The following is a 138,978-nucleotide window of genomic DNA, read 5'->3' as shown; positions in this document are numbered from 1 at the left end:
CTGGCTGTGGAGACATGGCATAACGAGAGCACCCGCGTCTGGAGGACGGTCCGGGCCCACCTGCTCCGCAGTGCGGAACGCCACAAACGTCAGGCTGACCGGCACCGGCGCACCCTTTCGTTCTTGCCTGGACAAAGAGTTTGGCTCTCCACCCGAGACCTTCACCTGAAGACCCCCTCCAAGAAACTCGGGTCCCGCTACATCGGCCCTTTCAAGGTAGTACGTTGTGTCACGCCGGTTACCTGCCACCTTCAGTTACCTCCTGACCTCCGAGTGCACCCAACATTCCATGTTTCCCTCCTGAAACCAGTTGGGGTGTCCTTACATCAGCCACCAGTAGAAACCACACCACCGTCGACACTACCCCTCGCAGGGGACGATGTCTACACGGTCCGAGCCCTGCTAAACTCCCGCCGACGGAGAGGTCAGCTACAATATCTGGTGGATTGGGAGGGGTATGGTCCGGAGGAGTGTTCCTGGGTAGCTGCTTCGGACATCCTCGACCCCGACCTGGTGGCCGCTTTCCATAGGGACCATCCCGAGTGCCCGGCTCTGCGCCCCCGGGGGCGTCCTCCTTCCCGGCCCAGGGTGTCCAGAGCCGCCCGTAGAGGGGGGGGGTACTGTCACGTTCTCCGCATCTGGCACCTCTGCGACACCTGCCGTTCCCTGATGGGAAAGACTATAAAGAGGAAACCGAGGAAGCCCAGACGCGGAACCTTGTTTTGCCTCCTTCTTTCCCTGCGAACCGTATTACCGAGAGACCCATTCCGACTTCGACCCTTTGCCTGTTTCTTCCTGACCACGTTCTTTGCCTAGCCCTTTCTACGACGTTTGCTGATCGCTTGCCCCTCGCCTGCCCCTCGACTACGATTATGGATTCTGATTTGGCTTCTGTGCACCTCGATCCGAACACTCTGCACTTGAGTCCGTCCATGCTACACGGAACCGTGACACTTGGAAACCATGACTAATGATGTAGAGGCACCGAGGCCTTTTTTTCCCCATTGCAAACACAGGGTTATGTTTCAAAGTGAGGACAGTCTTAAAGTCTGATTTGTTACAATCGTGACAGTAACAGGTGTAACACGACTACTTTTATTCAGTTCTGCCGCTTCTTCTAATATACAGGAACTCACACACACACACACACACACACACACACACACACACACACACACACACACACACACACATTTTCAGAACCGCTTGTCCCTTACGGGGTCACGGGGAACCGGAGCCTACCCGGCAACACAGGGCGTAAGGCCGGAGGGGGAGGGGACACACCCGGGACGGGACGCCAGTCCATCACAAGGCACCCCAAGTGGGACTCGAACCCCAGACCCACCGGACAGCAGGACTGCGGTCCAACCCACTGCGCCACCGCACCCCCTTATACATATACAGGAACTCTTCTTAAAAATCTGACCTTCAGCTAGTGAACAGTACCAGACTGAAACGTTTTCAGTACTTTTCACTACAGTCATGGACATTACAGTACACCCTTACGGGGGTTACTTCACAATGTGCTTTTGCTGTACTGAGACCAGAATTAAAAATGGATTAAAATCAGACGGACACAGTATTTAGAGTGATCAAGAGACTTTATTTTATTTTAGTCGATCCGTCGTGTCTGCAATGGAGTTGAATTTAAGAAGGAAGGCTCATATCTGGAATGCTGAGATCCTATCCAGTAGACTGTCCTTCACACCGCTTAAATTTCTGCTTTTACTGATTCATAATCTGTAACAGAAAAAGGCCGCTTGTTAAAACTCAGAAACATTATATTGCGCTACGAAAAACCTCAATAAAATTAAAATATTTCCCTTCCAACTACATTTTAAAAATTAGATTGCATCAGTTAGATATGATCGTATCAATTAGATATGGTAAAATTGACTATAGAAGTAATTTTAGATCATTTAGCTTTCTGTAACAAATCACTTGCAGTTGTGTGCCTCGTCCGTTTAGGGTTAGTACTTTGATCAAGGTGGTAGGGGAGGAGGGAGAATCACACCAGAGACCTTCAGCTTGGTAGAGGCTGACTAAAAACACGGTGCCACCAACTGCCACAAATCTAAAACTGCACTTGTTCTGAGACAAACAGTTCTCATTGGTTCTCGCGAACAGTGACTCTCTGTGATTGGCCAGTAGGAGCCTACGGGTACTCACTCCTTCCATCCAGGTGGTGTACGCCGAGACTCGGGTGAAAACGGTGGGTTTCCTCAGTGTGTTGCAGCCGAGGGCGGACACAAAGCTGGTCACACCATGGACATAGTAGCGTCCATTGACCTGACAGTTCAGTGGACCGCCAGAGTCACCCTGAAGAGTAACAGACCTTGAGTTAACAAAAGGCACGTTTTTGGATATCTCATTTTGATCCTCAAAACTTGAATCACACCGTTTGAGATGCATCACTAGAATTTAACACCTTTAAAATATTTACATACACACACACACACATTTTCGTAACCGCTTGTCCCATACGGGGTTGCGGGGAACTGGAGCCTACCCGGCAAAACAGGGCGTAAGGCCAGAGGGGGAGGGGACACACCCAGGACGGGACGTCAGTCCGTCGCAAGGCACCCCAAGCGGGACTCGAACCCCAGACCCACTGAAGAGAAGGACCTGGTCCAACCCACTGCGCCACCGCACCCCCAAAATATTTACAGATATGAATATTTCCCTTGATTTATCAAAAAAGTTATGTTTTATACTTTTGTTTATGTTGTAGTAATAAGGGCTGAGTCACCTGGCAAGCAGAGTCACTGCCGCCCCCTGCACAGACCATAGTGGTCTTAACAGTGCTGCCCCACCAGTCACTCCTGGAGCAGGTGCTGTAGTCCACCAGAGGCAGGTACGCCTGCTTCAAAGAGGCAGACAGCTGACCCCCACCTGCAGAGACCAAGGCCGACACAGTCAGGGATGGCTAAGGTGTCACACAGTAAGAACAAATCTCGTTTCAAACATGCATATAGCACACGAAAACACACAGAATGCAGTAAACAGGTAACATGACAATAAAAAATAAGGCTGTAAATCACCCAGGTAAAGTGTTATACTCACTCTGGGTGTAGCCCCAGCCTGTGACGTAGCAGGGGTTGTTGTTGGGCAGGATCTGACCGAATGAGGGCAGAGAAGCCAGCTGCACGTAGGAGTTGAGGGTGGCATCGAAGGACAGACGGAGCAGAGCGATATCATACCTGAGGGGAGGCAAATGAGCCATACGGGTGTTCAGATGATGAAAAATAACCAAATCACCTTAGTGTCATTTACAGCAAGTCACATAAATACTCCATAAACTCATTTTTTTCTGGTAATTTTTGGCTACCAGGGTTAATGTTTAAGTGTTTGACCAAGATTCTTTACAGGTGACCTGCCTTCACTACCACTTATAATTTTTCGGATATCATGCGTAGGTAGGTACAGGCTCTAGAACCGAATTCATCTCATTTTGACCACTTGCACGGTTTTCACGGCAAAGGAGGCTATGAAAAATGCTGATCACTGCTTTCTTCCACAAACGACTGCTGTACCACTTCATCACTATGGACTGTGTTTTGACAACAGAACATGCAAATTTTGAGTTGAGTTTTGACTAATTTACTATAATTAAGCAAAAAAAGGTCCTACAGTACTTCTCAAATTTTAAGTAAGAAAAGCTCGCCTGGCTTATCCACTCACCCGTTGGCGAGACTGTTGGGTTCCAGTTGGGGTGTACGTAGAAATTGCTCACAGCAATCGCCTGCTCTGTGCCCTCACTCACATATATGTTGTGATCGCCAAGAACCACTCGCCAAGTCTTTGTTCTAGAGAGCAGTAGGGTACAGAAAACAGAGATTGTTAGGGTGTACAGTCTATGTTAGTGATACACACATGCACCATTTCTAATGAATATAAGTATGAAATTTAGTCATTATAATAGACTGCTACTGGGCTGAGGCCTTTGTTCAAGGTGCCTTACAATGTTACAATAATCACAAGTTACAAGTATATTCCCTTTTATGCAGCAGGGTATTTGTAAAGGAGCAACTCAGGATAGGCACTTTCCTCTTTCTCTCTAAAGAGTTGTTCATAGAGACCACTGGATGCATGGTCCAAACCCATTATACCGCACAACCAAAGTTACAACACACCAAAGTGCTGCCGTAAGTCTTTTAGGACATGCCAGCTTAGGCCCCAAACTCACGTGTCCACACAGTGGGCAGCTGTCATCACCCAGCCTCTCCTGACCAGAGAACCTCCACAGGCATGGAAGTACCAAAAGTAGAGAAACCGATACTGAAGGGAGACCTGAGACACAAAGCAGGAAAAATCCATCAGGTACATTATAATTAACATATGGACCATAAATTAACACATAACTGTTGAGTTAAATGAGCCTCACCAAAAGGGGCTAAACCTTAGTCTCACTTAAAGAGGCCAGTATAGCAAAAGCATTATTTTCAAATGACAAAAAAAAAAAAAAAAAAAAAAAAGTGACGAATGCTGAAATTGACAAAAACATTCAACACCGTTATGTGTCATACCTGCCAGGGCCAAGCATGGGGTTGGGCTTCACTACCCCCCACAACCTTATCTTGCAATGCTTCCATGTATTGGGGCTTTACATTTTGCTCAGCAAGCACTGGGGAAAACCAAAAGACAGTCAACATTAGAACAATGTGAAAACTATCGTGAACCTTGCAAGAAATTGACTAAGATTAGTCAAATGGATTTAACTATGCATACCGATAACGTGACTGAGTGAAAAACTTTGCTGTGGAAAAGACGGTTCTTACCCAGTGCTATGAGAGCACTCAGCAGTAGAAACTTCAGCATGTCTGCAGGCCTTCTGGACTCTGTGATGAGCTGGGATTTTCTGACTCACTGTTGTATCTGATCCTGGAAGCTCCATTTATATAGGTTGCTTATAATATTTGTGGAATGCGTGTTCTTGTTTTTAGTTATGTCAAAGCCAACTGGTTCAACTGGTCAAGTCAACTATTGCCTATGTGTAAGTGTGTTAGAGGACTCAGTCATTTTTCTAACATATATGCTACATAATACACACACACACACACACACACACACACACACACACACACACACACACAAACACACACACGAACACACATAGCCTGAAACCACTTGTCCCAAGTGGGGTCACAGCAAGCCAGAGCCTAACCCGGCAACACAGGGCGCAGGGTTAGAGGGGAAGGGGACACACCCAGGACGGGATGCCAGTCCATCCCAAGGCACCCCAATCAGGACTGGAACTCCAGAGCCGTCCAAGTCCATCATGCCAAGCCACTGCGCCCCCTTATATACTACTGTATTTACTATATAACATATACTGTATACTATATACTACACTATAGTATGGTTTTCCTTGCACAAAACACAGTATTGTGCAAAGTCTGTGTGTGTGCAAATCCATATTAATAACATTTTTGTGGTTCACAAAAATTAAAATGTGCGTTTGTAGGAATACACCAGTTCACAGACTGTGTTTTGTGTACAGACATGTTGTCCCTAATAAATCTATGGACATGAATTATTATTATTACCTGTTACTTGGCAGGGCTTTTCCAAGGTATCTGACATTTTTTTATCTGACATTTATTTCTGACAAGCTTTTTATTTTTTTAAATGAAAGTATATTTCGATTTATGTGGCAGCACATTTCATTAAAAGAGTAATTTCATTCATTCATTCATTCATTCATTCATTCATTCATTCACATGCCATCATAAGCTCCGAACTCACTTGTTCACACAGCTGGCAGCTACCATCACGAAGCCTCTCTAGACCAGAAAACCTTCACAGGTGTGGTAGCACGAAAATATAAACAGGTACTGACAGAATACCTGAGTGAGAGAGCAGACGGAGGTCTCAGGTATATTACATTTCCATAATTATTCATTTGACTTAACCTCCAAAGTCAAGTACAGTACAATATAAAATAAATGCAAATTTCAAATATCAACAAAAAGTGACAGAGGAAAATTGAAGGTGAAAATACTGAAACTGACTAAAACACGGATCACTGGTGTGTGTTATAACTGTCAGGGTCAGGCACTGGGTGGGCCAAATTTACCTATGACCCCTTCCTCCACTGCATCAAAGTAATACAGCTGTGGCTTGGACTCAGCGAACACTGCAGAAAAGCAAGGGACATGAACTACTGCCATATTTATATGTTAAGAGGAAGGCTATGAAAGCTGCTGTTACAGCTGTGGACAGGGCATCTAGATGGCTGTGGATCAAGAAAGGTGAGCTGTGGGTTCAAGGTAGCACTGCCTGGACAAAGGCTGGGACCTAATCAACCCTGATCAGGTTGCCTGGGGAGGGGTGTCTGATGCAGAAAGGCCCAAAACGCCTGGTGACCCCTGGTTGCATGACTGATGATGTGTCCACGTGCATCACAAGATGTATGATATCAACTGAAAAAAATAAATTTACATGAAATTTATATTTATTCATTTAGCAGATGCTTTTCTTCAAAGCGATGCACAATCTCAGAGAAAATAAAATTTGCTGAATGTACGCCAAGCGTGTTAATTCCCTTGTTTTCATCCGATCAAAGCTAACCAGTCATTTCTCCTGTATCTAAAAGATGACACAGAGTTTGCCTGACCTCTCTATGACTCATTTCACTGGTGTTTTTGTAGTGTTAAGTCTCTTACCTTGCAAGATAATCAAAAAATGCACACATGACAAGCAGTGACATTTTGGGGCAGTTTTTCTCTGTAGCTACATTTTTTCAAACTGATGCAGAATTGAAAGAAACAAAAGTGCAATTCAACGACAGATGAAAAGATAAAGACGCAGACACATGCTTCTGAAAGTACAGCCACTTAGTCAAACACCACCATACATTACACAACTAGCAGTGTATAGAGTTAATACACACACATTTTCAGAACCGCTTGTCCCAGACGGGGTCACGGGGAACCGGAGCCTACCCGGGAACACAGGGCGTAAGGCCGGACGGGGAGGGGACACACCCAAGACGGGACGCCAGTCCATCGCAAGGCACCCAAGCGGGATTCGAACCCCAGACCCACTGGAGAGCAGGACTGTGGTCCAACCCGCTGCGCCACCACACCCCCCGTATAGAGTTAATAGAGAATCCAATTTAAACTGATATTGTAGTACAAGTTTATGAAGTAGATGGGAGACCTAAAGAGGAGTGGGTCGGACAGAGCTTTATTTTGTGATCCCTCTTGAATATTGAGATGCATTCAGCAGTTCTGAGTCTAAGAGGGAGATCATTCCACTACATTGAGCACAGCAGCCTGACTGTGGTGTAGCCAGTGATCAGACTGCAGGAATCAGGGAGCAGATCCGTTGATGGTTTTGAAGGCCGTAACTAGAGTTGTGAACTACAGGTAGTCAATGGACAAACATAAAACAAGGAGATACATGGGAATGCGTTGGTAGGTTGAACACACCTTGTGCAGTAGCATTCTGAGTCAACAGGAGAGGTCTGATGGTGGAAGCTGGAAGGCCAGACAGGAGGAAGTTGCAGTAGTTCGGTGGATATCACCATGGCCTGGACCAGAGGTGGCATTGCGTGTGTTGTGAGATAAGGGTGGATGCTGCGGATGCTCCAATGGTGCAGGTGAAATAAGAAAGTTTCCAGTTGAGAGAGTTCCCAGAAGGGATTGCCATTTTGGGAGATGCTGGAAAGACATCCAAGTAGAGATGTCTGAGGTTCAAGCTGTGATACATAAGGACATGTCTGTACCTGCTGGGGGGAAAAGAATAGGCAATTAGTAGGCAATGAAGGCAGTTATTGAGCCAAGGAAAGAGGCAGAGATTAAGATTAGGGTGTCTTGTAGAGCACCAGTTGAAAGGGCTGTGGAGAAGACAGGGAGCCACCTCAGACCAACTGGTATGATCTACCCAGTAGGCAGAACTCTAACCATTTCAGTGCTGTTCCTTTGATGGCTAGCTGCCCCAGAGAAAAAGGTAGAATCTGGTAGCTGACAGTATCCGCTGCTACAGAAGGCCAGGAGAATAAGAATAAAGGTATTGGTTATAAGTGCATGTTCCAGAGTTATTGACAGAATAGGGAGAAGAGAGACCTGCCTGTAATTCTGGACTGAGTCTAGATCCAGAGAGGGTTTCTTTAACAAGAGAGAGATGTGGGCAGTTTTGAAGGCACCTGGGAAGCAACCAAAGAGCGAGGAATTATTAATAGGAGAGATCAAAGAAAAAAGTTGCAGAGAAATTATCTATAGGGCAGGTGAAGAGATGCGATCAAGAGAAAAGGTGCTAGGTCTGGATAAGAGTAGAATGTCTGTGATTTCACCTTCTGATAAGGTTGAAATGCAGAGAATGAGACTTTGCTGGAAATTCTACCATGGTTTGAAAAGGCAGGTGCCAAGAACTTGGCAGTGATGGAATTCTCTTTGCCTCAACAGAATGAGGCAAAATCGTCAGCAGCGAAGGAGGAGGAAAGAAGAGAACGATGGGTGAAGAGAAAAGAGAAAGTGAAAAAAGGGTTATATGGGAGTTATTGGCTACAGACAAGTTTATTCTGGAAGAAAGTAGTGGTTGGCTCAGGAAAGAGAAGAGTTAAAACTATAAGATATGACTGAATGTGAGAAAACTGCAGTCTTTATTTGCTTGCTATTATCTTGCACAGTTTGTTCAGCTATCGATTTTACGGTAGCTTGCAGTAACATATGAGAGGATAGATCATGTTTGCATGATAATTTGCAGTATTTTTTGACGAATGTATCATTTTCTGATCAGATCCTTTGCATATCATGAACCAATAAAAAAGTCTTTAAAATAGTCTTCTGAGGATGTATTCAGTCAACTACTGTATAACTGAGCAGGTGTGTGAAACACTGGTGTCCAACAGACAGCAATTCATATCAGTGAGCGATATGAGGATCTGTGTGGTCAGTGTGTGTGCTGTGATCATACAGTTTTTTCCACTTTCTGCAGTTCGATGACATGTTGAACACCGACCTCATTCATTATGCCTCAGTGATATGTGCGGTTTCCAGCAGTTTATACATAAACATTGCACATTTAAAGCTGCAGCATCAGAATAATCACCTTTTTATCTAATTGCAGTACTCACTTCTTCAATATATTATTAATCATAACTATCTAAGTTTCTAAATGATTGATGTTGTACAGTTCATCGTTTTGGCTTAGTTTATTTGCAGGTTCTGCCCAGAAGATAATAGTAAAAATCCCTGCATGAGTTGTGTTAAGCTTTCCCTTCCCTGTTAAGGAGCTCAGCAACAATTTAAAATAATATGAGGCCTTGTAAAAACTAGTCTTTTCTTTGTGTCTCTTCAGGTCTGATGATTGTCTGCGTTTCACTGTTTAAGTGTTTTGTTTATTTGGTCTCATATATGTTACATTTATGTATGCGGAGTCCAAATGTGTTTCCAGTTCATCTGCTGATCATTAATGTGTCTGAAAAGACAAGAAATTCCAAATAGCCAAAGCGAACCAGTTGCACAATGCCATTAGAAGTGAATGAAAAATAAAATGCTTATTCTTGTCATTATTTTCTTAAATAACTAAAATGGATTTAATACCAAAAGGAATCTTAAACTAAAAAAAAAACTTAAAATACTAAAGTAATGTACAGTTAGAAAAAATATTTATGCATTGATTTATGCCTTTTTGTTTCCTCAACTAGAAAATGAACACCAAAACTTTAATTTTGGGTTAAACAGGCTTTCTCTATGGGTGATGGTCAGTCATTCATGGACTTATGTATTTCGGGGGTCTAGCAACCTACACCCTATGAAAAACAGTGATGACAGTGCGGTATTTGAAAGTGTGTGCAGTTAAGTTCAAAAATATGAAACTGGTTTCTGTCATTTTGAACTGCCTTTGTTATACCTCTCACACATATCCTGATGCAGACATCCTGGACTCTGTGATGAGCTGGGATTTCTGACTGACTGATGTATGTCATCTTGGGAGAGCTGTATATAGGTAACTTGTAATAATTAATTAACTTATTTGTATAAGTATACCAACCAATGTCTACAACTGCTTGTTATATCTCTCACACATATACCATAATTACAGTGTAACACCACAGAACACAGTATTTCTGTATGCAGTGTTTTCATTTTTTTGTGTGTGGATCCATGACATCAATAACATTTCTGTGTCCACAACACTGAGAATGCACTTTTACAAACTATTTAGATATTTGTGGAATGTACAGTATATTATGTGTTCTTTGTCATAATTACCATCAGGATCAAGCAGTCCAACCAGCCATTTCCATGTATAAGTCTACAAGAGAACTGTTATCCCTCTTAAACATGTATCATGGTTACACTGTGAAATCACAGTTTTATTTATACAAAGCATGGTATTTCTTTCAATGTGCATGAGCTACATCCATGATATTAACAATATTTGTGTGGTTCACAGAAATTAAAATGCGTTCTTGTAGCAGTGCAAGTGTACAAGCTGTGTTACGCACACATATTTCTAATGAATGTAACTATGAACTTCAGTTATGATAGTTTACTATTGCTTAGCTAAGACTTTCCTTTGAGAATTCTTATATTTTCAGTTTTTTATTATCATAAGCTAAGTATGTTCTTGTTTATGTAGCAGCACATTTTTCAAGAGTAATTTCAGTTTCAATTTATTGTGAAGAGCGCTCGCTTCACTGGAATGACGTACAGCACTGAACAATATGTACAAACAGGAGAGCTACAGAAGCAGCAAAAATGCATTTTTTTTTGTGTGAACCAGTTCTGTGTGTGTGTGTGTGTGTGTGTGTGTGTGTCTGTTTCCATGTTTTTTGTGTGTTCTATATTCATGACATTAACAACACTTGTGTGGTCCACATTAAAATGTGCTTTTCCAAAAGATTTAAACACTATGCAATTTTCATGCCATCCATGTGATGTGTATGACATAGAAAAAATTGTTGGAAAAAAATTCAGCAACTGTTGCAGAAGCAGAATGTTTGTAGTATTTTTTATTGGTTTCTCTGTTCGGACATATCCACACAGGGCCGCTGTCACCGTACTAGAACACAAAGGATGGGTATGCAGCTACTATTTCTTTGTTGATTGGAAGTTTTTTTGCTTTTCTTCCTAATGTGGCTGGCTTACTCTGAAATATATATCTGTTATACCTCCAATACTGTATAATTTACTACAATCTTGTTGTGTTATTATAGTGAGAGCATATTAATAAAAAATTTAAATTCTTTGCTCTAATGGTCATCAGGATTAAGACCAAAGTCTCTAACCACCCCAGCCAACCGCTGACCATGTGCAAGAGGACTCAGTCATACATATTATCCATAAACTATAGTATGGTGCAATACTACAGTTTTATTTACACATGACAGTATTTCTGTCCATGTATGTGTTTTTTGCATGTGTTTTGTTTGTGCTAACATATTAATAAAATTTGTGTGGTTCAGAACAATTAGAATGTGCTTTTAGATGGTTTGTGACCTTTGTGGAATGTATGACGTCTGTTCGTTGCCGTAGCGATCATCATCATTGGATGACTGATCTTCTGATCTCCATACAGTTGTCAGACTCTGCAAAACCTCTCCAAATCATTCACCTCCCATTTCCATAGTTATTCATTTAACCAACCTTCATTTCCAGAGGTAGGTGCAAAGTCAATAACAGAAATATAAATTATTAATGTAAAGTAAAATTGGCAGCCCAAAACACTAAAGTACACCTCATCATTTCTGGTCAGGCTACTGATTTGAGGCTGTCTGATGTTGAAAGACCTGAAACACCAGACCCCAAGTTACATCTCTGATGATGTTTCCAGGTGCATTTTAAGGTATACAACTGAAAACTGTCTGTAGTCTATAATGTTCAACATAAGCGGCCTTGAAGAAATATTCAAACCTCTTGAGAGTAATCAACATTACCTGGATTACAGATTATACTTACATACATTTTTCCAATCAGTATTTTTATTGTGAAAATTGTCAAAGTCAAAATAATTTATTTGTTTACTGATAGTTTAAAGGAAAAGAAAAACTGAAATGTGGTGCATCCAAATTGTCTCACACACACACACACACACACACACACACACACACACACATTTTCAGAACCGCTTGTCCCATACGGGGTCACGGGGAACCGGAGCCTACCCGGCGACACAGGGCGTAAGGCCGGAGGAGGAGGGGACACACCCAGGACGGGACGCCAGTCCATCGCAAGGCCAAATTGTCTCTTGAAGTTGTAACTCCAAGTTGTCTCTTAATTGGACTTAATTGGTTTCTACCCATGACTCATTAAAGTAACAACCACTTTTCTAAATAAAAATAGCATCAGTGGGTGTTGCTCTTGGAGATATAAACTGCTGTATGGGTGCTTTTGTGGGATCAGTGCTAATAAAATGAGTATATCTTATCAGTGTTATATGGACAGTTATGTTCTAGCTTATTTAAAAAAAAAAAAAAAAAAAGTCACCTTAAGCTGTTTATGCTTCATGTCTTAGAGAGGGTATCATTGTTGGGTGATTCAGTGGTGTGACAGGTTCTTTCTTTTCCTCAGTTTCTGGACTTAAGATTCCCATGAAAGTCATGATACGTAGGCACAGGTGGTTTTCTTTCAAGTGCAAACCCCATGTTTTGTTTGAAAATTAACTTTAATGTTAAAGTTGGGACAGTGGTTTGCTGTGTTTAAAACTAGAACAAGTTTAACACAATGATCAACATTTCACAATTTCTAATGCTATGGAGGCTTTTTCCTAAAGATCGGACCTTTACCTCATGAATAAGACCTGAAGAAGGATATTTCATACTTTTAGCTAGAGTACTGAAAATTGCATTGTACTCTAACTGCATCTAGTTTGGAGTGTATTTTTGTTGTACTTAACTGCTGGAACTAAAAGCGGAATACAAATCAGATGGACACAATGTTCACAGTGATCAAGAAACTTTACAGTATGTCAGTTGATCTGACATGTCTGAAGTGGAGAGAAATTTGTGAAAGATGGATCATATCTTCAATGATGAGAAAGTATCCAGTTGAGTGTCATTATGACACTTGACCTCATGGTTTAATAACCCATAATCTGTAACAGAAACAGGACATAAATTAACATACACACCATACATTATAATGCGCAACGAAAAACATTAACAGCAATCCACTTGCAATTATCTACTAACTTACAATTATTCATTTAGCCGGTGCTTTTCTCTGGTGTGACTCACAACGTTAAGTTACTTATTTATCCATTTATACAGTTGGGTCATTTTACTGGGGTAATTTTTAGGGCAAATACCTTGCTCAAGGGTACTATTGCTGAAGGTGGAATTTGAATCTGTGACCTTTAGATCCAAAAGCAACAGCTTTAACTGCTAAGATACCAACTGCCCCCAGTTCAACTTTATTGTGTCAATTACCTCAATCCAGGTTAGTACAGCAAGAGGGGATTGAAAGCAGAAAAATTCAGCTTGAAAGCCAATGGCCAAAAACACAGTGCCACCAACTGCCCCAGTTGTAAAAGTACACTTGTTCTAAGACAAACAATTCTCATTGGTTCTCGTGAATAGTGACTCCGTGTGATTGGCCAGTAGGAGTCTACAGGTACTCACTCCTTCCATCCAGCCGATGTAAGCTGAGACTCGGGTGAAAACGGTGGGTTTCTTTGGCGTGTTGCAACGGAGGGAAGACCCAAAACTGGTCACACCATGGACATAGTAACGTCCTTTGACCTTACAGTTCAGTGGGCCACCAGAGTCACCCTGAAAAGTAACAGACTTTGAGTAAACAAAAGGCAAGTTTATGGATACTGTCCTTGATGGAGTGTTCCTACACAATTTCAGAAGTATTAATTGGATTTAAGCAGCTTTTAAAAAACACATAGCCATAAATCACTTTCATCAAAAAGTTAAATGTTTCAGACTTTTTCATAATAAATCAGTGTCAGGTGAGTTCACTGGAGTGACAGTAGTAAGAAGGGCTCCCTCACACTGCATCCAGAGTTCCTGGAGCCTCCTGCACAGACCATGGTTTTCTTGACTATGCTGCCCCACCAGTCACTCCTGGAGCAGGTTTCATAGTTCCTTACAGGTAAGTAGGCCTGCTTTAACACATCAGATAGTGGACCGCCAGCTGGAGAGATGAAGGTAGATGAGTCACAGAGGATGACCGTTTAAGACAGTGAGAGAACAGCTCTCACAGCAGAAGAGACCGGCACACCAGAGAACACACTATTAGGTAAACAAGTTAAAGAATAATAAATTAGACCCAGATTAACACTGGTAAAGGGCTGTTTGATTATTCTCACTCTGGGTGCTGCCCCAGCCTGTGATGTAGCAGGGGTTGTTGTTGGGCAGGATCTGTCCTGGTGTGGGTAGAGAAGCCAGCTGCACGTAGGAGTTGAGGGTAACATTGGAGGAAAGACGAAGCAGAGCAATATCATCCCTAGGGGAGGTAAGTGAGCCATACAGGTGATCACATAACAAAAATTCTCCTTAGTGTGACAGGACTTTAAAGTCTATATACCGTGTGTGTGTGTGTGTGTATTTTGTAAACTCATTCTTTGTTGACTTTTAGCTGTCCTATGTGCACTTGTTGTAAAAACAAATTGTTGTATTTGGGTGTATTTGTGTTTAAGTTGTTTGCACTGTCTTAAAATTCTAATAAAAAGCCTCCATGTGTAACATAACATTTCCACCACTCAGTTTTTCAGATATCATGACACATCCGTAAGCATACGTCGTAAAGTCGAATTTAAGTCGCCACAGTCACAGTTCCCATGGAAAGGCAGAGTACAGAAGTAGCTCACAATGCACATTCCTGGGTTGTTAATACAAGGAGAACATGCAGACTCTGCATGCCATGACCTGGATTTGAACATATGCTTGAATGTGCTGCTTGGATGCTGTTGGGGTACCACTGTGCTGCTCAGAAAGTCCACATCTCAATTTCAAAACGTAACACATTGATTTAGACAACAGTGGAAAATTTCACTGTATTTTTGTAGGCTAATTTCAGTATATTTCATTTGATGTAAAAATGGGACGTGGTGGCACACCGGGTGACATTGGTATGTCAAAGCTCTTTAGCTGCTCAGGGAGACTGCAGTTGACATGTTTCTCCCCGTGTTTGCACCCCCCACACACACAAAAGAAGACACCTGCAAACCAATTCTGTTCCTCCCTTACCACACAAACAACATCAGTGGTTGTGGTTAGTCATGATGAGCTTGATGGCATATACAGTAACAACTATTAGGCAAAAAAAAAGAGGCTCTATAGCACTTCCCATATATAAAGTGAGAAAAACTGTTCTGACTCGTCCACTCACCCACTGGAAGCATTGTTGGGGTCCCAGTTAGGGTGTATGTAGATGTTGGTCACCCTGACCACCTGCTGTGTTGGCTCATTGGCAGTGATCTTTTGAGCTCCAAGAACCACTCGCCACACCCCGAAACTATAAAGTAGTACAATATGCAAAACTGAAGGTATTAGGGCATGTGTTACAGTCTGTTTTCCATAAACATATGTAATTTCTAATAAATTAATCAATGAACTTCACATATTATTGGATACAGATTTTGTACAAGGTGTCTTACAAAGTGTTGTGTGGTGGCGCAGTGGGTTGGACCACAGTCCTGCTCTCCGGTGGGTCTGGGGTTCGAGTCCTGCTTGGGATGCCTTGTGACGGACTGGCGTCCTGTCCTGGGTGTGTCTCCTCCCCCTCCGGCCTTACGCCCTGTGTTACCGGGTTGGCTCTGGTTCCTTGTGACCCCGTATGGGACAAGCGGTTCTGAAAATGTGTGTGTGTGTGTGTGTGTGTGTGTGTGTGTGTGTAGTACCACAGCAGAATGGGGGTTTAAAGTAGAGAGCTTGAGTTTGCAAATAGACACACACACACACACACATTTTCTGAACCGCTTGTCACGGGGAACCGGAGCCTACCCACTAACACAGGGCATAAGGCCAGAGAGGGGACACACCCAGGACGGGACGCCAGTCCGTCACAAGGCACCCCAAGCAGGACTCGAACCCCAGACCCACCGGAGAGCAGGACCTGGTTCAACCCACTGCACCACCACACCCCCCAGCTTGTAAATAAATAACAATAAATCACAGGAACTGAACTCACATAGACACACAGTGGGCAGCTGTCATCACCCAGCCTCTCCTGACCAGAGAACCTCCACAGTTGTGGTAGTACGAACCACGTGACAGGTACTGAAGGGAGATCTGGGAGAGAACAAGACTTCAGGTACATTATATCTCCATAATTATTCACTTAAATGACCATCACTTAAAGGGGCATAAACCTCACTCTCACTTATAGAGGCCAGTAGAGCAAAAGTATTAATTTCCAGTGATGACCAAAAAAAAAAACTGACAGGGGGTAAACAGAAGGAAAGAATTCTGAAACTGACAAAAACATTCAACACCGGTATGTATTTTACCTGCCAGGGCCAAGCATGAGGTTTGGCAACACTCCCCCCCACAACCCTGTCTTGCAATGCTTCCATGTACTGGGGCTTTACATTTTGCTCAGCAGGCACTGGGGAAAACCAAAAGACAGCCAACATTAGAACAATGTGAAAACTATCGTGAACCTTGCAAGAAATTGACTAAGATCAGTCAATGTAACAATGTATGTAACAAGGCATACTGGTAATGTGATTGAGTGAAAATCTTTGCTGTAGAAAAGAAGGTCCTTACCCAGTGCCATGAGCGCACTCAGCAGTAGAAACCTCAGCATGTCTGCAAACCTTCTGGACTCTGTGATGAGCTGGGATTTTCTGACTCACTGATGTATTTGATCCCGGGAGCTCTATATGTACAGGTGGCTTGTAATATTTGTGGAATGTATGTCATGTGTGTTCTTGGCTATAGTTTTAGTGAATTCAAAGCCAACTGGTTCAACCAGTCAAGTCAACTATTGCCCATGTGCAGGTGTGTTAGAGGACTCAATCATATTTATTGCATATATACTAGATACTATCGTATGGCTTAATTTGCACAAAACGCAGTATTCCTGTCTCTGTGTGTGTATGTGTTTGTGTGCAAAATCCATATTGAAAACGTTTTCGTGGTGCACAGAAATTAAAATGTGCGTTTGTAGCAATACACCAGTTTACAGACTGGTCTGTGTGCACAGACATGTAGTCCCCCAATAAACCTAGGAACTTGAATTATTATTATTTATTACTTGGCTGAGGCTTTTCTCCAAGGGATCTGGCATTTTTTTTTAATAAATCACAAGTATACCAACCAATGTCTACAGCTGCTTCTCCCAAGCGGGGTCACGGCATTCCGGGGCCTAGCCCGGCAGCGCGCAGGGCCAGGAGGGGGAGGGTACGCATCCTGGACAGGACGCCAGTCTATCACAAGGCACCCCAAGCAGGACTCGAAGCCCAGGCATGCCAGAGAGCAGGACCCAGCCAAACCCACTGCGCCACCGCATCCCCCAGCTTACTATTTATTACTTATTATTATTAAGGAATATTATTTTTTAATTATCATCCTAATTGTGAAGGTATGGACGACGGATGGAAGCAGCAGTGGAGAATTGAAGTAGTGGACCAAAAGGTTTATTTCCCTTTACTAAAAAGTATTCTTCAAACACATAAACCCTCAACCAAGTACAAAACAAACATAAAGTTATAAAGAACATGAGGCCTATGAGCCATGGGCTTAGCCCTTATATCAACATTAATGCATCACTCTCCTATTCACTGCATGAGAGTAACTACATAAGTTTGTATCAATCTCCCTCACTAGTGCCCTAATACAAACCTATATAGCAATAGCTCCGCCCTCTGATTATACCGTAACAGCCTCAATTTATTTCAAAATACATTTCCCCCAAAAATTACATCTAAAATAAATACTTAAATACTAAAACATACAAACAATACTAACACTTTTTACTATAAAAAATCCCTACATACATCTTATAAAAACATTTCACACTACACAGTAAAACACCCCTGCCTAGTTGGTTGTGCCCAAGGACTCCCCCCTAGATATACCCCAAATAGTTGACTCCATCGGGTTTCCAACACAAGGCACCAAACACAACAGAACACCAGACAGCTACAGGGTAAGGAAAAGTCTACAGAAATGTTCTTCTAAAAACAATAAATACATTCACTCCACAACAGTACACATATCTTTATAAAAGAAATATTAGTTAATGACAACCAGACAGATAGCGGTAGGCCTTTCCCGGCACCCAATCTAGTTCAAACAAACAGTGTTAAATGAAATACAAAACCAGAACAAACAATTTTTAACAATACAAGATAAAATGCATGTGACAGGCAACAGCAACAAGGTTCAGCGTTACATTGATGGTACTTTGCCGGCATCTTGCTGATTCCTTGGAACAACTTGCCTGTCACAGCTCAGTCTGTGACACTAATTATTAACTCCCGCCACACACTACGTGCCGTGAGTTTAGAGACTGCCGCATCTTCCTTTTCACGGAGACATTTCTCAGAGACAGAGTTCCAGACGCCGTCATTCACCTAGACGGGCTCGCCTCGTTCCGTGCCGACAGAAATGCAGCTCTGTCTCTGTGCGGTAAGGCTCGCGGTGGTGGCTTGTGTGTTTACATCAACACGAATTGGTGCAAGAACTCGGTGCTTGTCTCTAGTTACTGCTCATCGCTGTTGGAGTTTGTGACTGTTACATGCAGACCATTTTATCTACTGCAGGAATTCACCACTGTCCGTATAGTCAGAGTATACATTCCCCCAGTGCAAATGTTAAGGAGATGCAGTGTGAGCTGTGTGGGGCTATTAGCAAACTGCAGAATGCGCACAAGCCAATCTCAAGTCGGTGCGCACTAAATTCCATAAACATGTGGACTTTTCAACAAGAGCGGCAAAGGAGATGGATGTTTTTTATAGAAACATCCCCGGCGCTTTCCGGGCAGAGCCCCGCCCTCACCTCGGGTACTCGGACAACATCTCTATTATGCTGTTCCCAGCATACGGACCGCTCCGCTCGTCAGACGCGCCAAACCGGTTCTGAAACAGATGAAAACCTGCCCAGCAGGAACCATCTCTGCTCCTCAGGATTCCTTTGATCGCACTGACTGGCACATGTCCAGGGATGCTGCAACCAATGATGACTCACCAACTTGGAGGAATGCATGGCATCAATGACCTGCTACATCAGCAAGTGCAACGACCACGTCACCGCCTCCAAGACCATCACTACACGCTCCAACCAGAAGCCGTGGATGACTGCCAAGGTGCGTGCATTGCCGAGGACCCGAGGCTCTGCCTTCAAAGCAGGGGACAAGGTGGCCGTAAGAACAGCGAGGGACAAACTGTCCCGGGCCATCAGAGAGGCAAAGCGCGCACACGGCCAGAGAATCCACAGCTACTTCAAGAACGGCGGCGACACGCAACGCGTTTAAAAGGGCATCCAGGCCATCACCAACCGCAGGACAACTTCACCTGCCTGTGACAGTGATGCCTCCCTTCCAGACGCACTGAACAACTTCTACGCTCGGTCTGAGGCGCAGAATGACGTGGCGGCGAGGAAGACCACCCTTCCTCCCAACAACCAGATGCTATGTCTTGCCACGGCTGATGTGAGGAAAACGCTATGCAGAGTCAACCCATGGAAGGCTGCTGGACCAGAAAACAACCACCCAACCACACATACACACGCACACACACATGCACACCCAAACTCAACTGAACACCATTCCATTCCCTTTGCAATTTTTTTGTTTTACATTCATGTTTACATTTTTACAGCATTTATTATCATATAGTAAAATAATGCTTTTTTTATCGCATGTATTATAAGATGGGGGGGCGCGGTGGCGCAATGGGTTGAACTGGGTCTTGCTCTCTGGAGTGTCTGGGGTTCGAGTCCCACTTGGGGTGCTTTGCAACAGACTGGTGCCCTGTCCTGGGTGTGTCCCCTCCCCCTCCAGCCTTATTCCCTGAGTTGCTGGGTTGGGCTCCGGTTCCCCTTGACCCCGTATGGGACAAGCGGTTCAGAAAATGTGTGTGTGTATTATAAGATATTATTCTTTTACGTAGCACTGTGGTCCCGGAGGAACGATGTTTTGTTTCTGTTTCGTTTCAGGCTGGGAGGGTTAGTTGCAGCTGCACGTTCTTGTGGACGTGTCTTTTGACTCACAGCATCATTTCCCTGTGCACCAGTGTTCCGATGAATGTTTTTGATGAATGCTGCCTGTGTGCTCTTTGCCAGTCCAAACCCAGCAAGGTGTGGTTTCCTCATTGACTGATCTGTTTGATTCTGGGAACTCTATACATGGGTAGCTTGTAATATCTGTGGAATGTTTGTCATGTGTGTTCTAGTTTTTAGCTCTTTTCAAAGGCAACTGGTTCGACTGGTCAAATCAACTACTGCCCATGTGCAAGTATGTTAGAGGACTCACATTTCTTACATACATACTATAGCATGGTTTTATTTGCACAAAACACAGTATTTTTTTTGTGTGTGTGTGCGCGCGCATGTAAAATCCATATTGCAGTTTTTCTCAGTTTTGACACATTTCTCCAAGCGAACGTAATTGCTCTCAAAACAATTAACAGAGCCAACTAAGCACAGTCTTACTTTGACCAAACAGTTCAATTCCACTGGATACTGAAGTACTGCCATCAGCAGTAGAAGTGTGTGCTCTGTTGATTGTACAGTATAATATAGCCTGATGTACAAATACAGGAATGCAAATACACGTGAAGTTCTTTACTGAGGAGTTCTGCTGTGTAACAATGAGTTGTCCAAAAGAAAAAAACATATATACATATATATATGCACTGCAATCACTGAACTTCATTGATTATGCCTCTCATTCACATCTGGCCAGAGAATTTCATCTACATCACAGCATATATTCTCACAAGCCATGCACACACACACACACACACACACATTTTCTGAACCGCTTGTCCCATACGGGGTCGCGGGGAACCGGAGCCTAACCCGGCAACACAGGGCGTAAGGCCGGAGGGGGAGGGGACACACCCAGGACGGGACGCCAGTCCATCGCAAGGCACCCCAAGTGGGACTCGAACCCCAGACCCACTAGAGAGCAGGACCTGGTCCAACCCACTGCACCACCGCAACCCCCTTCGCGAGCCATGCATCTTGGGCAAAACGCCACGAATACTGAATCCATGCTTGACAAGCTTCGGCCTCAACATCTCCACAGGGCTCTTCCATTTCTTGAAGAAGACTTACTTGGCTGTAAGGTGTTGTGTTTTGAATATTGTATAACCTCAGGGACAAGTGTTATAGTTTTTCTCAATCGTTTTGTCACATTTCTCCAAATTAATGTAATTGCTCTCAAAACAATTAACACAGCCAACTGAACATACTCTTAGCTTGATCAAACAGTTCAGTTCCACTGCATAATGAAGTACTGCCTTTTCTTCTACTAATGCATTTACTAAAATTAAATACTAACATCAAACGTACAATGGTGTCGCCTATTGATTGTATATCATAGTCTGATGTACACACTCAAATACATGAATGCAAATACACGTTTATCGTGAAGTTCTCTACTGAGGAGTTCTGTTGTATAAAAGAAGCTACTGCCTCAACATCTCTACAGGCCTCTTCCATCGCTTGAAGAGGCCTATGGACTGCCGTCAAGCTGAAGAAGGAGTTCTATCGGGCCTGGCTGGCTCATAGGACTCCTGAAGCAGCTGACGGGTACCGGCGGGCCAGACGGAGCGCGGCTCTGGCAGTCGCCACGGCAAAAATTCGGGCCTGGGAGGAGTTTGGCGAGGCCATGGAGGAAGACTTTCGGTCAGCCTCAAAGAGATTTTGGCAAACCGTCCGGCGACTCAGAGGGGGGAAGCAGTGTTCCGCCAACACTGTTTACAGTGGAAGTGGTGCGCTGCTGACCTCAACTGATGATGTCCTCGGGCGGTGGAAGGAGTACTTTGAGGATCTCCTCAATCCCTCCGACACGCCTTCCGTAGAGGAAGCTGAGGCCGGGGGCTCAGAGGGGGACTCGTCCATTACCCTGGCTGAAGTTGCTGAGGTAGTCAAAAAACTCCTCGGTGGCAAGGCTCCGGGGGTGGATGAGATCCGCCCCGAGTTTCTCAAGTCTCTGGATGTTGTGGGGCTGTCTTGGCTGACACGCCTCTGCAGCATCGCGTGGAGTTCGGGGACGGTGCCTCTGGACTGGCAGACCGGGGTGGTGGTCCCTCTTTTTAAGAAGGGGGACCGGAGATTGTGTTCCAACTATAGGGGGATCACACTCCTTAGCCTCCCTGGGAAAGTCTATGCCGGGGTACTGGAGAGGAGAATCCGACCGATAGTCGAACCTCGGATCCAGGAGGAGCAATGCGGTTTTCGCCCTGGCCGTGGAACACTGGACCAGCTCTATACCCTCACTAGGGTGTTGGAGGGTTCATGGGAGTTTGCCCAACCAGTCCATCTGTGTTTTGTGGACCTGGAGAAGGCATTCGACCGTGTCCCTCGTGGCATCCTGTGGGGGGTACTTCGGGATTATGGGGTTCGGGGCTCGTTGCTACGGGCTGTTCGTTCCCTGTATGACCGGAGCAGGAGCTTGGTTCGCATTGCCGGCAGTAATTCAGACCTTTTCCCGGTGCATGTTGGACTCCGCCAGGGTTGCCCTTTGTCACCCATTCTGTTCATTATCTTTATGGACAGAATTTCTAGGCGCAGCCAGGGAACGGAGGGTGTCTGTTTTGGTGGCCGCAGGATCTCGTCTCTGCTTTTTGCGGACGATGTGGTCCTGTTGGCTTCATCGAATCAAGACTTACAGCGTGCACTGGAGAGGTTTGCAGCCGAGTTCGAAGCGGCGGGGATGAGAATCAGCACCTCCAAATCCGAGGCCGTGGTCCTCAGTCGGAAAAAGGTGGATTGCCCCCTCCGGGTTAGGGGAGAGCTCCTCCCTCAAGTGGAGGAGTTTAAGTATCTCGGGGACTTGTTCACGAGTGAGGGAAAAATGGAGCGGCAGGTTGACAGACGGATCGGTGCGGCGTCCGCAGTAATGCGGTCATTGTACCGGTCTGTTGTGGTGAAGAAGGAGCCGAGTCGTAAGGCGAAGCTCTCAATTTACCGGTCGATCTACGTTTCCTACCCTCACCTATGGTCATGAACTCTGGATCATGAGCGAAAGAATGAGATCGCGGATACAAGGGGCAGAAATGAGTTTCCTCCGCAGGGTGGCTGGGCGCACCCTTAGGGATAGGGCGAGGAGCTCAGTCACCCGGGAGGAGCTCGGAGTAGAGCCGCTGCTCCTCCGCATCGAGAGGAGCCAGTTGAGATGGCTCGGGCATCTGTTCCGGATGCCTCCTGGACGCCTCCCTGGGGAGGTGTTCCGGGCATGTCCCACTGGGAGGAGGCCTTGGGGCAGACCCAGGACACGTTGGAGAGACTACGTCTCCCGGCTGGCCTGGGAACGCCTTGGGGTTCCCCCAGAGGAGCTGGAGGAGGTTTGTGGGGAGAGGGAAGTCTGGGGGGCTCTGCTTAGACTACTGCCCCCGCGACCCGGTCCCGGATAAGCGGAGGAAGATGGATGGATGTCTGCATGGTTTTATGTTCTGTCTGCATTATGCTATGTTCTTGTCTGCTGCGTTATCGGTAATCATGTTTGTATTAGTCTATGTCTAGTTCAGTATGTGCTTATGTAGTCTGTATGTGTGAATGTGCACTGTAGTTTTGCTCTAAACCGGAAGCAAATTCCTTGTATGCTCATGTATACTTGGCCAATAAAGCTGATTCTGATTCTGTAAGGGTTGTGATCATACACTTTCCATCTCCAACAGGAGAAGAACTCCTCAATTGGATTCAGGAAAGGAGAATATGGCGGAAGGAACACCACCCTGAAATGTGGATGATGCTCAAACCACTCACGCACCAGCACCGAACGATGGAATGGCACATTGTCCCAAACAACTACAAAATCTCGATCCATTTGCTTCCGGTCAACCTGCGGGAAGAGGATTTCATTGAGGGAGTTCAAAAAAATTTGTATCCTTTCGGCGTTGTATGGCCCCAAGACAGCACTGTGTGCCACAACACCCACCAGTAGTTGAAATTGCGGCAGACATGGTGATGTTGCCTCCCCGTTGTCCAAGGACATTGACTGTGGCACGATGGCCAATCACATTCCTCTCTCTTCTCCTTTTTTTTGTTGAGATTGAAGCCAGCTTCATCAATACAAAGGTACTCAAAATGAGTAGCACTGCTATCCAACTCCAAAATCCTCTAGAGTAAAAAGAACACAAGGTACAATAAGTTAGTGTTTTTTTTAAAGTAATGGCATTGATTGCAAAGTTTATACTGTATCTGTTGCGGAACAGTCTGGGTTCCCACTTTGACACAGCACTATGCCCAGAGACACCGGAATTTTTCCACTTAGAGTGGAATAGTATATAGACACATAAGATCCAGGAAAACAATATCTTTATATTTAGAGTAAAAGTGCAGTAATTGAGTTTCTCTCAAAGGGCACTTTGTATACCTGCTTCATCCGGACGGCATTTCTCCTTACAACACGATCAGTTGTAGCAAGACTGCATTGCTGAAAATTCTGGAATACTTGGTTGTCCTGTATTATTCTTTGCTGAATATCTTTGAGGCGGATGATGTTGTTCTGGGCCACCATGTCAACAATGGCATGCTCTTGTTCAATTGAAAAGAGTCTTGTTCGTCCACCCATACAAATGACAGAGTTTTGCTTGTTGTGTTTCGCAAAATGGTACATAAATGTATGCTAAGACTTTGAGAATTCTTACATTTTCAGTTTTTTATGATGGCAAGCTACAAGTATGTTCTTGTTTATGTAGCACCATATTTTTCAAGAGTAATTTCAGTTTCACTTTATTGTGAAGAGCGTTCATTTCACTGGAATGATGTAGAGTACTGAACAACATATACAAACAGGAGAGCTACAGAAGCAGCAATAATGCAGTTTTTCCGTGAACCAGTTGTGTGTGTGTGTGTGTGTGTGTGTGTTTGCATGTTTTTGTGCATTCTATATTCATGACATTAACAACACTTGTGTGGTCCACATTAGAATGTGCTTTTCCGAAATATTTAAATACCGTGCAGTTTTCATGCCATCCATGTGATGTGTATGACATAGGAAAAATTGTTGGAAAAAAATAAAGCAGAACGCTTGTAGTAAAGAAAAACTGAAACGTGGTGCATCCAAATTGTCTCTTGAAGTTGTAACTGCAAGTTGTCTCTTAACTGGACTTAATTGGCTTCTACCTGTGATTCATTAAAGTAATGACCACATTTTCTAAATAAAAAGTATCAGTGGATGTTATTCTTGGAAATGAGAGGCTTTTGGAGATGCACACTGCTGTGTGGCCCCCTTGTTGAATCAGTGCTAATAAACTGGTAATTGAAAATATCTTTTCAGCGACCTTTGCCTGGTGAATAAGACCCGATGATGGATATTTCATACTTTCAGTTGCAGTGTTGATAATTGCATTGTACCCTAACTGGATCTAGTCTGGAGTGTATTTTTGTTGCACTTCAACAACACGGATCGTATCTGCAATGTTGAGGCCGTATCCAGTTGAGTGTCATTGTGACGCTTGAATTCATGCTTTTAATAACCCATGATCTGTAACAGAAACAGGACACTAATTAACATACATATACATTATAATATGCAATGAAAAACATTACCAGCAATCCACTTGCAATTACCTGCCAATGGAGAATTATTCATTTAGCGGATGCTTTCTCTAAAGCAACTCACAGTGTTGAGCTACTTATTATTTAACCATTTATAGAGCCGGGTCACTTTACTGGAGCAATTTGTAGGCCAAAAACCTTGCTCAAGGGTATGATTGCTGAAAGTGGAATTTGAACATGTGACCTTTGGGTCCAAAAGCAGTAGCTCTAACTAAGATAACAGCTATCCCCAGTGCAACTTTATTGTGTCAGTTGGAGCCTACAGGTACTCACTTCAGAGCAGTATGGTACAGAAAACAAAGATTGTTAGGGTGTACAGTCTATGTTAGTGATACACACGTACACCGTTTCTAATGAATATAAATATGAAATTTAGTCATTACAATAAACTGTTACTGGGCTGAAGCCTTTGTTCAAGGTGCCTTACAGCGTTTTATTTATACAAATCACAGTATTCCTTTCGATGTTTCTGAACCAGATCCATGATATGAGCAACATGATTTTTTATGCAACTCAAATGAGTTACAATTTAAATGGGAATTAAAGCTTTTGTTTTCCGCACATCCGTTGAAATGTAATATAACATTTACTTTTCACAGAAAAAACCTTTCTTAAAGTTATCACTATAGAAAATAGACTCAAATTGTGTCAAGTAGTGCACATTAAAGCTTGGAAACCATGACTGACGATGTAGAGGCACCGAGGCCTTTTTCTCCCCATTGCAAACACAGGGTTATGTTTCAAAGTGAGACAGTCTTCAAGTCTGATTTGTTACAATCGTGACAGTAACAGGTGTAACACGACTACTTTTATTCAGTTCTGCCGCTTCTTCTAATATACAGGAACTCTTCTTAAAAATCTGACCTTCAGCTAGTGAACAATACCAGACTGAAACGTTTTCAGTACTTTTCACTACAGTCATGGAAATTACAGTACACCCTTACGGGGGTTACTTCACAATGTGCTTTTGCTGTACTTTGAGACCAGAATTAAAAATCAGACGGACACAGTATTCAGAGTGATCAAGAGACTTTATTTTCTTTTAGTTGATTCGTCGTGTCTGCAGTGGAGTGGAATTTAAGAAGGAAGGCTCATATCTGGAATGCTGAGATCCTATCCAGTAGACTGTCCTTCACACCGCTTAAATTTCTGCTTTTACTGATTCATAATCTGTAACAGAAAAAGGCCGCTTGTTAAAACTCAGAAACATTATATTGCGCTACGAAAAACCTCAATAAAATTAAAATATTTCCCTTCCAACTACATTTTAAAAATTAGATTGCATCAGTTAGATATGATCGTATCAATTAGATATGGTAAAATTGACTATAGAAGTTATTTTAGATCATTCAGCTTTCTGTAACAAATCACTTGCAGTTGTGTGCCTTGTCCGTTTCGGGTTAGTACTTTGATCAAGGTGGTAGGAGAGGAGGGTGAATCACACCAGAGACCTTCAGCTTGGTAGAGGCTGACTAAAAACACGGTGCCACCAACTGCCACAATTCTAAAACTGCACTTGTTCTGAGACAAACAGTTCTCATTGGTTCTCGCGAACAGTGACTCTCTGTGATTGGCTAGTAGGAGCCTACGGGTACTCACTCCTTCCATCCAGGTGGTGTACGCCGAGACTCGGGTGAAAACGGTGGGTTTCCTCAGTGTGTTGCAGCCGAGGGAGGACACAAAGCTGGTCACACCATGGACGTAGTAGCGTCCATTGACCTGACAGTTCAGTGGACCGCCGCCGTCACCCTGAAGAGTAACAGACCTTAAGTTAACGAAAGGCAAGTTTTCGGATACGTCGTCTTGATCCTCAGAACCTAAATCAAACCATTTGAGATGTATCACTAGAATTCAAATACCTCTGAAATATTTACACACATTACAATTTCCCTCAATTTAACAGAAAAGTTGTGTTTTATACTTTTGTTCATACTGTAGTAATAAAGGCTGAGTCACCTGGCAGGCAGAGTCACTGCCGCCCCCTGCACAGACCATAGTGGTCTTAACAGTGCTGCCCCACCAGTCACTCCTGGAGCAGGTGCTGTAGTCCACCAGAGGCAGGTACGCCTGCTTCAAAGAGGCAGACAGCTGACCCCCACCTGCAGAGACCAAGGCCGACACAGTCAGGGATGGCTAAGGTGTCACACAGTAAGAACAAATTTCGTTTCAAACATGCATATAGCACACGAAAACACACAGAATGCAGTAAACAGGTAACATGACAATAAAAAATAAGGCTGTAAATCACCCAGGTAAAGTGTTATACTCACTCTGGGTGTAGCCCCAGCCTGTGACGTAGCAGGGGTTGTTGTTGGGCAGGATCTGACCGAATGAGGGCAGAGAAGCCAGCTGCACGTAGGAGTTGAGGGTGGCATCGAAGGACAGACGGAGCAGAGCGATATCATACCTGAGGGGAGGCAAATGAGCCATACGGGTGTTCAGATGATGAAAAAATAACCAAATCACCTTAGTGTCATTTACAGCAAGTCACATAAATACTCCATAAACTCATTTTTTTCTGGTAATTTTTGGCTACCAGGGTTAATGTTTAAGTGTTTGACCAAGATTCTTTACAGGTGACCTGTCTTCACTACCACTTATAATTTTCGGATATCATGCGTAGGTAGGTACAGGCTCTAGAACCGAATTCATCTCATTTTGACCACTTGCACGGTTTTCACGGCAAAGGAGGCTATGAAAAATGCTGATCACTGCTTTCTTCCACAAACGACTGCTGTACCACTTCATCACTCTGTATTCTGTTTTGAACATAGAACATGCAAATTTTGAGTTGAGTTTTGACTAATTTTACTGTAATTAAGCAAAAAAAGGTCCTACAGTACTTCTCAAATTTTAAGTGAGAAAAGCTCGCCTGGCTCGTCCACTCACCCGTTGGCGAGACTGTTGGGGTTCCAGTTGGGGTGTACGTAGAAATTGCTCACAGCGATCGCCTGCTCTGTGCCCTCACTCACATATATGTTGTGATCGCCAAGAACCACTCGCCAAGTCTTTGTTCTAGAGAGCAGTAGGGTACAGAAAACAGAGATTGTTAGGGTGTACAGTCTATGTTAGTGATACACACATGCACCATTTCTAATGAATATAAAAATGAACTTTAGTCATTATAATAGACTGCTACTGGGCTGAGGCCTTTGTTCAAGGTGCCTTACAATGTTACAATAATCACAAGTCACAAGTATATTCCCTTTTATACAGCAGGGTATTTGTAAAGGAGCAACTCAGGATAGGCACTTTCCTCTTTCTGTCTAAAGAGTTGTTCATAGAGACCACTGGATGCATGGTCCAAACCCATTATACCGCACAACCAAAGTTACAACACACCAAAGTGCTGCCGTAAGTCTTTTAGGACATGCCAGCTTAGGCCCCAAACTCACGTGTCCACACATTGGGCAGCTGTCATCACCCAGCCTCTCCTGACCAGAGAACCTCCACAGTAGTGGTAGTACCAAAAGTACAAATACTGGTACTGAAGGGAGACCTGAGACACAAAGCAGGAAAAATCCATCAGGTACATTATAATTAACATATTGACCATAAATTAACACATAACTGTTGAGTTAAATGAGCCTCACCAAAAGGGGCTAAACCTTAGTCTCACTTAAAGAGGCCAGTATAGCAAAAGCATTATTTTCTAATGACAAAAAAAAAAAAAAAAAAAAAGTGACGAATGCTGAAATTGACAAAAACATTCAACACCGTTATGTGTCATACCTGCCAGGGCCAAGCATGGGGTTGGGCTTCACTACCCCCCACAACCTTATCTTGCAATGCTTTCATGTATTGGGGCTTTACATTTTGCTCAGCAAGCACTGGGGAAAACCAAAAGACAGTCAACATTAGAACAATGTGAAAACTATCGTGAACCTTGCAAGAAATTGACTAAGATTAGTCAAATGGATTTAACTATGCATACCGATAACGTGACTGAGTGAAAAACTTTGCTGTGGAAAAGACGGTTCTTACCCACTGCTATGAGAGCACTCAGCAGTAGAAACTTCAGCATGTCTGCAGGCCTTCTGGACTCTGTGATGAGCTGGGATTTTCTGACTCACTGATGTATTTGATCCCGGGAGCTCCATATATATAGGTAGCTTGTAATATTTGTGGAATGCGTGTTCTTGGTTTTACTTTTAGTTAGGTCAAAGCCAACTGGTTCAACCAGTCATGTCAACTATTGCCCATGTGCAGGTGTGTTAGAGGACTCAATCATATTTATTGCATATATACTAGATACTATCGCATCGTTTAATTTGCACAAAACGCAGTATTCCTGTCTCTGTGTGTGTATGTGTTTGTGTGCAAAATCCATATTGAAAATGTTTTCGTGGTGCACAGAAATTAAAATGTGCGTTTGTAGCAATACACCAGTTTACAGACTGGTCTGTGTGCACAGACATGTAGTCCCCCAATAAACCTAGGAACTTGAATTATTATTATTTATTACTTGGCTGAGAGGGGGTGCGGTGGTGCAGTGGGTTGGACCACAGTCCTGCTTTCCGGTGGGTCTGGGGTTCGAGTCCCGCTTGGGGTGCCTTGTGACGGACTGGCGTCCTGTCCTGGGTGTGTCCTCTCCCCCTCTGGCCTTACGCCCTGTGTTACCGGGTTAGGCTCCGGTTCCCTGCGACCCCGTATGGGACAAGCGGTTCTGAAAATGTGTGTGTGTGTGTGTGTGTGTGTGTGTGTGTGTGTATATTTTTTAATTATCATCCTAATTATTAACTCCCGCCGCAGACTACGTGCCGTGAGTTTAGAGACTGCCGCATCTTCCTTTTCACGGAGACATCTCTCAGAGACAGAGTTCCAGACGCCGTCATTCACCTAGACGGGCTCGCCTTGTTCCGTGCCGACAGAAATGCAGCTCTGTCTCTGTGCGGTAAGGCTCGCGGTGGTGGCTTGTGTGTTTACATCAACACGAATTGGTGCAAGAGCTCGGTGCTTGTCTCTAGTTACTGCTCATCGCTGTTGGAGTTTGTGACTGTTACATGCAGACCATTTTATCTACTGCAGGAATTCACCACTGTCCGTATAGTCAGAGTATACATTCCCCCCAGCGCAAATGCCTAAGGAGATGCAGTGTGAGCTGTGTGCGGCTATTAGCAAACTGCGGAATGCACACAAGCCAATCTCAAGTCGGTGCGCACTAAATTCCATAAACATATGGACTTTTCAACGAGAGGGGCAAAGGAGATGGATATTTTTTATACAAACATCCCCGGCGCTTTCCGGGCAGAGCCCCGCCCTCACCTCGGGTACTCGGACCACATCTCTATTATGCTGTTCCCAGCATACGGACCGCTCCGCTCGTCAGACGCGCCAAACCGGTTCTGAAACAGATGAAAACCTGCCCAGCAGGAACCATCTCTGCTCCTCAGGACTCCTTTGATCGCACTGACTGGCACGTGTTCAGGGATGCTGCAACCAATGATGACTCCACCAACTTGGAGGAATGCATGGCATCAGTGACCAGCTACATCAGCAAGTGCAACGACCACGTCACCGCCTCCAAGACCATCACTACACGCTCCAACCAGAAGCCGTGGATGACTGCCAAGGTGCGTGCATTGCCGAGGACCCGAGACTCTGCCTTCAAAGCAGGGGACAAGGTGGCCGTAAGAACAGCGAGGGACAAACTGTCCCGGGCCATCAGAGAGGCAAAGCGCGCACACGGCCAGAGAATCCACAGCTACTTCAAGAACGGCGGCGACACGCAACACGTTTAAAAGGGCATCCAGGCCATCACCAACCGCAGGACAACTTCACCTGCCTGCGACAGTGATGCCTCCCTTCCAGACGCACTGAACAACTTCTACGCTCGGTCTGAGGCGCAGAATGACGTGGCGGCGAGGAAGACCACCCTTCCTCCCAACAACCAGATGCTATGTCTTGCCACGGCTGATGTGAGGAAAACGCTATGCAGAGTCAACCCATGGAAGGCTGCTGGACCAGAAAACATTCCTGGCAGAGGGCTCAGAGGATGCGCAGACTAGCTGGCAGATGTTCTCACTGACATCTTCAACATGTCCCTGAGCAGCGCCGTCCTTCCAATGTGCTTCAAGGCCACCGCCATCGTCCCCTTGCCAAAGATATCTTCTGTGTCCTGCCTCAACGACTTCCGTCCCGTCGCACTCACATCCATTGTCATGAAGTGCTTCGAGAGACTCCTGCTGACGCACAGTAAGATCCTGCTGCCCCCTCACTGGACCCCCTGGACCCCCTGCAATTCGTGTATCGTCCCAAGCGCTCAACAGACGGCGCCATCATCACCAGCCTCCATCTGGCCCTCGCCCACCGGGACAAAAAGGACACGTATGTTCAAATGTTGTTCGTAGACTTCAGTTCAGCATTCAGTACAATCATTCCTCAGTACCTGATTGGAAAGCTGAGCCTGCTAGGCCTGAACACCCCCCTTCAGGAGTCCGGATTAGAAGCAGCATCTCCAGCACCAACACACTGAGCATTGGAACCCCCTCCCCAGGGCTGTGTGCTCAGTCCGCTGCTGTCCACTCTGTTGACTCACGACCGTGCAGCAATACATAGCTCGAACCACATCATCAGGTTTGCCGACGGCATGTGTCATCGGCAGAAATGACGAGTCAGCATGCAATGAGGAGGTGCACTGGCTAATGGACTGGTGCAGAGCCAACAACCTGTCCCTGAACGTGGACAAAACAGAAGACATGGTTGTTGCCTTCAGGAGAGCACGGAGCAACCACTCTCCTCTGAATATCGACGGCTCCTCTGGGGATATGGTCAAGAGCACCAAATTCCTTGGTGTTCACCTTGCGGAGAACCTTACCTGGTCACTCAACACCAGCTCCATAGCCAAGAAAGCCCAGCAGCGTCTCTACTTTCTGCGAAGGTGGAGGAGAGCCCATCTCCCACCACCCCCATCCTCACCACGTTCTACAGAGCGACTACAGAGATCATCATGAGCAGATGCATCACCGCCTGGTTTTGAAATTGCAGCATTTCGGACCGCAAGAACCCTGACCCAACCACACATACACACGCACACAGACATGCACACCCAAACTCAACTGAACGCCATTCCATTCCCTTTGCAATTTTTTTTGTTTTACATTTATGTTTGCGTTTTTACAGCATTTATTATCATATTGTAACATATTGTTTTTTTATTGCATGTATTATAAGATATTGTTCTCTTATGTAGCACTATGGTGCTGGAGGAATGTTGTTTTCTTTCTGTTTCGTTTCAGGCTGGGAGGGTTAGTTGCAGCTGCACGTTCTTGTGGACAATGTGTCTTTTGACTCACAGCATCATTTCCCTGTGCACCAGTGTTCCGATAAATGTTTTTGATGAATGCTGCCTGTGTGCTCTTCTTTGCCAGTCCAAACCCAGCAAGGTGTGGTTTCCTCATTGACTGATGTGTTTGATTCTGGGAACTCTATACATGGGTAGCTTGTAATATTTGTGGAATGTTTGTCATGTGTGTTCTATTTTTTAGCTCTTTTCAAAGTCAACTGGTTCGACTGGTCAAATCAACTACTGCCCATGTGCAAGTATGTTAGAGGACTCACATTTCTTACATACATACTATAGCATGGTTTTATTTGCACAAAACACAGTATTTTTGTGTGTGTGCGCGCATGTAAAATCCATATTACAATTTTTCTCAGTTGTTTTGACACACACACATTTTCAGAACCGCTCATCCCATACAGGGTCACGGGGGAACCGGAGCCTACCCGGCAACACAGGGCGCGAGGTGGAGGGGACACACCTAGGACGGGACGCCAGTCCGTCGCAAGGCACCCCAAGCGGGACTCAAACCCCAGACCCACTGGAGAGTAGGACCCGGTCAAACCCACTGCGCCACTGCGCCACCACACCCCTCTTTCAGAAGAAACATATATATATACATATTTGCACTGCAATCACTGAACTATGCCTTTCATTCACATCTGGCCAGAGAATTTCGTCTACCTCACAACATATATTCTCGCGAGCCATGCATCGTGGGAAAAACGCCATGAATGTTGAATCCATGCTTGACAAGCTTCGGCCTCAATATCTCCACAGGCCTCTTCCATTGCTTGAAGAAGACTTACTTGGCTGTAAGGGTTGCGATCATACACTTTCCATCTCCAACAGGAGAAGAACTCCTCAATTGGATTCAGGAAAGGAGAATATGGCGGAAGGAACACCACCCTGAAATGTGGATGATGCTCAAACCACTCACGCACCAGCACCGAACGATGGAATGGCACATTGTCCCAAACAACTACAAAATCTCGATCCATTTGCTTCCGGTCAACCTGCGGGAAGAGGATTTCATTGAGGGAGTTCAAAAAAATTTGTATCCTTTCGGCGTTGTATGGCCCCAAGACAGCACTGTGTGCCACAACACCCACCAGTAGTTGAAATTGCGGCAGACATGGTGATGTTGCCTCCCCGTTGTCCAAGGACATTGACTGTGGCACGATGGCCAATCACATTCCTCTCTCTTCTCCTTTTTTTTGTTGAGATTGAAGCCAGCTTCATCAATACAAAGGTACTCAAAATGAGTAGCACTGCTATCCAACTCCAAAATCCTCTAGAGTAAAAAGAACACAAGGTACAATAAGTTAGTGTTTTTTTTTAAAGTAATGGCATTGATTGCAAAGTTTATACTGTATCTGTTGCGGAACAGTCTGGGTTCCCACTTTGACACAGCACTATGCCCAGAGACACCGGAATTTTTCCACTTAGAGTGGAATAGTATATAGACACATAAGATCCAGGAAAACAATATCTTTATATTTAGAGTAAAAGTGCAGTAATTGTGTGGCTTACACGTACTTGAACAAACTGGAATCGCAACTCCGTCACTCCGATAGAGTTCCTCTCAAAGGGCACTTTGTATACCTGCTTCATCCGGACAGCATTTCTCCTTACAACACGATCAGTTGTAGCAAGACTGCATTGCTGAAAATTCTGGAATACTTGGTTGTCCTGTATTATTCTTTAATGGATTTCTTTGAGGAGGATCATGTTGTTCTGGGCCACCATGTCAACAATGGCATGTTCTTGATCAACTGAAAAGAGTCTTGTTCGTCCACCCATACAAATTACAGAGTTTTGCTTGTTGTGTTTAGCAAAATGGTACATAAATGTATGCTAAGCCTTTGAGAATTCTTACATTTTCAGTTTTTTAGAATGGCAAGCTACAAGTATGTTCTTGTTCATGTAGCACCATATTTTTCAAGAGTAATTTCAGTTTCACTTTATTGTGAAGAGCATTCATTTCACTGGAATGATGTAGAGTACTGAACAATATATACAAACAGGAGAGCTACAGAAGCAGCAATAATGCAGTTTTTCCGTGAACCAGTTGTGTGTGTGTGTTTCCATGTTTTTGTGCATTCTAGATTCATGACATTAACAACACTTGTGTGGTCCACATTAGAATGTGCTTTTCCGAAATATTTAAATACCGTGCAGTTTTCATGCCATCCATGTGATGTGTATGACATAGGAAAAATTGTTGGAAAAAAATAAAGCAGAACGCTTGTAGTAAAGAAAAACTGAAACGTGGTGCATCCAAATTGTTTCTTGAAGTTGTAACTGCAAGTTGTCTCTTAACTGGACTTAATTGGCTTCTACCTGTGATTCATTAAAGTAATGACCACATTTTCTAAATAAAAAGTATCAGTGGATGTTATTCTTGGAAATGAGAGGCTTTTGGAGATGCACACTGCTGTGTGGCCCCCTTGTTGAATCAGTGCTAATAAACTGGTAATTGAAAATATCTTTTCAGCGACCTTTGCCTGGTGAATAAGACCCGATGATGGATATTTCATACTTTCAGTTGCAGTGTTGATAATTGCATTGTACCCTAACTGGATCTAGTCTGGAGTGTATTTTTGTTGCACTTCAACAACACGGATCGTATCTGCAATGTTGAGGCCGTATCCAGTTGAGTGTCATTGTGACGCTTGAATTCATGCTTTTAATAACCCATGATCTGTAACAGAAACAGGACACTAATTAACATACATATACATTATAATATGCAATGAAAAACATTACCAGCAATTCACTTGCAATTACCTGCCAATGGAGAATTATTCATTTAGCGGATGCTTTCTCTAAAGCGACTCACAATGTTGAGCTACTTATTATTTATCCATTTATAGAGCTGGGTCACTTTACTGAAGTAATTTGTAGGGCAAAAACCTTGCTCAAGGATGTGATTGCTGAAAGTGGAATTTGAACATGTGACCTTTGGGTCCAAAAGCAGTAGCTCTAACTAAGATAACAGCTATCCCCAGTGCAACTTTATTGTGTCAGTACAGCAAGAGGGATTGAGAGCAGGAAAAATCAGCTTGACAGGCGAAGACCAAAAACATAGTGCCACCAACTGCCACAGTTCTAAAAGTGCACTTGTTCTGAGACAAACAATCCTCACTGGTTCTTGTGAACAGTGACTCTCTATGTGATTGGCCAGTTGGAGCCTACAGGTACTCACTCCAGAGCAGTACGGTACAGAAAACAAAGATTGTTAGGGTGTACAGTCTATGTTAGTGATACACACGTACACCGTTTCTAATGAATATAAATATGAAATTTAGTCATTATAATAAACTGTTACTGGGCTGAAGCCTTTGTTCAAGGTGCCTTACAGCGTTTTATTTATACAAATCACAGTATTCCTTTCGATGTTTCTGAACCAGATCCATGATATGAGCAACATGATTTTTTATGCAACTCAAATGAGTTACAATTTAAATGGGAATTAAAGCTTTTGTTTTCCGCACATCCGTTGAAATGTAATATAACATTTACTTTTCACAGAAAAAACCTTTCTTAAAGTTATCACTATAGAAAATAGACTCAAATTGTGTCAAGTAGTGCACATTAAAGCTTGGTGTCACGTTCTCCGCATCTGGCACCTCTGCGACACCTGCCGTTCCCTGATAGGAACGACTATGAAGAGGGAAACCGAGGAAGCCCGGACGCGGAACCTTGTTTTGCCTCCTTGTTTCCCTGCGAACCATATTACCGAGAGACCCATTCCGACTTCGACCCTTTGCCTGTTTCTTCCTGACCACGTTCTTTGCCTAGCCCTTTCTACGACATTTGCTGATCGCCTGCCCCTCGCCTGCCCCTCGACTACGATTATGGATTCTGATTCGGCTTCTGTGCACGTCGATCCGAACACTCTGCACTTGAGTCCGTCCGCGCTACGCGCAACCGTGACAGAAGGTTCCGCCTGCTACCAGGACTCAGCAGAGTATGCGCAACTGCGTACAGCGCTCACCAAGCAAGACGAGTTTTTGGGAACGCATTCCCAGTCGTTGCAGCGCATACAAGAAAAGGTCGACGGATTAATCCAGGTTCTCCAAATCGGAGGTATTCTCAACCCCGCCTTCCAGGGTGCACCCGCGACTCCTGCTGAGCCTGTCCCGCCCGCACCCCCCGAGGCTTCGGGGACGGTCACAAGAATCGCGACCCCAGAGAGGTATGACGGTTCGCCCGATCAATGTCAGGACTTTCTGATGCAGTGCGAGTTGGTTTTTGAGTGTTCTCCGCGCATGTATCAGACGGACGCAGCTAAGATCACTTTTGTCCTGTCGTTGTTAACCGGTCCAGCCCGGGCGTGGGCCGCCGCTGGGTGGCGCACTCGCCCTAGAACTACCTATGACATTTTCCGCGAAAAGTTCGAAGCGGTTTTTGACTACCCGCACGCGGGACGCGCGGCGGGTAATTATCTCATGCGTCTCACCCAGGGAAGTAGAAGCGTGGCTGAGTACGCTCTTGAGTTCAGACCCCTCGTGGCCAAGAGTGGCTGGAACTCCCCTGCCCTCCTCACCTGCTTCTTCGAAGGGCTGAATCCCCGGATCCAGGACGAGCTCACGTACAGGGGTGAGGAGGGGGACTTCGACCGGTTTGTGGAGACAGCCATCGCCATCGACAATCTTGGCAGGAGTCGACAACCCCTGGGGACCAGCCCAGCGGAGGACCGGCTCAAGAAAGAAGAAAGGAGACGGCGCCAGGTGGGGAGACTGTCTCTATTGTGGGTCCCCAGAGCATCTCCGTGCGGCGTGCCCCGAGCGACCACCTCAGGGGACCTCCACAGAAACGAAGGCGAGTCCAGGGGAGCACCGGGGACAGCTACGTCTGCCGGTGAGTCTTTCCTGGGGGGCAAGCCGGGTGCAGACGAACGCCCTCATAGATTCCGGAGCCGCGGGCTGTTTCATGGATGTAGGCTTTGCCCAAGCGCACCATGTCCCTATTAAAACATATGAAGTCACCCTGAGTGTGAAAGCCCTGGATGGTCAACCCTTGGGTGATGGGGTGGTTGATTCCTGGACGGCACCTCTCGTGCTCGAAACAAGTGCGTGTCACCACGAGAAACTCACCTTCTTTCTGATCCGAGCTCCAGACACCCCTGTCATTTTAGGTTACCCCTGGTTGGCACGACATGACCCCGTCTTTAGGTGGAGTACCAAGGAGCTGGTTTCTTGGGGAGGATCCTGTCATGCATCCTGCCTCACGCTTCCTTGCCGGGCCACGTCGGTGGAAGGGGTAGAGGGCCTTCCCCCGCCGGTCATACCCCCGGACTATGAGGATCTACGAGAGGTCTTCAGCAAGGTCCGCGCCGCCGAACTGCCTCCTCACCGGCCCTGGGACTGTGCTATCGACCTCTTGCCAGGTACCACACCACCTCGGGGCGGGGTGTATCCCCTGTCGTTACCGGAACAAAGGGCCATGCAGGAGTACATCAGGGAGGCCCTCGAAGCTGGTCTGATCCGGCCGTCAACGTCACCAGCAGCGGCGGGGTTCTTCTTTATCGGTAAGAAGGACGGGGGACTGAGGCCGTGCATAGATTACCGAGGGTTGAACGCCATAACGGTCAAGTACCCGCACCCCTTACCGTTGATTACCTCGGCTCTGGAGGGAATCCATGGATCGACCTGGTTCTCGAAATTAGACCTCCGCAGTGCGTATAACCTCATCCGGATCCGTGAGGGGGATGAATGGAAGACGGCCTTCTCCACTTCACTAGGTCACTATGAGTACAGGGTCATGCCCTTTGGCCTAGCTAATGCCCCCTCAGTTTTCCAGGCCTTTCTCAACCATGTGTTGGGCGATTTCCTTCATCACTGCGTCATCGTCTACCTGGACGATATACTGATCTACTCGAAGACCCGAGAGCAGCATATCCAACAGGTCCGGGCGGTCCTCAGGCGGCTCCTACAATATCGATTGTATGTGAAGGCAGAGAAGTGTGAATTCCACCAACGCCAAATCTCCTTCCTGGGCTACATCCTAAGCCAGGAGGGAGTTTCCATGGACCCCAGGAAGGTGGGTGCAGTGACCTCCTGGCCTCGACCTACCACGGTAAGGGCGCTCCAGCGCTTCCTTGGGTTCGCCAATTTCTATCGTTGGTTCATACGTAATTTTAGCACAGTAGCCGCACCCCTTACCGCGTTAACTGCAAGTAAGGACCAAAGACTCCCTTGGGGGGCGGAGGCGGAGAAGGCTTTCCAGGAGTTAAAAACACGGTTCACCTCCGCCCCAGTGCTGAAACAGCCGGACCCTTCCTTGCCGTTTGTGGTGGAGGTCGACGCCTCCTCGGTAGGGGTGGGTGCAGTCCTGTCACAGCGGCAAGGGGACCCTCCCAAGTCGTACCCCTGTGCCTTCTTCTCCAGGAAGATGACCCCTGCCGAACGGAATTACGACATTGGGAACAGGGAACTCCTTGCTATCAAGCTCACGCTTGAGGAGTGGCGTCACTGGCTGGAGGGTGCGGTCCATCCCTTTGTGGTACTCACGGACCACCGCAATCTAGAGTACCTAGAGACCGCAAAACGGTTGAACTTCCGCCAGGCCCGATGGGCCCTGTTCTTCACCCGTTTCCGCTTTACTGTTTCTTATCGGCCAGGTTCCAAGAATGGGAAAGCTGATGCTTTATCGCGGGTTCACAACCCCAAACCACTGTACCCACGTGGCGCTGGATTTCCTAGTGGACCTCCCGGTCTCAGAGGGTAAGACCATGATCCTTTCCGTCATAGATCGTTTCTCTAAGGCTTGCAGACTGGTGCCCCTTCCGAAGTTGCCCACCGTTCGAGCAAGTCTTTAAACTCTACGGACTCCCCGAAGACATTGTTTCCGATCGAGGTCCCCAGTTCACCTCTCAGGTATGGAAGGCCTTTTGGAGCCGGCTCGGAGTGACGGTCAGCCTTACATCATGATACCACCCGGAAGCCAACGGTCACGTAGAACGCTTGCAACAGGATGTTGCAAGGTTTCTCCGAGCCTACTGCTCCCAAAAACCCCACCACTGGGCTCGCTACCTGGCCTGGGCAGAGTATGCCCACAACTCCGCGCCTCATACATCCACAGGTATGTCGCCCTTTCAGTGTGTGTTAGGCTACCAACCTGTCCTGTTCCCTAGTGAGACCTCTCCAAGTCCTGTTCTGGCTGTGGAGACATGGCATAACGAGAGCACCCGCGTCTGGAGGACGGTCCGGGCCCACCTGCTCCGCAGTGCGGAACGCCACAAACGTCAGGCTGACCGGCACCGGCGCACCCTTTCGTTCTTGCCTGGACAAAGAGTTTGGCTCTCCACCCGAGACCTTCACCTGAAGACCCCCTCCAAGAAACTCGGGTCCCGCTACATCGGCCCTTTCAAGGTAGTACGTTGTGTCACGCCGGTTACCTGCCACCTTCAGTTACCTCCTGACCTCCGAGTGCACCCAACATTCCATGTTTCCCTCCTGAAACCAGTTGGGGTGTCCTTACATCAGCCACCAGTAGAAACCACACCACCGTCGACACTACCCCTCGCAGGGGACGATGTCTACACGGTCCGAGCCCTGCTAAACTCCCGCCGACGGAGAGGTCAGCTACAATATCTGGTGGATTGGGAGGGGTATGGTCCGGAGGAGTGTTCCTGGGTAGCTGCTTCGGACATCCTCGACCCCGACCTGGTGGCCGCTTTCCATAGGGACCATCCCGAGTGCCCGGCTCTGCGCCCCCGGGGGCGTCCTCCTTCCCGGCCCAGGGTGTCCAGAGCCGCCCGTAGAGGGGGGGGGTACTGTCACGTTCTCCGCATCTGGCACCTCTGCGACACCTGCCGTTCCCTGATGGGAAAGACTATAAAGAGGGAAACCGAGGAAGCCCAGACGCGGAACCTTGTTTTGCCTCCTTCTTTCCCTGCGAACCGTATTACCGAGAGACCCATTCCGACTTCGACCCTTTGCCTGTTTCTTCCTGACCACGTTCTTTGCCTAGCCCTTTCTACGACGTTTGCTGATCGCTTGCCCCTCGCCTGCCCCTCGACTACGATTATGGATTCTGATTTGGCTTCTGTGCACCTCGATCCGAACACTCTGCACTTGAGTCCGTCCATGCTACACGGAACCGTGACACTTGGAAACCATGACTAATGATGTAGAGGCACCGAGGCCTTTTTTTCCCCATTGCAAACACAGGGTTATGTTTCAAAGTGAGACAGTCTTAAAGTCTGATTTGTTACAATCGTGACAGTAACAGGTGTAACACGACTACTTTTATTCAGTTCTGCCGCTTCTTCTAATATACAGGAACTCACACACACACACACACACACACACACACACACACACACACACACACACACACACACACATTTTCAGAACCGCTTGTCCCTTACGGGGTCACGGGGAACCGGAGCCTACCCGGCAACACAGGGCGTAAGGCCGGAGGGGGAGGGGACACACCCGGGACGGGACGCCAGTCCATCACAAGGCACCCCAAGTGGGACTCGAACCCCAGACCCACCGGACAGCAGGACTGCGGTCCAACCCACTGCGCCACCGCACCCCCTTATACATATACAGGAACTCTTCTTAAAAATCTGACCTTCAGCTAGTGAACAGTACCAGACTGAAACGTTTTCAGTACTTTTCACTACAGTCATGGACATTACAGTACACCCTTACGGGGGTTACTTCACAATGTGCTTTTGCTGTACTGAGACCAGAATTAAAAATGGATTAAAAATCAGACGGACACAGTATTTAGAGTGATCAAGAGACTTTATTTTATTTTAGTCGATCCGTCGTGTCTGCAATGGAGTTGAATTTAAGAAGGAAGGCTCATATCTGGAATGCTGAGATCCTATCCAGTAGACTGTCCTTCACACCGCTTAAATTTCTGCTTTTACTGATTCATAATCTGTAACAGAAAAAGGCCGCTTGTTAAAACTCAGAAACATTATATTGCGCTACGAAAAACCTCAATAAAATTAAAATATTTCCCTTCCAACTACATTTTAAAAATTAGATTGCATCAGTTAGATATGATCGTATCAATTAGATATGGTAAAATTGACTATAGAAGTAATTTTAGATCATTTAGCTTTCTGTAACAAATCACTTGCAGTTGTGTGCCTCGTCCGTTTAGGGTTAGTACTTTGATCAAGGTGGTAGGGGAGGAGGGAGAATCACACCAGAGACCTTCAGCTTGGTAGAGGCTGACTAAAAACACGGTGCCACCAACTGCCACAAATCTAAAACTGCACTTGTTCTGAGACAAACAGTTCTCATTGGTTCTCGCGAACAGTGACTCTCTGTGATTGGCCAGTAGGAGCCTACGGGTACTCACTCCTTCCATCCAGGTGGTGTACGCCGAGACTCGGGTGAAAACGGTGGGTTTCCTCAGTGTGTTGCAGCCGAGGGCGGACACAAAGCTGGTCACACCATGGACATAGTAGCGTCCATTGACCTGACAGTTCAGTGGACCGCCAGAGTCACCCTGAAGAGTAACAGACCTTGAGTTAACAAAAGGCACGTTTTTGGATATCTCATTTTGATCCTCAAAACTTGAATCACACCGTTTGAGATGCATCACTAGAATTTTAACACCTTTAAAATATTTACATACACACACACACACATTTTCGTAACCGCTTGTCCCATACGGGGTTGCGGGGAACTGGAGCCTACCCGGCAAAACAGGGCGTAAGGCCAGAGGGGGAGGGGACACACCCAGGACGGGACGTCAGTCCGTCGCAAGGCACCCCAAGCGGGACTCGAACCCCAGACCCACTGAAGAGAAGGACCTGGTCCAACCCACTGCGCCACCGCACCCCCCAAAATATTTACAGATATGAATATTTCCCTTGATTTATCAAAAAAGTTATGTTTTATACTTTTGTTTATGTTGTAGTAATAAGGGCTGAGTCACCTGGCAAGCAGAGTCACTGCCGCCCCCTGCACAGACCATAGTGGTCTTAACAGTGCTGCCCCACCAGTCACTCCTGGAGCAGGTGCTGTAGTCCACCAGAGGCAGGTACGCCTGCTTCAAAGAGGCAGACAGCTGACCCCCACCTGCAGAGACCAAGGCCGACACAGTCAGGGATGGCTAAGGTGTCACACAGTAAGAACAAATCTCGTTTCAAACATGCATATAGCACACGAAAACACACAGAATGCAGTAAACAGGTAACATGACAATAAAAAATAAGGCTGTAAATCACCCAGGTAAAGTGTTATACTCACTCTGGGTGTAGCCCCAGCCTGTGACGTAGCAGGGGTTGTTGTTGGGCAGGATCTGACCGAATGAGGGCAGAGAAGCCAGCTGCACGTAGGAGTTGAGGGTGGCATCGAAGGACAGACGGAGCAGAGCGATATCATACCTGAGGGGAGGCAAATGAGCCATACGGGTGTTCAGATGATGAAAAAATAACCAAATCACCTTAGTGTCATTTACAGCAAGTCACATAAATACTCCATAAACTCATTTTTTTCTGGTAATTTTTGGCTACCAGGGTTAATGTTTAAGTGTTTGACCAAGATTCTTTACAGGTGACCTGCCTTCACTACCACTTATAATTTTTCGGATATCATGCGTAGGTAGGTACAGGCTCTAGAACCGAATTCATCTCATTTTGACCACTTGCACGGTTTTCACGGCAAAGGAGGCTATGAAAAATGCTGATCACTGCTTTCTTCCACAAACGACTGCTGTACCACTTCATCACTATGGACTGTGTTTTGACAACAGAACATGCAAATTTTGAGTTGAGTTTTGACTAATTTTACTATAATTAAGCAAAAAAAGGTCCTACAGTACTTCTCAAATTTTAAGTAAGAAAAGCTCGCCTGGCTTATCCACTCACCCGTTGGCGAGACTGTTGGGGTTCCAGTTGGGGTGTACGTAGAAATTGCTCACAGCAATCGCCTGCTCTGTGCCCTCACTCACATATATGTTGTGATCGCCAAGAACCACTCGCCAAGTCTTTGTTCTAGAGAGCAGTAGGGTACAGAAAACAGAGATTGTTAGGGTGTACAGTCTATGTTAGTGATACACACATGCACCATTTCTAATGAATATAAGTATGAAATTTAGTCATTATAATAGACTGCTACTGGGCTGAGGCCTTTGTTCAAGGTGCCTTACAATGTTACAATAATCACAAGTTACAAGTATATTCCCTTTTATGCAGCAGGGTATTTGTAAAGGAGCAACTCAGGATAGGCACTTTCCTCTTTCTCTCTAAAGAGTTGTTCATAGAGACCACTGGATGCATGGTCCAAACCCATTATACCGCACAACCAAAGTTACAACACACCAAAGTGCTGCCGTAAGTCTTTTAGGACATGCCAGCTTAGGCCCCAAACTCACGTGTCCACACAGTGGGCAGCTGTCATCACCCAGCCTCTCCTGACCAGAGAACCTCCACAGGCATGGAAGTACCAAAAGTAGAGAAACCGATACTGAAGGGAGACCTGAGACACAAAGCAGGAAAAATCCATCAGGTACATTATAATTAACATATGGACCATAAATTAACACATAACTGTTGAGTTAAATGAGCCTCACCAAAAGGGGCTAAACCTTAGTCTCACTTAAAGAGGCCAGTATAGCAAAAGCATTATTTTCAAATGACAAAAAAAAAAAAAAAAAAAAAAAGTGACGAATGCTGAAATTGACAAAAACATTCAACACCGTTATGTGTCATACCTGCCAGGGCCAAGCATGGGGTTGGGCTTCACTACCCCCCACAACCTTATCTTGCAATGCTTCCATGTATTGGGGCTTTACATTTTGCTCAGCAAGCACTGGGGAAAACCAAAAGACAGTCAACATTAGAACAATGTGAAAACTATCGTGAACCTTGCAAGAAATTGACTAAGATTAGTCAAATGGATTTAACTATGCATACCGATAACGTGACTGAGTGAAAAACTTTGCTGTGGAAAAGACGGTTCTTACCCAGTGCTATGAGAGCACTCAGCAGTAGAAACTTCAGCATGTCTGCAGGCCTTCTGGACTCTGTGATGAGCTGGGATTTTCTGACTCACTGTTGTATCTGATCCTGGAAGCTCCATTTATATAGGTTGCTTATAATATTTGTGGAATGCGTGTTCTTGTTTTTAGTTATGTCAAAGCCAACTGGTTCAACTGGTCAAGTCAACTATTGCCTATGTGTAAGTGTGTTAGAGGACTCAGTCATTTTTCTAACATATATGCTACATAATACACACACACACACACACACACACACACACACACACACACACACACACACAAACACACACACACGAACACACATAGCCTGAAACCACTTGTCCCAAGTGGGGTCACAGCAAGCCAGAGCCTAACCCGGCAACACAGGGCGCAGGGTTAGAGGGGAAGGGGACACACCCAGGACGGGATGCCAGTCCATCCCAAGGCACCCCAATCAGGACTGGAACTCCAGAGCCGTCCAAGTCCATCATGCCAAGCCACTGCGCCCCCTTATATACTACTGTATTTACTATATAACATATACTGTATACTATATACTACACTATAGCATGGTTTTCCTTGCACAAAACACAGTATTGTGCAAAGTCTGTGTGTGTGCAAAATCCATATTAATAACATTTTTGTGGTTCACAAAAATTAAAATGTGCGTTTGTAGGAATACACCAGTTCACAGACTGTGTTTTGTGTACAGACATGTTGTCCCTAATAAATCTATGGACATGAATTATTATTATTACCTGTTACTTGGCCAGGGCTTTTTCCAAGGTATCTGACATTTTTTTTATCTGACATTTATTTCTGACAAGCTTTTTATTATTTTAAATGAAAGTATATTTCGATTTATGTGGCAGCACATTTCATTAAAAGAGTAATTTCATTCATTCATTCATTCATTCACATGCCGTCATAAGCTCCGAACTCACTTATTCACACAGCTGGCAGCTACTATCACGAAGCCTCTCTAGACCAGAAAACCTTCACAGGTGTGGTAGTACAAAAATATAAACAGGTACTGACAGAATACCTGAGTGAGAGAGCAGACGGAGGTCTCAGGTATATTACGTTTCCATAATTATTCATTTGACTTAACCTCCAAAGTCAAGTACAGTACAATATAAAATAAATGCAAATTTCAAATATCAACAGAAAGTGACAGAGGAAAATTGAAGGTGAAAATACTGAAACTGACTAAAACACGGATCACTGGTGTGTGTTATAACTGTCAGGGTCAGGCACTGGGTGGGCCAAATTTACCTATGACCCCTTCCTCCACTGCATCAAAGTAATACAGCTGTGGCTTGGACTCAGCGAACACTGCAGAAAAGCAAGGGACATGAACTACTACCGTATTTATATGTTAAGAGGAAGGCTATGAAAGCTGCTGTTACAGCTGTGGACAGGGCATCTAGATGGCTGTGGATCAAGAAAGGTGAGCTGTGGGTTCAGGGTAGCACTGCCTGGACAAAGGCTGGGACCTAATCAACCCTGATCAGGTTGCCTGGGGAGGGGTGTCTGATGCAGAAAGGCCCAAAATGCCTGGTGACCCCTGGTTGCATGACTGATGATGTATCCATGTGCATCACAAGATGTATGATATCAACTGAAAAAAATAAATTTACATTGAAATTTATATTTATTCATTTAGCAGATGCTTTTCTTCAAAGCGATGTACATCTCAGAGAAAAATAAAATTTGTTGAATGTACGCCAAGTGTGTTAATTCCCTTTGTTTTCATCCGATTCAAAGCTAACCAGTCATTTCTCCTGTATCTAAAAGATGACACAGAGTTTGCCTGACCTGCCTATGACTCATTTCACTGGTGTTTTGTAGTGTTAAGTCTCTTACCTTGCAAGATAATCAAAAAATGCACACATGACAAGCAGTGACATTTTGGGGCAGTTTTTCTCTGTAGCTACATTTTTTCAAACTGATGCAGAATTGAAAGAAAACAAAAGTGCAATTCACCGACAGATGAAAAGATAAAGACGCAGACACATGCTTCTGAAAGTACAGCCACTTAGTCAAACACCACCATACATTACACAACTAGCAGTGTATAGAGTTAATACACACACATTTTCAGAACCGCCTGTCCCAGACGGGGTCACTGGGAACCAGAGCCTACCTGGGAACACAGAGCGTAAGGCCGGACGGGGAGGGGACACACCCAAGACGGGACGCCAGTCCGTCGCAAGGCACCCCAAGCGGGATTCGAACCCCAGACCCACTGGAGAGCAGGACTGTGGTCCAACCCACTGCGCCACCGCACCCCCCGTATAGAGTTAATAGAGAATCCAATTTAAACTGATATTGTAGTACAAGTTTATGAAGTAGATGGGAGACCTAAAGAGGAGTGGGTCGGACAGAGCTTTGTTTTGAGACCCCTCTTGAATATTGAGATGCATTCAGCAGTTCTGAGTCTAAGAGGGAGATCATTCCACTACATTGAGCACAGCAGCCTGACTGTGGTGTAGCCAGTGATAAGACTGCAGGAATCAGGGAGCAGATCCGTTGATGGTTTTGAAGGCCGTAACTAGAGTTGTGAACTACAGGTAGTCAATGGACAGACATAAAACAAGGAGAGACACGGGAATGCGTTGGTAGGTTGAACACACCTTGTGCAGTAGCATTCTGAGTCAACAGGAGAGGTCTGATGGTGGAAGCTGGAAGGCCAGACAGGAGGAAGTTGCAGTAGTGCGGGGGATATCACCATGGCCTGGAGCAGAGGTGGCATTGCGTGTGTTGTGAGATAAGGGTGGATGCTGCGGATGCTCCAATGGTGCAGGTGAAATAAGAAAGTTTTCCAGTTTGAGAGAGTTCCCAGAAGGGATTTGCCATTTTGGAGATGCTGAAAAGACATCCAAGTAGAGATGTCTGAGGTTCAAGCTGTGATACATAAGGACATGTCTGTACCTGCTGGGGGGAAAAGAATAGGCAATTAGTAGGCAATGAAGGAAGTTACTGAGGCAAGGAAAGAGGCAGAGATTAAGATTAGGGTGTCTTGTAGAGCACCAGTTGAAAAGGGCTGTGGAGAAGACAGGGAGCCACCTCAGACCAACTGGTATGATCTACCCAGTAGGCAGAACTCTAACCATTTCAGTGCTGTTCCTTTGATGGCTAGCTGCCCCAGAGAAAAAGGTAGAATCTGGTAGCTGACAGTATCCACTGCTACAGAAGGCCAAGGAGAATAAGAATAAAGGTATCTGGTTACAGGTGCATGTTCCAGAGTTATTGACAGAATAGGGAGAAGAGAGACCTGCCTGTAATTCTGGACTGAGTCTAGATCCAGAGAGGGTTTCTTTAACAAGAGAGAGATGTGGGCAGTTTTGAAGGCACCTGGGAAGCAACCAAAGAGCGAGGAATTATTAATAGGAGAGATCAAAGAAAAAAGTTGCAGAGAAATTATCTATAGGGCAGGTGAAGAGATGCAATCAAGAGAAAAGGTGCTAGGTCTGGATAAGAGTAGAATGTCTGTGATTTCACCTTCTGATAAAGGTTGAAATGCAGAGAATGAGACTTTGCTGGAAATTCTACCATGGTTTGAAAAGGCAGGTGCCAAGAACTTGGCAGTGATGGAATTCTCTTTGCCTCAACAGAATGAGGCAAAATCGTCAGCAGCGAAGGAGGAGGAAAGAAGAGAAGGATGGGTGAAGAGAAAAGAGAAAGTGAAAAAAGGGTTATATGGGAGTTATTGGCTACAGACAAGTTTATTCTGGAAGAAAGTAGTGGTTGGCTCAGGAAAGAGAAGAGTTAAAACTATAAGATATGACTGAATGTGAGAAAACTGCAATCTTTATTTGCTTGCTATTATCTTGCACAGTTTGTTCAGCTATCGATTTTACGGTAGCTTGCAGTAACATATGAGAGGATAGATCATGTTTGCATGATAATTTGCAGTATTTTTTGACGAATGTATCATTTTTTTGATCAGATCCTTTGCATATCATGAACCAATAAAAAAGTCTTTAAAATAGTCTTCTGAGGATGTATTCAGTCAACTACTGTATAATTGAGCAGGTGTGTGAAACACTGGTGTCCAACAGACAGCAATTCATATCAGTGAGCGATATGAGGGTCTGTGTGGTCAGTGTGTGTGCTGTGGTCATACAGTTTTTTCCACTTTCTGCAGTTCGATGGCATGTTGAACACCGACCTCATTCATTAAGCCTCAGTGATATGTGCGGTTTCCAGCAGTTTATACATAAACATTGCACATTTAAAGCTGCAGCATCAGAATAATCACCTTTTTATCTAATTGCAGTACTCACTTCTTCAATATATTATTAATCATAACTATCTAAGTTTCTAAATGATTGATGTTGTACAGTTCATCGTTTTGGCTTAGTTTATTTGCAGGTTCTGCCCAGAAGATAATAGTAAAAATCCCTGCATGAGTTGTGTTAAGCTTTCCCTTCCCTGTTAAGGAGCTCAGCAACAATTTAAAATAATATGAGGCCTTGTAAAAACTAGTCTTTTCTTTGTGTCTCTTCAGGTCTGATGATTGTCTGCGTTTCACTGTTTAAGTGTTTTGTTTATTTGGTCTCATATATGTTACATTTATTGTATGCGGAGTCCAAATGTGTTTCCAGTTCATCTGCTGATCATTAATGTGTCTGAAAAGACAAGAAATTCCAAATAGCCAAAGCGAACCAGTTGCACAATGCCATTAGAAGTGAATGAAAAATAAAATGCTTATTCTTTTCATTATTTTCTTAAATAATTAAAATGGATTTAATACCAAAAGGAATCTTAAACTAAAAAAAAAAAACTTAAAAATACTAAAGTAATGTACAGTTAGAAAAAATATTTATGCATTGATTTATGCCTTTTTGTTTTCCTCAACTAGAAAATGAACACCAAAACTTTAATTTTGGGTTAAACAGGCTTTCTCTATGGGTGATGGTCAGTCATTCATGGACTTACGTATTTCGGGGGTCTAGCAACCTACACCCTATGAAAAACAGTGATGACAGTGCGGTATTTGAAAGTGTGTGCAGTTAAGTTCAAAAATATGAAACTGGTTTCTGTCATTTTGAACTGCCTTTGTTATACCTCTCACACATATCCTGATGCAGACATCCTGGACTCTGTGATGAGCTGGGATTTTCTGACTGACTGATGTATGTCATCTTGGGAGAGCTGTATATAGGTAACTTGTAATAATTAATTAACTTATTTGTATAAGTATACCAACCAATGTCTACAACTGCTTGTTATATCTCTCACACATATACCATAATTACAGTGTAACACCACAGAACACAGTATTTCTGTATGCGTGTTTTCATTTTTTGTGTGTGGATCCATGACATCAATAACATTTCTGTGGTCCACAACACTGAGAATGCACTTTTACAAACTATTTAGATATTTGTGGAATGTACAGTATATTATGTGTTCTTTGTCATAATTACCATCAGGATCAAGCAGTCCAACCAGCCATTTCCCATGTATAAGTCTACAAGAGAACTGTTATCCCTCTTAAACATGTATCATGGTTACACTGTGAAATCACAGTTTTATTTATACAAAGCATGGTATTTCTTTCAATGTGCATGAGCTACATCCATGATATTAACAATATTTGTGTGGTTCACAGAAATTAAAATGCGTTCTTGTAGCAATGCAAGTGTACAAGCTGTGTTACGCACACATATTTCTAATGAATGTAACTATGAACTTCAGTTATGATAGTTTACTATTGCTTAGCTAAGACTTTCCTTTGAGAATTCTTATATTTTCAGTTTTTTATTATCATAAGCTAAGTATGTTCTTGTTTATGTAGCAGCACATTTTTCAAGAGTAATTTCAGTTTCAATTTATTGTGAAGAGCGCTCGCTTCACTGGAATGACGTACAGCACTGAACAATATGTACAAACAGGAGAGCTACAGAAGCGGCAAAAATGCATTTTTTTTGTGTGAACCAGTTCTGTGTGTGTGTGTGTGTGTGTGTGTGTGTGTGTCTGTTTCCATGTTTTTTGTGTGTTCTATATTCATGACATTAACAACACTTGTGTGGTCCACATTAGAATGTGCTTTTCCAAAAGATTTAAACACTATGCAATTTTCATGCCATCCATGTGATGTGTATGACATAGAAAAAATTGTTGGAAAAAAATGAAGCAACTGTTGCAGAAGCAGAATGTTTGTAGTATTTTTTATTGGTTTCTCTGTTGGGACATATCCACACAGGGCCGCTGTCACCGTACTAGAACACAAAGGATGGGTATGCAGCTACTATTTCTTTGTTGATTGGAAGTTTTTTTGCTTTTCTTCCTAATGTGGCTGGCTTACTCTGAAATATATATCTGTTATACCTCCAATACTGTATAATTTACTACAATCTTGTTGTGTTATTATAGTGAGAGCATATTAATAAAAAATTTAAATTCTTTGCTCTAATGGTCATCAGGATTAAGACCAAAGTCTTCAAGTAGCCCAGCCAACCACTGATCATTTGCAAGAGGATTCAGTCATACATATTATCCATAAACTATAGTACAGTACAGGGGGTGCGGTGGTGCAGTGGGTTGGACTGGGTCCTGCTCTCTGGTGGGTCTGGGGTTCGAGTCCCGCTTGGGGTGTCTTGCGACGGACTGGCGTCCCGTCCTCAGTGTGTCCCCTCCCCCTCCAGCCTTATGCCCTGTGTTGCCGGGTAGGCTCCGGTTCCCCACGACCCCGTATGGGACAAGCAGTTCAGAAAATGTGTGTGTGTATAGTACAGTACAATACTACAGTTTTATTTACACATGACAGTATTTCTGTCCATGTATGTGTGTTTTTGCATGTGTTTTGTTTGTGCCATCATATTAATAAAATTTGTGCGGTTCATAACAATTAGAATGTGCTTTTAGATGGTTTGTGACCTTTGTGGAATGTATGACATCTGTTCGTTGCCGTAGCGATCATCATCATTGGATGACTGATCTTCTGATCTCCATACAGTTGTCAGCCTCTGCAAAACCTCTCCAAATCATTCACCTCCCATTTCCATAGTTATTCATTTAACCAACCTTCATTTCCAGAGGCAGGTGCAAAGTCAATAACAGAAATATAAATTATTAATCTAAGTAAACACTAAAGTACACCTCATCATTTCTGGTCAGGCTACTGATTTGAGGCTGTCTGATGTTGAAAGACCTGAAACACCAGACCCCAAGTTACATCTCTGATGATGTTTCCAGGTGCATTTTAAGGTATACAACTGAAAACAGTCTGTAGTCTATAATGTTCAACATAAGCGGCCTTGAAGAAATATTCAAACCTCTTGAGAGTAATCAACATTACCTGGATTACAGATTATACTTACATACATTTTTCCAATTAGTATTTTTATTGTGAAAATTGTCAAAGTCAAAATAATTTATTTGTTTACTGATAGTTTAAAGGAAAAGAAAAACTGAAATGTGGTGCATCCAAATTGTCTCTTGAAGTTGTAACTCCAAGTTGTCTCTTAATTGGACTGAACTGGTTTCTACCCATGACTCATTAAAGTAACAACCACTTTTCTAAATAAAAATAGCATCAGTGGGTGTTGCTCTCTGAGATATAAACTGCTGTATGGGTGCTTTTGTGGGATCAGTGCTAATAAAATGAGTATATCTTATCAGTGTTATATGGACAGTTATGTTCTAGCTTATTTAAAAAAAAAAAAAAAAAAAAGTCACCTTAAGCTGTTTATGCTTCATGTCTTAGAGAGGGTATCATTGTTGGGTGATTCAGTGGTGTGACAGGTTGTTTCTTTTCCTCAGTTTCTGGACTTAAGATTCCCATGAAAGTCATGATACATAGGCACAGGTGGTTTTCTTTCAAGCGCAAACCCTATGTTTTGTTTGAAAATTGACTTTAATGTTAAAGTTGGGACAGTGGTTTGCTGTGTTTAAAACTAGAACAAATTTAACACAATGATCAGCATTTCACAATTTCTAATGCTATGGAGGCTTTTTCCTAAAGATTGGACCTTTACCTCATGAATAAGACCTGAAGAAGGATATTTCATACTTTTAGCTAGAGTACTGAAAATTGCATTGTACTCTAACTGCATCTAGTTTGGAGTGTATTTTTGTTGTACTTAACTGCTGGAACTAAAAGTGGAATACAAATCAGATGGACACAATGTTCACAGTGATCAAGAAACTTTACAGTATGTCAGTTGATCTGACATGTCTGAAGTGGAGAGAAATTTGTGAAAGATGGATCATATCTTCAATGATGAGAAAGTATCCAGTTGAGTGTCATTATGACACTTGACCTCATGGTTTTAATAACCCATAATCTGTAACAGAAACAGGACATAAATTAACATACACACCATACATTATAATGCGCAATGAAAAACATTAACAGCAATCCACTTGCAATTATCTACTAACTTACAATTATTCATTTAGCTGGTGCTTTTCTCTGATGTGACTCACAATGTTAAGTTACTTATTTATCCATTTATACAGTTGGGTCATTTTACTGGGGTAATTTTTAGGGCAAATACCTTGCTCAAGGGTACTATTGCTGAAGGTGGAATTTGAATCTGTGACCTTTAGATCCAAAAGCAACAGCTTTAACTGCTAAGATACCAACTGCCCCCAGTTCAACTTTATTGTGTCAATTACCTCAATCCAGGTTAGTACAGCAAGAGGGGATTGAAAGCAGAAAAATTCAGCTTGAAAGCCAATGGCCAAAAACACAGTGCCACCAACTGCCCCAGTTGTAAAAGTACACTTGTTCTAAGACAAACAATTCTCATTGGTTCTCGTGAATAGTGACTCCGTGTGATTGGCCAGTAGGAGTCTACAGGTACTCACTCCTTCCATCCAGCCGATGTAAGCTGAGACTCGGGTGAAAACGGTGGGTTTCTTTGGCGTGTTGCAACGGAGGGAAGACCCAAAACTGGTCACACCATGGACATAGTAACGTCCTTTGACCTTACAGTTCAGTGGGCCACCAGAGTCACCCTGAAAAGTAACAGACTTTGAGTAAATAAAAGGCAAGTTTATGGATACCTGTCCTTGATGGAGTGTTCCTACACAATTTCAGAAGTATTAATTGGATTTAAGCAGCTTTTAAAAAACACATAGCCATAAATCACTTTCATCAAAAAGTTAAATGTTTCAGACTTTTTCATAATAAATCAGTGTCAGGTGAGTTCACTGGAGTGACAGTAGTAAGAAGGGCTCCCTCACACTGCATCCAGAGTTCCTGGAGCCTCCTGCACAGACCATGGTTTTCTTGACTATGCTGCCCCACCAGTCACTCCTGGAGCAGGTTTCATAGTTCCTTACAGGTAAGTAGGCCTGCTTTAACACATCAGATAGTGGACTGCCAGCTGGAGAGATGAAGGTAGATGAGTCACAGAGGATGACAGTTTAAGACAGTGAGAGAACAGCTCTCACAGCAGAAGAGACCGGCACACCAGAGAACACACTATTAGGTAAACAAGTTAAAGAATAATGAATTAGACCCAGATTAACACTGGTAAAGGGCTGCTTGATTATTCTCACTCTGGGTGCTGCCCCAGCCTGTGATGTAGCAGGGGTTGTTGTTGGGCAGGATCTGTCCTGGTGTGGGTAGAGAAGCCAGCTGCACGTAGGAGTTGAGGGTAACATTGGAGGAAAGACGAAGCAGAGCAATATCATCCCTAGGGGAGGTAAGTGAGCCATACAGGTGATCACATAACAAAAATTCTCCTTAGTGTGACAGGACTTTAAAGTCTATATACCGTGTGTGTGTGTGTGTATTTTGTAAACTCATTCTTTGTTGACTTTTAGCTGTCCTATGTGCACTTGTTGTAAAAACAAATTGTTGTATTTGGGTGTATTTGTGTTTAAGTTGTTTGCACTGTCTTAAAATTCTAATAAAAAGCCTCCATGTGTAACATAACATTTCCACCACTCAGTTTTTCAGATATCATGACACATCCGTAAGCATACGTCGTAAAGTCGAATTTAAGTCGCCACAGTCACAGTTCCCATGGAAAGGCAGAGTACAGAAGTAGCTCACAATGCACATTCCTGGGTTGTTAATACAGGGAGAACATGCAGACTCTGCATGCCATGACCTGGATTTGAACATATGCTTGAATGTGCTGCTTGGATGCTGTTGGGGTACCACTGTGCTGCTCAGAAAGTCCACATCTCAATTTCAAAACGTAACACATTGATTTAGACAACAGTGGAAAATTTCACTGTATTTTTGTAGGCTAATTTCAGTATATTTCATTTGATGTAAAAATGGGACGTGGTGGCACACCGGGTGACATTGGTATGTCAAAGCTCTTTAGCTGCTCAGGGAGACTGCAGTTGACATGTTTCTCCCCGTGTTTGCACCCCCCACACACACAAAAGAAGACACCTGCAAACCAGTTCTGTTCCTCCCTTACCACACAAACAGCATCAGTGGTTGTGGTGAGTCATGATGAGCTTGATGGCATATACAGTAACAACTATTAGGCAAAAAAAAAGAGGCTCTATAGCACTTCCCATATATAAAGTGAGAAAAACTCTTCTGACTCGTCCACTCACCCACTGGAAGCATTGTTGGGGTCCCAGTTAGGGTGTATGTAGATGTTGGTCACCCTGACCACCTGCTGTGTTGGCTCATTGGCAGTGATCTTTTGAGCTCCAAGAACCACTCGCCACACCCCGAAACTATAAAGTAGTACAATATGCAAAACTGAAGGTATTAGGGCATGTGTTACAGTCTGTTTTCCATAAACATATGTAATTTCTAATAAATTAATCAATGAACTTCACATATTATTGGATACAGATTTTGTACAAGGTGTCTTACAAAGTGGGGTGTGGTGGCGCAGTGGGTTGGACCACAGTCCTGCTCTCCGGTGGGTCTGGGGTTCGAGTCCCGCTTGGGATGCCTTGTGACGGACTGGCGTCCTGTCCTGGGTGTGTCTCCTCCCCTTACGCCCTGTGTTACCGGGTTGGCTCTGGTTCCCTGTGACCCCGTATGGGACAAGCAGTTCTGAAAATGTGTGTGTGTGTCTTACAAAGTCAGGTATTTTTTATTAATTAGAAAGTATTTTCCCTTTTATGTAGCACCACAATGGAGAGTGTGGTGGCACAGCAGGCTTGGCCATGTCCGACTCTCTGCTGGGTCTGGGGTTTGAGTCTTGCTTGGAGTGCCTTGCAATGGACTGGCGTCCCCTTCAGCCTTGTACCTCAGGAACAGTTCACCGCGACCCCGCTTGGGACAAGCAGTTACAGACAGTGTGTGTGGGTGTGTGTGTGTGTGTGTGTGTAGTACCACAGCAGAATGGGGGTTTAAAGTAGAGAGCTTGAGTTTGCAAATACACACACACACACACACACACACACACACATTTTCTGAACCGCTTGTCCCATACGGGGTCACGGGGAACCGGAGCCTACCCACTAACACAGGGCATAAGGCCAGAGAGGGGACACACCCAGGACGGGACGCCAGTCCGCCACAAGGCACCCCAAGCGGGACTCGAACCCCAGACCCACCAGAGAGCAGGACCTGGTTCAACCCACTGCACCACCACACCCCCCAGCTTGTAAATAAATAACAATAAATCACAGGAACTGAACTCACATAGACACACAGTGGGCAGCTGTCATCACCCAGCCTCTCCTGACCAGAGAACCTCCACAGTTGTGGTAGTACGAACCACGTGACAGGTACTGAAGGGAGATCTGGGAGAGAACAAGACTTCAGGTACATTATATCTCCATAATTATTCACTTAAATGACCATCACTTAAAGGGGCATAAACCTCACTCTCACTTATAGAGGCCAGTAGAGCAAAAGTATTAATTTCCAGTGATGACCAAAAAAAAAACTGACAGGGGGTAAACAGAAGGAAAGAATTCTGAAACTGACAAAAACATTCAACACCGGTATGTATTTTACCTGCCAGGGCCAAGCATGAGGTTTGGCGACACTCCCCCCCACAACCCTGTCTTGCAATGCTTCCATGTACTGGGGCTTTACATTTTGCTCAGCAGGCACTGGGGTAAACCAAAAGACAGCCAACATTAGAACAATGTGAAAACTATCGTGAACCTTGCAAGAAATTGACTAAGATCAGTCAATGTAACAATGTATGTAACAAGGCATACTGGTAATGTGATTGAGTGAAAATCTTTGCTGTAGAAAAGAAGGTCCTTACCCAGTGCCATGAGCGCACTCAGCAGTAGAAACCTCAGCATGTCTGCAAACCTTCTGGACTCTGTGATGAGCTGGGATTTTCTGACTCACTGATGTATTTGATCCCGGGAGCTCTATATGTACAGGTGGCTTGTAATATTTGTGGAATGTATGTCATGTGTGTTCTTGGCTATAGTTTTAGTGAATTCAAAGCCAACTGGTTCAACCAGTCAAGTCAACTATTGCCCATGTGCAGGTGTGTTAGAGGACTCAATCATATTTATTGCATATATACTAGATACTATCGTATGGCTTAATTTGCACAAAACGCAGTATTCCTGTCTCTGTGTGTGTATGTGTTTGTGTGCAAAATCCATATTGAAAACGTTTTCGTGGTGCACAGAAATTAAAATGTGCGTTTGTAGCAATACACCAGTTTACAGACTGGTCTGTGTGCACAGACATGTAGTCCCCCAATAAACCTAGGAACTTGAATTATTATTATTTATTACTTGGCTGAGGCTTTTCTCCAAGGGATCTGGCATTTTTTTTTTAATAAATCACAAGTATACCAACCAATGTCTGCAGCTGCTTCTCCCAAGCGGGGTCACGGCATTCCGGGGCCTAGCCCGGCAGCGCGCAGGGCCGGAGGGGGAGGGTACGCATCCTGGACAGGACGCCAGTCTATCACAAGGCACCCCAAGCAGGACTCGAAGCCCAGGCATGCCAGAGAGCAGGACCCAGCCAAACCCACTGCGCCACCGCATCCCCCAGCTTACTATTTATTACTTATTATTATTAAGGAATATTATTTTTTAATTATCATCCTAATTGTGAAGGTATGGACGACGGATGGAAGCAGCAGTGGAGAATTGAAGTAGTGGACCAAAAGGTTTATTTCCCTTTACTAAAAAGTATTCTTCAAACACATAAACCCTCAACCAAGTACAAAACAAACATAAAGTTATAAAGAACATGAGGCCTATGAGCCATGGGCTTAGCCCTTATATCAACATTAATGCATCACTCTCCTATTCACTGCATGAGAGTAACTACATAAGTTTGTATCAATCTCCCTCACTAGTGCCCTAATACAAACCTATATAGCAATAGCTCCGCCCTCTGATTATACCATAACAGCCTCAATTTATTTCAAAATACATTTCCCCCAAAAATTACATCTAAAATAAATACTTAAATACTAAAACATACAAACAATACTAACACTTTTTACTATAAAAAATCCCTACATACATCTTATAAAAACATTTCACACTACACAGTAAAACACCCCTGCCTAGTTGGTTGTGCCCAAGGACTCCCCCCTAGATATACCCCAAATAGTTGACTCCATTGGGTTTCCAACACAAGGCACCAAACAGCTACAGGGTAAGGAAAAGTCTACAGAAATGTTCTTCTAAAAACAATAAATACATTCACTCCACAACAGTACACATATCTTTATAAAAGAAATATTAGTTAATGACAACCAGACAGATACCGGTAGGCCTTTCCCGGCACCCAATCTAGTTCAAACAAACAGTGTTAAATGAAATACAAAACCAGAACAAACAATTTAACAATACAAGATAAAATGCATGTGACAGGCAACAGCAACAAGGTTCAGCGTTACATTGATGGTACTTTGCCGGCATCTTGCTGATTCCTTGGAACAACTTGCCTGTCACAGCTCAGTCTGTGACACTAATTATTAACTCCCGCCACACACTACGTGCCGTGAGTTTAGAGACTGCCGCATCTTCCTTTTCACGGAGACATTTCTCAGAGACAGAGTTCCAGACGCCGTCATTCACCTAGACGGTCAGAAATGCAGCTCTGTCTCTGTGCGGTAAGGCTCGCGGTGGTGGCTTGTGTGTTTACATCAACACGAATTGGTGCAAGAACTCGGTGCTTGTCTCTAGTTACTGCTCATCGCTGTTGGAGTTTGTGACTGTTACATGCAGACCATTTTATCTACTGCAGGAATTCACCACTGTCCGTATAGTCAGAGTATACATTCCCCCCAGCGCAAATGCCTAAGGAGATGCAGTGTGAGCTGTGTGCGGCTATTAGCAAACTGCGGAATGCACACAAGCCAATCTCAAGTCGGTGCACACTAAATTCCATAAACATGTGGACTTTTCAACGAGAGGGGCAAAGGAGATGGATATTTTTTATACAAACATGCTCGGCGCTTTCTGGGGCAGAGCCCCGCCCTCACCTCGGGTACTCAGACAACATCTCTATTATGCTGTTCCCAGCATACGGACCGCTCCGCTCGTCAGACGCGCCAAACCGGTTCTGAAACAGATGAAAACCTGCCCAGCAGGAACCATCTCTGCTCCTCAGGACTCCTTTGATCGCACTGACCGGCACATGTCCAGGGATGCTGCAACCAATGATGACTCCACCAACTTGGAGGAATGCATGGCATCAGTGACCAGCTACATCAGCAAGTGCAACGACCACGTCACCGCCTCCAAGACCATCACTACACGCTCCAACCAGAAGCCGTGGATGACTGCCAAGGTGCGTGCATTGCCGAGGACCCGAGGCTCTGCCTTCAAAGCAGGGGACAAGGTGGCCGTAAGAACAGCGAGGGCCAAACTGTCCCGGGCCATCAGAGAGGCAAAGCGCGCACACGGCCAGAGAATCCACAGCTACTTCAAGAACGGCGGCGACACGCAGCGCGTTTAAAAGGGCATCCAGGCCATCACCAACCGCAGGACAACTTCACCTGCCTGTGACAGTGATGCCTCCCTTCCAGACGCACTGAACAACTTCTACGCTCGGTCTGAGGCGCAGAATGACGTGGCGGCGAGGAAGACCACCCTTCCTCCCAACAACCAGATGCTATGTCTTGCCACGGCTGATGTGAGGAAAACGCTATGCAGAGTCTACCCATGGAAAGCTGCTGGACCAGAAAACAACCACCCAACCACACATGCACACCCAAACTCAACTGAACACCATTCCATTCCCTTTGCAATTTTTTTGTTTTACATTCATGTTTACATTTTTACAGCATTTATTATCATATTGTAATATAATGCTTTTTTTATCGCATGTATTATAAGATGGGGGGGCGCGGTGGCGCAGTGGGTTGAACTGGGTCTTGCTCTCTGGTGCGTCTGGGGTTCGAGTCCCACTTGGGGTGCTTTGCAACAGACTGGTGCCCTGTCCTGGGTGTGTCCCCTCCCCCTCCAGCCTTATGCCCTGAGTTGCTGGGTTGGGCTCCGGTTCCCCTTGACCCCGTATGGGACAAGCGGTTCAGAAAATGTGTGCCTGTGTGTGTGTATTATAAGATATTATTCTTTTACGTAGCACTGTGGTCCTGGAGGAACGATGTTTTGTTTCTGTTTCGTTTCAGGCTGGGAGGGTTAGTTGCAGCTGCACGTGCTTGTGGACAACGTGTCTTTTGACTCACAGCATCATTTCCCTGTGCATTAGTGTTCCGATAAATGTTTTTGATGAATGCTGCCTGTGTGCTCTTCTTTGCCAGTCCAAACCCAGCAAGGTGTGGTTTCCTCATTGACTGATGTGTTTGATTCTGGGAACTCTATACATGGGTAGCTTGTAATATCTGTGGAATGTTTATCATGTGTGTTCTATTTTTTAGCTCTTTTCAAAGTCAACTGGTTCGACTGGTCAAATCAACTACTGCCCATGTGCAAGTATGTTAGAGGACTCACATTTCTTACATACATACTATAGCATGGTTTTATTTGCACAAAAGACAGTATTTTTGTGTGTGTGCGTGCGCATGTAAAATCCATATTACAATTTTTCTCAGTTGTTCTGACACATTTCTCCAAGCAAACGCAATTCCTCTGAAAACAATTAACAGAGCCAACTGAACATACTCTTAGCTTGACCAAACAGTTCAATTCCACTGGATACTGAAGTACTGCCTTTTATTGTACTAATGCATTTACTAAAAATAAATACTAACATCAACAGTAGAAGTGTGTCCTCTGTTGATTGTAAAGTATAATATAGCCTGATGTACAAATACAGGAATGCAAATACACGTGAAGTTCTTTACTGAGGAGTTCTGTTGTGTAACAATGAGTTGTCCAAAACAAAAAACATATATACATATATATATGCACTGCAATCACTGAACATCATTGATTATGCCTCTCATTCGCATCTGGCCAGAGAATTTCATCTACATCACAGCATATATTGTCGCGAGCCATGCATCTTGGGAAAAACGCCACGAATGCTGAATCCATGCTTGACAAGCTTCGGCCTCAACATCTCCACAGGGCTCTTCCATTTCTTGAAGAAGACTTACTTGGCTGTAAGGTGTTGTGTTTTGAATATTGTATAACCTCAGGGACAAGTGTTACAGTTTTTCTCAATCGTTTTGTCACATTTCTCCAAATTAATGTAATTGCTCTCAAAACAATTAACACAGCCAACTGAACATACTCTTAGCTTGATCAAACAGTTCAATTCCACTGCATAATGAAGTACTGCCTTTTCTTCTACTAATGCATTTACTAAAATTAAATACTAACATCAAACGTACAATTGTGTCGCCTATTGATTGTATATCATAGTCCGATGTACACACTCAAATACATGAATGCAAATACACGTTTATCGTGAAGTTCTCTACTGAGGAGTTCTGTTGTATAAAAGAAGCTACTGCCTCAACATCTCCACAGGCCTCTTCCATCGCTTGAAGAGGCCTATGGACTGCACCTCCGCGGACTCATCAGTTAAGATCCTGAAATTCGCTGATGACACTACAGTCATAGGACTCGTCAAGGACTGCGATGAGTCTGCATACAGGTGGGAGGTGGACCGGCTTTCTTTGTGGTGCAGACACAACAACCTGGAACTCAATACCAGTAGGATAGTGGAGATGACATTTTTTAAGAAAGTACCTTCTCCTCTGCCACCACTCGCTATCCAAGGTTGTACTGTGTCCAGCACTGATTCCTTCAAGTTCTTTGGTACTATCATCTGCAAAGACTTGAAGTGGGAGAAGAACATCACTACCATAGCAAAGAAAGCCCAGCAGAGGATGTACGTTCTCCGCCAACTGAGGAAGCACAACCTGCCGAAGGAACTGCTGTGCCAATTTTACAGGGCCACCACGGAATCCATACTATGTTCATCAATCACTGTGTGGTTCAGCTCTGCCACCCAATTGGACAAGCGCCGCCTTCACAGACTGGTTAATTCAGCAGAGCGCATCACCGGGACCAACCTGCCTTCCCTCCAGGACCTGTACATGTCCCGTGTCAGGAAAGGGGCTGAGAAAATCGTAGGGGACCCCTCACACCCAGCTCACTGTCTGTTTACCCTACTTCCCTTGGGCAGGCGATACATACTAATCAAAACAAGAAGTACCAGACACCAAAACAGCTTTTTCCCGGCAGCCATAAAGATTCTGAACACCCTCCTATAACTGCTATCTTCACTGGACTTTTTACTACTACTGTACCCTACTTGTTCAGCATTACACCCATGTGCAGTATGTTCTTACATCTTTTGTGCAACATCGTGTGCAATATGTTTCCTTATACCTTTTGTGCAATTTCATATCCATGTGCAATATGTTTCTTTATATCTTCTGAGTAACATCATACCCATGTGCAATATGTTCTCCAAATAACTGACAATCACTGCACTATAATGTTACTTTATGATACAGGACAACGCGTACTTTTTTTCTGTGCTTGGTCATTTAGTTGAATTATGTCTGCATGGTTTTATGTTCTGTCTGCATTATGCTATGTTCTTGTCTGCTGCATTATCGGTAATCATGTTTGTATTAGTCTATGTCTAGTTCAGTATGTGCTTATGTAGTCTGTATGTGTGAATGTGCACTGTAGTTTTGCTCTAAACCAGAAGAAAATTCCTTGTATGCTCATGTATACTTGGCTAATAAAGCTGATTCTGATTCTGTAAGGGTTGTGATCATACACTTTCCATCTCCAACAGGAGAAGAACTCCTCAACTGGATTCAGGAAAGGAGAATATGGCGGAAGGAACACCACCCTGAAATGTGGATGATGCTCAAATCACTCCCGCGCCAGCGCCGAACGATGGAATGCACATTGTCCCAAACAACTACAAAATCTTGATCCATTTGCTTGTGGTCAACCTGCGGGAAGAGGATTTCATTGAGGGAGTTCAAAAAAATTTGTATCCTTTCGGCATTGTATGGCCCCAAGACAGCACTGTGTGCCACAACACCCACCAGTAGTTGAAATTGCGGCAGACATGGTGATGTTGCCTCCCCGTTGTCCAAGGACATTGACTGTGGCACGATGGCCAATTACATTCCTCTCTCTTCTCCTTTTTTTTGTTAAGATTGAAGCCAGCTTCATCAATACACAGGTCCTCAAAATGAGTAGCACTGCTATCCAACTCCAAAATCCTCTAGAGTAAAAAAAACACAAGGTGCAATAAGTGAGTGTTTTTTTTTAAAGTAATGCCATTGATTGCAAAGTTTATACTGTATCTGTTGTGGAGCAGTCTGGGTTCCCACTTTGACACAGCACTATGCCCAGAGACACCGGAATTTTTCCACTTAGAGTGGAATAGTATATAGACACATAAGATCCAGGAAAACAATATCTTTATATTTCGGGTAAAAGTGCAGTAATTGTGCGGCTTACACGTACTTGAACAAACTGGAATCGCAACTCCTTCACTCTGATAGAGTTCCTCTCAAAGGGCACTTTGTATACCTGCTTCATCCGGACGGCATTTCTCCTTACAACACGATCAGTTGTAGCAAGACTGCATTGCTGAAAATTCTGGAATACTTGGTTGTCCTGTATTATTCTTTGCTAAATTTCTTTGAGGCGGATGATGTTGTTCTGGGCCACCATGTCAACAATGGCATGCTCTTGTTCAATTGAAAAGAGTCTTGTTCGTCCACCTGAATGTTGTCGAACTTCCATTCTGACACACGTTTGGACGAGTGCAAACATTTATAGTAGAGATCTAGAGTACTAGAGTCTAACTATAGCAGTACAATGGTATGGTTACTTGTCGGCTGTCACTCTGAAATGTGCGGATAATTGACGTCATTGTGGATCTGTTTATGCTGGGCTGAACTCTCTGCCCAGCTTCTCTGAAGGAGAGACCATGATTTATGATATGGTCGATTTGGGTGGCCCTCATTTCATTTGAAACCCATCTGTACCCAATCCTTCTGCCTCTCCTACCTCCTCTTCCACCCTGCTGTCCTCTTCCTCTCTGCTCATTGTCTTGTTACATTTTATTCTCTTGCTCTTTCCACTACACCATTGCCCTCCATTCAACCCATCTCTCCTCCTTCTACTCCTCTCCCTTCTCCTCTTCCTACATCCTCGCCTCCTCTCCCCTCATCTCCCTTTACCTCTTCCACTCTTCATCTTCCTCTACCCTTTCCACCACCTCTCACTCTTACACGTGCTCCTTTTTCCCTGCTCGTTCTTGTTCTTATTCTTTGTCTTTATTCTTTTCCCCTTTTATAATTGTAGGAATTGCGATAACTGTGTAATCAATTAGGAAATTTGCATTTCCCGTGTTATGTGTTTTAAGGGGGAGCGGTGGCGCAGTGGGTTGGACCACAGTCCTGCTCTCCGGTGGGTCTGGGGTTCGAGTCCTGCTTGGGGTGCCTTGCGATGCACTGGTGTCCTGTCCTGGGTGTGTCCCTCCCCCTCCGGCCTTACGCTCTGTGTTGCCGGGTAGGCTCCGGTTCCCTGCAACCCCGTATGGGACAAGCGGCTGTGAAAGTGTGTGTGTGTGTGTGTGTGTGTGTTACTAAATCAGCAGATATCAATTTGGGGCTCATTGAGAACATACCATGTGTAGCTGAGCATTGAACAAATGACAGAGTTTTGCTTGTTGTGTTGAGCAAAATGGTGCAGAAGTGCTTGTGATTTGTGTTAAACCAATGAAAGACACGCAATTGCTTTTTTCCTGATGTATTACAGTTCTGGCTGGCTTTATGAACTGTTGTGCAAACATTGCGGAATTTTGTGCACAGTGTTTTGGGAAAAGTATGCGTGTCATTTGTAAGTAGTATGAGATAGACAAGAACTTACAATCTATTTAGGACAATGAATGAAGTGTTCAGATGGCTGTGTTAATTGTTTTGAGAGCAGTGACCGGAGTTTGGAGTAATGTTTCAAATCGACTGAAAAAAACTGTAATAACATTTTTGTGGTTTACAGAAATTAAAATGTATAATTTTAGCTATACACCAGTTTACAGAGTGTGTTGTGTGCAGAGACATGTTGTCCCCAATAAACCTTGGAACTTCAATTAATATTATTTATTACTTGGCGGAGGCTTTTTTCCAAGGTATCTGACTTTTTTAAATCACAAGTATACCAACCAATGTCTACAACCGCTTGTTATACCTCTCACACATATAGCATAATTACAGTGTGATACCACAGAACACAGTATTTCTGTATGTGCGTGTTTTCATTTTCTTGTGTGTGGATCCATGACATCAATAACATTTCTGTGGTCCACAACACTGAGAACGCATTTTTACAAACTATTTAGATACTTGTGGAATGTACAGTAAATTGTGTGTCCTTTGTCATAGTTATCGTCAGTCCAACCAACCATTTCCCATGTGTACGTCTACAAGAGAACTCAGATATCCCTCTTAAACATATATGATGGTTACACTGTAATATCACAGTTTTATTTATACAAAGCAGGGTATTTCATTCATTGTGGATGTGCTATATCCAGGATATTAACAATACTTGTGTGGATCACAGAAATTAAAATGTTTTTTTTGTAGCAATGCGAGTGTACAGGCTGTTTAATGTAAGATAACATTTACTTTTCACAGAAAAAAACCTTTCTTAAAGTTATCACTATAGAAAATAGACTCAAATTGTGTCAAGTAGTGCACATTAAAGCTTGGAAACCATGATGATGTACAGGCACCGAGGCCTTTTTTTCCCCCATTGCAAACACAGGGTTATGTTTCAAAGTGAGACAGTCTTAAAGTCTGATTTGTTACAATCGTGACAGTAACAGGTGTAACACGACTACTTTTATTCAGTTCTGCCGTTTCTTCTAATATACAGGAACTCTTCTTAGAAATCTGACCTTCAGCTAGTGAACAATACCAGACTGAAACGTTTTCAGTACTTTTCACTACAGTCATGGAAATTACAGTACACCCTTACGGGGGTTACTTCACAATGTGCTTTTGCTGTACTTTGAGACCAGAATTAAAAATCAGACGGACACAGTATTCAGAGTGATCAAGAGACTTTATTTTCTTTTAGTCGATCCGTCGTGTCTGCAATGGAGTTGAATTTAAGAAGGAAGGCTCATATCTGGAATGCTGAGATCCTATCCAGTAGACTGTCCTTCACACCGCTTAAATTTCTGCTTTTACTGATTCATAATCTGTAACAGAAAAAGGCCGCTTGTTAAAACTCAGAAACATTATATTGCGCTACAAAAAACCTCAATAAAATTAAAATATTTCCCTTCCAACTACATTTTAAAAATTAGATTGCATCAGTTAGATATGATCGTATCAATTAGATATGGTAAAATTGACTATAGAAGTTATTTTAGATCATTCAGCTTTCTGTAACAAATCACTTGCAGTTGTGTGCCTCGTCCGTTTAGGGTTAGTACTTTGATCAAGGTGGTAGGAGAGGAGGGTGAATCACACCAGAGACCTTCAGCTTGGTAGAGGCTGACTAAAAACACGGTGCCACCAACTGCCACAATTCTAAAACTGCACTTGTTCTGAGACAAACAGTTCTCATTGGTTCTCGCGAACAGTGACTCTCTGTGATTGGCTAGTAGGAGCCTACGGGTACTCACTCCTTCCATCCAGGTGGTGTACGCCGAGACTCGGGTGAAAACGGTGGGTTTCCTCAGTGTGTTGCAGCCGAGGGAGGACACAAAGCTGGTCACGCCATGGACGTAGTAGCGTCCATTGACCTGACAGTTCAGTGGACCGCCGCCGTCACCCTGAAGAGTAACAGACCTTAAGTTAACGAAAGGCAAGTTTTCGGATACGTCGTCTTGATCCTCAGAACCTAAATCAAACCATTTGAGATGTATCACTAGAATTCAAATACCTCTGAAATATTTACACACATTACAATTTCCCTCAATTTAACAGAAAAGTTGTGTTTTATACTTTTGTTCATACTGTAGTAATAAAGGCTGAGTCACCTGGCAGGCAGAGTCACTGCCGCCCCCTGCACAGACCATAGTGGTCTTAACAGTGCTGCCCCACCAGTCACTCCTGGAGCAGGTGCTGTAGTCCACCAGAGGCAGGTACGCCTGCTTCAAAGAGGCAGATAGCTGACCCCCACCTGCAGAGACCAAGGCCGACACAGTCAGGGATGGCTAAGGTGTCACACAGTAAGAACAAATCTCGTTTCAAACATGCATATAGCACACGAAAACACACAGAATGCAGTAAACAGGTAACATGACAATAAAAAATAAGGCTGTAAATCACCCAGGTAAAGTGTTATACTTACTCTGGGTGTAGCCCCAGCCTGTGACGTAGCAGGGGTTGTTGTTGGGCAGGATCTGACCGAATGAGGGCAGAGAAGCCAGCTGCACGTAGGAGTTGAGGGTGGCATCGAAGGACAGACGGAGCAGAGCGATATCATACCTGAGGGGAGGCAAATGAGCCATACGGGTGTTCAGATGATGAAAAAATAACCAAATCACCTTAGTGTCATTTACAGCAAGTCACATAAATACTCCATAAACTCATTTTTTTCTGGTAATTTTTGGCTACCAGGGTTAATGTTTAAGTGTTTGACCAAGATTCTTTACAGGTGACCTGCCTTCACTACCACTTATAATTTTTCGGATATCATGCGTAGGTAGGTACAGGCTCTAGAACCGAATTCATCTCATTTTGACCACTTGCACGGTTTTCACGGCAAAGGAGGCTATGAAAAATGCTGATCACTGCTTTCTTCCACAAACGACTGCTGTACCACTTCATCACTCTGTATTCTGTTTTGAACATAGAACATGCAAATTTTGAGTTGAGTTTTGACTAATTTTACTGTAATTAAGCAAAAAAAGGTCCTACAGTACTTCTCAAATTTTAAGTGAGAAAAGCTCGCCTGGCTCATCCACTCACCCGTTGGCGAGACTGTTGGGGTTCCAGTTGGGGTGTACGTAGAAATTGCTCACAGCGATCGCCTGCTCTGTGCCCTCACTCACATATATGTTGTGATCGCCAAGAACCACTCGCCAAGTCTTTGTTCTAGAGAGCAGTAGGGTACAGAAAACAGAGATTGTTAGGGTGTACAGTCTATGTTAGTGATACACACATGCACCATTTCTAATGAATATGAAAATGAACTTTAGTCATTATAATAGACTGCTACTGGGCTGAGGCCTTTGTTCAAGGTGCCTTACAATGTTACAATAATCACAAGTCACAAGTATATTCCCTTTTATACAGCAGGGTATTTGTAAAGGAGCAACTCAGGATAGGCACTTTCCTCTTTCTGTCTAAAGAGTTGTTCATAGAGACCACTGGATGCATGGTCCAAACCCATTATACCGCACAACCAAAGTTACAACACACCAAAGTGCTGCCGTAAGTCTTTTAGGACATGCCAGCTTAGGCCCCAAACTCACGTGTCCACACATTGGGCAGCTGTCATCACCCAGCCTCTCCTGACCAGAGAACCTCCACAGTAGTGGTAGTACCAAAAGTACAAATACTGGTACTGAAGGGAGACCTGAGACACAAAGCAGGAAAAATCCATCAGGTACATTATAATTAACATATTGACCATAAATTAACACATAACTGTTGAGTTAAATGAGCCTCACCAAAAGGGGCTAAACCTTAGTCTCACTTAAAGAGGCCAGTATAGCAAAAGCATTATTTTCAAATGACAAAAAAAAAAAAAAAGTGACGAATGCTGAAATTGACAAAAACATTCAACACCGTTATGTGTCATACCTGCCAGGGCCAAGCATGGGGTTGGGCTTCACTACCCCCCACAACCTTATCTTGCAATGCTTTCATGTATTGGGGCTTTACATTTTGCTCAGCAAGCACTGGGGAAAACCGAAAGACAGTCAACATTAGAACAATGTGAAAACTATCGTGAACCTTGCAAGAAATTGACTAAGATTAGTCAAATGGATTTAACTATGCATACCGATAACGTGACTGAGTGAAAAACTTTGCTGTGGAAAAGACGGTTCTTACCCACTGCTATGAGAGCACTCAGCAGTAGAAACTTCAGCATGTCTGCAGGCCTTCTGGACTCTGTGATGAGCTGGGATTTTCTGACTCACTGATGTATTTGATCCCGGGAGCTCCATATATATAGGTAGCTTGTAATATTTGTGGAATGCGTGTTCTTGGTTTTACTTTTAGTTAGGTCAAAGCCAACTGGTTCAACCGGTCAAACCAGCCACTGCCCATGTGCAAGTGTGTTAGAGGACTCAATCATATTTATTGCATATATACTAGATACTATCGCATGGTTTAATTTGCACAAAACGCAGTATTCCTGTCTCTGTGTGTGTATGTGTTTGTGTGCAAAATCCATATTGAAAACGTTTTCGTGGTGCACAGAAATTAAAATGTGCGTTTGTAGCAATACACCAGTTTACAGACTGGTCTGTGTGCACAGACATGTAGTCCCCCAATAAACCTAGGAACTTGAATTATTATTATTTATTACTTGGCTGAGGCTTTTCTCCAAGGGATCTGGCATTTTTTTTTAATAAATCACAAGTATACCAACCAATGTCTGCAGCTGCTTCTCCCAAGCGGGGTCACGGCATTCCGGGGCCTAGCCCGGCAGCGCGCAGGGCCGGAGGGGGAGGGTACGCATCCTGGACAGGACGCCAGTCTATCACAAGGCACCCCAAGCAGGACTCGAAGCCCAGGCATGCCAGAGAGCAGGACCCAGCCAAACCCACTGCGCCACCGCATCCCCCAGCTTACTATTTATTACTTATTATTATTAAGGAATATTATTTTTTAATTATCATCCTAATTATTAACTCCCGCCGCAGACTACGTGCCGTGAGTTTAGAGACTGCCGCATCTTCGTTTTCACGGAGACATCTCTCAGAGACAGAGTTCCAGACGCCGTCATTCACCTAGACGGTCAGAAATGCAGCTCTGTCTCTGTGCGGTAAGGCTCGCGGTGGTGGCTTGTGTGTTTACATCAACACGAATTGGTGCAAGAGCTCGGTGCTTGTCTCTAGTTACTGCTCATCGCTGTTGGAGTTTGTGACTGTTACATGCAGACCATTTTATCTACTGCAGGAATTCACCACTGTCCGTATAGTCAGAGTATACATTCCCCCCAGTGCAAATGTTAAGGAGATGCAGTGTGAGCTGTGTGGGGCTATTAGCAAACTGCAGAATGCGCACAAGCCAATCTCAAGTCGGTGCGCACTAAATTCCATAAACATGTGGACTTTTCAACGAGAGGGGCAAAGGAGATGGATATTTTTTATACAAACATCCCCGGCGCTTTCCGGGCAGAGCCCCGCCCTCACCTCGGGTACTCGGACCACATCTCTATTATGCTGTTCCCAGCATACGGACCGCTCCGCTCGTCAGACGCGCCAAACCGGTTCTGAAACAGATGAAAACCTGCCCAGCAGGAACCATCTCTGCTCCTCAGGACTCCTTTGATCGCACTGACTGGCACGTGTTCAGGGATGCTGCAACCAATGATGACTCCACCAACTTGGAGGAATGCATGGCATCAGTGACCAGCTACATCAGCAAGTGCAACGACCACGTCACCGCCTCCAAGACCATCACTACACGCTCCAACCAGAAGCCGTGGATGACTGCCAAGGTGCGTGCATTGCCGAGGACCCGAGACTCTGCCTTCAAAGCAGGGGACAAGGTGGCCGTAAGAACAGCGAGGGACAAACTGTCCCGGGCCATCAGAGAGGCAAAGCGCGCACACGGCCAGAGAATCCACAGCTACTTCAAGAACGGCGGCGACACGCAACGCGTTTAAAAGGGCATCCAGGCCATCACCAACCGCAGGACAACTTCACCTGCCTGCGACAGTGATGCCTCCCTTCCAGACGCGCTGAACAACTTCTACGCTCGGTCTGAGGCGCAGAATGACGTGGCGGCGAGGAAGACCACCCTTCCTCCCAACAACCAGATGCTATGTCTTGCCACGGCTGATGTGAGGAAAACGCTATGCAGAGTCAACCCATGGAAGGCTGCTGGACCAGAAAACATTCCTGGCAGAGGGCTCAGAGGATGCGCAGACTAGCTGGCAGATGTTCTCACTGACATCTTCAACATGTCCCTGAGCAGCGCCGTCCTTCCAATGTGCTTCAAGGCCACCGCCATCGTCCCCTTGCCAAAGATATCTTCTGTGTCCTGCCTCAACGACTTCCGTCCCGTCGCACTCACATCCATTGTCATGAAGTGCTTTGAGAGACTCCTGCTGACGCACAGTAAGATCCTGCTGCCCCCTCACTGGACCCCCTGGACCCCCTGCAATTCGTGTATCGTCCCAAGCGCTCAACAGACGGCGCCATCATCACCAGCCTCCATCTGGCCCTCACCCACCGGGACAAAAAGGACACGTATGTTCAAATGTTGTTCGTAGACTTCAGTTCAGCATTCAGTACAATCATTCCTCAGTACCTGATTGGAAAGCTGAGCCTGCTAGGCCTGAACACCCCCCTTCAGGAGTCCGGATTAGAAGCAGCATCTCCAGCACCAACACACTGAGCATTGGAACCCCCTCCCCAGGGCTGTGTGCTCAGTCCGCTGCTGTCCACTCTGTTGACTCACGACCGTGCAGCAATACATAGCTCGAACCACATCATCAGGTTTGCCGACGGCATGTGTCATCGGCAGAAATGACGAGTCAGCATGCAATGAGGAGGTGCACTGGCTAATGGACTGGTGCAGAGCCAACAACCTGTCCCTGAACGTGGACAAAACAGAAGACATGGTTGTTGCCTTCAGGAGAGCACGGAGCAACCACTCTCCTCCGAATATCGACGGCTCCTCTGGGGATATGGTCAAGAGCACCAAATTCCTTGGTGTTCACCTTGCGGAGAACCTTACCTGGTCACTCAACACCAGCTCCACAGCCAAGAAAGCCCAGCAGCGTCTCTACTTTCTGCGAAGGTGGAGGAGAGCCCATCTCCCACCACCCCCATCCTCACCACGTTCTACAGAGCGACTACAGAGATCATCATGAGCAGATGCATCACCGCCTGGTTTTGAAATTGCAGCATTTCGGACCGCAAGAACCCTGACCCAACCACACATACACACGCACACAGACATGCACACCCAAACTCAACTGAACGCCATTCCATTCCCTTTGCAATTTTTTTTGTTTTACATTTATGTTTGCGTTTTTACAGCATTTATTATCATATTGTAACATATTGTTTTTTTATTGCATGTATTATAAGATATTGTTCTCTTATGTAGCACTATGGTGCTGGAGGAATGTTGTTTTCTTTCTGTTTCGTTTCAGGCTGGGAGGGTTAGTTGCAGCTGCACGTTCTTGTGGACAATGTGTCTTTTGACTCACAGCATCATTTCCCTGTGCACCAGTGTTCCGATGAATGTTTTTGATGAATGCTGCCTGTGTGCTCTTCTTTGCCAGTCCAAACCCAGCAAGGTGTGGTTTCCTCATTGACTGATGTGTTTGATTCTGGGAACTCTATACATGGGTAGCTTGTAATATCTGTGGAATGTTTGTCATGTGTGTTCTAGTTTTTAGCTCTTTTCAAAGTCAACTGGTTCGACTGGTCAAATCAACTACTGCCCATGTGCAAGTATGCTAGAGGACTCACATTTCTTACATACATACTATAGCATGGTTTTATTTGCACAAAACACAGTATTTTTGTGTGTGTGCGCGCGCATGTAAAATCCATATTACAATTTTTCTCAGTTGTTCTGACACATTTCTCCAAGCAAACGTAATTCCTCAGAAAACAATTAACACAGCCAACTAAGCACAGTCTTACCTTGACCAAACAGTTCAATTCCACTGGATACTGAAGTACTGCCTTTTATTGTACTAATGCATTTACAAAAAATAAATACTAACATCAACAGTAGAAGTGTGTGCTCTGTTGATTGTACAGTATAATATAGCCTGATGTACAAATACAGGAATGCAAATACACGTGAAGTTCTTTACTGAGGAGTTCTGTTGTGTAACAATGAGTTGTCCAAAAGAAAAAACATATATACATATGCACTGCAATCACTGAACTTCATTGATTATGCCTCTCATTCACATCTGGCCAGAGAATTTCATCTACATCACAGCATATATTCTCACGAGCCGTGCACACACACACACACACACACACACACACACACATTTTCTGAACCGCTTGTCCCATACGGGGTCGCGGGGAACCGGAGCCTAACCCGGCAACACAGGGTGTAAGGCCGGAGGGGGAGGGGACACACCCAGAACGGGACGCCAGTCCGTCGCAAGGCACCCCAAGTGGGACTCGAACCCCAGACCCACTGGAGAGCAGGACCTGGTCCAACCCACTGCGCCACCGCAACCCCCTTCGCGAGCCATGCATCTTGGGAAAAACGCCACGAATACTGAATCCATGCTTGACAAGCTTCGGCCTCAACATCTCCACAGGGCTCTTCCATTTCTTGAAGAAGACTTACTTGGCTGTAAGGTGTTGTGTTTTGAATATTGTATAACCTCAGGGACAAGTGTTACAGTTTTTCTCAATCGTTTTGTCACATTTCTCCAAATTAATGTAATTGCTCTCAAAACAATTAACACAGCCAACTGAACATACTCTTAGCTTGATCAAACAGTTCAATTCCACTGCATAATGAAGTACTGCCTTTTCTTCTACTAATGCATTTACTAAAATTAAATACTAACATCAAACGTACAATTGTGTCGCCTATTGATTGTATATCATAGTCCGATGTACACACTCAAATACATGAATGCAAATACACGTTTATCGTGAAGTTCTCTACTGAGGAGTTCTGTTGTATAAAAGAAGCTACTGCCTCAACATCTCCACAGGCCTCTTCCATCGCTTGAAGAGGCCTATGGACTGCACCTCCGCGGACTCATCAGTTAAGATCCTGAAATTCGCTGATGACACTACAGTCATAGGACTCGTCAAGGACTGCGATGAGTCTGCATACAGGTGGGAGGTGGACCGGCTTTCTTTGTGGTGCAGACACAACAACCTGGAACTCAATACCAGTAGGATAGTGGAGATGACATTTTTTAAGAAAGTACCTTCTCCTCTGCCACCACTCGCTATCCAAGGTTGTACTGTGTCCAGCACTGATTCCTTCAAGTTCTTTGGTACTATCATCTGCAAAGACTTGAAGTGGGAGAAGAACATCACTACCATAGCAAAGAAAGCCCAGCAGAGGATGTACGTTCTCCGCCAACTGAGGAAGCACAACCTGCCGAAGGAACTGCTGTGCCAATTTTACAGGGCCACCACGGAATCCATACTATGTTCATCAATCACTGTGTGGTTCAGCTCTGCCACCCAATTGGACAAGCGCCGCCTTCACAGACTGGTTAATTCAGCAGAGCGCATCACCGGGACCAACCTGCCTTCCCTCCAGGACCTGTACATGTCCCGTGTCAGGAAAGGGGCTGAGAAAATCGTAGGGGACCCCTCACACCCAGCTCACTGTCTGTTTACCCTACTTCCCTTGGGCAGGCGATACATACTAATCAAAACAAGAAGTACCAGACACCAAAACAGCTTTTTCCCGGCAGCCATAAAGATTCTGAACACCCTCCTATAACTGCTATCTTCACTGGACTTTTTACTACTACTGTACCCTACTTGTTCAGCATTACACCCATGTGCAGTATGTTCTTACATCTTTTGTGCAACATCGTGTGCAATATGTTTCCTTATATCTTTTGTGCAATATCATATCCATGTGCAATATGTTCTCCAAATAACTGACAATCACTGCACTATAATGTTACTTTATGATACAGGACAACGCGTACTTTTTTTTTTTTTTTTTCTATGCTTGGTCATTTAGTTGAATTATTTCCGCATGGCCCCACCGCGAACCGCCACCTTACCGAGGTGGAGGGGTTTGAGTGCCTGAATGATCTCAGGAGCTATGTTGCCTGGGGCTATATGCCCCTGGTAGGGTCTCCCAAGGCAAACAGGTCCTGGGTGACAGACGAGACAAAGCGCGGTTCAAAATCCCATTATGACTATTAAATCAAGGATCTCGTTCACCCCGCCCGGTACGGGGTCACCGGGGCCCCACCCTGGAGCCAGGCCTGGGGGGGGGGCTAGCATGCGAGCGCCTGGTGGCCAGGTCTATGCCCACGGGGCCTGGCCGGGCTTAGCCCGAAGCCAAGACGTGGAGCCGCTCTTCGGTGAGCTCACCACCTGCCGGAGAGGACGTAAGGGGCCGGTGCATTGTGATTTCGGCAGTGGTCGGGGCCGAGTGCCCGGTCGACCCAAACCTCGGACGCCAACTCTGGCTTTTGGGACTTGGAATGTCACCTCATTGGCGGGGAAGGAGCCTGAGCTAGTGCAGGAGGTTGAGAGATACCGTCTAGATTTAGTCGGGCTCACTTCCACTCACAGCTTGGGTTCTGGAACCACTCTTCTCAACCAAGGGTGGACTCTCCACTATTCTGGCGTTGCCCAGGGTGAGAGGCGGCGGGCGGGTGTGGACTTATTAATAGCCCCCCAGTTCAGCCGCCATGTCTTGGAGTCTACCCCGGTGAATGAGAGGGTCGTCTCCCTACGCCTTCGGGTCAGGGAACGGTCTCTCACTGTCGTTTGTGCATATGCGCCTAGCAGCAGTGTAGAGTACCCGGCCTTTTTGGAGTCCCTGGGGGGCGTGCTGGAAAGCGCTCCCACTGGGGACTCTGTCGTTCTACTGGGGGACTTTAACGCCCACGTGGATAGCGGCAGTGACACCTGGAGGGGCGTGATTGGGAGGAACGGCCTCCCTGATCCGAACCCGAGCGGTGAGTTGTTATTGGATTTCTGTGCTAGTCACGGTTTGTCCATAACAAACACAATGTTCATGCATGAGGGTGTCCATCAGTGCACTTGGCACCAGGACACCCTAGGTCGGAGGTCGATGATCGACTTTGTAGTCGTTTCTTCTGATCTTCGGCCATATGTCTTGGACACTCGGGTGAAGAGAGGGGCTGAGCTGTCAACTGATCACCACCTGGTGGTGAGTTGGATTCGATGGCGGGGGAAAAAGCTGGACAGACCTGGCAGGCCCAAACGCATAGTGAGGGTCTGTTGGGAACGTTTGGCGGAGGCCCCTGTCAGAGAGGTCTTCAACTCCCACCTCCGACAGAGCTTCAACCAGGTCCCGAGGGAGACTGGGGACATTGAGTCCGAATGGACTATGTTCCACACCTCCATTGTCGGGGCGGCGGTTCGGGGCTGCGGCCATAAAGTCTCCGGCGCCTGTCGCGACGGCAATCCCCGAACACGGTGGTGGACACCGGAGGTAAGGGATGCCGTCAAGCTGAAGAAGGAGTTCTATCGGGCCTGGCTGGCTCATAGGACTCCTGAAGCAGCTGACGGGTACCGGCGGGCCAGACGGAGCGCGGCTCTGGCAGTCGCCACGGCAAAAATTCGGGCATGGGAGGAGTTTGGTGAGGCCATGGAGGAAGACTTTCGGTCGGCCTCAAAGAGATTCTGGCAAACCGTCCGGCGACTCAGAGGGGGGAAGCAGTGTTCCGCCAACACTGTTTACAGTGGAAGTGGTGCGCTGCTGACCTCAACTGATGATGTCCTCGGGCGGTGGAAGGAGTACTTTGAGGATCTCCTCAATCCCTCCGACACGCCTTCCGTAGAGGAAGCTGAGGCCGGGGGCTCGGAGGGGGACTCGTCCATTACCCTGGCTGAAGTTGCTGAGGTAGTCAAAAAACTCCTCGGTGGCAAGGCTCCGGGGGTGGATGAGATCCGCCCCGAGTTTCTCAAGTCTCTGGATGTTGTGGGGCTGTCTTGGCTGACACGCCTCTGCAGCATCGCGTGGAGTTCGGGGACGGTGCCTCTGGACTGGCAGACCGGCGTGGTGGTCCCTCTTTTTAAGAAGGGGGACCGGAGATTGTGTTCCAACTATAGGGGGATCACACTCCTTAGCCTCCCTGGGAAAGTCTATGCCGGGGTACTGGAGAGGAGAATCCGACCGATAGTCGAACCTCGGATCCAGGAGGAGCAATGCGGTTTTCGCCCTGGCCGTGGAACACTGGACCAGCTCTATACCCTCACTAGGGTGTTGGAGGGTTCATGGGAGTTTGCCCAACCAGTCCATCTGTGTTTTGTGGACCTGGAGAAGGCATTCGACCGTGTCCCTCGTGGCATCCTGTGGGGGGGTACTTCGGGATTATGGGGTTCGGGGCTCGTTGCTACGGGCTGTTCGTTCCCTGTATGACCGGAGCAGGAGCTTGGTTCGCATTGCCGGCAGTAAGTCAGACCTGTTCCCGGTGCATGTTGGACTCCGCCAGGGCTGCCCTTTGTCACCCATTCTGTTCATTATCTTTATGGACAGAATTTCTAGGCGCAGCCAGGGAACGGAGGGTGTCTGTTTTGGTGGCCGCAGGATCTCGTCTCTGCTTTTTGCGGACGATGTGATCCTGTTGGCTTCATCGAATCAAGACTTACAGCGTGCACTGGAGAGGTTTGCAGCCGAGTGCGAAGCGGCGGGGATGAGAATCAGCACCTCCAAATCCGAGACCGTGGTCCTCAGTCGGAAAAAGGTGGATTGCCCCCTCCGGGTTAGGGGGGAGCTCCTCCCTCAAGTGGAGGAGTTTAAGTATCTCGGGGACTTGTTCACGAGTGAGGGAAAAATGGAGCGGCAGGTTGACAGACGGATCGGTGCGGCGTCCGCAGTAATGCGGTCATTGTACCGGTCTGTTGTGGTGAAGAAGGAGCCGAGTCGTAAGGCGAAGCTCTCAATTTACCGGTCGATCTACGTTTCCTACCCTCACCTATGGTCATGAACTCTGGATCATGAGCGAAAGAATGAGATCGCGGATACAAGCGGCAGAAATGAGTTTCCTCCGCAGGGTGGCTGGGCGCACCCTTAGGGATAGGGCGAGGAGCTCAGTCACCCGGGAGGAGCTCGGAGTAGAGCCGCTGCTCCTCCGCATCGAGAGGAGCCAGTTGAGATGGCTCGGACATCTGTTCCGGATGCCTCCTGGACGCCTCCCTGGGGAGGTGTTCCGGGCATGTCCCACTGGGAGGAGGCCTTGGGGCAGACCCAGGACACGTTGGAGAGACTACGTCTCCCGGCTGGCCTGGGAACGCCTTGGGGTTCCCCCAGAGGAGCTGGAGGGGGTTTATATATACAAACAGGAGAGCTACAGGAGCAGCAATAATGCAGTTTTTCCGTGAACCAGTTGTATGTGTGTGTTTCCATGTTTTTGTGCATTCTAGATTCATGACATTAACAACACTTGTGTGGTCCACATTAGAATGTGCTTTTCCGAAATATTTAAATACCGTGCAGTTTTCATGCCATCCATGTGATGTGTATGACACAGGAAAAATTGTTGGAAAAAAATAAAGCAGAACGCTTGTAGTAAAGAAAAACTGAAACGTGGTGCATCCAAATTGTCTCTTGAAGTTGTAACTGCAAGTTGTCTCTTAACTGGACTTAATTGGCTTCTACCTGTGATTCATTAAAGTAATGACCACATTTTCTAAATAAAAAGTATCAGTGGATGTTATTCTTGGAAATGAGAGGCTTTTGGAGATGCACACTGCTGTGTGGCCCCCTTGTTGAATCAGTGCTAATAAACTGGTAATTGAAAATATCTTTTCAGCGACCTTTGCCTGGTGAATAAGACCCGATGATGGATATTTCATACTTTCAGTTGCAGTGTTGATAATTGCATTGTACCCTAACTGGATCTAGTCTGGAGTGTATTTTTGTTGCACTTCAACAACACGGATCGTATCTGCAATGTTGAGGCCGTATCCAGTTGAGTGTCATTGTGACGCTTGAATTCATGCTTTTAATAACCCATGATCTGTAACAGAAACAGGACACTAATTAACATACATATACATTATAATATGCAATGAAAAACATTACCAGCAATCCACTTGCAATTACCTGCCAATGGAGAATTATTCATTTAGCGGATGCTTTCTCTAAAGCAACTCACAGTGTTGAGCTACTTATTATTTAACCATTTATAGAGCCGGGTCACTTTACTGGAGCAATCTGTAGGCCAAAAACCTTGTTCAAGGGTATGATTGCTGAAAGTGGAATTTGAACATGTGACCTTTGGGTCCAAAAGCAGTAGCTCTAACTAAGATAACAGCTATCCCCAGTGCAACTTTATTGTGTCAGTTGGAGCCTACAGGTACTCACTTCAGAGCAGTATGGTACAGAAAACAAAGATTGTTAGGGTGTACAGTCTATGTTAGTGATACACACGTACACCGTTTCTAATGAATATAAATATGAAATTTAGTCATTATAATAAACTGTTACTGGGCTGAAGCCTTTGTTCAAGGTGCCTTACAGCGTTTTATTTATACAAATCACAGTATTCCTTTCGATGTTTCTGAACCAGATCCATGATATGAGCAACATGATTTTTTATGCAACTCAAATGAGTTACAATTTAAATGGGAATTAAAGCTTTTGTTTTCCGCACATCCGTTGAAATGTAATATAACATTTACTTTTCACAGAAAAAACCTTTCTTAAAGTTATCACTATAGAAAATAGACTCAAATTGTGTCAAGTAGTGCACATTAAAGCTTGGTGTCACGTTCTCCGCATCTGGCACCTCTGCGACACCTGCCGTTCCCTGATGGGAAAGACTATAAAGAGGGAAACCGAGGAAGCCCAGACGCGGAACCTTGTTTTGCCTCCTTGTTTCCCTGCGAACCGTATTACCGAGAGACCCATTCCGACTTCGACCCTTTGCCTGTTTCTTCCTGACCACGTTCTTTGCCTAGCCCTTTCTATGACGTTTGCTGATCGCCTGCCCCTCGCCTGCCCCTCGACTACGATTATGGATTCTGATTCGGCTTCTGTGCACCTCGATCCGAACACTCTGCACTTGAGTCCGTCCATGCTACACGGAACCGTGACACTTGGAAACCATGACTGACGATGTAGAGGCACCGAGGCCTTTTTCTCCCCATTGCAAACACAGGGTTATGTTTCAAAGTGAGACAGTCTTCAAGTCTGATTTGTTACAATCGTGACAGTAACAGGTGTAACACGACTACTTTTATTCAGTTCTGCCGCTTCTTCTAATATACAGGAACTCTTCTTAAAAATCTGACCTTCAGCTAGTGAACAATACCAGACTGAAACGTTTTCAGTACTTTTCACTACAGTCATGGAAATTACAGTACACCCTTACGGGGGTTACTTCACAATGTGCTTTTGCTGTACTTTGAGACCAGAATTAAAAATCAGACGGACACAGTATTCAGAGTGATCAAGAGACTTTATTTTTTTTTAGTTGATTCGTCGTGTCTGCAGTGGAGTGGAATTTAAGAAGGAAGGCTCATATCTGGAATGCTGAGATCCTATCCAGTAGACTGTCCTTCACACCGCTTAAATTTCTGCTTTTACTGATTCATAATCTGTAACAGAAAAAGGACGCTTGTTAAAACTCAGAAACATTATATTGCGCTACGAAAAACCTCAATAAAATTAAAATATTTCCCTTCCAACTACATTTTAAAAATTAGATTGCATCAGTTGGATATGATCGTATCAATTAGATATGGTAAAATTGACTATAGAAGTTATTTTAGATCATTCAGCTTTCTGTAACAAATCACTTGCAGTTGTGTGCCTCGTCCGTTTAGGGTTAGTACTTTGATCAAGGTGGTAGGAGAGGAGGGAGAATCACACCAGAGACCTTCAGCTTGGTAGAGGCTGACTAAAAACACGGTGCCACCAACTGCCACAATTCTAAAACTGCACTTGTTCTGAGACAAACAGTTCTCATTGGTTCTCGCGAACAGTGACTCTCTGTGATTGGCTAGTAGGAGCCTACGGGTACTCACTCCTTCCATCCAGGTGGTGTACGCCGAGACTCGGGTGAAAACGGTGGGTTTCCTCAGTGTGTTGCAGCCGAGGGAGGACACAAAGCTGGTCACGCCATGGACGTAGTAGCGTCCATTGACCTGACAGTTCAGTGGACCGCCGCCGTCACCCTGAAGAGTAACAGACCTTAAGTTAACGAAAGGCAAGTTTTCGGATACGTCGTCTTGATCCTCAGAACCTAAATCAAACCATTTGAGATGTATCACTAGAATTCAAATACCTTTGAAATATTTACACACATTACAATTTCCCTCAATTTAACAGAAAAGTTGTGTTTTATACTTTTGTTCATACTGTAGTAATAAAGGCTGAGTCACCTGGCAGGCAGAGTCACTGCCGCCCCCTGCACAGACCATAGTGGTCTTAACAGTGCTGCCCCACCAGTCACTCCTGGAGCAGGTGCTGTAGTCCACCAGAGGCAGGTACGCCTGCTTCAAAGAGGCAGATAGCTGACCCCCACCTGCAGAGACCAAGGCCGACACAGTCAGGGATGGCTAAGGTGTCACACAGTAAGAACAAATCTCGTTTCAAACATGCATATAGCACACGAAAACACACAGAATGCAGTAAACAGGTAACATGACAATAAAAAATAAGGCTGTAAATCACCCAGGTAAAGTGTTATACTCACTCTGGGTGTAGCCCCAGCCTGTGACGTAGCAGGGGTTGTTGTTGGGCAGGATCTGACCGAATGAGGGCAGAGAAGCCAGCTGCACGTAGGAGTTGAGGGTGGCATCGAAGGACAGACGGAGCAGAGCGATATCATACCTGAGGGGAGGCAAATGAGCCATACGGGTGTTCAGATGATGAAAAAATAACCAAATCACCTTAGTGTCATTTACAGCAAGTCACATAAATACTCCATAAACTCATTTTTTTCTGGTAATTTTTGGCTACCAGGGTTAATGTTTAAGTGTTTGACCAAGATTCTTTACAGGTGACCTGCCTTCACTACCACTTATAATTTTTCGGATATCATGCGTAGGTAGGTACAGGCTCTAGAACCGAATTCATCTCATTTTGACCACTTGCACGGTTTTCACGGCAAAGGAGGCTATGAAAAATGCTGATCACTGCTTTCTTCCACAAACGACTGCTGTACCACTTCATCACTCTGTATTCTGTTTTGAACATAGAACATGCAAATTTTGAGTTGAGTTTTGACTAATTTTACTGTAATTAAGCAAAAAAAGGTCCTACAGTACTTCTCAAATTTTAAGTGAGAAAAGCTCGCCTGGCTCGTCCACTCACCCGTTGGCGAGACTGTTGGGGTTCCAGTTGGGGTGTACGTAGAAATTGCTCACAGCGATCGCCTGCTCTGTGCCCTCACTCACATATATGTTGTGATCGCCAAGAACCACTCGCCAAGTCTTTGTTCTAGAGAGCAGTAGGGTACAGAAAACAGAGATTGTTAGGGTGTACAGTCTATGTTAGTGATACACACATGCACCATTTCTAATGAATATGAAAATGAACTTTAGTCATTATAATAGACTGCTACTGGGCTGAGGCCTTTGTTCAAGGTGCCTTACAATGTTACAATAATCACAAGTCACAAGTATATTCCCTTTTATACAGCAGGGTATTTGTAAAGGAGCAACTCAGGATAGGCACTTTCCTCTTTCTGTCTAAAGAGTTGTTCATAGAGACCACTGGATGCATGGTCCAAACCCATTATACCGCACAACCAAAGTTACAACACACCAAAGTGCTGCCGTAAGTCTTTTAGGACATGCCAGCTTAGGCCCCAAACTCACGTGTCCACACATTGGGCAGCTGTCATCACCCAGCCTCTCCTGACCAGAGAACCTCCACAGTAGTGGTAGTACCAAAAGTACAAATACTGGTACTGAAGGGAGACCTGAGACACAAAGCAGGAAAAATCCATCAGGTACATTATAATTAACATATTGACCATAAATTAACACATAACTGTTGAGTTAAATGAGCCTCACCAAAAGGGGCTAAACCTTAGTCTCACTTAAAGAGGCCAGTATAGCAAAAGCATTATTTTCAAATGACAAAAAAAAAAAAAAAGTGACGAATGCTGAAATTGACAAAAACATTCAACACCGTTATGTGTCATACCTGCCAGGGCCAAGCATGGGGTTGGGCTTCACTACCCCCCACAACCTTATTTTGCAATGCTTTCATGTATTGGGGCTTTACATTTTGCTCAGCAAGCACTGGGGAAAACCAAAAGACAGTCAACATTAGAACAATGTGAAAACTTTCGTGAACCTTGCAAGAAATTGACTAAGATTAGTCAAATGGATTTAACTATGCATACCGATAACGTGACTGAGTGAAAAACTTTGCTGTGGAAAAGACGGTTCTTACCCACTGCTATGAGAGCACTCAGCAGTAGAAACCTCAGCATGTCTGCAAACCTTCTGGACTCTGTGATGAGCTGGGATTTTCTGACTCACTGATGTATTTGATCCCGGGAGCTCCATATATATAGGTAGCTTGTAATATTTGTGGAATGCGTGTTCTTGGTTTTACTTTTAGTTAGGTCAAAGCCAACTGGTTCAACCGGTCAAACCAGCCACTGCCCATGTGCAAGTGTGTTAGAGGACTCAATCATATTTATTGCATATATACTAGATACTATCGCATGGTTTAATTTGCACAAAACGCAGTATTCCTGTCTCTGTGTGTGTATGTGTTTGTGTGCAAAATCCATATTGAAAACGTTTTCGTGGTGCACAGAAATTAAAATGTGCGTTTGTAGCAATACACCAGTTTACAGACTGGTCTGTGTGCACAGACATGTAGTCCCCCAATAAACCTAGGAACTTGAATTATTATTATTTATTACTTGGCTGAGGCTTTTCTCCAAGGGATCTGGCATTTTTTTTTTAATAAATCACAAGTATACCAACCAATGTCTACAGCTGCTTCTCCCAAGCGGGGTCACGGCATTCCGGGGCCTAGCCCGGCAGCGCGCAGGGCCGGAGGGGGCGGGTACGCATCCTGGACAGGACGCCAGTCTATCACAAGGCACCCCAAGCAGGACTCGAAGCCCAGGCATGCCAGAGAGCAGGACCCGGCCAAACCCACTGCGCCACCGCATCCCCCAACTTACTATTTATTACTTATTATTATTAAGGAATATTATTTTTTAATTATCATCCTAATTATTAACTCCCGCCGCAGACTACGTGCCGTGAGTTTAGAGACTGCCGCATCTTCGTTTTCACGGAGACATCTCTCAGAGACAGAGTTCCAGACGCCGTCATTCACCTAGACGGTCAGAAATGCAGCTCTGTCTCTGTGCGGTAAGGCTCGCGGTGGTGGCTTGTGTGTTTACATCAACACGAATTGGTGCAAGAGCTCGGTGCTTGTCTCTAGTTACTGCTCATCGCTGTTGGAGTTTGTGACTGTTACATGCAGACCATTTTATCTACTGCAGGAATTCACCACTGTCCGTATAGTCAGAGTATACATTCCCCCCAGCGCAAATGCCTAAGGAGATGCAGTGTGAGCTGTGTGCGGCTATTAGCAAACTGCGGAATGCACACAAGCCAATCTCAAGTCGGTGCACACTAAATTCCATAAACATGTGGACTTTTCAACGAGAGGGGCAAAGGAGATGGATATTTTTTATACAAACATCCCCGGCACTTTCCGGGCAGAGCCCCGCCCTCACCTCGGGTACTCGGACCACATCTCTATTATGCTGTTCCCAGCATACGGACCGCTCCGCTCGTCAGACGCGCCAAACCGGTTCTGAAACAGATGAAAACCTGCCCAGCAGGAACCATCTCTGCTCCTCAGGACTCCTTTGATCGCACTGACTGGCACATGTCCAGGGATGCTGCAACCAATGATGACTCCACCAACTTGGAGGAATGCATGGCATCAGTGACCAGCTACATCAGCAAGTGCAACGACCACGTCACCGCCTCCAAGACCATCACTACACGCTCCAACCAGAAGCCGTGGATGACTGCCAAGGTGCGTGCATTGCCGAGGACCCGAGACTCTGCCTTCAAAGCAGGGGACAAGGTGGCCGTAAGAACAGCGAGGGACAAACTGTCCCGGGCCATCAGAGAGGCAAAGCGCGCACACGGCCAGAGAATCCACAGCTACTTCAAGAACGGCGGCGACACGCAACACGTTTAAAAGGGCATCCAGGCCATCACCAACCGCAGGACAACTTCACCTGCCTGCGACAGTGATGCCTCCCTTCCAGACGCACTGAACAACTTCTACGCTCGGTCTGAGGCGCAGAATGACGTGGCGGCGAGGAAGACCACCCTTCCTCCCAACAACCAGATGCTATGTCTTGCCACGGCTGATGTGAGGAAAACGCTATGCAGAGTCAACCCATGGAAGGCTGCTGGACCAGAAAACATTCCTGGCAGAGGGCTCAGAGGATGCGCAGACTAGCTGGCAGATGTTCTCACTGACATCTTCAACATGTCCCTGAGCAGCGCCGTCCTTCCAATGTGCTTCAAGGCCACCGCCATCGTCCCCTTGCCAAAGATATCTTCTGTGTCCTGCCTCAACGACTTCCGTCCCGTCGCACTCACATCCATTGTCATGAAGTGCTTCGAGAGACTCCTGCTGACGCACAGTAAGATCCTGCTGCCCCCTCACTGGACCCCCTGGACCCCCTGCAATTCGTGTATCGTCCCAAGCGCTCAACAGACGGCGCCATCATCACCAGCCTCCATCTGGCCCTCGCCCACCGGGACAAAAAGGACACGTATGTTCAAATGTTGTTCGTAGACTTCAGTTCAGCATTCAGTACAATCATTCCTCAGTACCTGATTGGAAAGCTGAGCCTGCTAGGCCTGAACACCCCCCTTCAGGAGTCCGGATTAGAAGCAGCATCTCCAGCACCAACACACTGAGCATTGGAGCCCCCTCCCCAGGGCTGTGTGCTCAGTCCGCTGCTGTCCACTCTGTTGACTCACGACCGTGCAGCAATACATAGCTCGAACCACATCATCAGGTTTGCCGACGGCATGTGTCATCGGCAGAAATGACGAGTCAGCATGCAATGAGGAGGTGCACTGGCTAATGGACTGGTGCAGAGCCAACAACCTGTCCCTGAACGTGGACAAAACAGAAGACATGGTTGTTGCCTTCAGGAGAGCACGGAGCAACCACTCTCCTCTGAATATCGACGGCTCCTCTGGGGATATGGTCAAGAGCACCAAATTCCTTGGTGTTCACCTTGCGGAGAACCTTACCTGGTCACTCAACACCAGCTCCACAGCCAAGAAAGCCCAGCAGCGTCTCTACTTTCTGCGAAGGTGGAGGAGAGCCCATCTCCCACCACCCCCATCCTCACCACGTTCTACAGAGCGACTACAGAGATCATCATGAGCAGATGCATCACCGCCTGGTTTTGAAATTGCAGCATTTCGGACCGCAAGAACCCTGACCCAACCACACATACACACGCACACAGACATGCACACCCAAACTCAACTGAACGCCATTCCATTCCCTTTGCAATTTTTTTTGTTTTACATTTATGTTTGCGTTTTTACAGCATTTATTATCATATTGTAACATATTGTTTTTTTATTGCATGTATTATAAGATATTGTTCTCTTATGTAGCACTATGGTGCTGGAGGAATGTTGTTTTCTTTCTGTTTCGTTTCAGGCTGGGAGGGTTAGTTGCAGCTGCACGTTCTTGTGGACAATGTGTCTTTTGACTCACAGCATCATTTCCCTGTGCACCAGTGTTCCGATGAATGTTTTGATGAATGCTGCCTGTGTGCTCTTCTTTGCCAGTCCAAACCCAGCAAGGTGTGGTTTCCTCATTGACTGATGTGTTTGATTCTGGGAACTCTATACATGGGTAGCTTGTAATATCTGTGGAATGTTTGTCATGTGTGTTCTAGTTTTTAGCTCTTTTCAAAGTCAACTGGTTCGACTGGTCAAATCAACTACTGCCCATGTGCAAGTATGCTAGAGGACTCACATTTCTTACATACATACTATAGCATGGTTTTATTTGCACAAAACACAGTATTTTTGTGTGTGTGCGCGCGCATGTAAAATCCATATTACAATTTTTCTCAGTTGTTCTGACACATTTCTCCAAGCAAACGTAATTCCTCAGAAAACAATTAACACAGCCAACTAAGCACAGTCTTACCTTGACCAAACAGTTCAATTCCACTGGATACTGAAGTACTGCCTTTTATTGTACTAATGCATTTACAAAAAATAAATACTAACATCAACAGTAGAAGTGTGTGCTCTGTTGATTGTACAGTATAATATAGCCTGATGTACAAATACAGGAATGCAAATACACGTGAAGTTCTTTACTGAGGAGTTCTGTTGTGTAACAATGAGTTGTCCAAAAGAAAAAACATATATACATATGCACTGCAATCACTGAACTTCATTGATTATGCCTCTCATTCACATCTGGCCAGAGAATTTCATCTACATCACAGCATATGTTCTCACGAGCCGTGCACACACACACACACACACACACACACACACACACACACACACACACATTTTCTGAACCGCTTGTCCCATACGGGGTCGCGGGGAACCGGAGCCTAACCCGGCAACACAGGGTGTAAGGCCGGAGGGGGAGGGGACACACCCAGAACGGGACGCCAGTCCGTCGCAAGGCACCCCAAGTGGGACTCGAACCCCAGACCCACTGGAGAGCAGGACCTGGTCCAACCCACTGCGCCACCGCAACCCCCTTCGCGAGCCATGCATCTTGGGAAAAACGCCACGAATACTGAATCCATGCTTGACAAGCTTCGGCCTCAACATCTCCACAGGGCTCTTCCATTTCTTGAAGAAGACTTACTTGGCTGTAAGGTGTTGTGTTTTGAATATTGTATAACCTCAGGGACAAGTGTTACAGTTTTTCTCAATCGTTTTGTCACATTTCTCCAAATTAATGTAATTGCTCTCAAAACAATTAACACAGCCAACTGAACATACTCTTAGCTTGATCAAACAGTTCAGTTCCACTGCATAATGAAGTACTGCCTTTTCTTCTACTAATGCATTTACTAAAATTAAATACTAACATCAAACGTACAATGGTGTCGCCTATTGATTGTATATCATAGTCCGATGTACACACTCAAATACATGAATGCAAATACACGTTTATCGTGAAGTTCTCTACTGAGGAGTTCTGTTGTATAAAAGAAGCTACTGCCTCAACATCTCCACAGGCCTCTTCCATCGCTTGAAGAGGCCTATGGACTGCACCTCCGCGGACTCATCAGTTAAGATCCTGAAATTCGCTGATGACACTACAGTCATAGGACTCGTCAAGGACTGCGATGAGTCTGCATACAGGTGGGAGGTGGACCGGCTTTCTTTGTGGTGCAGACACAACAACCTGGAACTCAATACCAGTAGGATAGTGGAGATGACATTTTTTAAGAAAGTACCTTCTCCTCTGCCACCACTCGCTATCCAAGGTTGTACTGTGTCCAGCACTGATTCCTTCAAGTTCTTTGGTACTATCATCTGCAAAGACTTGAAGTGGGAGAAGAACATCACTACCATAGCAAAGAAAGCCCAGCAGAGGATGTACGTTCTCCGCCAACTGAGGAAGCACAACCTGCCGAAGGAACTGCTGTGCCAATTTTACAGGGCCACCACGGAATCCATACTATGTTCATCAATCACTGTGTGGTTCAGCTCTGCCACCCAATTGGACAAGCGCCGCCTTCACAGACTGGTTAATTCAGCAGAGCGCATCACCGGGACCAACCTGCCTTCCCTCCAGGACCTGTACATGTCCCGTGTCAGGAAAGGGGCTGAGAAAATCGTAGGGGACCCCTCACACCCAGCTCACTGTCTGTTTACCCTACTTCCCTTGGGCAGGCGATACATACTAATCAAAACAAGAAGTACCAGACACCAAAACAGCTTTTTCCCGGCAGCCATAAAGATTCTGAACACCCTCCTATAACTGCTATCTTCACTGGACTTTTTACTACTACTGTACCCTACTTGTTCAGCATTACACCCATGTGCAGTATGTTCTTACATCTTTTGTGCAACATCGTGTGCAATATGTTTCCTTATACCTTTTGTGCAATTTCATATCCATGTGCAATATGTTTCTTTATATCTTCTGAGTAACATCATACCCATGTGCAATATGTTCTCCAAATAACTGACAATCACTGCACTATAATGTTACTTTATGATACAGGACAACGCGTACTTTTTTTCTGTGCTTGGTCATTTAGTTGAATTATGTCTGCATGGTTTTATGTTCTGTCTGCATTATGCTATGTTCTTGTCTGCTGCATTATCGGTAATCATGTTTGTATTAGTCTATGTCTAGTTCAGTATGTGCTTATGTAGTCTGTATGTGTGAATGTGCACTGTAGTTTTGCTCTAAACCAGAAGAAAATTCCTTGTATGCTCATGTATACTTGGCTAATAAAGCTGATTCTGATTCTGTAAGGGTTGTGATCATACACTTTCCATCTCCAACAGGAGAAGAACTCCTCAACTGGATTCAGGAAAGGAGAATATGGCGGAAGGAACACCACCCTGAAATGTGGATGATGCTCAAATCACTCCCGCGCCAGCGCCGAACGATGGAATGCACATTGTCCCAAACAACTACAAAATCTTGATCCATTTGCTTGTGGTCAACCTGCGGGAAGAGGATTTCATTGAGGGAGTTCAAAAAAATTTGTATCCTTTCGGCATTGTATGGCCCCAAGACAGCACTGTGTGCCACAACACCCACCAGTAGTTGAAATTGCGGCAGACATGGTGATGTTGCCTCCCCGTTGTCCAAGGACATTGACTGTGGCACGATGGCCAATTACATTCCTCTCTCTTCTCCTTTTTTTTGTTAAGATTGAAGCCAGCTTCATCAATACACAGGTCCTCAAAATGAGTAGCACTGCTATCCAACTCCAAAATCCTCTAGAGTAAAAAAACACAAGGTGCAATAAGTGAGTGTTTTTTTTTAAAGTAATGCCATTGATTGCAAAGTTTATACTGTATCTGTTGTGGAGCAGTCTGGGTTCCCACTTTGACACAGCACTATGCCCAGAGACACCGGAATTTTTCCACTTAGAGTGGAATAGTATATAGACACATAAGATCCAGGAAAACAATATCTTTATATTTCGGGTAAAAGTGCAGTAATTGTGCGGCTTACACGTACTTGAACAAACTGGAATCGCAACTCCTTCACTCTGATAGAGTTCCTCTCAAAGGGCACTTTGTATACCTGCTTCATCCGGACGGCATTTCTCCTTACAACACGATCAGTTGTAGCAAGACTGCATTGCTGAAAATTCTGGAATACTTGGTTGTCCTGTATTATTCTTTGCTAAATTTCTTTGAGGCGGATGATGTTGTTCTGGGCCACCATGTCAACAATGGCATGCTCTTGTTCAATTGAAAAGAGTCTTGTTCGTCCACCTGAATGTTGTCGAACTTCCATTCTGACACACGTTTGGACGAGTGCAAACATTTATAGTAGAGATCTAGAGTACTAGAGTCTAACTATAGCAGTACAATGGTATGGTTACTTGTCGGCTGTCACTCTGAAATGTGCGGATAATTGACGTCATTGTGGATCTGTTTATGCTGGGCTGAACTCTCTGCCCAGCTTCTCTGAAGGAGAGACCATGATTTATGATATGGTCGATTTGGGTGGCCCTCATTTCATTTGAAACCCATCTGTACCCAATCCTTCTGCCTCTCCTACCTCCTCTTCCACCCTGCTGTCCTCTTCCTCTCTGCTCATTGTCTTGTTACATTTTATTCTCTTGCTCTTTCCACTACACCATTGCCCTCCATTCAACCCATCTCTCCTCCTTCTACTCCTCTCCCTTCTCCTCTTCCTACATCCTCGCCTCCTCTCCCCTCATCTCCCTTTACCTCTTCCACTCTTCATCTTCCTCTACCCTTTCCACCACCTCTCACTCTTACACGTGCTCCTTTTTCCCTGCTCGTTCTTGTTCTTATTCTTTGTCTTTATTCTTTTCCCCTTTTATAATTGTAGGAATTGCGATAACTGTGTAATCAATTAGGAAATTTGCATTTCCCGTGTTATGTGTTTTAAGGGGGAGCGGTGGCGCAGTGGGTTGGACCACAGTCCTGCTCTCCGGTGGGTCTGGGGTTCGAGTCCTGCTTGGGGTGCCTTGCGATGCACTGGTGTCCTGTCCTGGGTGTGTCCCTCCCCTCCGGCCTTACGCTCTGTGTTGCCGGGTAGGCTCCGGTTCCCTGCAACCCCGTATGGGACAAGCGGCTGTGAAAGTGTGTGTGTGTGTGTGTGTGTGTGTTACTAAATCAGCAGATATCAATTTGGGGCTCATTGAGAACATACCATGTGTAGCTGAGCATTGAACAAATGACAGAGTTTTGCTTGTTGTGTTGAGCAAAATGGTGCAGAAGTGCTTGTGATTTGTGTTAAACCAATGAAAGACACGCAATTGCTTTTTTCCTGATGTATTACAGTTCTGGCTGGCTTTATGAACTGTTGTGCAAACATTGCGGAATTTTGTGCACAGTGTTTTGGGAAAAGTATGCGTGTCATTTGTAAGTAGTATGAGATAGACAAGAACTTACAATCTATTTAGGACAATGAATGAAGTGTTCAGATGGCTGTGTTAATTGTTTTGAGAGCAGTGACCGGAGTTTGGAGTAATGTTTCAAATCGACTGAAAAAAACTGTAATAACATTTTTGTGGTTTACAGAAATTAAAATGTATAATTTTAGCTATACACCAGTTTACAGAGTGTGTTGTGTGCAGAGACATGTTGTCCCCAATAAACCTTGGAACTTCAATTAATATTATTTATTACTTGGCGGAGGCTTTTTTCCAAGGTATCTGACTTTTTTAAATCACAAGTATACCAACCAATGTCTACAACCGCTTGTTATACCTCTCACACATATAGCATAATTACAGTGTGATACCACAGAACACAGTATTTCTGTATGTGCGTGTTTTCATTTTCTTGTGTGTGGATCCATGACATCAATAACATTTCTGTGGTCCACAACACTGAGAACGCATTTTTACAAACTATTTAGATACTTGTGGAATGTACAGTAAATTGTGTGTCCTTTGTCATAGTTATCGTCAGTCCAACCAACCATTTCCCATGTGTACGTCTACAAGAGAACTCAGATATCCCTCTTAAACATATATGATGGTTACACTGTAATATCACAGTTTTATTTATACAAAGCAGGGTATTTCATTCATTGTGGATGTGCTATATCCAGGATATTAACAATACTTGTGTGGATCACAGAAATTAAAATGTTTTTTTTGTAGCAATGCGAGTGTACAGGCTGTTTAATGTAAGATAACATTTACTTTTCACAGAAAAAAACCTTTCTTAAAGTTATCACTATAGAAAATAGACTCAAATTGTGTCAAGTAGTGCACATTAAAGCTTGGAAACCATGATGATGTACAGGCACCGAGGCCTTTTTTTCCCCCATTGCAAACACAGGGTTATGTTTCAAAGTGAGACAGTCTTAAAGTCTGATTTGTTACAATCGTGACAGTAACAGGTGTAACACGACTACTTTTATTCAGTTCTGCCGTTTCTTCTAATATACAGGAACTCTTCTTAGAAATCTGACCTTCAGCTAGTGAACAATACCAGACTGAAACGTTTTCAGTACTTTTCACTACAGTCATGGAAATTACAGTACACCCTTACGGGGGTTACTTCACAATGTGCTTTTGCTGTACTTTGAGACCAGAATTAAAAATCAGACGGACACAGTATTCAGAGTGATCAAGAGACTTTATTTTCTTTTAGTCGATCCGTCGTGTCTGCAATGGAGTTGAATTTAAGAAGGAAGGCTCATATCTGGAATGCTGAGATCCTATCCAGTAGACTGTCCTTCACACCGCTTAAATTTCTGCTTTTACTGATTCATAATCTGTAACAGAAAAAGGCCGCTTGTTAAAACTCAGAAACATTATATTGCGCTACAAAAAACCTCAATAAAATTAAAATATTTCCCTTCCAACTACATTTTAAAAATTAGATTGCATCAGTTAGATATGATCGTATCAATTAGATATGGTAAAATTGACTATAGAAGTTATTTTAGATCATTCAGCTTTCTGTAACAAATCACTTGCAGTTGTGTGCCTCGTCCGTTTAGGGTTAGTACTTTGATCAAGGTGGTAGGAGAGGAGGGTGAATCACACCAGAGACCTTCAGCTTGGTAGAGGCTGACTAAAAACACGGTGCCACCAACTGCCACAATTCTAAAACTGCACTTGTTCTGAGACAAACAGTTCTCATTGGTTCTCGCGAACAGTGACTCTCTGTGATTGGCTAGTAGGAGCCTACGGGTACTCACTCCTTCCATCCAGGTGGTGTACGCCGAGACTCGGGTGAAAACGGTGGGTTTCCTCAGTGTGTTGCAGCCGAGGGAGGACACAAAGCTGGTCACGCCATGGACGTAGTAGCGTCCATTGACCTGACAGTTCAGTGGACCGCCGCCGTCACCCTGAAGAGTAACAGACCTTAAGTTAACGAAAGGCAAGTTTTCGGATACGTCGTCTTGATCCTCAGAACCTAAATCAAACCATTTGAGATGTATCACTAGAATTCAAATACCTCTGAAATATTTACACACATTACAATTTCCCTCAATTTAACAGAAAAGTTGTGTTTTATACTTTTGTTCATACTGTAGTAATAAAGGCTGAGTCACCTGGCAGGCAGAGTCACTGCCGCCCCCTGCACAGACCATAGTGGTCTTAACAGTGCTGCCCCACCAGTCACTCCTGGAGCAGGTGCTGTAGTCCACCAGAGGCAGGTACGCCTGCTTCAAAGAGGCAGACAGCTGACCCCCACCTGCAGAGACCAAGGCCGACACAGTCAGAGATGGCTAAGGTGTCACACAGTAAGAACAAATCTCGTTTCAAACATGCATATAGCACACGAAAACACACAGAATGCAGTAAACAGGTAACATGACAATAAAAAATAAGGCTGTAAATCACCCAGGTAAAGTGTTATACTCACTCTGGGTGTAGCCCCAGCCTGTGACGTAGCAGGGGTTGTTGTTGGGCAGGATCTGACCGAATGAGGGCAGAGAAGCCAGCTGCACGTAGGAGTTGAGGGTGGCATCAAAGGACAGACGGAGCAGAGCGATATCATACCTGAGGGGAGGCAAATGAGCCATACGGGTGTTCAGATGATGAAAAAATAACCAAATCACCTTAGTGTCATTTACAGCAAGTCACATAAATACTCCATAAACTCATTTTTTTCTGGTAATTTTTGGCTACCAGGGTTAATGTTTAAGTGTTTGACCAAGATTCTTTACAGGTGACCTGCCTTCACTACCACTTATAATTTTTTCGGATATCATGCGTAGGTAGGTACAGGCTCTAGAACCGAATTCATCTCATTTTGACCACTTGCACGGTTTTCACGGCAAAGGAGGCTATGAAAAATGCTGATCACTGCTTTCTTCCACAAACGACTGCTGTACCACTTCATCACTCTGTATTCTGTTTTGAACATAGAACATGCAAATTTTGAGTTGAGTTTTGACTAATTTTACTGTAATTAAGCAAAAAAAGGTCCTACAGTACTTCTCAAATTTTAAGTGAGAAAAGCTCGCCTGGCTCGTCCACTCACCCGTTGGCGAGACTGTTGGGGTTCCAGTTGGGGTGTACGTAGAAATTGCTCACAGCGATCGCCTGCTCTGTGCCCTCACTCACATATATGTTGTGATCGCCAAGAACCACTCGCCAAGTCTTTGTTCTAGAGAGCAGTAGGGTACAGAAAACAGAGATTGTTAGGGTGTACAGTCTATGTTAGTGATACACACATGCACCATTTCTAATGAATATAAAAATGAACTTTAGTCATTATAATAGACTGCTACTGGGCTGAGGCCTTTGTTCAAGGTGCCTTACAATGTTACAATAATCACAAGTCACAAGTATATTCCCTTTTATACAGCAGGGTATTTGTAAAGGAGCAACTCAGGATAGGCACTTTCCTCTTTCTGTCTAAAGAGTTGTTCATACACACCACTGGATGCATGGTCCAAACCCATTATACCGCACAACCAAAGTTACAACACACCAAAGTGCTGCCGTAAGTCTTTTAGGACATGCCAGCTTAGGCCCCAAACTCACGTGTCCACACATTGGGCAGCTGTCATCACCCAGCCTCTCCTGACCAGAGAACCTCCACAGAAGTGGTAGTACCAAAAGTACAAATACTGGTACTGAAGGGAGACCTGAGACACAAAGCAGGAAAAATCCATCAGGTACATTATAATTAACATATTGACCATAAATTAACACATAACTGTTGAGTTAAATGAGCCTCACCAAAAGGGGCTAAACCTTAGTCTCACTTAAAGAGGCCAGTATAGCAAAAGCATTATTTTCTAATGACAAAAAAAAAAAAAAAAAAAAAAGTGACGAATGCTGAAATTGACAAAAACATTCAACACCGTTATGTGTCATACCTGCCAGGGCCAAGCATGGGGTTGGGCTTCACTACCCCCCACAACCTTATCTTGCAATGCTTTCATGTATTGGGGCTTTACATTTTGCTCAGCAAGCACTGGGGAAAACCGAAAGACAGTCAACATTAGAACAATGTGAAAACTATCGTGAACCTTGCAAGAAATTGACTAAGATTAGTCAAATGGATTTAACTATGCATACCGATAACGTGACTGAGTGAAAAACTTTGCTGTGGAAAAGACGGTTCTTACCCACTGCTATGAGAGCACTCAGCAGTAGAAACTTCAGCATGTCTGCAGGCCTTCTGGACTCTGTGATGAGCTGGGATTTTCTGACTCACTGATGTATTTGATCCCGGGAGCTCCATATATATAGGTAGCTTGTAATATTTGTGGAATGCGTGTTCTTGGTTTTACTTTTAGTTAGGTCAAAGCCAACTGGTTCAACCGGTCAAACCAGCCACTGCCCATGTGCAAGTGTGTTAGAGGACTCAATCATATTTATTGCATATATACTAGATACTATCGCATGGTTTAATTTGCACAAAACGCAGTATTCCTGTCTCTGTGTGTGTATGTGTTTGTGTGCAAAATCCATATTGAAAACGTTTTCGTGGTGCACAGAAATTAAAATGTGCGTTTGTAGCAATACACCAGTTTACAGACTGGTCTGTGTGCACAGACATGTAGTCCCCCAATAAACCTAGGAACTTGAATTATTATTATTTATTACTTGGCTGAGAGGGGGTGCAGCGGTGCAGTGGGTTGGACCACAGTCCTGCTTTCCGGTGGGTCTGGGGTTCGAGTCCCGCTTGGGGTGCCTTGTGACGGACTGGCGTCCCGTCCTGGGTGTGTCCTCTCCCCCTCCGGCCTTACGCCCTGTGTTACCGGGTTGGCTCCGGTTCCCCGTATGGGACAAGCGGTTCTGAAAATGTGTGTGTGTGTGTGTGTGTGTGTGTGTATGTATATTTTTTAATTATCATCCTAATTATTAACTCCCGCCGCAGACTACGTGCCGTGAGTTTAGAGACTGCCGCATCTTCCTTTTCACGGAGACATCTCTCAGAGACAGAGTTCCAGACGCCGTCATTCACCTAGACGGGCTCGCCTCGTTCCGTGCCGACAGAAATGCAGCTCTGTCTCTGTGCGGTAAGGCTCGCGGTGGTGGCTTGTGTGTTTACATCAACACGAATTGGTGCAAGAACTCGGTGCTTGTCTCTAGTTACTGCTCATCGCTGTTGGAGTTTGTGACTGTTACATGCAGACCATTTTATCTACTGCAGGAATTCACCACTGTCCGTATAGTCAGAGTATACATTCCCCCCAGCGCAAATGCCTAAGGAGATGCAGTGTGAGCTGTGTGCGGCTATTAGCAAACTGCGGAATGCACACAAGCCAATCTCAAGTCGGTGCGCACTAAATTCCATAAACATGTGGACTTTTCAACGAGAGGGGCAAAGGAGATGGATATTTTTTATACAAACATCCCCGGCGCTTTCCGGGCAGAGCCCCGCCCTCACCTCGGGTACTCGGACCACATCTCTATTATGCTGTTCCCAGCATACGGACCGCTCCGCTCGTCAGACGCGCCAAACCGGTTCTGAAACAGATGAAAACCTGCCCAGCAGGAACCATCTCTGCTCCTCAGGACTCCTTTGATCGCACTGACTGGCACGTGTTCAGGGATGCTGCAACCAATGATGACTCCACCAACTTGGAGGAATGCATGGCATCAGTGACCAGCTACATCAGCAAGTGCAACGACCACGTCACCGCCTCCAAGACCATCACTACACGCTCCAACCAGAAGCCGTGGATGACTGCCAAGGTGCGTGCATTGCCGAGGACCCGAGGCTCTGCCTTCAAAGCAGGGGACAAGGTGGCCGTAAGAACAGCGAGGGACAAACTGTCCCGGGCCATCAGAGAGGCAAAGCGCGCACACGGCCAGAGAATCCACAGCTACTTCAAGAACGGCGGCGACACGCAACGCGTTTAAAAGGGCATCCAGGCCATCACCAACCGCAGGACAACTTCACCTGCCTGCGACAGTGATGCCTCCCTTCCAGACGCGCTGAACAACTTCTACGCTCGGTCTGAGGCGCAGAATGACGTGGCGGCAAGGAAGACCACCCTTCCTCCCAACAACCAGATGCTATGTCTTGCCACGGCTGATGTGAGGAAAACGCTATGCAGAGTCAACCCATGGAAGGCTGCTGGACCAGAAAACATTCCTGGCAGAGGGCTCAGAGGATGCGCAGACTTGCTGGCAGATGTTCTCACTGACATCTTCAACATGTCCCTGAGCAGCGCCGTCCTTCCAATGTGCTTCAAGGCCACCACCATCGTCCCCTTGCCAAAGATATCTTCTGTGTCCTGCCTCAACGACTTCCGTCCCGTCGCACTCACATCCATTGTCATGAAGTGCTTCGAGAGACTCCTGCTGACGCACAGTAAGATCCTGCTGCCCCCTCACTGGACCCCCTGGACCCCCTGCAATTCGTGTATCGTCCCAAGCGCTCAACAGACGGCGCCATCATCACCAGCCTCCATCTGGCCCTCACCCACCGGGACAAAAAGGACACGTATGTTCAAATGTTGTTCGTAGACTTCAGTTCAGCATTCAGTACAATCATTCCTCAGTACCTGATTGGAAAGCTGAGCCTGCTAGGCCTGAACACCCCCCTTCAGGAGTCCGGATTAGAAGCAGCATCTCCAGCACCAACACACTGAGCATTGGAACCCCCTCCCCAGGGCTGTGTGCTCAGTCCGCTGCTGTCCACTCTGTTGACTCACGACCGTGCAGCAATACATAGCTCGAACCACATCATCAGGTTTGCCGACGGCATGTGTCATCGGCAGAAATGACGAGTCAGCATGCAATGAGGAGGTGCACTGGCTAATGGACTGGTGCAGAGCCAACAACCTGTCCCTGAACGTGGACAAAACAGAAGACATGGTTGTTGCCTTCAGGAGAGCACGGAGCAACCACTCTCCTCTGAATATCGACGGCTCCTCTGGGGATATGGTCAAGAGCACCAAATTCCTTGGTGTTCACCTTGCGGAGAACCTTACCTGGTCACTCAACACCAGCTCCACAGCCAAGAAAGCCCAGCAGCGTCTCTACTTTCTGCGAAGGTGGAGGAGAGCCCATCTCCCACCACCCCCATCCTCACCACGTTCTACAGAGCGACTACAGAGATCATCATGAGCAGATGCATCACCGCCTGGTTTTGAAATTGCAGCATTTCGGACCGCAAGAACCCTGACCCAACCACACATACACACGCACACAGACATGCACACCCAAACTCAACTGAACGCCATTCCATTCCCTTTGCAATTTTTTTTGTTTTACATTTATGTTTGCGTTTTTACAGCATTTATTATCATATTGTAACATATTGTTTTTTTATTGCATGTATTATAAGATATTGTTCTCTTATGTAGCACTATGGTGCTGGAGGAATGTTGTTTTCTTTCTGTTTCGTTTCAGGCTGGGAGGGTTAGTTGCAGCTGCACGTTCTTGTGGACAATGTGTCTTTTGACTCACAGCATCATTTCCCTGTGCACCAGTGTTCCGATAAATGTTTTTGATGAATGCTGCCTGTGTGCTCTTCTTTGCCAGTCCAAACCCAGCAAGGTGTGGTTTCCTCATTGACTGATGTGTTTGATTCTGGGAACTCTATACATGGGTAGCTTGTAATATTTGTGGAATGTTTGTCATGTGTGTTCTATTTTTTAGCTCTTTTCAAAGTCAACTGGTTCGACTGGTCAAATCAACTACTGCCCATGTGCAAGTATGTTAGAGGACTCACATTTCTTACATACATACTATAGCATGGTTTTATTTGCACAAAACACAGTATTTTTGTGTGTGTGTGTGCGCGCGCATGTAAAATCCATATTACAATTTTTCTCAGTTGTTTTCACACACACACACATTTTCAGAACCGCTCATCCCATACAGGGTCACGGGGGAACCGGAGCCTACCCGACAACACAGGGCGTAAGGCCGGAGGGGGAGGGGACACACCTAGGACGGGACGCCAGTCCGTCGCAAAGCGCCCCAAGCGGGACTCGAACCCCAGACCCACTGGAAAGCAGGACCCGGTCAAACCCACTGCGCCACTGCGCCACCACGCCCCTCTTTCAGAAAAAACATATATATATACATATTTGCACTGCAGTCACTGAACTATGCCTTTCATTCACATCTGGCCAGAGAATTTCGTCTACCTCACAACATATATTTTCGCGAGCCATGCATCGTGGGAAAAACGCCATGAATGTTGAATCCATGCTTGACAAGCTTCGGCCTCAATATCTCCACAGGCCTCTTCCATTGCTTGAAGAAGACTTACTTGGCTGTAAGGGTTGCGATCATACACTTTCCATCTCCAACAGGAGAAGAACTCCTCAACTGGATTCAGGAAATGAGAATATGGTGGAAGGAACACCACCCTGAAATGTGGGTGATGCTCAAACCACTCCCGCGCCAGCGCCGAACGATGGAATGGCACATTGTCCCAAACAACTACAAAATCTCAATCCATTTGCTTCCGGTCAACCTGCGGGAATAGGATTTCATTGAGGGAGTTTAAAAAAAAAATTGTATTCTTTCGCTGTTGTATGATGGTTGCACTGTAATATCACAGTTTTATTTATACAAAGCAGGGTATTTCATTCTTTGTGCATGTGCTATATCCAGGATATTAACAATACTTGTGTGGATCACAGAAATTAAAATGTTTTTTTGTAGCAATGCGAGTGTACAGGCTGTTTTACACACACATATCACTTCTAACGAATGTAACTATGAATTTCAGTTATGATTATTTACTATTGCTTAGCTAAGACTTTCCTTTGAGAATTCTTACATTTTCAATTTTTTATAATGGCAAGCTACAAGTATGTTCTTGTTTATGTAGCAGCATATTTTTCAAGAGTAATTTCAGTTTCACTTTATTGTGAAGAGCACTCATTTCACTGGAATGATGTAGAGCACTGAACAATATGTACAAACAGGAGAGCTGCAGAAGCAGCAATAATGCAGTTTTTCCGTGAACCAGTTGTGTGTGTGTGTGTGTTTCCATGTTTTTGTACGGTCTAGATTCATGACATTAACAACACTTGTGTGGTCCACATTAGAATGTGCTTTTCCGAAATATTTAAATACTGTGCAGTTTTCATGCCATCCATGTGATGTGTATGACATAGGAAATTTGTTGGAAAAAAATGAAGCAACTGTTGCAGAAGCTACGGGGGTGCGGTGGTGCAGTGGGTTGGACCACAGTCCTGCTCTCCGGTGGGTCTGGGGTTCGAGTCCCGCTTGGGGTGCCTTGCGACGGACTGGCGTCCCGTCCTGGGTGTGTCCCCTCCCCCTCCGGCCTTACGCCCTGTGTTGTCGGGTAGGCTCCGGTTCCCCCGTGACCCTGTATGGGATGAGCGGTTCTGAAAATGTGTGTGTGTGTTGCAGAATGTTTGTAGTATTTTTTTATTGGTTTCTCTGTTCGGAGATGTCCACACAGAGCCACTGTCACCGTACTAGAACACAAAGGATGGGTATGCAGCTACTATTTCTTTGTTGATTGGAAGTTTTTTGCTTTTCTTCCTAATGTGGCTGGCTTACTCTGAAATATATATCTGTTATACCTCCAATACTGTATAATTTACTACAATCTTGTTGTGTTATTATAGTGAGAGCATATTAATAAAAAATTTAAATTCTTTGCTCTAATGGTCATCAGGATTAAGACCAAAGTCTCTAACCACCCCAGCCAACCGCTGACCATGTGCAAGAGGACTCAGTCATACATATTATCCATAAACTATAGTATGGTGCAATACTACAGTTTTATTTACACATGACAGTATTTCTGTCCATGTATGTGTGTTTTTGCATGTGTTTTGTTTGTGCTAACATATTAATAAAATTTGTGCGGTTCAGAACAATTAAAATGTGCTTTTAGATGGTTTGTGACCTTTGTGGAATGCATGACGTCTGTTCGTTGCCGTAGCGATCATCATCATTGGATGACTGATCTTCTGATCTCCATACAGTTGTCAGACTCTGCAAAACCTCTCCAAATCATTCACCTCCCATTTCCATAGTTATTCATTTAACCAACCTTCATTTCCAGAGGTAGGTGCAAAGTCAATAACAGAAATATAAATTATTAATCTAAAGTAAAATTGGCAGCCCAAAACACTAAAGTACACCTCATCATTTCTGGTCAGGCTACTGATTTGAGGCTGTCTGATGTTGAAAGACCTGAAACACCAGACCCCAGGTTACATCTCTGATGATGTTTCCAGGTGCATTTTAAGGTATACAACTGAAAACAGTCTGTAGTCTATAATGTTCAACATAAGCGGCCTTGAAAAACTATTCAAACCTCTTGAGAGTAATCAACATTGCCTGGATTACAAATTATACTTACATACATTTTTCCAATCAATATTTTTACTGTGAAAATTGTCAAAGTCAAAATAAGTTTGCTGATAGTTTAAAGGAAAAGAAAAACTGAAATGTGGTGCATCCAAATTGTCTCTTGAAGTTGTAACTCCAAGTTGTCTCTTAATTGGTTTCTACCTGTGACTCATTAAAGTAATGACCACTTTTCTAAATAAAAATAGTATCACTGCATATTGTTCTTGGAGGTGAGAGGCTTTTGGAGATGTATGCTGCTGTGGTGGCCCCCTTGCTAAAGCAACTGTTGTAAAATGGTAGTTGAGTATGTCTTATCAGTGTTATATGGATAGTTACTTTTTCGCTTATTATTTATTAAAAAATAGTCACCTTAAGATGTTGTTTATGCTTCATGTCTTAGAGGGTATCAGTGTTGGGTGATTCAGTGGTGTGACAGGTTGCTTCTTTTCCTCAGTTTCTGAGTTTAAGATTCCCATGAAATTCATGATACACAGGCACAGGTGCCTTTTTTTCCAAGCGCAAACCTTAGGTTTTGTTTGAAAATTGACTTTAATGTTAAAAGTGGAGTTGCTGTATTTAAAACTAGAACAAGTTTCACACAATGATCAGCATTTCACAATTTCTAATGCTAAGGAGGCCTTTTCCTAAAGATCTGACCTTTGTCTAGTGAATAAGGCCTGATGATGGATATTTCATGCTTTTAGCTAAAGTGTTGATAATTACACACACACACACACATTTTCAGAACCGCTCGTCCCTCACGGGGTCACGGGGAACCGGAGCCTACCCGGCAACGCAGGGCGTAAGGCCACAGGGGGAAGGGGACACACCCAGGACAGGACGCCAGTCCGTCACAAGGCACCCCAAGCGGGACTCGAACCCCAGACCCACCGGCGAGCAGGACTGCGGTCCAACCCACTGCGCCACCGCCCCCCCCCCTTGATAATTACATTGTACCCTAACTGCATCTAGTTTGGAGTGTATTTTTGTTGTACTTCATTGCTGGAACTAAAAGTTAAATCCAAATCAGATGGACACAGCATTCAGAGTGATCAAGAAACTTTACTATACAGTATGTCAGTTGATCTGACATGTCTGAAGTGGAGAGAAATTTGTGAAAGATGGATCATATCTTCAATGATGAGAAAGTATCCAGTTGAGTGTCATTATGACACTTGACCTCATGGTTTTAATAACCCATAATCTGTAACAGAAACAGGACATAAATTAACATACACACCATACATTATAATGCGCAATGAAAAACATTAACAGCAATCCACTTGCAATTATCTACTAACTTAGAATTATTCATTTAGCTGGTGCTTTTCTCTGATGTGACTCACAACGTTAAGTTACTTATTTATCCATTTATACAGTTGGGTCATTTTACTGGGGTAATTTTTAGGGCAAATACCTTGCTCAAGGGTACTATTGCTGAAGGTGGAATTTGAATCTGTGACCTTTAGATCCAAAAGCAACAGCTTTAACTGCTAAGATACCAACTGCCCCCAGTTCAACTTTATTGTGTCAATTACCTCAATCCAGGTTAGTACAGCAAGAGGGGATTGAAAGCAGAAAAATTCAGCTTGAAAGCCAATGGCCAAAAACACAGTGCCACCAACTGCCCCAGTTGTAAAAGTACACTTGTTCTAAGACAAACAATTCTCATTGGTTCTCGTGAATAGTGACTCCGTGTGATTGGCCAGTAGGAGCCTACAGGTACTCACTCCTTCCATCCAACCGATGTAAGCCGAGACTCGGGTGAAAACGGTGGGTTTCCTCAGTGTGTTGCAGCCGAGGGAGGACACAAAGCTGGTCACGCCATGGACGTAGTAGCGTCCGTTGACCTGACAGTTCAGTGGACCACCGGAGTCACCCTGAAAAGTAACAGACTTTGAGTTAACAAAAGGCAAGTTTTTGGATATCTCATCTTGATCCTCAGAACTTGAATCGAACCGTTTGAGATGTAGCACTAGAATTTTAACACCTTTAAAATATTTACAGATATGAATATTTCCCTCGATTTATCAAAAAAGTTATGTTTTATACTTTTGTTAATGTTGTAGTAATAAGGGCTGAGTCACCTGGCAGCCAGAGTCACTGCTGCCCCCTGCACAGACCATAGTGGTCTTAACAGTGCTGCCCCACCAGTCACTCCTGGAGCAGGTGCTGTAGTCCACCAGAGGCAGGTACGCCTGCTTCAAAGAGGCAGATAGCTGACCCCCACCTGCAGAGACCAAGGCCGACACAGTCAGGGATGGCTAAGGTGTCACACAGTAAGAACAAATCTCGTTTCAAACATGCATATAGCACACGAAAACACACAGAATGCAGTAAACAGGTAACATGACAATAAAAAATAAGGCTGTAAATCACCCAGGTAAAGTGTTATACTCACTCTGGGTGTAGCCCCAGCCTGTGATGTAGCAGGGGTTGTTGTTGGGCAAGATCTGACCGGATGGGGGCAGAGAAGCCAGCTGCACGTAGGAGTTGAGGGTGACATCGGAGGACAGACGGAGAAGAGCGATATCATACCTGAGGGGAGGTAGATGAGCCATACGGGTGTTCAGATGATGACGAAATAACAACCACCTTAGTGTCATTTAAAGCACGTCACATAAATACTCCATAAACTCATTTTTTGGTCACTTTTGGGTACCTATTTAAAGTTTTTTTTTTTTTTTTTGGGACTGTGGTCTTTTTATAAGGGGGGGGCGCGGTGGCACAGTGGGTTGAACCGGGTCCTACTCTCCGGTGGGTCTGGGGTTCAAGTCCTGCTTGGGGTGCCTTGCGGTGGACTGGCGTCCCGTCCTGGGTGTGTCCCCTCCCCCTGTAGCCTTGCGCCCTGTGTTGCCGGGTTAGGCTCCGGCTCCCCGCAACCCCGTATGGGACAAGCGGTTCAGACAGTGTGTGTGTGTGTGGGTGGTCTTTTGACAAAGAATTTATACAGGTGACCTGCCTTCTCTACCACAAATAATTTTTTGGATATCATGGGTAGGTCGGTTCAGGCTCTAGAACCGAATTCATCTCATTTTGACCGCTTGCACAGTTTTCATGGCAAAGGAGGATATGAAAAATGCTGATCGCTGCTTTCTTCCACAAATGACTGCTGTACCACTTCATCACTCTGTACTGTGTTTTGACAACAGAACATGCAAATTTTGAGTTGAATTATGACTAATTTTACTGTAATTAAGCAAAAAAGGTACCACAGTACTTCCCAAATTTTAAGAGATTAAAACTGTCCTGGCTAATTCACTCACCCATTGGCGACACTGTTGGAGTTCCAGTTAGGGTGTATGTAGACACCGCTCACACCGACCACCTGCTCTGTGCCCTCACTCACATAGATGTTGTGATCGCCAAGAACCACTCGCCAAGTCCTTGTTCTACAGAGCAGTACGGTACAGAAAACAGAGACTGTTAGGGTATACAGTCTGTGTTACTTTTACACACACACACATCATTGCTAATGAATATAAATATGAAATTCAGTCATTATAATAAACTGTCACTGAGGTGAAGACTCTGTTCAAGGTGCCTTACAATATTACAATAATCACAAGCTACAATTATATTCCCTTTTATACAGCAGGGTATTTTTAAAGGAGCAACTCATGATCAGCACTTTCGTCAAGGGCATTTAAAGTAAATGAGGATTGAAACTGGAGACCTTCAGTTTGCAAGCCAGCATCCCTAAAGACTGCACTACTTGCTACTTTCAAAATAGACCATGGTTTTGGAGGACATGCAAACAAAGGATATGCCAGCTTAGGCCCCTAACTCACCTGTCCACACAGTGGGCAGCTGTCATCACCCAGCCTCTCCTGACCAGAGAACCTCCACATGTGTGGTAGTAGGAACTACCTGACAGGTACTGAAGGGAGATCTGAGACACAGGGCAGGAGGTATATTACATTTCCATAATTATTCACTCAACTGTCATTTCCAGAAGCAAGTACAAGGCTTGTGCAACAGAAATGTGAATAAAGTCATGAAAAACTGGCAGAGAAAAATTTAAGGAAAGAATGTTGACGTTGACATTGACAGAAGCATGGAACACTGGTGTGTGTTGTACCTGCCAGGGCCAGGCATGGGGTTGGGCAACTGTACCCCCCACAACCCTATCCTCCACTCCCTCCACATAACGGGGCTCTGGCTTGGGCTCAGAGAGCACTGCAGAAAAACACAGGACACTTACTTACAGGGACAATGTGAGAACTAGTTTGCTTTTGTGAAAAAAATGCAGCTCTAGGTCTTTCCAATGGATATAATAATGCCTAATGGTAATGTGGTCTTGTGCAAATCTTTGTAGAGAAGATGGTTCTTACCCAGTGCCACAAAAGCACTCAGCAGGAGAAACCTCAGCATGTCCGTGGGCCTTCGGGAGTCTATGATGAGGTGGGATTTTCTGACCCCCTTATATATTCGGTCCAGGGAACTTTAGTTTGTCACTTACGTTCGCTGAATGTATAACAGGTGTGTTCTTTCCCACTGTTATCAAAAGGATCAAGGCCAGCCAGTCACTTCTACTGTGCCAGATTATAAAATGGCACGGAATCACATGTTTTTCACATATACTATAGTATGCTTTGATCCCTCAGTTTTATTTACACTAATGGCAGTATTTCCGTGAGTGTGTGCTTGTGTTTTCTGTGTGCGCTAGGTCCATGGTATTACTGACATTTGTGTGGTCCACAGCAACTAAAATTGACTTCTGCAGCAATACACCAAGGAAATGTGTATGCAAGTAGATAGAATATGAACTGCAAATGATGATTTATTATGAAGCTATTTGCATTCATATGGCGTGAGTCTAGACAAAACCAGAACAGAATTTGTTTACCTTTTCCTCAGTGTTTTGTCATCTGCTCCTCACAACCCACTTTAATAATTATTCCAAAAATGTTCTTTGCCAGAAAATGTTTTTTTACAGTATGAGAACTACAGTAATGGACGTAAAACACTTTACTGATGTGCGAGAAAAACAATGTCACTGTGTTTGTACATACAGACATTGCTGCTTGATATTATTTAGAAATAGTCCCAATGTATGCACTGTACTTTGTTTTTGTAAAGAAAGTGTGGCACAATTAATTGAGGACGTCTATTTAACAAAAGAATGTCCATATTTTGTAGGGGGTGCGGTGGCGCAGTGGGTTGGGCCCCAGTCCTGCCTTCCAGTGGGTCTGGGGTTCGAGTCCCGCTTGGGGTGCCTTGTGACGGACTGGTGTCCCCTCCTGGGTGTGTCCCCTCCCCCTTCAGCCTTACACCCTGTGTTGCCGGGTAGGCTCCGGTGACCCCGTATGGGACGAGCGGTTCTGAAAGTGCGTGCGTGCGTGCGTGTGTCCATATTTTGAAAAGGCACCATTTTTCAATTATACAAAGATACAGAGCGTGCTTTCAAAAATATGCACTGTGGGTGAAACAGTTTCAGGCCATTTCTTGATGTTTGTATTATCTTACACAACATTTGTTAAGGATTAACTTACAGCAGCTTTCAGTAGCGTACTAAGGAATGGATCGTGTTTGTGTGGTATTCTGCAGTAAACTTCGGTCGTAATGTACAGTAACACTCTGGGGTAGATCCTTTTCGGCATCTATAAATCTTAGAGCAGAATCTAATTATGCAATCGAAATGGTCTTTGATGGTTTGTTCAGTCACCTTTGAATAAGAATAAGAAGGTGGAGATGAAACATCAGACTCCGGCAGTGCCTATCTGGGAGCAAAACAGGGTAAAACAGTGTATCACCACACCAGATGTTCTGTGTGATCAGTGATCATGCAGTTTTCTCCACCTGCACAATATTTGTGATTACTTGTTGAAGACCATGTGGAACCCCTTCCACCATGCCACAGTTGCACATGTGCTTTCCAGCAGTCTATTAACAGGAAAAGCTGCAGTGTCAGAGTAATCACCTTTTTGTGTATTATTCAGTTCTTCAGTACAAGAATTAATCATAATTCTGTGATTTTTTGTGATCGTAGCTGCAGTATATTTTCAAAGTGTGTGTGCAGTACCTTTAATAAATATAAGACTGATCTTTCCAATCCCGGGGACCTATTTTGATATGAAAGCTAAATTATGCTGCAGTTGTTTTATTTAGTCTGAAGAATAAGGAATTGATTTTTTCTTCCCTCATAAACTGAGGTTGTTCTAAAGAAAGGGCAAATGAGGTTGTTCATGAATTGAGTGAGAAAGTTGTGATTTTTTAATAGCACACAGTTGTTATATGCATTGTTTCTTATTTTCAAAATTTCAGCCTTAAATAGATTAGACAGGGTGATTTAAAATAAGAACTTCCTTGAGCTGGTCAAGTTAACAATCGCTTTGTTGAGGCAGCGTGGTTGTGCATAACAACAGCTCCCTCTAAAGGATTTTTTTATTATTCGCAATAGATGAAATTGAAAGTTACATTTATTTATTTAGCAGAGGCTTTTCTCCAAAGCGACTTCCAATGAACTCCATGTAGTGTTATCAGCCCACACACCTTATTCACCAAGGTGACTTACACTGCTAGATACACTACTTACACTGTGTCACTCATCCATACATCAGTGGAACACACTCTCTCTGTCACTCACACACCATGGGGGAACCTGAACAGCATGTCTTTTGAGTGTGGGAGGAAACCAGAGTACCCAGAGGAAACCCATACAGACACGGGGAGAACATGCAAACTCCACATAGGCTGAGCGAGGATCGAAGTCATGTCCTCTCCCACCACCCCGGCGCTGTGAGACAGCAGCGCTATTCACTGTGCCCTATGCTGCCCCGGCAAATACTGGCTAAGACCTTGAGAATGCAGAAGGGTCACAAAGACCAAAGTACATGTGGAACGTCTGACACACAACACAGAGCGATATAGGCTTTCACCCCAGTGTAAGCCCAAGGTTAGTTTTAAGCACAGTCATTTCTCAGAAAATTAGATTTGCTATGTTTAAAACAGTAACAGCACTTTTTTGAAGTCTATTTTAAGATCCACCCATTCCATTTCAATAGTCACTTGTCCTGAGCAGGGTCACAGTGAACTGGGGCCTAATCTGGAAGCATTGGGTGTAAGGCTGATGGCGGGGTACACCAGGACACCAGTCCATCACAGAGTACTCTGTTGTAAAATGGTTTTTCTTAATTCTCTGTCCTTCACCCATGAATGACAACACCAGATTTCCATTAGGTTATATGTTTAGCTCTTATAATGACAATTTGATTATATTCAAATCAGTTTACTGTTGAAATGCACAGTATGTTTTTACACTCCAAAGTTCCACCGAAAACAAACTAGAAATCAGCAGGACATGGTCTCTCAATAGATCATGCCAATTTACAGTATGTTAGTTAATCCTGTGTGCCTGAAGCAAAGAGAATGCATTTCTGGAAAGTGGAAATTGTGTCCAAAATTGTCTGCTCAGTTGTGACTGTCAGTCATTAGGTCACTGCTATTTCTGTTTTTTGTTTTTTTTTTTTAAAAAAAAACCCTGTTACATATTAGAAACAGGCACTCATTAGCATAATAAGAAATTCATTATTAATCTCCTAGGGCCATGAAAAGAATGATTTAGGGTTAACCAAATTACTCACTCAAGAATTTAAGAGTTATTATTGTTTAGTAAATAACCCAAGAATATCTGATGAAGGTTAATGTATGAGTAACAGTCCTTGCAATGAAAATGAAAAAAAAATTAGATGCAAATGAGTCCCAAAATGTCATTTTCATATTAAGAAACAGTTTTTCAGTAATATCTACTGCATCAAATGAAAAGGTGCATGAACTATACTATATTAAAGTTGAAGTTCTAGAGCTGCATTTCTCAAGTAAGAGATGTATAGAGACAGAGATAGAGGAAGAGATAGAGACAGAGATAATTAAGTTCAGAATGAAGTAGAGTGTAGGCTGAACTGTGATTCCTTGCTTTAGATAAAGCCTGGATAAGAGAAACATTCCTAAAGCTCTTCTACCATGAAACTGATCAATATAGTACTTGGATCCCCCCTTTGGTGGTGCTCTATCATTGTATTATTGAAAATGTAGCCCATGTTTTCAATATCTCTGCAAAGAGCATAGATCATGTTTTCTGACAAAATTATTTTTAGTGCACATATTATGTACTGAGTTAAATGCAAAATTTATTATATTTTATTTAATGTAGAGATTTTTTAATTTCATGTGTTATTTGTCCTACGTTTACAATAATATGATTATGCAGTGAAAATTATTCAAGTGTTACAAGCAACTGATGAGAAAATAAACAACTTGCTATTTATCTACAAAAGGTTAGTATGAGGGAAAGAAAATTTGTGATGGGTTTCACTCTAAATGCTGGTCATGTGCTCTGCAGTTTGCTTTAGTGGGGGCTTTTTTCTTAATCTTCTGGAAATGCTTCTACAAATATTGTGGCTGCCTCTTATAACAAAGTAACACAAACCAAAGACTGATGGCAAATAAACTCCTGTCATCTCAAAATCCTGTAATTAAGCAGGTTATTTGACTGCAGGTATTTGTCAGCTTCAGTAGGTCACAGGTCTGTTACTGGACTGCTGCCCAAAGACTGCCCCCCTTCTACTGAGAAGAATAACCCCTGTGATGATAGGATGGCTGGAAAATAAAAAACAATTTATGGTGGTTACATTTCCAGTGTTCCATTCACAAGGAAAAAAAAAAAACTTTCTGAATATTATGTTCATTAAAAAAGCAGTCAAATAAGAAGCTATTGCACTTTTGCTGTTTTACTAAAAATACAAATATACTCACTCCATTCACTCATTTTCCCACACTGTGTGAATCTTTACAGATATCTTTCTCTTTATACGTAGGCTTATCATATTATACTGTATATAAACATAACTGACAGATTAAGCATTAATTTTACATTCACACTGTGCTGCTTTAAAGTACTTGAACACTACAGGAAGGGTCATTATTCTTGCATAAAATATTCAAATATGGTGTAAATCTAAATCTTAAACACATAAAATTAATAAATGATTATGACTTAGACACCTGATTCCTTCTTACTTGGTTTAGCCAATAAGTGAACTTGGGCTTCACTTATTACCAATTCCATATAATGTGGTCTTGGGGTTCACTTATTTGAGCACCTACACTGTTTCCGTTTTTCCACCAAATACATGATTCCCTCTAAAGCATTATATGGAACAGGTAATTGCACATCTATTATATCTGATGAGAAAGAGTGCTTCCGAGTAAATAAGTTTTTGGTAAAACACAGGGACATAGGGGGTTCACATAGTTTCAAGAAGCACTGTCTAACTGCACATTGAGCTGCTGTTTTCCATTCAGAGAAGACTTATAAGACATGGTATCCTCTGCACTTACAAAAAGACATAATACAGGAATTTATATATGGTTGTGAAAATAATGCAATGTTGTGTTTCTATCACAATTAATGCTTAAGTAGTCATATGGGTATAATCACATGCTGTAGTACAGTTTAAAGACTATCAGAAGAAAAAAAGGCATTTTGGAGTTTTGACTTGCGCTGCACAATTGCTTCAAATTGTGGAATGATAGCAGGACAATGAACGACCTTAAGAAGAGCTGCTCAAAAACCAGTTTCTCTGTGGAAAAAAAACAGGAGATACTCAGGTCCCAACCATTGCCTGGTAAGCTTGAGGCAACATCTCGAGCTTAACTCTGGAACCAACGAAGAGCAATGAGGACCACCATGAAAAGATGAGCAGCTGCAATTTGGATCAGCTTTAAGACAGACTAATTTAAACCATAGTAAAACTGTTCATAGAATTCAAAGTCTGATGGGAATTTAAGTGTAAAGCTGAACTAAGTGACCATGTGGTTGAGGCTGAGAACTGAACCATATGATCACTTAGTTCAGTTATACACCTAAAATCACATCGTTTCTTTTCAAACTAATAATTCAATTTTTTCTTCTTAGCAGCAGTTTCATAAATTTTTAATGATGGATGTAAAGCACGGATGTGATCATTAGCTATTTTATTTAAAGCCGGAGAATCAATTTCACACAGTGGGTAGAATTTTCTAGTTTGTTGGTTTATTTTTAGTGATGTTTTGCTGATTTATCACCTTTGCTGCCGTAATTTTGCTTGATGCAGCATAGTTTGTTTGGCACTTTGATAAAATGGAGAGCTCTTTTGACGTATACGATCTACATATCTTCAAAATGACAGTATGCGAATCACAAATAATTTTTTATGTCCAGAAAGTTGAGGGTTAGGGTTTGCAATGGCAACAAAACGAGGTAATGAAAGAGCACTGAAGAAGCGTGTGCAAAGAGGCCAGGACAACAGGACAAAGAGGACAGTCCCTGCTGTCACACCAGTTTGCCGTGTCAATGTTTGTGTAGCAGCAGGGCAATCGAATCGCGCTCCACCTGCTATGAGCGCATGAGGCACTGTGAGAGCCCACTCCCACAGCAGGAGGTTACCATGGGGGTGTCACGCCACATTTTCCTACATTCATTAGCAACCATGTCTCAGACAAAAACCACACCATCCCTCCGGAGTTTTTACAAGTGGTCAGCCTTACATATGTGACTAATCGATAGTAAAGAGGCTGTTTCGGGGGTACGGCGAACGGAATATACTGATGTGCTCACTTTGTGAAAGCGAACATTATTCCGTTTGTTCCTCCAGACGGTTTCCAGTTGCCAAGCAGGAGACGATGTGCTGCCCCTCCAGTCACTGTGAGCTTTTCTGCACAGTCCAGTAGGAGTAAATAAGGTAACTGTGTTCATAGAGAGTGTAAAGAGATTGTCCTGCATCTGGCTCAGAGACATCTTTGTGGGGCTGAGGTTATTCAATACCCAGCTTTAATAGCACTGGTATTTACTAAAATTAGGGTGAAATTCATAGAAAAGAGTGCTTGCTAGTTATATGGAAAGAGCTCTTCCTAGTTATATTAAATATCTATATTCATTTCTACTTCACAAAAGAGGTAGCTATTTCCAGAGTATTCAATGTATGAATCCGTTCTGCTGTTAAAAGGAATTCAAAGAAAACTTTCATATGCCCTGAAAAAAGGTCAGCAGTACATTTTTATTCTGATCTTTATTCTGATGTGTTTTTAATACTTAAAGACCATTTAGTATATTGCAGGAATAGACACACATTCAGAAGTAAGTGAAGATTATTTTGTTATGTAAAAAGCTGGCGTAGGAAGGAATAATTGTATGATAACGATAAAAATAATTTTAAATTTACATTAAAGCGCTAGTCTCAAAAAATAAAATGATATTAGAAAAATTGCATAACAAAAACACCTAATTAAAAAAAGACGTAAGAGGAATGAAATGTTGGGGTGAACTAGCAGATTGCATCAAGGACAACAGTTAACACCAAGCTCATTTGGGCTCTAACATATCAGAAATTTGCTAGGAAAGGACATGCATATTCACTCTGTGACTTTGGCTTTGATATTGGGCGGGATTAATTTTTCCATTCCAAGTCTATTTATGACAAGGACATTATAACCTATTTTTTTTTTAAAAAAATCGCACAAGTATTTGCCCAAACCATCGTCCCGATAGCGAGCACAATGGACATGTGGACAATAAGGAGGTGGCCCAGCACATGGGCTTTTATGGTACTGCTAATTAAAGTGAAAGTCATTAAAAAGTGTCTGTATTTTGGGGGGATTACAGCCTTATCTACCCATTAAAAGATACACGTTGTGACTTGTAATTGAGCTGGCTCCGTGACACAGGAGAGCTTGCGTGAATAGCAGTGTTCCGGCTCTCGAGCGAACGTCGCAATCAGCTGCTCTTCCGCTCTCGTTTCCCCTTGTCTTTTCCACGGAGAATAAATCAAATGAAGATCAAAGAGAACAATGTTGTTAAATAGGACGTTTTAATTAAAGATATTTGTCCCTGATACCGTGTCTTGTGTTAATGCAGAGAAGATCTGGTTCCCACAGACGTGTTTAACATGGGAAAGGAAATTGAGATTGTAAATGAAGGGGCTCCATTGATAGGATGGAAGATACAAATGGTGGCGGGGGGCTGGTGCATTACCAGTGACTGTCACCATGTTGCTATAAGAGCTTGACTTTCTCCTCCAAGAAACACATGGATAAACTTTTTTTTCTCTTGCATGTCTTTTTTATCAGTAAAATAAATAGTGAGACGTGATAAACATGGTAGCTATTTTTCATTTTTAGTAAAATAATTTTTTGTTTTTTTGATAACATTTTTTCTTTTTTTTTTTTTTTACCTCTGTGGCTTAAATAATCATAACATAAATTCATAAAATAAGATTGCCCTGCCAGTCACTCTCCTGGAAATGTCCTCCATAAAATGCAATGGAAAGATCGTTTGAAAGAGCAAACACCTGAAAAGAAACAAGACACAGACAAAGGAACATGAAAAATCCACATTGGTTTGATATGCGCTCTTTAACTGGTTAGGCAGACTGATTTCTATGTACTATGTCATCGTATAGCTGTGTGACCTTGCATTCCCTGAGCAAGGAACCGTTTCTTCTGAAAATATTACTGGCAAAATTCATCATGCAAAAAACTCTGTGAAGTGGATGAATAATTGTTTTGCACGATGCCGTGTCAATCACAATTCCTTCAGTCTGAGTGAATGATATTTCCATAAGATATAATAAATGACACATTTTTTGGGATCTTTTACTCCTTTTTCTCCACCTGCCTGTTTTCCTACCGACGCTTTTCATTCTCTTCTAATAAAGGTCTTATGTGCCCCTTTATTAATTCAATTTAAGGTACTCTGTTCAATTTCTGAAACTAAATAATTCATTTTTTTAAAGTTATTTTAGGCTGTTCAGGTTACAAATTAGCTGCGAAACTGCCCACACTAAAATGAATGTTGTATCACTTTACACAAATACATAAATCAGTTAAGCAAAATGAATTAATTATAAGAACATTTTGAGAGGTTATAGATTGCATTACTCTATTTTTAGACTTTGCTCAGAGAGATACTGTGTTATGAACACTCATGGTGAACAGACCCTGGGCTCCACCCTCTGTCAGGAGTACTCTTCACACATCTGAGCACTGTGTTTTGGAGCTGAATTTAACCAGGCCATGGGCAACATCTTTTAAGGCAGTACTGTTTCATCCAAAGTTAACTGTTTGGAATCCAATTCAAAATTTGGTGGATGGATGGATGGATGGAGGGGCTCCATTGATAGATTGATGGATTGATTATTGGATGGTTAACTAACAGAGCTGCTGATACAAAGAAAAACTAATATGCTTTCAAAATCTAGTAAAAATAACCAAACATATGTCAATACATCTTTTCTGTTATACTCATTATCTTTCTCAAGGTGTTTCACTGTGTTCTTAACCCTTGTTTGTTTATAACAGTTTGTCTTGGTTTTCAGATGTTTCTTTTCTTTTGTTGAATATTGATATCTGCTCCACACTTACGTTGATCTTGTCTCAGCTGGAAAACAATATTACATCCTACATTGTCATAATCTGGTTGTTACCTTTTAAGCACTTTCACTTTGTTCAAATCTAAGATTCTAAGTCATCTTACATTTATTACATGTATTCATTTAGTAGACACTTTGCTCCAAAGTGACATACATGACAACAACAACAACAACAACAATAATAATAATAATAATAATAATAATAATAATGAAAACATGGCTCTTTGAGCTTGAAAATGGCCAAAAATATCGGTGTTGCTGGTCATTTATGCACAAAAAGATAGTTAAGGTTTCAACCCGGCAGTGGTATCAGTCAAAGAGTGAATTGTCTGGATTGTGGAAAGATATGATGGTTCCTGGTTGGTCAATCTTAATAAAATATAGTAGCAGGCTGTTCATTTGTACCTAATTTCACACTAAGTATTGACTTCAGATTTTTAATTGTTTGAATTTACTGCCAGAAGGTTGGCCAATTTATAAAAAAAACATCATATTATCGAATGTAAAGCTGTAAACCCATAGCAGCAATGGACCCAAAGCCAGGCATTTGCAGAAAAGTGCTTATTGGGCAGAAATCGTCAAAGGTTTTGTGCTTTGTCAGTAACTCTGGCCTCAGAGAACATGTTCATTTTGTTTAGGTTGTCGTGGCAACATCTCAAGCAAAAGTGTGTGTGAGAAACTCCGGGGTGAATCTAACTCTTTTCATTTCACACTTCAGCTTTTACCCCTTGGGCGAACTCTGCAACCTGGGGTGAAACTTTTCAACCCCAGTATGGAGCGGGACTGACTCACCCCCGGTTGAAAGTCCCGCCTCAGGTTGAAAATGGTGTCGAAAAATGCACATTTTCTCATCTCACCCCAGGTCGAAATGAACGGGTTGAAATAGTGGAAATGCATTTATTCTCGTCCTCCGGAGTTTCGCTGAGTTTTATGGTTACACAACTGTCGGCTCTATTATCCCCTTTCGTACAAATTCAGAGGCACAGAAACCTTTCATGAATTTAAATTTCATGAAGCACTGTTGGCCCACACTTTTAAAAGACATGTTTTGCATTTCAAATTAATCTCCAGGAGTCTATTGCTGTTTTTCACTTTTATATAGCATTCTGATAAGTATGTGAACCTGTAAACTGACATCGGCAAATTGTGTCCTCAATGTAACGCTATGCAGAACCGTGAAGTGGATTTAAATCACTCACTATAGTTTGAACACGCACTCATCATTAAAAGCAATAATTAGATCAAAGCTAAAGTTAGATAAAAACACGTTCAGGAAAAACAGGATCCACTGATATAGTTCAAGTTGAAATCTTTACCTATGAGAGTAGCTCGTGTAATTCAGAGATCTGACATTGCAGCGCTGGTGCCAAAACAGCTAGTATCAGTTTCATAATTTCAAAAAGAAGTGTCTTTAAACATGTTTTTTTTTCTTTCAGCTACCAGTTATTATGCTTGAAATGTGATAAAAAGAACAAGCATTTATTCATTTCACTGATGCTTTTCTCCAAAGAAACTTACAATTATTTAGCCATTCATACACATACTGACTGAAACCATTTGTCCCAAGCAGGGTCATGGCAAGCTGGAGCCTAACCTGGCAACACAGGGCACAAGGGGAGGGAACATACTCAGGAGAGGACACCAATCCATCACAAGGCACCTCTAGCAGGACTTGAACCCCAGACCCACCAGAGACCAGGCACAGGCCAAACCCACTATGTCACCATACCCACCACCCTTTATACAGCAGGGTAATTCCCCCTCCCCACACAGAGCAGTACCTTGCTCAAGGGTACCAGAGCACTCGGTGGGATCTGAACCTCCAACCACCAGGTCCAAAGGCAACAGCTCTAACCACTGCACTACCAGCTGCCCAACCTATGATGACAAATGATGAGTTTGAACCTGTACCTGCAAAAGAGCTGTTCCCTCCTTTAATGTAAAAATACTGTGATTACCGTATGTCTTTCTAAAATTAAGGTAGGGTGACCACATGGATGGCCCATCCAGCTGTACAGCATATGGCCAGGCTGATGAGTCTTCTTCTCAGCTGCAGTGCATCTACACTAATTAGCGGTACTCTGGGGTTTGGACACGCACCGCTGATCTCACAGGAGCGCCGGTTCTCATAAACAAGCTTGTCTCCATCTTCTTTCCTGTATGTACTCGTCAGTCCATTCTTTCCCGCGTCCTCCTTCTCCCAAGTCCCTCCCTATTTTCCTGTGTTCCGCCATCATTGCGGTGCCATCAGCTGCTTTGTGTCTTGGGCGATTAACACAAGGCTGCAATCAGATAGTCAGGGAAGCAGTCCCAGCAGTAGAAGTATTTTCTTACAGCTGATAGCGCCTGGATGTCTGTGGGGTTGAGGAGGCCTCGACAAATGCGCACACAGCCACACACATGCATAAGCAGACATGCACAAGTATAGCTCCCTAAGCCTTCATTCATTCATGTATGTACTGAATCGCACTTTCCCCCATTTTTACATTGCAACATACCACTTTTCAACAACGTACAAATACACATTTGAACCAAGGTCGTTATTCTCTACACGCCAATTCCCTCCGTCACCAAGGTCGGCCACAGGTCTGCCAATTCCTACCACTGTGGGCCATTGGGAAGAAAACTTAGATCACTAAATTCTGAAATCAAGCACAAATGCGAAATGAAAATTTGTGTTTTATGCTACATGTGCTAGATTCAGTGTTCTGAAAATCATTATGCAGTAATGAAAATTCAGAAGAGTGCGTTTACTCCCACACGATTTGACAGGCCTACGGGAATTGGCCGTTTCCAAATTTTTTGATGTTTGGCTTAAATAAATTTTCTAAATTTTCTTTATTAGCATTAATGAAAAGCACAGATATACAAGTCTGAACATTAGAGATGGAGCTGAGAATTCAGAAATCCTGAAAAAATTTTATCCATTTGATCCAGGCTAAAAATTTATCTGCGTTTGATGTTTTCCTCCCACATTAAAAATATTTTAATTGTTTGTGCTATACTTAATAGTTGTAAAAGTGCTTGAATAAAGTAACTAGAATATATTATCTTTTTTCTCTTTTAATTTTTTTTATTCAGCAGACATTTTCTTCCAAAGCAACTTATAATGATTATTAACTAGTATTTAGTTGATGCCTTTCTCCACAACAACTTACAACCAAACTCCTTACAATCATTTGCCTGTTTTTACAGCAGGGAAATGTAAGACACACAAAGATGCTTACATTCACACTACAGGCAATTTAGAGTCATCATTATCGCTGAAACACATCACAGTACTGTGGGCGGAGACCAGAGTACCCACAGGAGACCAATGTGAACACACAAACATGCAAACTCCACCCATCTGGATTTGAACTTATGCCCCTCCGAACTTAAAATCCTATTACTGATCTGGCATTAAGATGTAGGCTTTTTTTGTTGCTCCAAAGATATAAGTCTTGTACGCTGATCAAGGTCAAAGGAGAGGAGAGGTCTGTCTTGGAAAAAAATTCAGGGATTTTAATTTAAATCTTATCTGTCATAAGGGTAGTTTTGTGTTGAGCAGGGAAATTATTGTCTGAACACAGGACACTGTGAAGAATTGAAGTATCTATCACAAGAACTCACAAACTGTCAACATTTTATATTGTATATAGTAGAGGTCCAAGGTCAAATAGAACCCTGCCCCGTGCTGGAGAATTTGCAGAATTTATTTGAACACAGTCCTTTGATCTATATAAGCTACACATTTCAAACTGGGTGATATAGAGGTGGATTGACCTCCCATCCAGGTCTATCCTCCCTCAAGCCCTCTGCTTTCTGGATAGGCTGCAGACCACCTCAGTTCTGCTTTGGACAAGTGGTTATTGATAATGACGCAGTGGATGATACAGTGATTGTTCTGCACAAGGCAGAAACCCTTGTTCATTTGCTTTGGTCTTGATCCATTGCCTTAAAGAAAGTTTCAGTGTGGTACATTACACTTTTGAAGGGATAAAGTGTAGACAGGGCTGGGTATGGGATTGGAGGTCATGTCCAGGAAGTGTACATGCTGAGAAGACCGAGATACAGAGGAAGCCTATTTTAAGTATGCCTTAATGAAACAGTGTACTACACAAGTGAAATGTTCCCATGCCTTGAAAATGATCAGAATCGGTATTACTTTAGTTTTTCCACTTAATTTCGTTGTACTTTACAATAATGAACTGGCACCTGTGTCTTCTATGTTTGAAATGGATTTTTGCATTTGGATTCTCTTGTTCCAATAATAACCTTAATCAAGATTTTTCACAACTATTTTGGCGATCATCTCTTTATATTAACTCCCTGCAATTTTATGGCTTTGCATTATCAGCGCTAAAGGGTAATGTTTTACTCCACCAACGCACTCAAGGGTGAATTGTCATCACACTAAGTATTAGTGTTGGATATCACAGCTGAGGAGCAGGTGTCATTTCTGCTGGGCAGTCTGAAGTCAGTCATTTTTGTCAATGTTCCTACACATTCTACATTGTGACAGCAGCAAATCTGATCTGGGGTCCTATTTGCAATCTTTAATTGCAATTAAACTACTGCGGAAACAATCAATACCTTTCTCACAGTCCCCCTCCCTGGTGTGCACACTGAAGCAACGGGAACTGATCGGGGTTGGGCAAATTGATGGGCTGCAGCTGTTAGGAAGGGAAAGATGATCCAGTGGTGAAGCGAGTGCCCGATTGATCCAGGGAAGTGCTCTTCATTAATCCTGTCCTTCCTTGGCCTGTGCACCTGGAATGCTGGAGAGGTGAGGGGCGAGATCCTTGTGCTGCCTTCCTGACAAGGTAGAAGGAAACATTAGGAGAGATCCCCCATCGTATTTATCAGTGTCATAGCGCAATGTTGGTGGAGGGCAAGAGCATGATTCACAGCATACATGGCCAACCTCACAGGACCGAAATGTGCGCAGTCATTTTTACAGCACATTAGACATTTGCATAATGTTAGTATTTTTTTTTCTTTTTGCTGTCTTAGTGTTTGATAGGGGTTCTGAGGGCTCAAGACATCTGCAACGCTGATATATCTGCATGTATTTAGCACACAGCGCATATGAGAGATGGCACTGTGGGTATTGCTTAGAGCTCCTGGACTATACGGTCATGTTTGGTTTTGAATCCGGCTCTGTGCTCATGCACATGTTCTTCTTTTGTTCACATGGTTTTCCTGCAGGTTTTTTCACGCAGTCCAATGACTTGTGTTTTAGGTTAATTTTTCTGCCTTAATTTGTCCTTAATGTATAGTGTATGTGTGGGTGACTCTTTGGTGGTTTGGTATCCCATCCTCAGTGTACCATCTTGCAATCTGTGTTCTAGAGGTTTGGCTCCACACCACCATGACTCTGAATTGGATGAGAAGTATCTTAAAAATGATTTTTTTTTTTTGTTGGAAAGAATGTTCTTTATATATCAGAAAAAGAGATTAGATATTTGCTCAATTATACATTATGATCTAAAGTATCATGCAGTAATATTATGTTGCAAAAGTCAGTGCAATACAATATTAATAATACATTAAAATCTACATATATGCTTTCATATTAAGTTATCTGAGCTTTCAATAGCGGCCCCAGCAAAACTGCTGTGTAATGTGCATAAATTCAGTATTTAAATGTATTTAAAAATCCTTGATTTATTTCAGCCAATAATTCTGACATTCAAGAAATCTTTGTGCTCTAGATCCTTTTGTAATCCCTTTTCCGCAGTCAGATTTCTAGATTGACATCTGAGATCCCTGAACAAGAAGGAAGTCTTTAGGCTTCTGTGTTCTGATCAATATGCTTCCTATGTATTACAGGCTATCTGACAAGGCGCAGAGTTAAATCCATAAACATCTTTAACCATGGAACATATTCAGTAACTATATATACTTACTACTTGCAAATATATCTCGTTCTAAATGCATAACAAAAGATGAATATATACTAAAGGGCAAAAATCTGAAACTGCCCGCAGTGCATCCCACTTCTCTGAGAATATCTGGGAAAATTGTACAAATGAACAAATGAACAAATATCTGCTAGTGAACACAATTCTCACAGATTTAGGCAACACTGCAACATTTCTAAGCCTGAGGAATCATTTCCATCATCTTTTCTATCAGCCAAAAATACATGTCGTATAAGTCTTGCTCCTGGTGCAGGGAGTGGGAAATAAGTGTCGCTCCTGGCAGGGACAGGCAGAGGGGGAGCAAGGAGGACTATAATGGGAATGAACATAGCTCTGGGAGGTGGGGGTTGGGATCTCCTGCCAATGAGTACAGTCTGCACTAATAATGATTATGAAATAAAAATTGTTCCAGCTGTTTACAAAACATGTGTTACAACTTTGGAAAGGTGGTGCCAAACTTTTACTTCATAGTTCGACGTAGGACTCGGCGATTCCATCTCTAGAAAAGTGCATTGTGTATTTTGCTTTTGGCTTTTGCCAGAAGGGCTTCCATCTGGCATGAGGTAAGATTATGGAGCCCCCACTGAGACACCTTAGACTAAAGATGAAAGGTGATGTATGGGAGGGATCTTGAGCAGTGTATGCAAAATTGTGAGGGTAATTAATGTGATTTTAGATACTTTATTTATAATGGACAGGTTGTCACTGAGGGTATGGGGTGTTATAATACTTAAATCAAACTTCTGCTAAGAGTGTGAAGCTTGCTTACAAATCTGGTCATCAATACTTGAACAAAAAATTGTTACAGTTAACATCAATTTATTTATAATTTCTAGCCAATGTACTGGAAAAAATGTACTTATTTTTTAACTGATAACATAATCTACAGTAACTTGCAGCCATGCAACTAACACAAAATAAACTGAGATACACACTATAAGATTCATGAAGCAGATTAACTCTTGAGAATTGCAATGAATTGTGGAGTATATAACTCACATCCTTGCTCAAGAAATTCTAGCTAATTTTAGGGTCATTTGGGGCCTAATGAGCCATTTCCTCTTCGTGTAACTCAATAAGAAATTCAACACCTTCATCATGAAGGATTTACAGGAATGTGCAAAATGTAAGCAGAGTGTGTATGGTAAGAGACTGTAGGAGTGGATTGGGACAAGTCTTATTATAGGGAGGATTAGGGAAAAGAGTGGAACACATTTCAATTTTTGCTATCTTGGGAAGCAGTCTGGGTTACTTTTGACTATGTATATGTTTTTTACTAACAAGTCTGATTATGTGGAGGGTTACTGAGGAGTACGTGACAAGTTTGAGTCATTGGGGGCTAAGGAAAGTAGTAGTTTGGGCAGACCAAATGAATTTCTAAAATTTGTGTTTTCTAGAAAAGGCAGTTCTGTTCCTGCAGAGCACCAGATTTGTCGACTTCCAAGGGTACTGAAAAGAGTAAGATGTTATAGTGAATATCTTGCCTACTTGTCAGAATCTTGCTAAAAAACAACATAACCAGGATCAAAACTGAAAAAACCAAGGCCACCTTGAGAGAACACCAACATCATATTGCCTTTGTTAATTCTCTGTCAAAAATGAATTAATTTACTGTAGACACTGTACATCAGAAAGAAATACTTTTCAATAAATAAATAATGAAACTGTAAAGGGAAGATATCGGTTGCTTACAGTGATGCCAGCCAGTTATATTTTAGCAGCGTAAATCAGTAAAATGTAAACTCTGAAGGAGGTTAATAGGGACTTATGGCTCAGTCCTGAAGCGGTTCCTCATATTCAACAGGCCAATCAGTCACCACGTTAGGTGACTTCAGCCAACAGACTAAGTTATGGGGATACCTCGGTCATGTCATTAATGTCAAATTAATCTTAAGGACTCGTACTTTGTGGTCACAGTCCTGTCCATGGTCTCCAGTTGAGCGGTGCAGATCTAACCTTGAAGTGTCCTCTTCCATGTCTGCTCCAGCCCACGTGCTTCAGTAAGGGCATGACTTTCTGGCAGGCCATCTGTTTGTTGTCATGGGAACAATGTTTTTCCTGGCAATTATCATTCATGTTTCAGTATTTATTTTCTTGCAGAGTCAAACAAAAGAACATAGAGCTATGAACAATTTTCTAGGTTTGTCAAGTTACTGTATTTTTGAATTAAAATTTGCTGATTTTTACAAGCAGACAACAAAACGAGGTTAACCTGAGAAAATTGGAGTTGTGCCAGAGCACTCACAGTAAACAATGGCTTACCACTGAACTAAATAAAAACATGACAAATGAGCACCAGCCATTTAAATTAGCAACAATTCATATAAGAAAATCTGTTATCTGTGAGAATCACAATGAAATGTTAATACAGAGGCAGAATATGAGATGTAGTGACACAGTTGGGCAATAAAGTGGTGTCATGTGGAAGGCGCAGCGACAGGATTGGAGGGTAGGAAATGATGTTTCAGGCCTTGAACCCAAGGTCACGTTCAGTAGACGTGAAAAGAAGAAAAGAGGTATGTCTGAAGGCACTCATGTCATGGGGAAAAAATGACAGAAAGAGGTCTTTTCAGTACCTGAAGCCAGACTTTAAGAAGTTCAATGCCAATAATAACATACAGTAATGTAACACTGTAATTTGCTCATTAGATCTTCAGCTCACCACTCATCGATGGAACTTTCTAGTATGGTTAAGGCCTTCTGTGGTCAAAGAAAAGTCAATAATTTGGGACAAGTGAAATTCTGACTTCAGGTTTGGAAAAACTTTATTTCACTGTATCAAAATTTTATGGTCGAAAAAAGGAAGAGTTGCAAAGAACAGACAAAGAACTGAAAACAAGTTTTAAAAGTAAAAAAAAACTGTAAGATAAGTTTTTCCTCAAATACTTGAATCCGTGCTTCACTCAATACAAAAACATCTCAAGTTACGATCTGTAGACTAAATTCATTCATTGTTATTAATTACTAGTGAATTAATACTCAAAAGTGTTACCTATCCCAGCATTTTATAATGTTCAAGAACGCTTTGCTTTTGACTGCAATAAATTAATCCATCCTTCTATTTTTAATAACTGTTTATTCAGTGCAGGGGCCACCGTGATCTGGACCTCATTCTAGAAATGCAGGGCATGAGGCAAGTTATACCCTGGAAGGGAGACTGGTCCTTCACAGGAAATCACACTAATATCACCCATTCACCTGAAACCTGTCTTTGAACTGTGGGAGGAAACCAGAGCACCCATAGGAAAGCAACACAGGGAAAACATGCAAACACTGCTCACAATGAGCTGGACTGAAACCCCCAGCCGAATGCTCAGCCCACATGCTGTGAGGCTCCAGAACTACCTGCTGTGCTACCATGTTTCATGAAAAAAAATAAATGTTTTATTATGAACATTAATGTTGTGGATACATATGGATACAACTTTTTCTATATTTGTGTTAATTATGAGAAAATTTACACATTGCACTGGATTGAAAGAAGTCTGTGAGTCAAGTATGTACAATAATCATTGATGAATTAATTTGTTAATATGGAAACTAGGTTTAAACAACTGTCCTTTCCGTTTGTTGCGTAGGTTTCGTGAACAATTTTCTAGGTTTCTGCTGTTACAAGCAGACAAAACCTGCTGAACCTGAAAAAATTTGAGTTGCACCAGTGCACTCGTGGTCAATCTAATTTTGTAGGTTAATTAAAGTTAAAATGTAATCTTTTTTATATATAAATCAGCCTACAACATAAATTTAAGTTTTTCCAGTAAAAATCAAACCAGCAAATACATATCACTATTGTTAGTGTTTCTTTTTTCTGGATTTTTTGTTCATGTCCTGGTCATTAGTCTTTTCCTTTAGCTAAGAAGCTTCTCTCTCTTGTAATAGCCTGCTACTTATTTAAGCTGCGCTGGTCCGGGTCCTGCTCTCCGGTGGGTCTGAGGTTCAAGTCCCGCTTGGGGTGCCTTGCGACGGACTGGCGTCCCGTCCTGGGTGTGACCCCTCCCCCTCCAGCCTTGCGCCCTGTGTTGCCGGGTTAGGCTTCGGCTCCCAGAGACCCCGTATGGGACAAGCGGGTCAGACAATCTGTGTGTGTGTGTGTGTGTGTGTATATTTAAGCTTTAAAATTGCTGTATTTGAATATGTATCTCTCAAAAGCTGCATCATGTAGAACTACAGTCAGGGTGCGTACAGTAACCAAATACAGTACTGAAATAAAAAGTTATTTTCAAAAAACAATAACTGAAGTAAAAGTACTTTTCCAGAAGTTTCCTTGAGTTAAGGTGAGGAAAAAAAAATCCAGTAAATGTTACGTGTGTCAATATACAGTTTTAACTAATGAAAAAGAAATTATCAACATATCCCTTCAATAAATTAAACTACACAGAACTTGTAAGCGAATACTTACTGAAACAGGTTTTTTGTACCGGGGAGGTGGAATTAGTATTAATTGTTCAAGCGACAATTTCCTCCAAAGTGACTAACAATGTTAAGCTATTGCTTACAATTATTTACCAAATTATAAATCTGAGCCATTTTTTATGGACCAATTTAGGGAAAGTTCCTTGATCAAAGTTCCAACTGCAGGATATAGGATAAAAACCTGGGAGCTTATGTATGGCCTATATATGGCTTTTTGCAGACAGATGAAAGCACACATGTGAAGTGTAGGTGGATGTATACCCAGCAAATTTTTTTGACAAGGGTCAATGCATAGACAGCATACTTTTTAGGTTGGGAAACCAAGACATAATCACACTGCTAATTCCAAAAGAATGTAAAGGTGTTTTTTTATGCAGAAAAATTACTGAAGTGGAGAAAACTGGCCAGCAAAATTCATAAATGTGTTCAAGTATGAATTTCCATGCAGTATTAAATTATGAGAAAGGGCAAATAAGTTGAGACAATTAGCGCTCAAAGATTTGTTATAATATTATTATTGGAGAGCATTTTTCATACTGTAACAGTACCCTGGGGGAAGCATTTTTAGCAAACTAAAGAACATTCACCAAAAAAAGTCTGTCTGTCTGAAGCCGCTTATCCGAAGCAGGGGCGTGGCAAGCCGGAGCCTAACCCGGCAACACAGGGCATAGGCTGTAGGGGGTGGGGAAACACCCAGGATGGCACTCCAAGCAGGACTCGAACCCTAGACCTACTAGAGGGCAAGCACAGGCCAAGCCCACTGCACCACCATGCCCCTCTAGCAAAAAAAGTTAACCTGTAAAAAAATCTGTGTACTATCATTACTGACTATCACACTGTCAAGCATACAAGACACATGCAATTTATCAATGTTCATCAATATTAATGAACAAACAGTGATCAAAAAAAGAACAAACATTTTCAAACTTTCTACAACTCAGTTCTACAAGTACATGTTCTCTAGCAACTAAATTGCAGTTATATGCATAGTATTTATATATAGTATCATATACTGTACTTCATATCCACAGAGGGCACTCACCACTAAACTCTGATAAGTCCACACTAAATTGTGATTGAGCTCACCGCTAGACAACTATGACCAATGAAATTGACAAAACAAGTCAGCTGACAGTAAGGAGACATTACACAATGCAAGAAAATTTCTTCGTGTTGTCGATTTTTGTGTTGGTGATTACTTAAAGTTTACTGATTACAAAAATACAGCTAGTTTTTCTAGAGTGTCAGTCCCAATTTCGTACTTTACAGCCATTGGAAGATTCTAGAAGGCACCAGAACATTCATCATCAGCATCAGATCCTAAAAGTTCTGGAATATTCTGTGCTTGAAACCTGCTGCCAACATTTGCCAAAACTTGCTAATTTCAAGAATGTGGAATATTTTTCTAAAAACTGACATATAGTACAAACTAACACCAGAAGTGTGCTTAATCTAACAAAACTGAATGGAAAATGCAAAAAGATCTACATAAAATTCCTGTTACATTGTGTCATTATTGATTTTGACTGACAAGTCCTCGGTTTTTGATGTTGTTCTCAGTTCGGTTTTCCTTTTACTTGCAGCATGATAGAGGTGGGCCATTGCATCCTTAAAAAGATGGGTGATCATTTGTTACACAGAATTGTGTGGAAACCAATATTACTCATGATCAGTGGTGTGTATTGCTCAAGGACAAATGTCTTGCAAAATTATAGTTTGCCTCCGGAACAGCAGTGTAAATGAACTTGAGTTCATAAGTAAATCAGCTTAAGTTAATACTTACTGAATGGTCAGTCATTATTATAAATCATTATACTCCATATGCATGATAATACCTGTTACAAATATTCAATGTTCTCTGTAATTTCACAAGAAAATTCAAGAAAATTTTACAGGTGAAAGAAGTTTTTTTAGTCTAAAAGACAAATAGTAACAATATATTACATCCAAATAATATTATGAAATTGTTCCCTTCGTATGTGTTATGAAAGAAAAATAATAACTGGTGACTAATGTATAGTTTATTAGTTTGTTCCTGTGCAAATAAAAACTGGGGATGCAGAGGGTGGTTTCATTAGACTTACAGAAGTGAGTTCACTAGCACTGGAACGAACAATAGTACTGGTCTGTTTTCTTCACCTCATGAAATATTTTTTCTCTTGTCATCAACCCACTCACTCTACAGAGGTCTTCAGAAGTTTGCCATATATGCTCAGTGCATTTAAATGGCTATCGATCAGTACTGTGTGCTGTACATTTATGGATCTGTCACACTGCTAGTTATAATACAGCAGTTTAATTCCAGTAGGACTAAGACTTTTAGGACTGACACTTTTTTAGGTACACCTAAGAGTTACTTTGTAGTACATATCTCACTCCCAAAGATACATAATGCGAGTGTCTATGAACATGGTGAGTTTTTTGCTGCCAGAGACACCAACTCCAGCATCTCAAATGTCCACCCTCCTGGAATCCAAGTCTCTGCTGCAACAGATTTTGAATGTAACTCACACAAGATGAAGCCATTGATCCCGTCCTGTCTGATGCCAATGGAAGAGGCTGGTTATGGTGTAACGGTGGCATAGCCGACAGTGCTGGTGTTACACATCACCTGGACTGTGATTGGACATGTCTTTGATTCCTGGTCAGTCTGGTTGCAGTTAGTGTGTTCTGTTCGCATTTGTGTAGGTTTCCATTAGGTGCTCCAATGTCCTCCCACAGTCCAAAGACATGTGTTTCAGATGAACTGTTGAGTATAAATTGCCTGTAGTATGTGTGTGGGTGTTAACATTTCTCTTGTGCGCAGATCGGTAAAAGATTGTAGGGCGTTTAGTGTAGCATATCTAGCATTCTATGTCACCTTCAGTAAAAGTGTCAGTTAAATACTACAAAGTAATCATTCTGTGTCACTTTGGAGAAAAGTACCTGCTAAATGAACAACTATTACTACAGTAATGGCATGAATCCTTGAAAGAAATTTTACCCATAGAACGAACTGAGCGTCGTTTGAATGTCACAGCATACTTAAACATTATTGCTGAAGGGTTACATCCAGTGGACAAAATCTACCCTTTTCAAGTGATTCTTCAAGCAGTATGAAGTATCATGTCGCAAAGCATGCATAGTCTCAGGATGATTCTACAAACATGACCGTGTACTCCAATGGTCACAAGAACTCAACACTATAGTGCATATTTGGCATAAGGTGGAATGGGAAATTTGCAGCATGAATACACCACCTGGAAATTTTAAAAAGCTGCGTGATGTTATACAGTCAGTGTGAACCAAGAACATTTTTAGCAAATAAAACAATTCGGACTCCTCTGCAAGCAAAAGTTGGTCATAGACAATACAAATCTAGATCTACCTAATAAAGCGGCCAGTGATAGTGATGGATGATCACAATGATGATGATGGACATGCCATCGAGTTGACCCAGACTTATATCGACCACTCGTGTGGTTTGCAAGGCAAATGAGGGACGGAAGTCTTTAACCCGGTGACAGTACATTCCCTATATTGGAGAAAATGTTTATGGTGGTTAACGTACAGCAAGATATGACTGAAACTCAAGCAATCTTGACGTGAAAGGGACATCAGCTGCTCTAGGAGCAGCATTGTGTAAATTGGCCACAGATGAAAATTTCTCTGAGATCCATCCATATTGATTTAAACACCTCTGCCATCAGTCACACCACAATAAAAGAAACCTACACACTTGATATCATCTCAATATTTTCTTGCAGGCGTACCTCCGGATGGTTCCCTCCACTCCCATGTTACTTCCCCGATCCTGGAAACCCATCAGGACTTCATTACAACTAATAGTCCATCTGTCTGGACGAATTCATCCATCCAGTCCCTTCAGCCCTACATAATAATTCTCAACTCAAGTGCCAAAAGTGCAGTTGTTGTGAAGCAACAGGAAGGCGTTCTTTCAGTTTACCCTCATGTGGGGGTTCTGTTGCAGGCCCCTTTGCTCCCCTCTTGCCCCTAGTCCTGCTATATATGGTCAATTGTGAGCCTGTTCATCGTCCTGCCAATTCCCTAGGAGCAACAACGCCCACACAGGGCCACATCCACTTGCACGCCAGCCAGGGGAAGTACAAACCGGTATCCATGATGGCTGTCCTGAACTCGTAAGCAATCTCAGCGCCAAACATAACCTCGGGCCTCATCCTCCCACAGCTCAGCTTTTCCAGACACAAAGCGAATGCCCTTCGCTAGTCAAAGAAGAATTGTAACAGAAAGTAGAGATATCTTTCAGTAAAACAATGTGAGCAAGGAGAGGAGTGGACACAAGCCATTTCATTGGGCTACAACCTAGTTGTCACAAGGTGGGACTGGACAGCATGATCAACTTTACTGTCACATCAAATTCTGCTGTTTACTGCAACATATGCTTAACAGATTGTCTGAACACTAGTGATGAAAACAGAGTGGGAGGCCCTTTATCACAGTCCATGGCTATTATTAATAGCACAGAGTTGTTGTAATAATCAAAGACAAAATACTTCATTCTGGAACCATCTTTAATACTGACTTTTCCAGGAATATGTTTTACATTATTTATTATTAACTTGTAACTAGCTGCTGTCTTTCTTCGTGGAGACATAAAAAAGATGCACTACAACAAGCTACTTACAATCATTTATCCATTTAAACAGCAGAGCAATTTACAACATACACACAAAGATCAGTTTAAATTCATTAATTTAACTGAAATGTCTTTGGAAACTGGGGGAGAGCTGGGGCACGCAGCAACAATCACACAAGAATAGAGAACACGTAAAACCCACGTGGACCTGAACTCATGTCCAAACCCGCAGCCCAGGAGGTTTGAGGCACCAGCACTAGCTGCTGTGCCACCATGACACCAATTTATGCCTAAAAAAAAGTCCATTGTGAAAATATGTTGTACCATTTATAAATCTCTGAATCCGTGACATAGTGCAACAATGAATGTTTTTGGAAACATTTTTTTCTGGGCCAAGTAATCTGGTTCTTGTTTTGACAAAATGACAGGCTGTATTACTGAGATAATCTTGTTCTACCATTTCATGTTTATTTGTTCTTTCGTTTAAAGTGAAAACCTGTGATTTTTAACATTCAAATGTAAATGCCAAATGAGTCTTGACAATATATTTGAAACTCACTAGAATGTGTGTAATCTTTGTTTCTTTTCATTTTATTAATTCAGTTACAATATTTTGTTATTGTGGTGTATACCTGAATGTTCCCTCTGTAAAAACCGAACCTCTATAGCCCAAGGGGAAAATTTAATCTCTATAATAATTGATATGAATGCTAAATAGTGGGCTTCTTTGAATAGTGGACTTTGTGGAAAGTGGTAGGGGAACAAAAAAAAAAGAAAGCTTTTTACAACATTAAAGCTACAAATATCATACACGATGCAATACAATATGATATGACTGAACTTTATTGTCAGCTTTCTCTGAAATTTGTTTTCCATCGCAGCACCTTTGTCCCTCTGTACTATGACATATTACAGAACAGGGCAGCACACAAGGATGTTAGAGAAAAGAAAAACAAATAAGAACAAGAAATGAGAAAATAAGAAAATGTTACGTAAAAAGAATAAGTAAATACCAAAGTTTTCCATGTTTTTGATAACTTCCAGAGCATGACTGTAAATATTTAAGGCACAGCTGTAACAATTTGTGCTTATCTAACTATTTCTTATTGGCTGAATGACCTAGCAATCATTTCAACCATTTACTTCATTTACTGGACTTCTGCAGATGACTTCTCAGGGGAGTTTAATGCAGTTTGCTGTCCTGTTAGTCCTTGCATGCTACATGAAATCTGTGCAGGATGTAATTTCTCCTCCGGAACAGAGACCATCTAAGTACTCCCTAGGCATGCCTCTTTAATGATAAATTCACCTTTCCTCCTAGACGTCTTTGCTAGCATCACTCTCAGGCCCGTTTTCCAATACATGCCGCAGCAGTGCCTTTCATTTATCGTGCATGGAAACAGTGGAAATGTATTACCGCGGCCGCATCCACACCAGGCCAAACTGCATTAAAAGTGTAACAGAACTCTGTGCACTTGACAAATAACTATCAAGGAGTGCATAAGGGAAACTTATGTTGCAATGGGACTGTGGAGCACAAATTGTTTCTGCACAACAAAATCACACGTTGATGACAAACTAATGCTATTTCTCGAGATGAAATTCATGCACTCACCTTCGCTAACCGCTTGTCCTGGTCAGGGTCACGGGGGTCCAGAGCCCATCCCAGATCCACTGGGAAAAAGCCCAGTGGGGTACGCCCTAAACAGGACACCAGTCCATCAAAGAGTAACCACATGTGCACACACTCACTTACACATTAAGGGAAATTCAGCGCTGCCAATTCACCAGAACTGCATAATTTGGACTGTGGGAGGAAACCAGAGCACCCAGAGGAAACACCAGTGCCACCCTCAAAATAAATTTGCTGCATTCAGTATTATTGCCTTAACGTGCACTTTTGTATGAGCTAAATTACAGTTTCAGATGAGTACATTTACAGTGATTTACCCATACAGCAATGTATTCTTACCGGAGTAATTCAGGGTAAGCACCTTGATCAAGGCAGTGGTGGAATTTTCCAATTGATTACCTTCTGAATGCAAGGCATTGGCCCTCACCACTCCACTACTGGCTACTCCCACATGTAAAAGTAGATGGCAAACATTGCTCACTTTTTCTGCAACTGGTTTGCACCATAAGAGGACAAATTCCTGAGATGGAGGTGAAAATGTTGGTATGGCGTGCTCTGCAAAATTCACCCTGTTCAATCAATACCCCTCACAGATTAATTTCATTCTGATAAAAACAGTGTGGGCTCACCAGAATCTCATCTGAACAACTGTTAGTGTGGATTGAGCGATTGCCCACTGAGTGTCAGATGGGTGTTATGCTGCAATGATGCACAGAGTGTCTCTGCTCACAGCCATCAGGGACATGCAAGAGTGCTGGCTGAAGCCTGGTGAAGGCTCTGTAACCAGGGGCTTCACTTACTATGGTGCAAAACTGGTATTTAAATGTACTTCTTTGGAATATGTGCAGGACACTAACAGTCTCTCATATGTAGTAGTATATGTGTATAAGTAGTGTATACACACACACACATTTTCAGAACCGCTCATCCCATACGGGGTCACGGGGAACCGGAGCCTAACCTGGCAACACAGGGCATAAGGCTGGAGGGGGAGGGGACACACCCAGGACGGGACGCCAGTCCGCCACAAGGCACCCCAAGCGGGACTCGAACCCCAGACCCACCGGAGAGCAGGATTGCGCCACCGCGCCCCCCCAAGTAGTGTATATAGCAGTGTAAATGGTCTTGGGTGAATAAAGTGTGGGCTGATAAAGCTACATGGTGTTCACTGGACATCGCTTTGGGGAAAAGCGACTGCTAAATGAAGTAACGTAAACGTACATGTGTATGCACTTGGCTATATCAGCTTTCTATCAAAAATGGATCTAACCTAGTTGAGCATATTACATTCATTCATTCAGCTGATGCTTTTTTCCAAAGTGACTTACAGTGTTAAGCTACTTATAATTTTTTACTCATTTATACAGCTGGGTCATTTTACTGCAGCAATTTAGGGGAGGGACCTTACTCAAGGGTACTACAGCAGGAGGCAGGAATCGAACCTGTGACCTTTGGGTCCAAAAGCAGGAACACTACCTACTGTACAGCCAGCTGTCCGTGAGCATGAAATTCATCATCAAATTTGTAAACACGGATTAGTTCATTGTCAATAAACGCTTGTCCATTGCAATGTCGCTGTGGTCCTGAGCCTATCCCAGAAACTAAAGGGACAAGGCAGGGTACATCCTAGGTGGGACAGCAGTCTGTCTGCAGCAGGCATCCACTCAACTCTCTTACACACACACAACACACAGCCGTTTAAATATCACACACGGATTGCATGAAATTATTGAAATAATAACCCAGTGCCGCGATTATTATGTGTCTCTTTGTCAGGGCGTTTGGAGCGGAGCGGCTCGCGTTACACTCGCAGACACTTAACCTCGCTGCGCGCTCACGTCAGCAATAAGAAGGGGCATCTCTCCACGGCGCGCGGCGCTCCTCCACTCGCGTCTCTGACCCCCTCCGATCGCCTCCCCTCCCCCTCGCTGACACTGACAGGCGTCACCGCGGCACGAGAAACCGAGGAGCGCGCGGCGCGGTCTTTTCCACAGGCTCCTCCGCGCTCGGGCGCTGCTCCGGCAGACGCGAACGCGGCGAACGTGGACGCGAAGGAGGACAGCGAGAGCCACCATCCGCGCAGGACCGCTCTCACCCGCGACTCGTTCACTATGTGCGGTGAAAGGAAATAACTCCATCAGCCCAACCGCACGAGCGACCAAACGCACGGCGCTGCAAATGCGCGCGCTCACGGCGCTCGGAATCGGCTTGTGGAATCCGGCCACCGCACCGGCGTCTGCGCTCGCGCTCCGTCTCCAGGGGATCCCGCGTGGATCGCTTCTCCTAAATGTCCCCTGAATTTTACACGGGCGAATGTCAATGTGACAGTGGACCGCGCGTCACGCCACGGCGATGCCAAGCGGAGCTGCTTTCTAATTCTGATCCTTGCGAAATCGTTCGTAGCCGGGAATCATGTGGGAGCTGGTCGGTGGAAGCACGATGATTCCACGGCGACTCCACGGCTTGGTGTCCTCCGCGAACCCGGTTTGAACCCGAGTTCAGTTTGCACAATTATTAGCAGAGGATCCGCGACACGAGCACGTTGGATTTCCTCCTTCCCTCATTTTTCCCTCTTCTTCTTCTTGTTTCCCCAGACTGACAGCTGGCCTCCTGGACAGCACCCTGCCCGTCTTAACTGTAAACTCAACTGTACCCGCGAATTGTGGACTTGCTGGGATATAATTTTCTCGACGTAGCGAACTCACACACAGTCAGTGTGTGTAGTGAATGCCGTGTTTGCTTCTTTGTAGAAGTTACTTTTGTTGCCTCCACACTGAATGCTGTTAGTGCCCCTGTTCCTCAGTCCCCGACACCCCAGCCGCGTACTGTGGGATCAAGCCGTGGAAGCTCTTCTGCTCCAAAGGGGGGGGGTTTAAACAAACACGAGTGACCGCCCGCCCGGGCTCGTGCGCACTCCCAGCTCGTGGACCCAGCTGCTCAAAAAACGATATCAACTGGAAGTCGCGATGATTAAACTAAAGCCACCGTACAGCTTGTTGTGATTTCTTCTTTAATTAACCCGAAGTCTTTTTTGACGGATGAGTAACAAGAAGTGAAAGTGATGCGTGGAAGTCACACGGCTACCTGTGGACTTGTGGAGAGCCCACAGACATTCTAGGACTGGGACCCGCGTGGACCGAGTGGAGAGGGTGCGGGCTTTAAAGACTCTGCCTCCATCGGCTCTTGCGATTTCATCTGTGGCGCGAGCGCGCGCGCGCGTCTGTACTGTTGACAGTCGCCATGGACCTCAAAGTGGAGTCGGAGGAGGTGGACTGTAAGCAGCCGGTGCCCATCGAGGTGTTCGCGAGCCGCTCCACGCTGCACGGCATCTCGCACATGTTCAGCTACCAGCGCATCTGCATCAAGCGCTGCCTCTGGATCCTCTTCTTCATGGGCTCGCTGAGCTTCCTCATCTACGTGTGCGTGGACCGCATTCAGTTTTACTTCGAGTACCCCCACGTCACGAAGCTGGACGAGGTGCTCATCTCGGCCATGATCTTCCCCTCGGTCACCTTCTGCAACCTGAACGCGTTCCGCTTCAGCCGGGTGACGCGCAACGACCTGTACCACGCGGGAGAGCTGCTGGCGCTGCTCAACGGGAGGTGTGTATGCGTGTGCGTGTGTGTGACAGGACACACACGGCATCCCAGACAACTTTTCGGAGGTGTTCCTATCCTAACCCCATCGAGAGTCGCTTCGAGATGCTTCAGGACTGTGTGTCGCAGCGCTTCTAAGGAATCATCTGTTATTTTTTATTGACGATTTGCGCCACGTTTACTAGAACCAATATATAATCCTTAAACCTGTGTATCTACGGCAAGGCTATTTCAGTTAAAAAAAAAAAAAAGCATTTCAAATGGGGGGTCGCGGTGGCGCAGCGGCGCAGTGAGTTAGGTCTGTGCCTGCTCTCTGGCGGGTCTGGGGTTCGAGTCCCGCTTGGGGTGCCTTGCGACGGACTGGCGTCCCGTCCTGGGTGTGTCCCCTCCCCCTCCAGCCTTGCTGCCCTGTGTTGCCGGGTTAGGCTCCGGTTCGCCACGACCCCACTTGGCACAAGCGGTTTCAGACAATGTGTCAGACAGACATTTCAAATGAACTTGTGCGTCACACCGGCGGGAGCAGCTTGCGGAGTGTGTTTAGGAGTGTCACCTTATTCTGAAAGTTTCTGCTTTGAATCTCCCTCCTGTACTACCTAACCTCTTTAAAAGTATTTCTGTCCTCTGTTGTCAAAGTGACAATATTCTGCTTTATGGGTGGGCAGATTCTTATGAAGTTAATTAGATAACTACAATGTAACTCGCTTTGGACGAATGAGTCTAGCCTGAGAGGTAACAAGTATCTTTTGCTCACGTAAAGGTTAGAGAGCCGCACTGTAACCGATGACATGTGGTTCAGTTCGGAGCGCCTTGGATTTTGCACATAAATGATAAACTATGCGATTTACGCATTGCTGCTGAGCGATATTATTTCAAGTCAAACTTAAATTCAAATTATTTTTCCACCATGGATTAATGTGAACGCGTTTCCAGGGCTGTTGTAGAATCTGTACTTCTAAGAAACTTTTTTTTTTTTTTTTTTTTGCGTTGGTGATGATGTGCCCTTTATTCTCAGATTCTTTGAGCCAAGTTGCTTGTTTAATTCCCTTTTATTATATGTCTCGGTGATTCTGAAAGTGCTGATTTTCTGTTTGCAAATCTTATGGCAGAAGTTTGGGGGCAGTTTTAAGGTCCTTTGATCTAAACCCACATCAAATATTCAGTTATGGACTGCGCATCTCAATCAATTGACGTCATTTCCATAAGCTTTAAATAGTGTAGAACTGCAGGAATGCACTCTTCAGGTACCGTGTTTTGGTTGTGGTAAATCCCTTGCTGTGAAAATGAAGACAACTTGCTGCCAAACTGAAGGAGGAAGAAGTCATATAAGGTCTTTTCTTTACTCCTGCCACTAACTGCTGGATGATAAATATTGTGACACCTTTGATGTGTTGAAGTTACACTAAATTTACATTTATATGTTTATCTGACACTTTTCTTTGAAGCCGCTTATAATATTCAGCTATTTACAGTTGCGTAAGTGTTTATACAGCTGTGTGTTTTATTACTACTGCATTTTAGGGTGATTCCCTTGCTCAAGGGTATTGCACCAGCTGGATAGATTCAAACCTGCAACTTACAATTCCAGAGACAGCACTGATCACTATACCACCTGCTGCCACCTGGAAGACCTCTTAAGGCCAGATCGCTGGTCAATCTAATTCAGCTGTCCTTGATAACACTTCTTGTGGGGGCATAACTGAGTTTAAAACACACATTCTCCCTTTAAGAAGTGTCTGGCAGATAGAATTTTGTCCTATGAGAATCTCAGAGTTCTTGAGTTTTCTTTCTTGTTTATTTTTAAAGCGTTCTGGACAAGAGTAGCTTTTGCAGGAGTTTTTTTTTTTTTATTAAACAAAAAAGAAAGACCCCTGTTGGCCATAAAGTGCCTTTTGGACAGACAAACTCCCACCAGGTGCTCTTGTGAGATCGAAGGGGATCCTAATTAGGGCTCCATTCTGTTCTGAGTTTGACCAAGCCTTGGGGTGGACAGCTGATGCCGGTGACAGGGCCACTACAGTTTGGCCAGCAGGGCATTGGTGGTCATCATTGTTACTTCTCTATGAGTTGTGATAAAGGTGGGATAATTTTTCTGCTTTGGGGAAAGTAACCTTTGGATCTGGCATTGTAGAATTTTGAAGGATGTTGTTAGCACTTAATTTCACCCAGGGCAAACTTTCCAAGATCACAACCTGTTCATTATTGTTATATTAAAAACAGCAATGGGTGTTTTAGAGTTGGGGGGGAGTTTACACAATTTGAAAGTCACCTGTAACCCTGGAAAAGTCAAGGCTGCTGCTGAAAAGAGCCCAGGCTGGACAATAAATAGCTGTCAGTGTATTTTCACTCTAAAGGCATGTTTGCAATGAATTGGTGACTCTAAATTGCTTGTAGTGTGTGTGTGTGTGTGTCCTATTCTCCTGCTGTGTAGATGATGGAGCACTAAACTCCCAGTAATAATCTTGTTTAATGCTGCAAGTTGCTTTGGATAATTGTGTCATTTACTAATTGTTTGTCACTTTGGAGAAAAGTATCTAAATGACTACATGTAAATATCCCATCGCTCTCAGCTTTTGGGAGGTGCACAAAATCCAAATGTTGTCCTCATAAATAGGAAGAAATTCCCTGTAAGTCAAAGGAATGGTGTTAAATGAAACCCCTCCTAAAGTCAATTTTGTGTAACTCAAATGGATGTATTTTTGTTCTGTTAATCAATTAAATGGAACTTACACCTTCAATAAATTTAAGATGAGCAGGAAAAAAATTGTTTTGAAAGGGCATGAACTGTGTAATATTATGCCAGTCAACCTCTGCTTTTTGCTGATGTGTTGATCAGCAGAGGTTCTGGTAATGGAGTTGCGGAGTAATGGCTTACATGGCCATCTTATACGATTTTCAGCCTCAAAGCCACCTCGATGGTGCTGTCTTGCTGGATCAAGCCACCTTCAGACCACAAGGCTGAACAATTATTTCCTTGTTCTCTGGTATCTGATGCTACATGTCAAATGTTCACTGAGGCAGGATGGGCTCTCATGACATGACTGTCATTTTCTCATCTTAAAAGAAGGTTGTCATTGTTAAAGCAGACATTCATTGTCCTTGTAGAATCTTTGTACAATCTAAAAAAAGAGCAAATGTGACAAAAGTTAAGTTTTTCAGTTTTTTTTTTTTTTTTCCTTCTCCACAGAGGAAATTGGCCCTTTCTGATACTATAGCAGGAAAGAACAAAGGTTGAAGAGGAAAGTATGGATACAGTCAGAAGCTTCATTGTCATTTCAGCCATATACAGCTGGTACAGTGCACAGTGAAATGAAACCATGTTCCTCCAGGACTATGGTGCTGCATAAAATAGAGAGCGACACAGACTACACGAAGTGTACGGAGGGGTGTGTTGTATGTGCTGTAAGGAGTAGAATAAGCTGTTCTGTGCTCAGTGCTCCTACGGTTAT

The 138,978-nt window shown here is 43.9% G+C and overlaps 8 protein-coding genes and 1 pseudogene across 8 annotated transcripts in view; 1 reads left to right on the top strand and 8 right to left on the bottom strand.

Annotated features, from left to right (window-relative positions):
• Nucleotides 1–1,599: 1,599 nt before the first annotated feature.
• On the bottom strand, nucleotides 1,600–4,855 carry LOC114909332 (elastase-1-like; annotated as a pseudogene).
• A 21,790-nt stretch (nucleotides 4,856–26,645) lies between these two features.
• Nucleotides 26,646–29,711, bottom strand: LOC114909331 (elastase-1-like). Its single transcript, XM_029247724.1, has 8 exons — nucleotides 29,618–29,711; nucleotides 29,366–29,463; nucleotides 29,029–29,132; nucleotides 28,523–28,648; nucleotides 27,904–28,040; nucleotides 27,590–27,732; nucleotides 27,233–27,382; nucleotides 26,646–26,803 (listed from the first exon to the last, which is right to left on the bottom strand). The coding sequence occupies exons 1-8, from the start codon at nucleotides 29,655–29,657 to the stop codon at nucleotides 26,789–26,791; spliced, it is 813 nt and encodes a 270-aa protein (XP_029103557.1). The 5' UTR covers nucleotides 29,658–29,711; the 3' UTR covers nucleotides 26,646–26,788.
• Nucleotides 29,712–41,678: 11,967 nt separating this feature from the next.
• On the bottom strand, nucleotides 41,679–44,938 carry LOC114909338 (elastase-1-like). The gene is made up of 8 exons (XM_029247832.1): nucleotides 44,862–44,938; nucleotides 44,610–44,707; nucleotides 44,271–44,374; nucleotides 43,765–43,890; nucleotides 43,145–43,281; nucleotides 42,831–42,973; nucleotides 42,249–42,398; nucleotides 41,679–41,819 (listed from the first exon to the last, which is right to left on the bottom strand). The coding sequence occupies exons 1-8, from the start codon at nucleotides 44,899–44,901 to the stop codon at nucleotides 41,805–41,807; spliced, it is 813 nt and encodes a 270-aa protein (XP_029103665.1). The 5' UTR covers nucleotides 44,902–44,938; the 3' UTR covers nucleotides 41,679–41,804.
• Nucleotides 44,939–52,762: 7,824 nt separating this feature from the next.
• LOC114909364 (elastase-1-like) lies at nucleotides 52,763–57,115 on the bottom strand. The gene is made up of 8 exons (XM_029247977.1): nucleotides 57,041–57,115; nucleotides 56,782–56,879; nucleotides 56,464–56,564; nucleotides 55,416–55,541; nucleotides 54,396–54,532; nucleotides 54,078–54,220; nucleotides 53,700–53,849; nucleotides 52,763–53,173 (listed from the first exon to the last, which is right to left on the bottom strand). Exons 1-8 carry the CDS (start codon nucleotides 57,078–57,080, stop codon nucleotides 53,159–53,161), a joined length of 810 nt encoding a protein of 269 aa, XP_029103810.1. The 5' UTR covers nucleotides 57,081–57,115; the 3' UTR covers nucleotides 52,763–53,158.
• A 9,141-nt stretch (nucleotides 57,116–66,256) lies between these two features.
• LOC114909363 (elastase-1-like) lies at nucleotides 66,257–69,317 on the bottom strand. Its single transcript, XM_029247976.1, has 8 exons — nucleotides 69,224–69,317; nucleotides 68,972–69,069; nucleotides 68,641–68,744; nucleotides 68,135–68,260; nucleotides 67,515–67,651; nucleotides 67,201–67,343; nucleotides 66,844–66,993; nucleotides 66,257–66,414 (listed from the first exon to the last, which is right to left on the bottom strand). Exons 1-8 carry the CDS (start codon nucleotides 69,261–69,263, stop codon nucleotides 66,400–66,402), a joined length of 813 nt encoding a protein of 270 aa, XP_029103809.1. The 5' UTR covers nucleotides 69,264–69,317; the 3' UTR covers nucleotides 66,257–66,399.
• Nucleotides 69,318–80,455: 11,138 nt separating this feature from the next.
• Nucleotides 80,456–83,499, bottom strand: LOC114909342 (elastase-1-like). The gene is made up of 8 exons (XM_029247852.1): nucleotides 83,423–83,499; nucleotides 83,171–83,268; nucleotides 82,840–82,943; nucleotides 82,334–82,459; nucleotides 81,714–81,850; nucleotides 81,400–81,542; nucleotides 81,043–81,192; nucleotides 80,456–80,613 (listed from the first exon to the last, which is right to left on the bottom strand). Exons 1-8 carry the CDS (start codon nucleotides 83,460–83,462, stop codon nucleotides 80,599–80,601), a joined length of 813 nt encoding a protein of 270 aa, XP_029103685.1. The 5' UTR covers nucleotides 83,463–83,499; the 3' UTR covers nucleotides 80,456–80,598.
• Nucleotides 83,500–92,825: 9,326 nt separating this feature from the next.
• Nucleotides 92,826–95,894, bottom strand: LOC114909340 (elastase-1-like). Its single transcript, XM_029247844.1, has 8 exons — nucleotides 95,801–95,894; nucleotides 95,549–95,646; nucleotides 95,211–95,314; nucleotides 94,705–94,830; nucleotides 94,084–94,220; nucleotides 93,770–93,912; nucleotides 93,413–93,562; nucleotides 92,826–92,983 (listed from the first exon to the last, which is right to left on the bottom strand). Exons 1-8 carry the CDS (start codon nucleotides 95,838–95,840, stop codon nucleotides 92,969–92,971), a joined length of 813 nt encoding a protein of 270 aa, XP_029103677.1. The 5' UTR covers nucleotides 95,841–95,894; the 3' UTR covers nucleotides 92,826–92,968.
• Nucleotides 95,895–103,167: 7,273 nt separating this feature from the next.
• Nucleotides 103,168–106,352, bottom strand: LOC114909358 (elastase-1-like). Its single transcript, XM_029247964.1, has 8 exons — nucleotides 106,313–106,352; nucleotides 106,060–106,157; nucleotides 105,770–105,870; nucleotides 105,245–105,364; nucleotides 104,380–104,516; nucleotides 104,066–104,208; nucleotides 103,709–103,858; nucleotides 103,168–103,182 (listed from the first exon to the last, which is right to left on the bottom strand). The coding sequence occupies exons 1-8, from the start codon at nucleotides 106,350–106,352 to the stop codon at nucleotides 103,168–103,170; spliced, it is 804 nt and encodes a 267-aa protein (XP_029103797.1).
• Nucleotides 106,353–135,098: 28,746 nt separating this feature from the next.
• The window catches only part of LOC108931111 (acid-sensing ion channel 1-like), a 12,176-nt gene continuing 8,296 nt past the window's right edge, over nucleotides 135,099–138,978 (top strand). Inside the window, exon 1 of the mRNA XM_018746713.1 lies at nucleotides 135,099–135,538. Coding sequence (XP_018602229.1) covers nucleotides 135,177–135,538 — 362 coding nt within the window. The 5' untranslated portion in view covers nucleotides 135,099–135,176. The remainder of the gene's footprint in view (nucleotides 135,539–138,978) is intronic.

Source organism: Scleropages formosus, chromosome 22 (assembly GCF_900964775.1).
Source record: "Scleropages formosus chromosome 22, fSclFor1.1, whole genome shotgun sequence".
NCBI lineage: Eukaryota > Metazoa > Chordata > Actinopteri > Osteoglossiformes > Osteoglossidae > Scleropages > Scleropages formosus.
This window is presented reverse-complemented; position numbering and strand designations above follow the sequence as displayed.

What these genes read in the sequence shown, in the direction of transcription:
- LOC114909340 (XM_029247844.1), bottom strand. Translation starts at nt 95,840, where the DNA reads ATGCTGAAGTTTCTACTGCTGAGTGCTCTCATAGCAGTGG. An exon ending in GAGTGCTCTCATAGCAGTGG is followed by an intron (nt 95,647 to 95,800) that starts GTAAGAACCGTC and finishes GGTTTTCCCCAG; the next exon opens with TGCTTGCTGAGCAAAATGTA. An exon ending in CCCAACAGTCTCGCCAACGG is followed by an intron (nt 94,221 to 94,704) that starts GTGAGTGGACGA and finishes GCCTCCCCTCAG; the next exon opens with GTATGATATCGCTCTGCTCC.
- LOC114909358 (XM_029247964.1), bottom strand. Translation starts at nt 106,352, where the DNA reads ATGCTGAGGTTTCTCCTGCTGAGTGCTTTTGTGGCACTGG. An exon ending in CCCATGCCTGGCCCTGGCAG is followed by an intron (nt 105,871 to 106,059) that starts GTACAACACACA and finishes CCTGTGTCTCAG; the next exon opens with ATCTCCCTTCAGTACCTGTC. An exon ending in AGGCTGGGGCTACACCCAGA is followed by an intron (nt 104,209 to 104,379) that starts GTGAGTATAACA and finishes TGGTCTCTGCAG; the next exon opens with GTGGGGGTCAGCTATCTGCC.
- LOC114909338 (XM_029247832.1), bottom strand. Translation starts at nt 44,901, where the DNA reads ATGCTGAAGTTTCTACTGCTGAGTGCTCTCATAGCACTGG. An exon ending in GAGTGCTCTCATAGCACTGG is followed by an intron (nt 44,708 to 44,861) that starts GTAAGAACCGTC and finishes GGTTTTCCCCAG; the next exon opens with TGCTTGCTGAGCAAAATGTA. An exon ending in AGGCTGGGGCTACACCCAGA is followed by an intron (nt 42,974 to 43,144) that starts GTGAGTATAACA and finishes TGGTCTCTGCAG; the next exon opens with GTGGGGGTCAGCTGTCTGCC.
- LOC114909331 (XM_029247724.1), bottom strand. Translation starts at nt 29,657, where the DNA reads ATGCTGAAGTTTCTACTGCTGAGTGCTCTCATAGCAGTGG. An exon ending in GAGTGCTCTCATAGCAGTGG is followed by an intron (nt 29,464 to 29,617) that starts GTAAGAACCGTC and finishes GGTTTTCCCCAG; the next exon opens with TGCTTGCTGAGCAAAATGTA. An exon ending in GCTGCCCAATGTGTGGACAC is followed by an intron (nt 28,649 to 29,028) that starts GTGAGTTTGGGG and finishes ACTGCTCTCTAG; the next exon opens with AACAAAGACTTGGCGAGTGG.
- LOC114909342 (XM_029247852.1), bottom strand. Translation starts at nt 83,462, where the DNA reads ATGCTGAGGTTTCTACTGCTGAGTGCTCTCATAGCAGTGG. An exon ending in GAGTGCTCTCATAGCAGTGG is followed by an intron (nt 83,269 to 83,422) that starts GTAAGAACCGTC and finishes GGTTTTCCCCAG; the next exon opens with TGCTTGCTGAGCAAAATGTA. An exon ending in CCCAACAGTCTCGCCAACGG is followed by an intron (nt 81,851 to 82,333) that starts GTGAGTGGACGA and finishes GCCTCCCCTCAG; the next exon opens with GTATGATATCGCTCTGCTCC.
- LOC114909364 (XM_029247977.1), bottom strand. Translation starts at nt 57,080, where the DNA reads ATGCTGAGGTTTCTACTGCTGAGTGCGCTCATGGCACTGG. An exon ending in GAGTGCGCTCATGGCACTGG is followed by an intron (nt 56,880 to 57,040) that starts GTAAGGACCTTC and finishes GGTTTACCCCAG; the next exon opens with TGCCTGCTGAGCAAAATGTA. An exon ending in CTCATGCTTGGCCCTGGCAG is followed by an intron (nt 56,565 to 56,781) that starts GTAAAATACATA and finishes GTTCTCTCCCAG; the next exon opens with ATCTCCCTTCAGTACCTGTC.
- LOC114909363 (XM_029247976.1), bottom strand. Translation starts at nt 69,263, where the DNA reads ATGCTGAAGTTTCTACTGCTGAGTGCTCTCATAGCAGTGG. An exon ending in CCCATGCTTGGCCCTGGCAG is followed by an intron (nt 68,745 to 68,971) that starts GTATGACACATA and finishes TTTGTGTCTCAG; the next exon opens with GTCTCCCTTCAGTACCAGTA. An exon ending in GCTGCCCAATGTGTGGACAC is followed by an intron (nt 68,261 to 68,640) that starts GTGAGTTTGGGG and finishes ACTGCTCTCTAG; the next exon opens with AACAAAGACTTGGCGAGTGG.